At 38.0% G+C, this 144,179-nt stretch overlaps 1 protein-coding gene and 1 long non-coding RNA gene across 5 annotated transcripts; one reads left to right on the plus strand and one right to left on the minus strand.

Annotated features, from left to right (window-relative positions):
• Positions 1-4,686: 4,686 nt before the first annotated feature.
• On the minus strand, positions 4,687-115,187 carry CAMSAP2 (calmodulin regulated spectrin associated protein family member 2). Of its 4 annotated transcripts, none has more exons than XM_045982643.1 (18): positions 115,040-115,187; positions 93,440-93,699; positions 47,523-47,684; positions 41,798-41,881; positions 34,574-34,606; positions 31,719-31,860; positions 31,279-31,418; positions 22,936-23,029; positions 21,227-21,320; positions 18,335-18,414; positions 17,988-18,057; positions 15,404-17,606; positions 12,949-13,085; positions 12,255-12,475; positions 10,960-11,032; positions 10,143-10,258; positions 8,260-8,378; positions 4,687-7,609 (listed from the first exon to the last, which is right to left on the minus strand). In XM_045982643.1, exons 1-18 carry the CDS (start codon positions 115,176-115,178, stop codon positions 7,304-7,306), a joined length of 4,473 nt encoding a protein of 1,490 aa, XP_045838599.1. In that variant the 5' UTR covers positions 115,179-115,187; the 3' UTR covers positions 4,687-7,303. The 4 variants fall into 4 exon arrangements, with proteins under 4 accessions (XP_045838599.1, XP_045838598.1, XP_045838601.1 ...); XM_045982642.1 differs by having other exon boundaries at positions 10,960-11,059; XM_045982645.1 differs by lacking the exon at positions 34,574-34,606.
• LOC123927790 lies at positions 18,385-21,304 on the plus strand. Its single transcript, XR_006815544.1, has 3 exons — positions 18,385-18,421; positions 19,382-19,450; positions 21,182-21,304. It is a non-coding gene; the product is annotated as an uncharacterized LOC123927790 (long non-coding RNA).
• Positions 115,188-144,179: the final 28,992 nt, after the last annotated feature.

Raw genomic sequence — 144,179 nt, forward strand, 5'->3', positions numbered from 1 at the left:
CAGTTAGTTGCAGCAGGAATTTGGCAATGTTCCCTGTGGGTTGATAGGGACTCCCCCACACGGTGCCGTGGTTCTGCCACAGATCAGTGAAACCCATTTCTAAGGTCACCTTCAATTCAGACTGACACTAGAAACGGCCCCTTCCTACCGCGGGGCAAGCACTCAATTAGGCAACATTATGGACACAGTGCTTCCTCTCTGGCAGCTAACACAGTATTAGAGAAAATGAACTGCAACATACAAATATCTTTGACGTGAGGCTGACTGTGATAGCCCACGTTATATCAAGATCAAGGCAGGTCAGCCTCTCTGAAGAAGAGGTCTGTGTTATAGAAAGGAGCAATATGAAAGACAGGAGTGAGACCTTTCGTGGTCCCAAGCAGCAAAAGGTTACAAATCACCTCGACACCCTAGCCCCATCCTCTCTGCAACCGAAAACCCAAACAGTAAACTGTAAAATAAATATGAGAAAGTCCTTACAGTTTGATTTTTTTCACGATAACTGTGATGAGTTGTTTTGAAATGTCAAATTTTTCTGAGTTTTGGTGCCTGTTGGATATTTGACTATCAGATATTCTGATGTTGCTGAAAAGCCAACTTGCGGCAAGCCTGTGAGGGCTAAAACTGCTGAGCTCAGGAGCTCAGCAATGAGGATAAGGCCCCTTGGGAGTTTTTGACTAGTGGGGAGGATACGGTGAAAGCAGTACTTTAGGAAAACCGAGGACTGATTGGCAGCACTGTTTGTGGGGGAGAAATGGAATCAGGGAAGGACGAGTCGGAGGGTCTTGCAGAGTTTAAGCAGGAGTTGTTAGCACCTGACATGAGGCTGGTCCAGAAAGATGAGGAACAGACTGACAGAGTGAACACGGACAGGATCGGGTGGTTGTCCAGGTATGAGGAGGTGCCCTCCGTGGACAGAGGAAGAAGACAGACAAAACTGTGAAGGTTTCAGCCATAGTGGCTGGACATATACCAGGAAGGCTTTGGCTTTACTAGGAGGTTGACAGGTTGACCGGTTTTTAAACCGGTTGAATTGGGAAAAATCTTAAAGAAGGAAAGAGGGGCGCATGGCTGGCTCACTCCGTTAAGCATCTGCCTTCGGCTCAGGTCATGATCCCGGGATTCTGGGATCGAGTCTTGCTCAGCAGGGAGCCTGTTGCTCCCCCTGCTTGTGCTGTCAAGTAAATAAAAACCTGTAAAAATAACAGAAAAAAGAAACCGGTTGAGTTGGGGACAGTGGACCTTCCAGGTGAGAGGCGGAGCTGGCAGTCAGGTGCCCGAGTGGGGCCACAGGGAGCTTTCGGGCTGGAGATGGAGGAGCCATGCAGAAGGGCCAGTCGGAGCTGGTACTAAAGGCCTCCTTAGAAGGGAAGTAGAGGTTGAGCAAGGCATGAAGGAGAACTGAGCCTTGGGATTGCCCATACTTTGGGGGTGGGGGGCATATGAGGAGCTAAGAGAGGAGGTAGGGGAACCGACCACCACTGTCACGGTCACTGATGGTTTGAATTTCCAAGCTGCACCTGGGTCCCCTGGAATGGTCTATATAAAGAGGAAGGGAGTCAGACCAGGTTAGTCAACATGGGGCTGATATTTTTAGGGCAAAAATATCTATAGTAGGAAATCAGTGGTAGCCTGGCAGAAATCCGACTAAGTTTTGGGTGTGATTTTGAATCTGGACTAGGCAGTCCTCCTCACATTTATTCATTTGACAAATCATTTTTGAATACCTATTGTATTTAGGCACCAAATGGGAAAGGTAAAGAACCCAAGCATGACCCACCTGATATGCACAGACGTACCCGTGGTCCTCCCAAGTGTTCCAGAGCAGCCCCCTGATGAGACTGCGAACTTGGGTTTTTTCTGTCTGGTAGGAGGGGACAACAGAGTAGCAAAAAGCAGTGCAATACAGCGGTCTCTGGCTACGAACGTGAAGAGGAAGCAGCGTGCGGTCGGCTAGCTTTGTCCGATGCTGACGAGCTCGGAAAGTAGGCCTTTAAGGTCTGTCACCAGAATGATGCCTCTGCAACTAAGAACTCAAGTCTGAAGAAGACCGGGCTAGGACGGGCCCCTTATTGGCTGGTGATGCAACTTCAGTTTTACATTCTTTATATAAAGACAGTTTTGGTAAGAGTGAACTTGCTTATGAACAAGAACCTTTTAACTGTTCATAAGAAGGGGGCTTATCTGTCCTGTGCTTCGGGTCCACACCTCTCTTAAAGCGTAGAGTTTATCAGATGCTTGTAAAGGTCTAACCGCATCCGCCTCAAGACGGGGGCTCCTTGATGGAAGAGCCCCCGTGTCTTTGTGACCTAATCTCTCGCACCTCATTACTGTTTCCTGGATAAATTTGATCAACCTGTCAGCAGAATCCTTACTTTCCCATCCGTACTTGCTCCATTCCTCTCTTCTTGGGAATCTAGATGTTTAAGAGTGTGGGGATCCACCAGTCTGATTTCAGCCATTGTTGTGTTGATGCTGGCTACAGTTATCAGGCAAGAGAACAAAACCCACTGTAACAAGTTCTTAGCGTTCCCTCAGTGGTGAATATGTTCTTAACTAGTACAGTTATCAGACTCACATCATTTTCTTCCACCACATCCACAGCAGTGGAAGTCGTGCACCGTGAGGCACAGCAAAGGGGAGGGGAAATCAGGTTTAGACTTGAGCTGTGAGGCAGCCACTTACTAGCTTTGTGTCCCTGTCCATTCCTGACCTTTGAAGCTTGATCATCCTCATCTGTGAAATGGGGGTCTTGGTATCTCTTCACAGAAAGAAAAGTACTTTCCCATCAAAAAGCAGTATCAGAGTGAAGAGTTTCTGCTTGCGTGAGGGTTGAGAGCCACATTCCCTTTCTCAGATAAACAGGCAGACCTTGAAAATGGATACCTGGGTGGGGTCAGGAACCAGTGGCGCCGCCAACCACACAGGCCGTGCTGCGCGTCGTCCAGCCCTGGGGTGCTTCTGACACCAGCAGGTGCTCCTGAAGGAAGAACCGATCAGCCACCTAAGACAACAGACTGCGGTGAAGCAGAACGAAGGACAGCCATATTTCAAGGACCACAGTGGCTATCCTTCCCCCGGTGAAAAAACAAAAGCCTGAGTGGGCCTTCAAACTTTTTTTTTTTTTTAACTTGTTTGCTTTTATCTTCTTCAATGGAAAGTGGAAGAACTCTTTTTTTCTTTTTCTGACATAACTATAAGCCATTGTGGATAGAGGTAACGAGTTACAGACACCACAGTGACATTAAACACATACGCAAGCTAACTCTCGCTGTCTGCTCATCTGGACGTGGAATGCCGAGCCGCGTGCCCCAGATGCCAACAACAGATGATTCTAGATAGCCTTATGTGAGGAGCAGCTGGGAAGTACCAATGCAGGTGCACACCACCCTCCCTGAAATGATAGAGCATTGTTCATTTGTTTCTTTTAAAGGCAAAACTGCCATTATAAGAAGATACAGATCTCTATATATTTCTTAAAGATTTTATTTATTTGAGACCATGAGCTCGTGAGCAGAGAGAGGGACAGAGGGACAAGCAGACTCTGCACTGAGGGCAGAGCTTGACACCAGGCTGGGTCTCAGGACCCTGAGATCAGGACCTGACCCGAAACCAGGAGTGGGATGCTAACCAATTGAGCCACCCTGGTGCCCCAGGTTAAGATGTATTTTTCCAATGCCTGATTCCTAGGTCAGAGTATTATAACTCCGTTTCTTTCGCTGGTTATTCATTATTCTGCCGTGTACACAGGTTACAAAATAAAAATGTTTCTGTTCACTGTAGAACATTTCCCTTTACCTAGGGTTGGTTTGTTTTAATATTTTTATTTAGTAGAGGAAGAAGCAGGCTCCCTGTTACGCAAGGAGCCGATGCGGGACTCAGTCCCAGAATCCTGGGATCATGATCTAAGGCAAAGGGAGACACTTAACGGACTAAGCCACGCAGGCATCCTTCCCTCTGCCTTCTTAAGAACTGTCAAGCAGCCAAATCAGGGAACACGCTCTCAAATTATGAGTGGGCTCTAGGGTGCCATGGTCTGTGTAGACTTCTCTAATGCTGCATGAGTCTTCGGGTTAAATATTTTTATTTCTGAAAAATCACAGCACTGCAAAATACTATCGAAGTTACAGCTGGGTTCTGAAGCTGGGGTACCCTATCAGAGGACCTAAAGATAGAGAACCATACTTATAGTTAGCAGCGGCAGATATTTCTTCAGGTATATAGTTGTGTATGAAGACTTCGTTGTTGTTTTGTTATTAGATCTTTTTTTCTTAGTTGCTCTGGACTGAATGAATATAATCTGCAAAATCAAAGTGAAACTTAGAGAGTAAATCAAGAACTGTTCATTAGCTGTTCAATTTCAAAGATATAAAGTGTTAATTCTGGCACATTTTAATCATTTACCAAAAGAAAGGGATTTAACATGGACAGAAAGATGTATCATGAGCACAAGCATTTAAACACCACTATGTAGACGGTCTGAGCTAAGCACAGAAAGTTAGACTTTTTAACATTGCCTTAAGTCGGTATTCAGACAGTGTCTAATACTACCAAAAGTTGCCTCTTGTGAATATTCAAACTGTTACATTTAAACATAGGTTAAGAGGTAGGAAAGCTATAGGATGAGTTTACCCAAGTTCAAATATTAGGGAAAAAACACACTTTATTCAAGAAACAGAAAAGGAGTCATTTGGTGCCATGCTTTTATTCAAATGAAAGGGGAAAAACTACACTGTACCAGGAAATAGCAAATATGACAGTATTTTACAGCACAGCATCTTAAAAAAACCTGTAAGCAGTGCTCTAGAGTGGACAGGTAAGCACACCATACACTGTACATTGCCCCACAGTGTCCATGAAACCATAATTAAAAAGTTGAATTTGGCTTTAAACAGCCAAATAAAAACCGTAACAGTCATTCTAAAACAAAATCGAAAAGTCAAGAGGATTAAAAGCTTTCCAAAGCTGCATCAAATAGAATTTGACAGGTTGCGCTGGAAACCATGACAGGTGTTTGGCAAACTTAACTGAATCATCATCATCATCTTTGACCTCTAATGATGAAAGCACCAGTGTGTTTCAATAAGGTTGATGGAAATCTCTAGACTTTATGCAATGCCATAATTTTCATTTGTATAATTTTTAAAACATAATTTTTTTAAAAAGCTGCACCATAATAAAAAAATCTGCACTTAAAGAAATATATCCATATTCCTTCTGTATTAATAAAGTAAAATATACTGAGAGCAATGAACTTTTGTGGCAATGTTCACATTCTACCTTTAGACATTATGGACATTCATTGTTGGACACACATAAATTTAAGAAAGGGTGGTCCTACTTAGCTTTAAATAATTCCTCCACTGTCTCGCATCCAATTTTTAAAAATTTAATGGCCAAGTAATATCACAAAGATGACTGATTTGATAAGGGAAATTTGATTAAAAAGAACAAATTTAGTAATGTAAAGTGCTTATTAATTCTCCTTTTGACTATTACCATATTTTGATTAGATTTGTTTTTTTTTTTTAACTAGGCTTAATCTAAACATGTATCTGACAATCATTTCCTTCTGTGATAGAAACTGTTGTCTGAAAGGTAAAATGTGCAAGTCCCCATTCTTAATATTCATATATTATATACACAGTATGTATACACTTAAAATATAAGAGTTACATATCCTGGTCTCTTACATGCAAACAGTAGATCACAAATAGTTTTGAGCTACACATATATCTTGCACAGGTATTGGAAAAAATCTGTGAAATTTTTTTTTACAGTTTTAACAAATATACATAAATATAAGAACATAAATTACAGTAAAATATTGACAGCATTTGAAAAAATGTTGATAACCCAGATGCACTGATGCCTAAAGGCCTTATAATAATAGAAAAGTACAGTTCAGGGACATCTCATTCCTATTCTCTTTTAAAATAAGTAAATACATCATATGAGATATTAGTTATTTCTCTAAACAACTCAATTAGAGAAATGTATATATTTTAGTCTCACTTCCCACAAAAGAAAACCAACCCCACATCTCATTTATGATACAATACTGTCTCTCCCCTCTACGTTTACACAGTTGTCACAACACTGAAACATAACAGGGTCACATAATCATTCAAGTCTTTTCCTGAGAATGAAGTTTTTCCCCAACTAACCCTCTGATATACATTGTTAAAGGAACAAAGATCATGTAGAGAAGATTTCAAGTGTGTACTTTAACCTAAGCTGTTCCACTTGAAAAGAATAAAAAAAGAAACTCAATATAAGTAAAATAATGTGAAGCTATTTTAAAATTAAAATGTAGCCCTTTGTACATGTTTAAAAATTCTAAATATAATTTTTATATCAGTTATAAATATAATGTAAAGACCTCTAGAGAACTTGTGGCAGGAAGTCTTACATCTTCAGATTGAAAGACTACTCTCAAAGTGTCCTTCACTTCTGCCAGCTTATAAAGTGACTTACTTTAAAAGAGATAGAAAGCCTTTTTTGTTAAAAGAACAATCTAAATTATTCTGAGTTGGCCAGAAGTGGTGTAAAAACAGCACTGATTTAATCAGCAACCTCTTAGAACATATTCTTGGTTAAGCTCATGTGATTTAAAGCGAACCTACTAGCAGCTCTTTACAATACCTCCTCTTATTTAATAGAGAAATGTTAATACTTGAGTGAATAATAAATACAGAATTGTAAATACTTAGAATAATTCTTGCAAATGCTCTAACACCATTAAAACATGAGGGTTATTGTAAAACTAAACACTAGTGTTTCTCTTAGCATCATAAGAAAGGTGTGAGTTACCTCTGAAGGCGCATTTCCTACGCTTGCGGTCTCCACATGAAACGAAATACAAAGGTATCTTAGATTAAACCCCCAGGAGAGAAAAACAGCAAAATAAACCATCCGAAGACAAGCATGTACATTAAAAAGGGAAAAAATAAAAGAATAAAACACATAATTTGTCATCTTAGCCTTATTTCAATCATAAGTCCAACTAGTGTCCATGAGAATTCAGTGCTTCAGTGTGTCTCACATCAAGCAGGCGAACCCGATGACAGAAATCTCCATTTGTGAATCCGAACGTTTCCTTCATCACTTGGACTTACCACCTACGTGCGACTCTTCCGCAGTCCAAAATGCTGTGGCTCACGTTCCAGTTGTTCGTGACAATAGAGCTTAATGTTCAGGTGCAATTAATAAAAGTCTGTTGGCAATTAGAAAGATTTTCTATAGCAGGAAAGATGAAGTGCAAATTTACCACGAATGTTCTGAAGCAAGTATTTCCCAACTCCTATGCTTTAGTGGGTAGAAGTTTTTTGGGTGTTACTGGTCTCTTCGTCTGCCATAAATGACTATGAATGGTAATCGCATCAACACTGGCAGATAAAGTTTTAGCAGGTATGTGGCTAAACTGTTTCCTGTCAGAATTATATTTGTAAAGTCCCTCAATCATTTTTTTAGTGATAGATTTAGGGCCTATCCCAGTCAGTTTATTAATTTCTTCAGTTTCTGGACAGTAAGTATACAAAGACCTGAATTGGCAGCCTGAATCCCGGAACAAGATTAAAAAGTTGTTGGCATCTGACTTCTCCATTTCCTTCAGAATAAAAACAAAACAAAACAATAAAAACTCTTAAACATTTCACTGTATAAAATTTATATAATTGTTTTACACCTATTTTGGTCAAATATTATGACAAGATTCAAATTTAAATTGGAGAACCAAAATAAAATGTGCATCATAAAAGCAAAGTACACTTTAATTAACAATGTATGCAAAACTTCACTTCTGAGGTGCTGTTGGCTCTCTGTGGATATTATTATCCTGCAGGAAGACATGAAATGCCTGCTAAATCTTGACCTTAGTCAAACAACCACTAACAAACCAGGTCCTGATTAGCAATTTTGCAATACAGCCTCATTTTTAAAAAGGAAAACTACCGTACTTAGATTTATGAAACACAAACAAGTAGCTCTGGGCAAGAAAAGAACTTACAATTTTATATTATCTGAGTCTATGCTAGGCTTAATTAAGTCTGCAGTCTTCTAAAACGCCATTTGAGAGTGAACTAACTCAGTCTAAAGTTAAAACATAGCTACAGATCTTCTATATGCTGTTGAAATCCTAGGAGAGGACGGTACTTTCAAGAGTACCAAGAAAGGGTACTTTCTCTTGAACTGGTAGCAGAGAAGACTCCTATGATTTTAGAATGTTGCCAAATTTAATTTTCATGCAAACATACTTACCTCCAGTATCTTTTTCTTCTGACCTTCATTTACTTTTCCAGCCAAACAGCAATGAGCTAAAGCATTCTGTATTATGTGCTTATTGGATTTTGCACTGGGTTCTTTGTAGAGCTTTGGTCCTGTGGTAAGAATTTAGGAGCAAAATAAAAATACCATTCCTAAGTCAGAAATACTACTATGTTTAAATGATATAATTGTTCCTATGTTGAGGAAACACTAACAAAAAAACCAAAATCTGTGCCTAAAGGCTATTGAGTGCTGTACTCCAACCAGAACATTGTTTTATCCATACAGGGAGACATCTTAAGGATGTTGCCAAGACAGCTCTGAGACAGTGGTGCTGGAAATCAGATGGGGCTGTAATTGCCACACTGTCTGCTTCACCCTCTTTCTCAAGTCTGCTAAGGTTACTGGTGAACTTAAAGCAGAACGGATCCATGAGTAATTACAGCTTTTAAAACGACCAGAAAAAGCTTCATCTTTTTCTTCATCCACATATATGAGATTTTTAAGCATTTTTCTTTAAACCAATTCTACTCCTCAGTCTGCCAAGCAACAGAAGCACTTTGTGTCATTTTCCTGGAACACTCCTAATAGGCAGTACAGTACAACCTCCGTACTTCGTACTAACTAAACTCTGTCCTGGAAGGCAAGGATTGTCCTTATCCTCCATAGTGAGCCAAGAAACCAGTTTTCTGGGTGGGGGTGGGGGGCTGGGAGTGGAAATTAGCCCTGATGGGCAGCATTTACCTCTTTCTGTGATACCAATCACTCCTACCCTGGCTAATATCAAACTACCAATGGTTCTGCAGCTTGCGTAATTCCTGAAAATTTACAAGTTCCAAGAGCCCTATGGTACGAGCTAACCCAGCACACCACAACTGTGTAGCTCTACGTTTGAAACAGTGCGTGGCAAATATGCTTGTTAAGTGAGTTTACATAGAGAAGCAGAGGGAAAAACAAGGAATTGCCATCTAATCCCTGGCATTAAAGGCTGTCCAACTGGCTACAGGAGGAGTGAAGTACACGTGGGAAGTTAGCAAGTTCTAACCTCCTTAGGCCTTCCTGGGGCTTCCATGTCCAGTGGGTCACCCGCAGACGGAGGCAGTCTCCACTACCCTGCATGTTCTCCTATGCCTTTCCACTTTTGATCCCAATGGCTGCTCACATTTCTTTCATTTTCTCTCCAACCTCATTTCTTTACAAGCGTCTTAAACATTCTGTTCTTAAATTTGCTTTTGTTTCAGTAATGCCTACCCAAACAAAGGCTGGAAAAGGATCTCATGTGGGGCTGGTACCTTCCTGTATCCAATGCATTCCCCTCAGCTTTTAGAGTCCCTTCATACTTTGTTGTTGTTGTTGTTGTTGTTTTGTAGGCTATACGTGGGGCTCAAACCACAGCCTCTAGATCAAGAGTTACTCGCTCCACTGATGGAGCCTGCCAGGTGCCCCCTGCCGCTCACATTAATGCGTTCAGATACCTGAAATCCCAGTGTTAGAGAGGCCTTTGTGGATTCTAGCCTTTTCTCAGTACTCAGGACCCGTGTATAGCTGACAGAACCTCTCTAAAACTTCTTCAGACCCAAACCACAGCACAGACATGGTCAGTGTCTTCAAGTAGGTGGATGCGGTGTAAGTGATACTGCTGATTTTGTTTAGAAATTGATCTCAATTTACCCGGGACAAGTCACTACCTCCCTAAGTGAACCGTATCACTCAAACTGACCTCCCTGAAAGGGACCATCTGCACTCAGCGTTCTTGTTCAGATTCCCCAGTGTCTAGACCAAGAAAAGAGCCCATGAAACTTTCATTATTTATAGCCTGTATTTGTTCTCATGACTGTGTTAAATTAAAACATCTCCCTAAAAATACGGACCCTGACCTGTGTATTCTGTTCCAGAAGCCACTGAAGAAGTTGTTGATGCATTTTCCCAGTCCTTCTCCCCATTTCGACTGCCACAACGACTTGGAGACAAGAAGCCTTCTACAGACTCGGATCTAAATGGTAAATAAAGTATTTTTTAAGTTTCAAGCAGAAGAATACTTGGGGGTAAGAAGGGATATTTGTTAAAGTACCAACCAAAATCAACCTAGAAGCTTAAAAAATCAAAAGACGGTTTAACTGCCTTATTCAAGCTGTACAACCACGTGCCTGGACGCCACGGGCACTCCTTACCTACTTGCTCACTGAAAGGATGAATGTTTTTCTATATGAAAACTGGCCATTACTGCAACAGGATGTTGATGCAAAAATCAGGACTCAAAACTCATGCCTGTCACTGCACACATTCTCTTTCCACATGGGTATTACAGTGTGACGTAATGAAATAGGGCTTTCAGTTTCTAATCTACATCTGAGAGAGACAGTGCAGAAGGGATCCTTCCCAAGTTAGGCAGCCTACTTGGGAATTATTCTAGGAGAAAAAAGTAGAGAGACTGGCACTTCTATAGACGATGCGCTATATCTGCACACTATGATTTTACCAAAACCGTGTCAGCAATTACTGTTAATGTTTTATATTTTACAAAAAGTACCTTATCAAGGTCAGTAACCCTAAAATCCTAAAAGATAAAAAAGTCAAACATGAATAGCCTCAGCAAAACTATAAAAATTTGTGTTATGATTCATTCATTATAAAATACAAGATAATTGGTGGAAACATTCTTTTCTGTGAAAAATATTCAAGTTATGGATTTACCTTGGTGTCCTCTTGCCTGAATGCACACTCTCGTTATCACCTGTGTTCAGTGATGCCAAAGAAAGGCTAGAGACTGAAAAAACACGATAAATTCGTGATCCTGAATGAAAACAAAATTAGAAATTTAAAAGGAGCAACTAGAAAAGAGTCTGTTCATTAGATAACACCAGCATATGAAAACTGAGCTTCTGTAGGTTTTTTTTTTTTTAACTTTTAATCTAAACACATAATATGCTTGCATGCATATATGCACAATTTATTTAAAATTAGCAGTGGTACCTACTTTTAAGAAATAATGATAAAACTAATTGCTGTTAGGATTTATTCCTAAAGGAAAGTGGTAAATGAGACATTGATATAACTGTAAGAAAAAAGTTAACAAAAGAAGTTAAGAATAAAATATAGTTAGGGATATCCAGTTCCTATGTGGGAAATTAATTTACTAATTTTAGCCAGTACTGGGTATCAAAAAATTTTGTTGGCTAGAAAAGGCAGAGTTCTCTTTAAACGGTCAATGTTATATTATTTTTTCTCAGTTTTAGAGTAACTATGGGAATTCTCTAAAACTTCCCACAGGGTTTAGTTTTAATAAAAAAAAAATTTTATTTTTATTTTTTTTTTCTTTTAAAGACTCTATTTATTTGACAGAGATCACAAGTAGGCAGCGAGGCAGGCAGAGAGAGAGGGAAGCAGGCTCCCTGCTGAGCAGAGAGCCGGATGCGGGGCTCGATCCCAGGACCCTGAGACCACAACCCAAGCCGAAGGCAGAGGCCTAACCCACTGAGCCACCCAGGCGCCCCAATATATATATTTTTAAAAGTGAGTATGTGTGCTAAATTTTAGGATACATTCTCTCAACTCCAAAAATTATAGATTTGGATGTTTGACCATTTCTGTCTTAAAGAAGGGATTCACGAACTCTTGCTTCTATATTCCTTATTATACCAATGTGTTTCTTATGTATTTCTGTGCACACAGTGTTTATCCTTAAATGGACAAGTATGGAAAGGGTACTAGCGATTCCGAGAGATAATACCCGAGGGCAGAGTCCCTGATAGGTTAGGATGCATTCTGGATGCCTCAGCACTCACACTGGCTCTACTGAATATATGCATGCACACATAACACAGAAGTCATAAACAAAACTACATTTGCTCATTTTGGTTTTCCAAATTAGGAGCATGCATCATCTCAAATTGTGGATCCAATTTAGCATACCAAAGCACAGTCGAGTTAGTATGACAAACCAGGCTGGTGTTTTTTATGAACAGACTCTTCCTAATAAGCTGTGTTACCTGGAGGACCTTTTATTGGTGTTTTGGGAGACTCGATATGATCTCTGTGAATAGATTTTGGGCGCTGTTTTTTTTGTTTTGCTATTTGAGGACGGGGTTTAATTACTGTATCCATGTCTTCCATTAGTTTCAGTTGTTTTCGCCTCATATACTCCTGTCTGATAAATTCTCTGCGCGCTCTCTCATCTTCCTTCTTCTGACGCTCTTCCTCAGTTTTACGCCTGGGAAACCAAATGGTTGAATTTCTTACTGTGCACACTAAAGAAACCAGATACTGGGAGTATGGCTTTGATGCCAGAAGGGAGAATTATTATGTTTCAGCACCTTGGGAAAAAATGGTTTAAAATTCGCTTGAGATAATTTAGATCATTAAAATATAAACATACCATTAGTAAATGACTGCTTTTTAAAAATATGTTTATGTGTAAAAACCAGTGAAGTTATCTTAAATTAATGTTTCTGGAGAACGTTACTTTGAAATGCCTCAAACTCAGGATAAAAATGTACAAGCAACCAATACTTTGGGAAAATAAAGCAACTCGTACAAGCACCAGAAATCAGCATTAAGTCAGCCGTCTCCAGACGCTGCAAACATCTGACCAAGGGGGTGAGGGCCCTGAGGAAGCAGAGCCTCCAGTACTGCCGCCCGGTGGCTCTCGGATCCAGGGCCCGCATGGCCAGACAGAGCCTGTACCTCGTTTCCTCTTTCTTATGTTCCATCTCTGCTTCCAGCTGCTGTTTCCGAAGCTGAGTCTCCTTCTCCCTCCGCAGTCGTTTCTCCAGCAAAGCTGCTCGTTTCATTGCCATATCATTCTCTGCTTTTTGATCATCCTAAGCATGGATTTCATGGAAAAACGTAAAATGCTGTGGGCACCAGTACTCTCATTTTCAGTTGTGGTTGCATTATCTAGTCATCCTTATTCCAACCCCACCCTATGCGGACACGTTCCAGAAATGAAGAAGGAAGAAGTGAATCAGGGGCGCCTTGGTGGCTCAGTTGGTTAAGCAGCTTCCTTGGGCTCAGGTCACTAAGCGGGGAGTCTGCCTGTCCTTCTCACCCACCCCCTCTCATGCTCGCTCACTCTCATAAAGTGGTAACAGTTCTATCAACTACCAAACGACACTTAAACTTACTTAAGTACATGTTTCAAAACCTAGGAAGTTTGCAAAGAACAACCATAAAAAGGAAGAAAAAAAAAGGGCAGTGGTTTTTCTGGACCCTAATAAATAACTTAAAAGTACGGAGTTCTCTCTTAGTTTTAAAAATTGCGTTCAAAGTAGGGCACCGCGCTGGCTCCATCGGAAAAGCAGGCGACTCTTGGTCTTAGCGTCATGAATTTGAACCCCACGTTGGGTATGGAGATTACTTAAAAATAAAATCTTTTAAAAAACTGCATTAAAATTGTATTTAACATACATGCTCAATAAAGGAAATTCAAGTGAAAGTACCCAGAAATTAGCTCTATGGTTATATAGTAGATAAACCACTGCCACGTGACAGAACGGACCCCAAGCTTCGGATGTGCGCCCTGTTTCACCCTGAAGCATTCTCTCCCTTCCATTTGCCCTTCTCTGCAAGGAACAGGGGTACCTGGGGTCTCTAAATTAGTAAACTATCTATTGTTTACAGTAGCATTCTATTAAAAATTAGTCAGTTTACATGGTTAAGAGACAAAATATGACTTACATTCAAATTTCTCAACTTTACAAGGGGCTAACAGGCAATCACCCTCTGATCAACTTTAAGTTACAGATTTCCAGTATTAAATGACCAAAAGTAAAACTAGTGATTGTAATCACTTCAATGTTCTTGGGTTCTTATTCCTGTAAGATTGCTGTTGCAATTTAAAAATCTTAAATTATAAATATAAAATCTTACAAATTATATTTATAAATTACAAATAAATTATAAATTATAAATGCTGTTGAGTACTGTCTTTTTTCCTCTGTATTCAAAATTGTGGAGCTAGACAGGATCAGAGATGATCTTACTTTAGGTCCTTAATTAAAAAAGAAACATGAGTAATAGAGCCACATGTTTCTGATTTTTTTTTTTTTTTTAAAGATTTATTTATTTGACAGAGAGAAATCACAAGAGAGGCAGGCAGAGAGAGGAAGGGAAGCAGGCTCTCCGCTGAGCAGAGAGCCCGATGTGGGACTCGATCCCAGGACCCCGAGATCATGACCTGAGCTGAAGGCAGCGGCTTAACCCACTGAGCCACCCAGGCGCCCATGTTTCTGATTATTAAAAAAAATTCTTTCCTATAGGTAATCTGCAAAATACAGGAAAACATAAAGATGAAGAAAATGGATAATTAGAATAATTTAAAAATATTAAGCTTTTTTTGTTTTTCTAGTACCTATGATAAATTTTAAGAGCTTGACCACCAAGAGGTAATACTGTTCAGTATTTGTGTTGGCTGGCTACAGTATCTAATATCAATATTGAGATTAGGAGTCTATGCTAGACCTTTATCCAGTCCTTTCAAAGGAGCTATTTCTGTTCAAACTATGTATGTTATTTTTAAATGTTTCACCTTACCAGATTATCTGGTCAATTTTTTTAAAAGATTTTTTTTAAGGATTTTTATTTTTATTTATTTGTCAGAACAAGCAGGGGGAGCAGCAGGCGAGGGAGAAGGCGGCTCCCCACTAAGCAGCAAGCCAGATGCAGGGCTCGATCCCAGGACCCAGGAATCATGGCCTGAGCCGAAGGCAGAAGCTTAACCAACTGAGACACCCAGGCATCCCTTAAAATGTTTTTCAAGAAACAAAACATATAAGGAAAGAAAATTTTTAAAAAAACCCAAAATATACTGACAATGCCAAATTATGTGCTTTTTACAAACTGACAACTCTTTGAAGAGATCCAAACAGCTTCACATTTTTTTAAAGGCTTTTATAAAAGCAAGCAAGAGAGGCAGAGGAGTAAGAACAGCATATCTAAACGTGTACCACGCCCTTGGTGAGGGGAAGACTGTTCAGAGTGCTTGGGTGTTAGTACAGTCCACCAAGGGGAGCCCCTAATGCACTTCAGAGTTAGTGGCAGGCTTGTAACAAAAGGGGCTACTACTAAAAGAGGCAAGCACCTCAGCTAAAACCAAACCCATCGAATGATGTTGCCCCCAAACAATGAAGATTAGTATTACCTTAAAAAAGAATCCACAGCATACTTTCTGGTCATCATCAAATTGTTCTTTATCACTTTCTCCATCGTATTTTTCAACAGCTACATCAGCCTTTTCAGGAGGTTTCAGATCTGAGAGGGAAACTTCAATCAGATTAACGTTTTTAGGAGCAGCCGGAGGGAAAACAGGTTTAGGAGGAGGCTCTGCAGGCTGGTTCAGCTGGTCCTCATTTGGCGTCAGTCGGACGGTCTCTGTGATAGGCTGAGACAGGACTTCGGAAACCGTTGACTCAAGAGGCTTAAGCTCCTTTTCTTCCAGGTTATGCACATGCTGCCCTGCGGGCCCTTTGGATTCCAGTTCCTCCTTTTTAATTTCTTCCTTAGGTTTGGATTCCTTTAACTGAGGCTCTCCGTCATCCCCAAAACATACAAATGACCGAGTCTGAATAGGAACTTGACTTGGTGAAAACCTCCGTAACCGAGGAAGACTATCCACAGACCGAGGGGGCGTCAGGGTTCGATTCAAAGGCGTTATTTTTAATTCATTTGGCCTAGGAGTCCTTTGATTTTTAACAGAAAAAGATGTGCTCTTCCTGTTGGAAGACTGTGGGGACGGATGGGTAGGACGGGGAGCGTCTGAGGAGAAGGGCGCAATGGCTGACGACAGGCCTGCCTGCCGGGAAGGTTTAAAGTCTCGGATCTGTTTTTGTGGAGAGGGCTGAGGAGGTGAGATCACCCAGGACTGCTGCTCCCTCATCTGCATCAACATCTCCTGCTGAAGTGACAAGCGCTGCATTTCTTGTTGTAGAAAATGGAGAGATGAATTTAACTTCTCAATGGACTTTGTGTATTCTAAGATCTCTCCCTCGTTTAAAGTGTCCTCCGAGGGGCTTGCCAGGTTCCACTGCTTCTCTGGGTCAACGGGTGTGGTTGGAGACTTCAGCCATTTGGCCTGAGGGTTCTCCAGGCTTTCCTTCAGATCTGCCAGAGACTTACTCCTCTGTCCATTAGCCTTCTGGGAATCCTTTTCTTTGGCTCGATCGGTGTACACTTTCTCATCCTCTGCCCCGGCTGCTTCCTCTCGAAGAGGGGAAATGCCGTCCCCTCTCTTTTTCACCACAGTAAGAAATGCCGTCCTTCCCATCTTCTGCCTCTGCTTAGTGAAAGCGGCCTCCATCTTCTTCTTCTGGGCTTCTATCGCACGCCTCTTTTCTTCCAATTTCATCCTTAGATGCACCATTTCAGAGGCCAACAGCTGGGTGGTGTCCCGGCCTTGTGGAAGGCCTGCTTCTTCTGGAATTTGTCCCCAAGCAACCACGTGTGGAATATTAAGTTCAGAGCCTTCTGGTGTAGTTTTCTGAGAACTGCTCCCGCTACTTTTCCCATCAGTATGATTCAGTTTCCTGAATTTCTGTTCAGCAAAGCTGGTCATTTTAACTCCAGAACTAGAAGAAGCACTGCTACCTGGCTGAGACTTGGTACTTACAGTACTTGGACAAGGACTCAAAGCGTCTCTGGGGTTGCTGGTTCGAATATCATAATCCTGAAGAAATTTGGAAGCATCGTCCATGTCAGAGTCTAAGCTTACAGTATAATCTCTCAAAGAAGAATCTTCATCCATAGTTTCAGGGATGTCTTCTGAAGGAACGTGAATTCCAGTGTCTACTTCAGTATTGTCAGTTATGGGACTCAAGGCACCTTTTGTATCAGTTATGTTATCAGGACTAGACTGATTTAGCTTGATGTTTGAATTTAGGATACTCATTTCCTGGTTATGAAGAAAGAAGCCATTAGCAATGTGGTCTGGCTGAGATGTATGGGGAGATTTTTCAGTATCATGAATTATTTGTAATGCTTCTTCAATGCTTGGTGTTTCAATCTGATTGCCAAACTCATCTAGAAGTACTCTATTTTGTAAAGCTCCATTTGGAAGCTTATAATGAATATTCTCGTTGGAATTCAGTTCATTTGTATTAAGGGGCGTGTACGACTTGAGGCCACTGTGAGAGTCTATATTAAGTTCTTCTTCAATGCTTTCTGCTTCCTCTTCTCCATTTACTGGCTTAAAGGACAAATTTTTCCTAATATTTTTAGATACACGATTATTGTTCAAAGTAAGTCCTTCATTACTAATAGAACGAGTGATTCCTCGGTTTGGAGTGGATTTGTGTACAGTATTTTCTTTATCAAAAGAAATATCAAATGAAACTCCATGCACTGATGATCTAAAAAACATTTGAAGAGAAAATCCTTAAAAACACCCAGAAATTATTTGATACCCTTTAACAATTATTTAAATTTGTGTTTCCTTTCTTTTCCCATTTTGCATAATCCTGTTGTACTCAAGGTAAGCACAGGGCTACTGGGCTACCTTTAACATTTAACCCCTCTGAACACTCAGTCATCTGCCTACATTGCCCTTTTCAAAGTGAGGTAATAATTGCAACTTGGCTATCAACAAAATAGAATTACCATTTCTTTCTCTTTTTTTAATTACTGAAGTATAGTTGACAATGTTATATTAGTTACAGGTGTACAATACAGCAATTCAATAAATAGCATTTATGGATAATGTGAATATACTAAAAATAATTCCCTTTGTTTACCTTTTCTCTTTGGGCCATGTCCCTATGAAACCATCAACATAGGACATAGATGAAGACCTTCTAATTCCTCCTTCAAATGTGAAAAAGAAACAGTCATTGAAAGTATATAAAAAATTTTAACTTACAGCTTAACAGATTTCAAATATTTCAGGAGTCATTAAGAGTATTAAAAAGTAGGTATATATGGAGAAACAGATAATTCTATTAAGAAAAACAAGCACAGAGGAACCAATCAACCTTTTAATGTATATACAACACTTTTCCAGAAAAAAAAAAGACCTCATATTTTTATTTACATTTATTCTCAATAATTTCCCAGTTAACCTAGGTTTTTTCAAAAATATTACCTGAAGCTGAAGAATGAGCTTGGGGGCGTGAATGTCTAGAAGGCAAATGATGAGAGTGCATAAAGGCAGCTCCTTCCCCACTACAAGGTAAAATAAAAATGTTTTAGTACTTTTTCTTTAATATAAACTTTGCACAGAGGCTGAAATTAGAAACATTATCACCTCTGACTCTATGAGTATATGTATCTCTATGTATTTTATGTCTTTTAGTCAAAAAGCCCCAAATCTTTTCATACACATCTCAGCGTCCTTGTGAGATAAGATATGGCATATTATTTTCATTTTACAAATAGAAAAACTGAGAAATAAATAAGTTAAATGAAAGTCATCAGCTGGAAATACTTAAATCTCCAGAAACTACAGGTAAAATAAACCCTTATAAAAGATCCTCACAGCTTCCCTGCTCATGGACCTGTGTCTGTACATCTCTAAGAGTTACATCAAAGTTAATGTTAATGTATTGAGCTGTACCTTGAAGATCTCAATGCCTATAATGATGTGAAGCTTTCCTATTTCTTAATTCCACCCCATTCGAATTAATGCAAGGGATTGGGTAGTCTGTTTCTTAAATTATCATGACATTTGGCCCGAATTTAATTTTTCTCCAACTTTCAAGTCTGTTGTAGCCTACCTTATAGTCAAGTGCAGAAGTTACACATCCCCACCCCCAATCAGCTGAGCATAAACTGGGGAACAGGAGTATGTAGTGACTTTTGTAGTCTCCCTACAGATCACATTATCTTTTGGCTACTGTAAACTGAGAACATGAACAAATCAACCAAAAGATTCAAATGAAACAACAATCTCCTGTTCTTACTATTTAATGAAAGCTTGACCAGTAAGCTTTTCTAAAGGCAACAATACCTGAAGAACTTGCATAACCTTGTTGTCTCTAAAGCAAATGCTTATCTGCTTCCATGTGCCTTTCCCCCTAAACTGCTCATATTTTCAGAGGACTATCAGGGAGTACTCACCTGCCCCCATCGTATCTGTTTATGTTATCCCTCCCTCTAAAATCACTGCCCCTGTTCTACTCTCCTGTTACAGCTATGAGAGGAGGCTAATCCTGAAGATACACAAGTTAATAATAAAGATATATTCACTCTTCTTCTCCAGGTAATGGCTAAAGTGTTTTAAATTCCTATTAATTGCCACAATTTTATATTTGCATAGAAAATTTGATCTGGTGTAACTGCTGAGCAGGTTAGTAGTCAAGTATGTGGATTAGCTGCTACAAATGTTTCTTGCTTTGCCTGTCTTCTTCATTTGTTTGCCCCTCATAACTACATTAGTTAGGGACACTCACATTTGTACATGTGACTGCAGTTTTCTCAGTTAAGAGTGGAAGCTTTGGACTCCTTCCTGAAAAGTTCTACAATGGGAGAACTCCAGTGGACCACATGGAGACTTACAGAAATGAGAGGATTAGTAGTATCCTAGAATGACAGCTATACAGTGTCTCTTCAAGGAAAAGAATTTAGACATCCATCTGCTAGGAAAAATGAGTAAGAGCAGCCACTGAGATGTCTGAGAAACAGAAAAGAGAGGAGTCTTCCAGAGGGCCTGAAGACATTTTCCAGTGTCAGAAATGTGAAGAGTGTCCAACTAAGGTTCCTAGAAATAATAACTGTGGGATGATCTAGCCTTGAAGCAAAAAGTTTCAGAGATTTTAAAGATTTAATAGTATAGTAGTCATAACCTAGACTACTGAATGTTTTCTAAATTTTCAAGGAAGACATCACTATGTAATAAACCCAGGAAAACACCAAGAAAATTAATATAGAAAAAAGTTTCCCATTGGAAAATACAGAGAAGCTCCTAGATCAGCAATATCCTAACTTAACCTCTTTTTGTAAAATCTGAGGCATAGATACAGAATAGAAAAGTTAATGGAAGTAGTAAAAAAAGCCACAGTAATACATCAGAGGATAAGTGAACGAAAATGCTTTCTTAATCAGTAGGAAGTAATTTACAGACATCAGCCAGTCCAGAGGTGAGAAGCCCTACAAAGGCAGTGAGAGTACCGTAAGGGTTCTGTCAATGTTCCAGTTTTAGACCCATTAGCACCCACTTGAGAGAGAAAACTTCGTAAATGTGTGAGGTGGGTGACAGCTCAGAACAAGTTCATATTTTTATGTTAAGCCAAGAATTCATAAAGAAAGTACTTTGAATTGCCTGTTCAACAATTTAAAAATGTATTTTTAATGGATCTGCTTGGATTTCTAAAACGCCACAAAATACAATTTTAAACTTAAAAAAAAAAACAGATAAATTAGGGAGTCCAAAGTCAATATAAATTTTAGGTTCTAATAAATATACCTAAAATGCTACTTACAGGATCTGCTGAAAAACATTTTTAAACAAACTAATGTGTCTATCGTATGTTTGGGTCAGAAGTCAGGATTATCCTGATATTAAATTTTTATTTTCAGTTCAGTTCCTGATATTAAGAACTAAAGCATCACATATAAAGATTCAGTATTACAATAAACATTCTATTGTGATCTTTGGTTAGCTACAGTAACCAGCAAATAAAATAGCAGGGGAAACTACCTCAAAGATTAAAAAAATTAAAAAAAATTAAAAACCCAGATAGAAATTTAAAATTCCCCCCGCTCTATCATTTAAGCAGTTCTCAATGATAAACAAGTTCTACGGCAAAAGTTTGGTTTTAAGCTTATTATCTGAACCTCAGAACATATTCTCCCATTTTTGAGTATGATTGATTCATAAAAGCCTATATATGAAACATCTTCTCTGTGTAAATTCAATTACATTTATGTTAAAACAAGCTATAATACTGTAAGCTAGTTAAAAACTAATGAAATTTTATTTTGATTTCATTAGCAAATGGAATGGAAACAGTGAAAATGAAGTCATTCTGGACTCTACCTTGAAGTGAAGTCAGAACTACACGAACTATCCAAGATGTTTGTTTTGGCCACATTCAAGACAGGAATTGAAGGCATATCGTTCACAGGTTCAGCTACAATAAAAGATGCAAGCCTCAAAATGATGTATTTAGCATGTTTCCACCATTTCAAGAATTTCCATTTTCCTTTATTATAGCATATGCAAAATTTTCAAAGGCAAAATTTAAAACTCTTCTTGAAGTTCTGGTTGAAAAAATTCACTTGATTAAGGCTAATTAGGGGGAAGGTAAGGGGGAAGCCTAACATAAATATAGATATTTAAAAATAAATCTGAGTGTCTGATTTTGCTAAAGCTTTCACAGAACTTCAGTTACATATGGTAATTTTTGTTTCTTCTTTTGTATATATGTTTCTTTATGAAATAGTTGATATTTTGGTAATCAATTAAGAAAGAATTTCACTGGTCAGTAATTAACCCCCCCCCCCCATAGAGTTATTTTTGTAAATAACTCTGGGGAAGACTCCATTTACATTTTGTCTTTGAGACCTAATGTAATAGCTGTTGAATATTTTGAATAGTGGGTTTTGCAGATAAAAATCACAGAACACAATGTAAGTGAAAATTCTATATTAATTGTAAAAAGTTGTACAAATATGGTTTATGATAATTACTGAAGACACCTGACTTTATTACATGGCCTTAGGGAAGGATCTTAACTTCTCTGTAGGTATACTTTGATACACAATGGTTCAATAATCAGAATCTGCCCTAAGCAGTTTAGAGATGGAATAGATGAAATACTCTTTATTACATAGTTCACAGAATTTTGCCTGAGATACAGTGGAAGCAAGCTCATTCTACTCACTATAGTGACATGCCTTTCCCTTGACTATATATTTTTTCCTCCTTCCTGATCTTTTTCTTTTTTGTTTTGTGAGGGCGAGGAGATAGAGGAGAAATAAGAGTAATGGTGAAGAACAATACAAAAATCTGGAGCCAAGGAGAGCAGCTAAGTGGTTGGGATGCAGGATAACTGTGTTTTTGTTTCACAGGACAGCCACTGGCAGCAGAAGCAGGGGTCCTGTAGTTATGCTGGAAGAAAGTTCTTTAGAGGAGCTAAACTTGTGCTTAGAATCCTTTTCCCCCAATAGAAATAAACCTCTCGTTTCACAATGGAAGCCAAAGGAAAATTTGTTTTAGAGAAAAAACAGGAAAATTTTTTGTTCTTTATTTCTAGGTATCTTTACAGTAACCCCTTTGTTTTGTAATTTAGTTTTCTTATTATGTGCAATCAATAAATCATGCTATGTAATGATCATAAAACATACCAGGCTTAAAAATATGTATATAAACCTTTTTATGGTTTAAAGGTAAATTCAAATTGAAGATTAAAGCCAAGCCATCATTTAAATGGAATCTGGGTAACAATATTAAAAACACAGCATCTAACAGGGAATAAAGCTAGAGATGGGGCTAAGAGAGGCAAAAAGAAGAAAGCAGGCAAGGAGTTGAAGCTAAAAATTCCACAACATAAAGCTTCAAATTCAGAGCTGTTCTCTCCTATATCATCTGTCTCACAAGCAACTTAGTAGCTTTAAATATTAAAATATTCAGAATTTATAAGGCTAACAGCTGTTTTATAACAATAATAAGATTCCCTCAAACAGAATAACCAGGAGAGATTAGATAAACGCTCCATTTTGTTTGTTTCCAGGAACACCTACTACCTCCTTGTGGACAAACGACTCGAGGCTGCACAAATGAGGGCTTCACAACTTCGAACCACCAGAAGAGCTCGGCCATGAACACCAAATAATTACTCTATGTAAGAGAGTTAAGAAAAAGAGAAAAATCAGTTAAGACTTGACCAGAAAGTAATGATAAATACAATTTTATTCTGTTTTACCTATTAAAACATAGGTTTAAATCTCATTCCTTCATCATTGGAGTATATCTACTCTAGGCTATTAAATCTGGGATACAATATTCACGCTTATAGGTAAAATTTATAATAGCCATTCAAAACTTCTTTCCTGCTTTTCTCTATATACCCAGAACAGTAGTCCAATTTACGTGGCAGGCATGGGTACTTCTAACCAGAGAACCTGAGATTATGTATAAGGCACCCTTCATCCAGTCAATACAAACAACTTAAACAGCCTCTGACACTCTGAAGAGTGGCTATCATTTAAAAAAAAAAAAAGGCTCTTTCCAGATCCCTAGAAATTTCTCCAAAACTTAATCAGGTATCTACATGCTTGATGATGCTAGCCTCAACCAGGCATGAAATAACCAAACGACTAGATCGTTATGGCTAATTATTAATAATTTTGAAATGTATATACAGAAACATTATATAATATGTCAACCTAACTTTGAAAAGTTATTAGGAAGTTAACTATGTCATTTGCCTTTTATGATTTATATTTGAAACTGTGAGTAATTTTTAAAATAGCTTAAAATTATAAGAAAAGACTGAGGGTCCTCAAAAGTATATTTCTAAAACAAGATTATATTTTAGGATGCATACATCATAAAAGCTATAAGCATGAAGAATTACTTTAATTGTAGGCATCTAGCAAGTTTAAAAATTAGCACTATACAAAATCTGTTTTATAATTACTTAAAATAATATGCCTTTAAATTTGGCATCAATAAAATTATCAAATTAGTATTTAATATGTGAGGTTTTATTTCATATTAAATTTTAGTTTTCAAAACTATCATTGGAAAGATGGGTGTTTTCCAATGCCATGCCTTCCTCCTACCTGTTTTTTTTTTTTTTTTTTAATTTAAGATTTATCTATTTATTTTAGAGAAAGTGAGCCAGGAGTGGGGGGAGGGCAGAGGGAAAGAATCTCAAGCTGATTCCCTGCTGAACAAGGAGCCCAGGGGCTTGATCTCACAATCCTGAGATCATGCATGATCTGAGCCAAAATTAAGAGCTGAGCCACCCAGGTACCCCAGTCCTACCTGTTAATTATGAATAATCCTCAAAGCTCTATACACTCTCATTTAGAGTTCATGTACTCTCTGTTTTCTCATATTTAAGCTGGTGACTTTCAAATATTTATCTTTTACCTGATGGTTCCAGAAGGCGATTGTGTATGTAGGAAGTGAAGGAAAGAGAAGAATCAAGGGTAAGTCAGGTTTTTGTCTTCAGCAACTGGTGGTACCATTTAATGAAACAGGAAAGACTGGGATAAATAGGTAGTGGAAGGAATGCTGAGTTAATAGCTTTGAGATAGTCATTAGACATTTAAATGGACTTGTCAGGTAGGTGTTTGAATGAAGGAGTCTAGAATGTTATAGAAGATAGAAGATAAGGCATAATGGTGAATAGAATTTGGTAGGTTTCCTAATTTCAGCATTTGCTTTTAACTATAAATTCCCAGAATACTTAAACATTTATAGACAATACATACTATTTTAAACAGTTGTTGTAATTTGTGACTTTTTTTTTTTTTTTAGAAAGGAAATGAGAATGCTTACAATCCCAAAGGCTGTGTTGGATTCCATCCCTGCTAACCTTCAGAAACTTTACATTCTTAATTATATGCTTTTCTCCTATATATTCTTCCCTTCAATTGAATCCTTCCTACTTAGCTTTTTAAACATGCTCAAATGAGAGCATATGAAGAGCTTTTCATATGAGAGCATATGAAAAACAAAATGCAACCTTCACTCAGTAAGTTTCTTCTCACTCCCACCTTCTTACCTCTTCTTAAACTTCTCTAAGGTAGACCTATGCTGACAATCTCCTTTCAGCCTTCTGGCTCCCTGATCCACTCCAGTCTGGCATCCAGGCACATCATTCCTCCAAAACAGCACTGGCTCAAGTCACCAGTGACTTACATTTGTTGCTAAATCAAACAGATTTTTCAGTCTTCATCTTACTTGACCTCCCAGCAGCATTTGATACTCCTGATGTCTCCTCCCCTCATTGGAAACTGCCATTCATGCCCACCAGCTACCAAATGACTCCCAAATGTATTAACTGGACTTACATATGAAGTGGCCTAGAGAGCATTTTCTCTTGGATATCTCAAAGGCACCTCAAATGTCTGGAATTGAACTGGGGATCTGCCCCACAAATCTGACCTTATTCCAGTTTTACCTGAATGAATGGCATCACTATCCCAGTGTGCACACCAGAAACCTAGGAGTCACTCTGATGCCTCCTACTTTCTCCCTCCTATCCAGTTTACCACCAAAGCCTGCAAATTTTGCATCCTAAATATTTCTGGAATCCGCCCACTTCTCTCCATCTTCATCATAATCACTCTGATTCAAACTGTTTTCAGCTCTTATTTAGAACACAATAGCTTTTTATTTGACTATTAGGCCAAACAAACTTTTGAAAATGCAGCACCCCTCCCCCCACTTCCACGGCTTTTGGGAAACTGACTATAGGCTACAGAAGGGTAGAGAGTACATAATTCGGTCTCTTTTTAATTTCTCCAGCTTCATTTAATACCACATTCTCCAGAGTTCCTCATTTTACCCATCAGACTATTATGTCTAGAAGGACAAAGATCATGCTCATCATTATATCTTCAGGTTTTTTAAAATTATTTTTTTTAAGATTTATTTATCAGAAAGTGAGGGTGAAGAGTGCATAAGCAGGGGTAGCAGCAGGCAGAGGGGAAGCAGGCTGCCCACTGAGCAGGAGGCCTGTTTACTGGACTCAATCCCAGGACCCTGGAACTGTGACCTGAGCTGAAGGCAGACACTTAACTGACTGAGCCACCTAGGCATCCCATATATCTTCAGTTTTTAAAACAGTTCATAATAAATGGCCAGTACATACTTATTGAATGAATGTATAAATGAATGAATAAATACATAACAAAAAAGATCAGTTGGCAAAATACCAAACTGTTGACAGGACAGGGAATATCTCTGGTAGTAAGATCATTGTGATTTATAATTTTTCTTTATATTTCTCTCCATCGGATAATTTCTAAACCCAAAGTGTAATATTATATTTAAAGTATTGGCCCTAGGTTCCATTCTATTAGTATAGTTAACTGAAAGCTGTCTCTATCTTTTGGAAAAACATTAACACTCAACTAAATTATCAACTGATACATTAATATTTTAAGGACCTCGGTATCTGATATCACTAAACATGAAAGAAATGGCAATCAAAACCACAATGAGATATCGCCTCACACCTGTAAGAATGGCTATCATCAAAAAGATAAGAGTAACCCTTGTATGTTGTTGGTGGGAATATTAACTAGTACGGCCACTACAGAAAAGAGTATGGCAATTCTTCAAAAAATTAAAAATAGGACTACTATATAAGGGGCACTTGGGTGGCTCAGTGGGTTGGGGCCTTGGCCTTCAGCTCAGGTCATGATCCCAGGGTTCAGGGATCGAGCCTTGCGTCCGGCTCTCTGCTCAGCAGGGAGCCTGCTTCCTCCTCTCTCTCTGCCTGCCTCTCTGCCTACTTGTGATCTCTGCCTGTCAAATAAATAAATAAATAAATCTTTTAAAAAAAATAATAAAAATAAAAATAGGACTACTATATGGATCCAGCAATTCCACTTCTGAGTATTTATATGAAGAACTGAAAACAGCATTGAAGAGAAATCTGCATTTCTGTGTTCACTGCAGCATTGTTCCCAATAGCCAAGATACATATGGAGGCAGCCTACATGTCTGTCAATAGATGAATGGATAGAGAAGATGTGGTGCACAAATACAGTGGAATATTATTCAGCCACGAGAAAGAAGGAAATCCTGCTATTTGCAACAACACTGATGGACCCTGAGGGCATTATATGCTAAGTAAAGTAAGTCAGACAGAGAAGACAAATTCTGTATGATTTCACTTATACATGGAATCTAAAAAAGCTGAACTTACAGAAACAGAGTATAGAGTGGTATTCACCAGGGACTGGGAGGCTGAGGAAATGGGGAGATTTTGGTTAAGGGGTAAAAACTTCCACTTATAAGTGAACTATAATCTAATGATTATAGTTAACGAGATATGTATTGTATACTTATAAGTTGCTGAAGGCGTAGATCACCACAAAAAAGAAATGGTAAATATGTGATATGATAGAGGTGTCATCTATCCCTGGTGGTAATCATTTTGCATACTTTAAACTTATACAACGTTGTATGTCAATTATATCCAATAAAGCTGGAAAAAATACTTCAGTAAGATACTGTGTTTGGCCACAAGATGTCAGCATAGTGAGAGAGTTTTCCCAAGTAACCAAATGATCATTTCTTTCTGAATTTATGATGATGAAACAGCAATAAATCTGTTACCATATTCCAGGCATGATACCAAATAAATTTCATTTAAAAACTTTCTTTTCTTTTGGTTAAAACAGTCATGCAACTACATATTAACATTCTTAAACAATTAAACAATGCAGAAGAATATAGATATACAGAACATGGAAGACAGGTAATCAAGTCAAAAGATGGGTAGGGGCGCCTGGGCTCAGTGGGTTAGAGCCTCTGCTTTCGGCTCAGGTCATGATCCCAGGGTCCTGGGATCAAGCCCCGCATGGGGCTCTCTGCTCAGCGGGGAGCCTGCTTCCTCCTCTCTCTCTGCCTGCTTCTCTGCCTACTTGTGTTCGCTGTCTGTCAAATAAATAAATAAATAAAAATCTTTAAAAAAAAAAAAAAAAAAGATGGGTAGAAGACATGAACAGACATTTCTCCAAAGAAGACATACAAATGGCTAACAGACACATGAAAAAACGTTCATCATCACTAGCCATCAGGGAAATTAAATTCAAAACCACATTGAGATACTACCTTACACCAGTTAGAATGGCAAAAATTAACAAGGCAAGAAACAAATGTTGGAGAGGATGTGGAGAAAGGGGAACCCTCTTATACTGTTGGTGGGAATGCAAGTTGATGCAGCCACTTTGGAAAACAGTGTGGAGATTCCTCAAAAAATTAAAAATAGAGCTACTCTATGACCTGGCAATTGCACTACTGGGTATTTACCCTAACGATACAGATGTAGTGAAAAGAAGGGCGATATGCACCCCAATGTTCATAGCAGCAATGTCCACAATCGCCAAACTGTGGAAGGAGCCGAGATGACCTCCAACAGACAAATGGATAAAGAAGATGAGGTCCATATACACAATGGAGTATTACTCAGCCATCAGAAAGGACGAATACCCAACTTTTGTTATCAACATGGATGGGACTGGAGGAGATTATGCTGAGTGAAATAAGTCAAGCACAGAAAGTCAATTATCATATGGTTTCATTTAAATGTGGGGCATAAGGAATAACATGAAAGATATTAGGAGAGGGAAAGGAAAGGTGAAGGGGGGATTTGAGGGGGAGACAAACCATGAGAGACTATGGACTCCAAGAAACAAACTGAGGGTTTAGAGGGAAGGGTGAGCCTAGTAGGTAAGGAGGGCATGTATCGCATGGAGCACTGGGTGTTATACGTAAACAATAAATCTTGGAACGCTGCATCAAAACTAATGATGTACTGTATGGTGACTAACATAACAGAATAAAAATAAAGTATGCTTTAACTACTCTCCCCCAAATCTTAATATCTCACTCAGAAGAAACCACTGTTAACAGTTCTGTGTTTATCCTTCTAATCAACCTTCTTCTATGCATAGATCTGCATACAAATAGAAAAAACCTTTTTAATATATAAATTACATCATGCTATAATGTTGCTACCCACTTTATTCACTTAATAACACTTCACTTAATAACTTAACAATTAACTTAATTGTTAAATTAATTGTAAATTGTTAAATAACTTAACAATTCACTTAATAACTTGGAGAGCTTTCTGGATCAACTCAACTTTAAACAGTAAACAGTAAAAGTTTAAAAGTTTAAACTTTAAACAGCTCAACTATATTAAACATTTTGTGTCCCTCCTAAGATGAATTATTTCCAACTATTAGTCTTAAAATATTCAATGGAAGTCAAACTCATGGTTCTAATAATTTAGTATATAATACAGAAAGTGACCGAAGCCTTTTCTGTAGACAGTTACCTATTTTTTTTTCTTCTTAATCCCCTTTACTTCACCAATCCTTCTACCCACCTCCCCTCTGGCAATGTATTAGTTTGTTCTCTGAATTTAAGAGTCTGTTGTTTTTTTTTTAAATTCATCTTTTTATTCACTCATCTGTTTTGTTTCTTAAATTCCACATTTGAATAAAGTTATATGGTATTTGTCTTTCTCTGTCTGATTTCACTTAGCACTATACCCTCTAGGTCTATCCATGTTGTTCCAAATGTCAAGATCTCATTCTTTTTTTATGGCTGAGTAATATTTGTGTGTGTGTATACACAACAACATCTTTATCCATTCATCTGTGGATTGACACTGAGGTTGCTTCCATATCTTGGCTATTGTAAGTAATGCTGCAATAAACATAGGGATGCATATATCTTTTTGAATTGGTGTTTTCATTTTCTTTGGGTAAATACCCAATAGTAGAATTACTAAATTTATTTTTAATTTTTTGAGGACCCTCTATACTATTTTCCATAGTGACTGTACCAGTTTGCATTTCCACCAACAGTGCACAAGGCTTCCTTTTTCTCCATAGCTTCACCAATACTTACTTCTTTTCTTTTTGATTCTAGCTATTTTGACAGATGTTTCTGTCAGTTAAATATGCCTGATTTAAGAAAATGTCTTTATATCTAGATCATGCCCAGACTAAGTCGATTTAAACATCAGGGCTATATATTATTTAATGGAATTCCAAGGTAAGCAACTTAAATTTACTCAATCTTATGTCTCAATGTAATTAATGAAATGAGTTCTTTGAGACTACAGAAGTAGTATTTAATTTTCTTAACAGGTGAGTGCCAGAAAAGGCATTAACAAGATATATATGGAAACAGTTATTTCATATCTTCCATTTTGATAAAAATGGCAAGGTAGAAGCCTTCAAAATAAATCAGTGTTTTTCTTCTGATGTGTCAGACAGTGGGGAGTGGGCCCATTCGGGGTCAATAAGAATAGTGGCTTATTTTAGAAAGGCCTTTACCTTTGGCTCTGTCTTCTACCTGTGGTGATCCATGGGTGAAGGAAAGAGAGATCAGAGAGTAAGAATGACAAGAACCATGAGGTACAAATATCATGGTAAGAGGGGTCCATTAGCAGTTTCAATTAAAGTTGACATTGAAACTATGAGTAGAACGATACAAAGTTGTTCCTCTCAGCCAGACTTAAAAAAAATCTATTATAAGATGATCTATCCTTGAAACTCTAAAGCAGAACTGGTAACCTTCAGGCAGGTCTGTAAGATATGAAGGAACTTCATAGCCATGAGCTGCTGGGAACACCGAGGTACTAGGTCACATCACAAAATTTTGAACAAGCGACTGCCTTTTAACCTGCAGCTCAGAAGCAGTTACGCGTGACACGTCTCTCTTCACCGCTACAAAGTAAGTTCCATCAGAACAGGGAGGATCTTGGTTTTGATCACTTAGTTATCCCAACCACCCCAAACATAACTAGGTGCTCAATAACTGCTTCCTGTCAGAACACAGTAAGCAGTGGCCCACAGCTAACAGACAGTGTGTGATATTCTGAAGCAAGGGGACAAATTCATAAAACTGAATTCCTTTTTAAAAAGGTTCATTTCCAGAGTATTTTAATATTTTCCTTTCCCTCTTTCTTTCTCTAGGTTTTGTCTCAATTCCCAGGACCTTAAGGGTTCCTTCTTCCCATATTCCACAGTCCTGCTGAATGCCAAAAGTGACCGGAACTTCCTTCATGCTCCCAGCATACCATAATAGCATCTGTCTAAGATTCACGTAGTGGCTTATCCTCTATTTTGCTAACTTTAGGACAACAGGTCAGTTTTGTACTACAACTTTTCAGTTTAGCTTTGTATTATGAAAGAAACCCATAGCACAGTGTATTAAAAACCTAAAATAGAAAAATAAAACTTTTTTCAAAAGCTTATTTGACTGATATTATAATTTGTAAACTTATAGTGACTATGCCATTTACAGATCTAGTTACATATATATTTTTTCAAAAAACTGAAAGCAAAACAAAACAAAACACCAAGAATCATTCAATTTACCTTTATGGATGAAGCAGCATACAGCATATCTTCCAGGGTGAAATGGCAACACTGGTTCAAATATTCTTGGCAAAATTCTTGAATCAGCTGCAGATTATACAGGCTATCAGCCAAAGACATGGTTTCTTTCAAACAAATATCTTCAAATAGGAAAAGAGCAAGGTGATGACTGTGGGTTAATTTGATAACATACATATCATTTTATAATTAGTGGCTTAGTACAGACACACATTTACGTGGATTCTGTTTTACATACACTTACAAATATAGTGTATTCTGTGTAGAGACACAGAAAGACTTAGCACTGTTTTATTCAACTACCTTCCTCAGGAATATACGTAAACTTTTTTTTTTTAGCCTTCATTACTTATTAAATACTGTTTTCTCAATATTTGTCACCATCTATCTACAGCCCACAAATATTTCACTGGGACACTTACCCTCTATTCTGACGACACCAGGACAGTAGAAGTGAATAAGAGCAGCTAAAGCACAGCCGTCTGTACCATCTTTCAACAAATTTTCTACCAATGGAATGCAAGGCAGTTGCTTGAGCAATGTTTGCTCCTTTCTGTAACGAGCCTATAATATAAAAAAAAGAGAGAGATAAAATAAATAAATACTAAACAACATAAGGAAAAAAACAGCATTGTAGATTCTAATGTACCAGTAATATACATCAAGAGAAATGAGAACTAGTCAAGCAATATCCTTCTTTTCTAAATAATACTAGACATTACTTTACCAAAGTCAAATACAGAGCAACAGCTTTATAGTACTTAGTACAACATTATATTGCCAATTTACATGAAATGACCTTTAGGCTAAATATTTAAATATAAAAGCATCACAAAATGGGTTCTTAACATTTTATATCCAAATCATCCTCTGTTCTTTTGTAGATAATAAAATTCATTTATTTTAATGTTGGTCTTAACTTAGACCACAAGTTCTTATATGCAAAGAGCAAGAGTACTATTTGAGCATAAAGAATTATAAGAATTCTCAAAATTGGGAAGCAGGTGTAAGAATACAATACTATTCTTACAGAAAATCTGACAATAAGAAACATCACTTTGAGTAACTAGAATATCACCAAAATATTCTGGTTTTGCATTTGAATGTTAAGATGATGTAAATAAAATGTAACAACTTTGAAACTGAAAAAACCCAACGAGGGTTAGGGTTAGGGTTAACAGAGCAAATACAAGGATTTCTGCTCCCCCTCAGAAAAACAGAAGAAATCTTTGTTTTTTAAAGATTGCTTGGTGTGACTGGATACCAATTTGTAAGATAGTTCTCTAGAAATGAGACATGCTCTTAAATCAGGCTACCTAGGTTCAAATCCTGGTTCTGCCACTTACTAGCTCTGTAATCTTGGACAAATTACTTAAACTGTCACTTCTCAGTTTCCCCATCTGTAAAATGGGGATAATAATAGTACCTACTTGACAGAACCACTGAAGGATGAAGTAAGGCGATGCCCATAAAATGCTAATAAGCACACTGCTGGGAACATAGCAAGCGATAACTAAAGGCTGGTCAGCTGACTAGCTGTCAGCTCTCCTAAAGCCAAGAAAATAATGCTAACGACTTAATGAAAATGCATATTGAAATATTTTATTAGAAAAATTTATGATTATATTGGTTACTGATATTTCAAGTTTTTTAATCAAAACTAATTTTTCTTCTAACTCCATCTGGTTATATAGATTTTAATAATTATAATTATGAAATAAAATACTTTCATGAGAATAAAAACAAAAATAATTTACTGAAAGAGAACATTTACGATCTGGTGGTGAAGTTAAACTTCCTTTAAATGCTATCCCTCAGAAAAGTATATGCATTAATGAAGAAATAAATATTTATTCCTGTTTCTCTCTGGCTACCCAAGAACAAGATGCCTGGAGCATTTTTTCCTCTTGAAGACATCGGAGAGCTTGTTCTTCTTCATCAGTGCACGCTAGACATCTCTATTTAATGGTATTTTCCAAACTCAGGAGTACCTACATTCAGAAAAAATTATGTATATGCACTCTATAAATTCCTTGATTACTGATTTTAGTATCTTTAGAAACCTGTCTCACTTTGCTGCTAATAGAGTTTAAAATTCAACCATGAAAAAAGAGCAGAGAAGAAGTAAAGGGGAGGGTGAGAAAGAAGAAATCAACCACTAGCATCTTCTAGCCTTAAGTTACCCTTCTCACATTTGGTAAGCGACAGTTCTAGATCCTTACATTCCTTTCTCTGGCCAGCTAGAAACAAAACAGTCTCCGTCTTAGAAATCCTCTAAATTGGCTGGGTGGGCTCATTCCCAAACTTCCCAGATCCCTAGGAGCAGCCTGTTTTCAGCCTATAATCTGAACTGGACTGAGTTGAGCGCCCAGGGTCATGGAATAAAGAACCGAATTGTGGTTTGTCCTGCTGCTCTCTGCCAAGCAGCACTTCTATTCAAGGCACACACGCACACAGACTAATAAGGCTTTAGCAATGAATGTAGATGATTTAGAACAGACTATCAGGGATTTCTGAGTGGCATACTAAAAACTTTTCCTGAAGATTATATCCTAAAAGATGTACCAGGTGTCATGTACAACTCCTATTTGCAGTTCATAAAAGTTATCATCTTTTATACTTGATCTTCTATGGTTTTATAAACCTGCTGTATGGAAACATTCCCTGTTCATTCTATAAACTGAGATATCTGGTATTTAAAAGGGGCATCGTATTTTCTATCTTCCAAAACGACAGTGTATTTCTAAATTATATACTTATTTATGAGGGTATAAAATACTTATAAGTGGTCTAACCACCCAGGTTTAATTTTTAAAGAACAGACCTTCAGGTCAAATCAGAACTGAATATAGTTTAGGTCTAATACTGGTATGGCCACTAAGAAAACGTCACTTTTTTAATAACACAAAAAATATACCCTTAAAAAGAGTACAGATAATTTACATATGTAATTCAGATCTACTTTTCCTAAAGTTATTAAAACTAGTAAGAATCTCTATCCATACATGTTTTTAGCCTAGTTACTAACAGTCTGTAAATATCAATAGGACTAATGAAAGAATGCTTATGCTTTAAACTATTTTTAAAGCTTCTAATCCAAACTTTGGCTAGATTTTTTTGATCTTTTTACTTTATATTATGATCAAATACCTTAAAATCCAATCTCAATGCAGCAACTAACAGAATTATATGAAATGACTATACCAGGGAGACACAAACAATACCATTCTACAATTAAAATTCTGGAGAGCAAATTGAAGTAGCTGGGCAAACTTACTGGAACCAGTTTCCAAAACCATTTGGAAGGAGACTTCAGAGGAAGCAGCAAGGGGAAAAAAGGGAAAGCAAAAGGTAAAGGGAAAATTCATCAGAATGATTTTCAATTAAAAAGTGACAATAAAGCTTCTCATAGTGGAGTTCCAAGTTTATAGTTCTCATAATACTTTTTAATGTTAATTAAGGTTTAAAAATATAGGTTCCTAATGATAAAGACTTCCACCTTCTCCTCCCCTCATCTTCTCTCCCAACACAACAATTCATTTTTCAGATACTCAGGATAGTCTATATACTTTGGCAGCAAAGAATTTTATTTCCAAGTTCTAGTATCACACATCATATTAAAAAGTAAATCTATATCACAAAAGGGAAGTAGAAAATCAGGGCTGGATCTGCAGTCACTGTAATGCTTAGACTTTATTAAACCAAGTCTGATATGGCTGTGTTTCTTTCCAAAGAGAAAAGAAAAAAGACTCTATCAATAAGTGTACAAATAAAGTGGATAGCGTTGTAGACCTGAACAAAATAATCATTTCTTTCCACTATATGAAGAATTTCTTTTAATTAATGGGGTAATTGACAATTCTTACTAAGATTTTTATAGTCTCTAAAGCAAGTAGCTACTTACATAAAGAGAATATAAGTGTTATTAATTTTACTATCTAGAGGTATAGCAAAGAATATAATTTTACTTCTTTAAAATGATGAATAAACTCATAATTTCAGTTCATATGAACTAATAATTTTATTATATTTGTATTTCCTAGCACAATTTCTGAGGCCCTGAATAAACATTTATTGAATGAACCAAACTAAATGCGGTCTGAGTTAAAATTCATATTCAACTTTTATGTAGAAAGATTATTCTGCAGGGGTGCCTGGCTGGCTCAGTAGGTAGAGCATGTAACTCCTGATCTTGGGGTTTTGAGTTCAGGCTCCACATTGGGTGTAGGAATTACTTAAAAATAAAATCTTTAAAGACAAGTTTTTCCTATATAAAATTAACTGTAAAAATAAGATTATTTGGAAAATAACATAAATATTTTCAAGAACTTGAAGAATCAGAAAAAAGTCACCTCAAGAATCAGAAAAATACCAACTTTCCATAGAGATAACATGTCCAGTAAGTTTTCCTTATTGCATCAGGAAAAAATAACCTTAATAATTTTGTTGCATGTATTTTAGTCTCTCATTTAACCAGAAGTTTTGGGCAGCTGCAGTTATGATAACCAAAAAAAGTACAAAAGAACAGGAGCAAAGGAAGCCACTGAGAATGTGTCAGGATCCCAATGTATAACCGAAATTTCAAAAATAGGAGGTTTCTTGTTTTTGAGACTAGAAAATTTCATTATACACAAACTGATAACAAGAAATTTATTGTGAACTACTAAAACAGGAGATATGCAAAGCAGTCTCTGATGGTTCTATATATCTCTCTCTATATCTTGTAAAATATTCAAAAGGACTTTTTACTAATTCAGATGCTTTGGCCTTCCTCCCACCTCTCCACTGACCTAACTTAGTGACAGCAATCCTACTGAGGAAAAAGGAAAACCATTTGGATTGCCTAGCTGAAGGAAACTAAGGGACTAAAAAAAGTAGATATACTAAAAGAACAAATACATTATCTGTGCTATTCATGCTTATAAACACATGCTTTCATAAGCTCAAATATACGCAAAACCCCCTTGTTGAAGAAGGATAACTGTATTTCTGCAGTGAATAGCAACTGCCCCCTCCTTTTAATTTTCAGTGAACAACTAGGCAAACTGCAACCACAAATCCTGTTTTAAGATAAAATTATGAGACCGGAATGTTTTTAAAAGGCCACAGACAACTGGTGAAAATTTTTTTATTAAGTTCTTACTGATAACCAAGACCAAACTGGGCAGTTCAGATTTTCTGGAATAATTCTAATTTCTAGCAATCCTTTCTACTGTCTTCATCACACATTTGGCTCACCCTAAATTTTGGTTAGTTGTTTTAGGTCTTGCCATTAATACTCCCCAAACAGTTCTATGTCTTCCTCTGGGTATTCATAATCACTCTGGCGTTTGGGATAATTCCTGAACTACTTCTGGGTGCTCTTGAGACACTTTGGGAGGATGCTGGTTTGACCTGGCTGTCACTGGAAACCTCATGAAGTTGGAATTTATTAAGGAATTAATCATAGTGTGACCTGTCACCTCATAAGCCATTAGACTTAAGAACCTCTTCACTGCTGTTAAGTTCAAAAGTTGTGCTGAATTGCTGATAGGAATGTAAAATGGTACAAACTCCTTTGGAGAAGATTTTGGCACTAGCTACCAAAATGACACAGGCATTTACCCTCCAATCTAGCAATCCAATTTCTATGGAATTTACCCTGAAAATCCAAGAATACAAAAGGATATTATTCTTCATAGCATTATTTGTGATCACAAGATACTGGTAATTACTTAAATGCCCAAAGGAAAGTGGTTAAAGAAACTATGGTGCATACACATAACAGAGTACTATGCTGCTTCAAAAATATGAGGAAGATATCTAGGGACTATATGCAGTAATTTCCAGAATATACTGTCACTGAAAAACACAAATTGTGAAAGATTAAATATGTTTTGTTAGAGGAGAAAAAACCAAACATATATATACACATATATATGCGGGGCTCGATCCCAGGACCCTGAGATCATGACCTGAGCTGAAGGTAGAGGCTTAACCCACTGAGCTACCCAGGCGCCCAAGAAACAGCATTTAAAACAAAAAGTTGGTCATAGTTTTTAATTGCTAAGGAACTTTGGTAAAAATAGAAATTCACAGGGGCTGAGGTAATCAAGCTAAGATGTATAAGCGTTCACCTACTGTCTCACTGGGAAAAGTGTAGTCTACTTTGAGACTATACCTTTAAATGAAAAGCAATTAGAGCTCAGTTAATATCCTTTCTCCACAGGTTATTTCCTCATCCAATTCCCAATCCTCTGTAAAATACCTCACCAGTATTTCTATTTTAAAAGTGGCAAGTGTCAATCTTTAATACTGTGAGAAACAAACTTTACTCTCTATATAGTTAGTACTGTAAATTTAAGAATACAAACCCATGAATTTGCAGCTGTTTCAAAAATGATCCAAATGGTCTACTTACTAATGCCCAAATACGTCTTTTACTTGTAACTTCATGTCTCCACTCATGTTATTCCCAATGACCTAGTGCCCTACTTTGCAAGTACCATAAAACCTACAAAGGCCCTGTTCAAGTCCCATATTTTCTAGAAAACCTTCTTAGATATTTTACTCCCACAGTTACCATAACTCTACAAGTTACATATATATACTTATACATATAAAAGTTTATAATAAACAACTACTTACTATTTTCACTAACCATTTGCTTTGAATCCCTTACTTTTACTAATATATTAAGAAAGGAAAATTTGAGAATCATTTTAGTCATAGAATTTAGAAGCCATTTAATTCAACTTTTAAATTTTTACAGATAAAGAAAATGAGGCCCAAGAGGTTAAGTGCCTTGGTAAAGGTCATGAGGTTAGTTAGTGGCAGAACTATTCTGACTTTAAGTTCATACTCATTTTTCCGTAGCACTTTGTACAAACTCCTTAAAAGAATGAATGCTGGACTCAATGTCATTAGCTATAAACTTTAGAGATCTTTTAAGTAGGGCTGCCAGATTCAACAAATAAAAATACGAGATGCTTGTGAATCTCATCGTGAATTTCTCTGAAATTCACATTTAACTGGGCGTCCTACTTTAGAATAAAAGGAGTATTAGGAGGAAAAAGAGCAACTTGAAAGAAAAACAGAAAATAACACAGTAAACTGCTTAAACAAAACATTTTTCTAGGACATGGTACTACATAAAATGCCTTCTTTTTAGGACACCAACCAACTCAACAATCAGAAATACATCATCAACAGATCTAATAACATCTAAAGAAATACATTCGGAATTCTAATTTTGGTCCAGCACTAATAATATACACTGCAAGTAAAAAGGGCCAGTCTCCAAAATCTATAAAGAACTTATCAAACTCAACACCCAAAAAACCAAATAATCCAATCAAGAAATGGGCAGAAGACGCAAAGACATTTCTCCAAAGAAGACATCCAAATGACCAACACACACACCAAAAAGTGCTCAAAATCACTTGGCATCAGAGAAACAGAAATCAAAACCACGTCAAGAAAATCAAAACCAAGTCAGGAAATGACAGGTGTTGGTGAGGATGTGGAGAAAGGGGAACATTCCTACACTGTTGGTGGGAATGCAAGCTGGTGCAGCCACCCTAGAAAACAGTATGGCAGTTCCTCAAAAAGTTGAAAATGGAGCCACCCTATAACCCAGCAACTGCACTACTGGGTATTTACCCCAAAGACACAAATGTAGTCATCTGAAGGAACACCTGCACCCCAATATTTATAGCAGCAGTGCCCACAACAGCCAAACTATGGAAAGAGCCCAGACGTCTATCAACAGATGAATGGTTAAAGATGTAGTACACACACACACACACACACGTGCGCGCGAATATTATGCAGCCATCAAAAATTGAAATCTTGCCATTTGCAATGAAGCGGATGAAACCAGAGGGTATTATACTAAGCGAAATAAGTCAACAGAGAAAGACAATTATCATATGATCTCACTGATATGAGGATTTTAGAAACAAGACACAGGATCATAGAGAAAGGGAGAGAAAAATGAAACAAGATGAAACCAGAGACAGAGACAAACCATAAGACACTCTTAATCTTAGGAAACAAACCGAGGGTTGCTGGAGAGGAGGAAGGTAAGGGGATGGGGTGGCTGAGTGATGGGCACTAGGGAGCGTATGTGCTATGGTGAGCACTGTGAATTGTGTAAGACTGATGAATCACAGACCTGTAACTCTGAAGCAAATAATACATTATTTGTTAATTTTAAAAAATGAATAGGAATAAACCTGTAGTTCAAAAAGAAAGAAAGAAAGAAAGAAATTATATGGACAATAATGCAGCATTTTTGGTAATGAGGAAATGTTTACTCACTAAATTAAAGTTTGAAGAAGTTAAAAAAAATACAGTGCAAGTATCCCTCAACATATGCATATATTTTACCAAGAAGATGGTTTAAAAAGAAATTTCATAAAACAGATTTTATTGGACATCTAAGTTGAGAATAGGAAGATAAGGACAAAAGGTAAGAAATGTTATCATCCAAACAATGGGCTCTGGCTATAGCTGTATAAATCACAGACAACAAGGCTAATCTAGGTTAGCAGGCCAGCAAACCTGAGTAGGTGGGTGGTGTGGCAACTTCTTTCCAATTATATAGCAATAAGAAAGAACAATGCCAAAACAATGAACACTGTTATGCTGTAAATAAACAAATAAAAATAAATAAATTAAAAAAAAAAAAAAAGAAAGAACAAGTCATTCTACTTCTTATCCCTAAAAGGAGAAAAGAATCAGGAATTTTGCTTTTATGGGAATAAAAATCAAGAATGAAGTGATTGAATCTACAGCCAAACCAACCAGTTCAAATGCCAAAAATCTCATCATTAGGTAATAGAGATTTCTTTCCCTAGTTTACGCTGTCACAGAGTGGTTCTTCATATGAGACACTGCACTTTGCAGTAAGACTTTGTAAAATTAACACAGTCTATGTGAAATTTGCACAAAGATTCTAACAATTGGGAAAAAATCATTTGAAAATAAAAATATGTATTGTGCTAAAATATGTATTAATCCAAATATTTAAAAATGAGTCACATTTACTTCTTCATTTACTCAATGACTCACTAAACAAATACTGGTTGTGAGGTTAATATGTGCAATTGCATAAGACTAAGCACTATTAAAACATCAAAATGTTATAATATAAGTAGTATCCAGATTCCACATAGCTTTTCTTAAAAGCCATGCGCTCTGTTTGGAATATAAATGGCATTTTTTTATTCCATAAAATTATGTTTATTGGGTCCTATGTCAGCAAACAATCCCCACGTACTTCATGATGTGTATGCAATACTACAGAATTTAATCATTATATTTAACAAACAAGATTTCTATGGAAAAAGGTCCTCAGTGTTCTAATTTAGGATGATACCATCTTAGCTTATTCCTGATTAGAGCCGGGAGCAAAACTGGGGGCAAGGCTTTAACCCTACAGGATGAGAATGAGAAAAGAAGGGAAATTAACAGGAAAGGACTTGGGGAAGAAAGAGGAAAGAGACAGGGACAGAAGCTGCTGGAAGTCAGGAAAATAGAACATGTGACCACGGGTGACAGAAAACAAAGATTTCCATTCTGATGTACCCAATTTAGGAGAAAGGATGTCAACAAGGTTAGGATGAAGAGTCAAGTATGGACAGTATTTTCAGCAGCTAGTCAGTAAGCTAAATGAGGGAAATCATTGTGATCCCCAAATAACAAATTTATACACAATTTCAGGTGGTCTCCTACAAAAGTTCTCTACTGAAGTTGGTAATACACAAAACACCTTTCCTTTTCTTCCTTTTTTTCTTTCTCTTCTTATAGAGGTATCAATGACCAGGAGCATTAGACCAAAATGAATAGAAAAACTGTATAATAATAAAGAAACTTTGAATAATCCAACTGGAAAATAAGATCTCTGAACACTTATAATTTCTTTCACCCCAATTCAAATGCTACAGAACATGTTTAAAGAGCTCTCACTGTTTTAAAAAATGTGATATACTATAGTGCAGGAAATACACTTCTGGTCTTAGTATATGATAAAAAATACAAATTTTCAAAGAAGGAAACTCTAAAAGCCACAAGAATTCTTAAAGCATGAAAAAAATGAATCCATATGAATGTTTCTTCTTTCTTCATAGAATAACCATATGTACAACTTAACAATTCCTGGAATATATTTTAAAGGCCGGTCTTACTACAAGTCAGTAAGACTGATACACTGAAAATGTTTTCTTGTTGTTTCATACATTTTACCAAAGGCAAAGCCACTATTTTTGCCAAAAGTATTCCAGAAATTGAGTTCTAATCATTAAAAGTTTTTCCTAAACACCTTCATCCAATTAATGCTCATTTTGTACTTCTACTTACTTGGCATTTATGACATGCTCTCTTAGGGCACAGTTAACACCACCAAAAAATAATTTAATGAATATATCTATTTACTAATATCTGTATTTCCCAAAAATACATGTACGTGAACATACATAGTCTATTTATAAAGGCACCTTATTTTCTTTGAAACATATACCTTTTGACCTCCTGGAGCTTCAACTGTGTGATGTTCTTTCAATTTCTGTTCTTGTTCCATAATGTCTTTCAAATGTTCATTTACCTTAAAATATAAAAACACTAATTTCAAGTTATATTCAAATATGACAGTAAAATAACATGCATCATAAAATGCCTATGGTCAGATCTCTGATGTCAGATATTGGTATCACTTAAATGAGAAAATTTCATTTTCCCAACCAGAAAAAAAAAGTATTTTATAGGTATTTATTTGATATTCTAAAATTAACTTATTTAAAAATTTGCTGAATATCTACTATAGGTCAGGAGCTGGTTAGAGTTCTAGAGGAAAAAGGTACTCAATTTCCAATTTGAATGCTTACAAAACAAACTTTTTTAATTTTTAATTTTTATTTTCTTTAAAGATTTATTTGAGAGAGAGAGAATGAGCAATGGGGAGGGGCAGAGGGAGAGAGGAGAGAAGCAGACTCCCTGTGGAGCAGGAAGCCCGACTTGGGGCTTGATCCCAAGACCCAGAGATGATGACCTGATCCAAAGGCAGACACTTAACTGACTGAGCCACCCAGGACCCCAACAAACTTTTTATTTGAAGATCTTATTTATTTATTTATTTATTTGAGAGAGAGGGAGAATGCAAGAGGGCACAAGCAGGGTGAGCAGCAGCAGCAGCAGAGGGAGAGGGAGAAGCCAGATCCCTGATGAGCAGGGAGCCCACTGTGGGGCTTGATTCCAGGACTCTGAGATCATGATCTGAGTTGAAGGCAGACGCTTAACCAACTGAGCCATCCAGGTGCCCCAACAAACTTTTTCATAAAAATTTTATTATCTCTTTAAGGACTAGTAAATGGAAATTATTTTCCTTAAAATTAATGTTTTCATTTTCAATAAAAACACTGTAGGTTTTTTTTTTAATGGCATGAAGCATTTATTATTTTTTCAATTTCAGTATAGTTAACATACAATACTGAATTAGTTTCAGATGTACAATATGGTGATTCAACAATTCTGTGTATGACTCTTGTGCTCATCAAGATAAGTGTACTCTTCATCCCCTTCACCTGTTTCAACCATCCCCTCAACCCTTCTCCCCTCTGATAATCATCTGTTTGTTCTCTATAGTCAGAGTCTGTTTTCTGGTTTGTGTCCTTTTTTCCGTTTATTCTGTTTCTTAAATTCCACAAGTGAGTGAAATCATATGGTATTTGTCTTTCTCTGACTTATTTCACTTAGCATTATACTCTCTAGATCTATCCATGTTGTTGCAAAGGAAAAATTTCCTTCTTTTCTAATGGCTAAATAATATTCCTCTGATGCAATAGAAAACACTTTGAATCAAGTTCTTAATCTGTGATTTCATAGACCTGTCCCTGAATCATGAGCGGGTTTTACTGCCATCAGAAGGCCACAGCTAAAATAGATGTAAAAATCTTCCTTATGAGAACTTTCTTGGGAGAAGGTCTAATTTATCTCCTATTACATTACTCAAACATCCATAACCTAAAAAGGTTAAGAAACAGTTTATATAGTACATAAAATATTTCTTAAGAATACTTTAAACAGGGGCGCCTGGGTGGCTCAGTGGGTTAAAGCCTCTGCCTTCGGCTCAGGTCATGATCCCAGGGTCCTGGGATCGAGCCCCACATCGGGCTCTCTGCTTGGCGGGTAGCCTGCTTCCTCCTCTCTCTCTCTCTGCCTGCATCTCTGTCTACTTGTGATCTCTATCTGTCAAATAAATAAATAAAATCTTAAAAAAAAAAAAAAAGAATACTTTAAACAATTCTGGATTTTGAGCTAATGACTTTAAGGTCACCTAGTAACGAAAAATAAATGTTCAAATTGTTTAATTATGGCACTCTGGAAAACATTAATGCCATTATCAACCACCATAACTCTAAACCCATAATTTTCTGAACTCTTCTATTGCCCAGAATTCAGTTCAGTGGCTAAAAACAAATGGAGAGAGAGGGGGCCTGGGTGGCTCAGAGGGTTAAGCGTCTGTCTTTGGCTCAGGTCATGATCCCGGGGTCCTGGGAGAGAGTCCCATATCGGGCTCCCTGCTCTTTGGGGAGACTGCTTTTCTCTTTGCTTCTGCCTCTGCCTCTCTCTCTCATGAATAAATAAAATCTCTTAAAAAAATAAAAACAAATGGGGAATTTTAATTTATGATAAATTTTTTATAAGATTTTATTTATTTATTCATGAGAGACAGAGAGAGAGGCAAAAGGAAAAGCAAGCTCAAGGGAGGGAGATGTGGGACTGGATCCCAGATGACGGGATCATGACCTGAGTAGAAGGCAAGCCACCCAGGCACCCAATTTATGATAAATTTAATTAACAATAATCACTAAGAGTTTTCTCTATTCATGATATTTCTAAGGGGTTATAAGGGATTTAATCAACAGATTTATTTTAGTATATGAATATGCCATGCTATAAGATTTTCTAGTTAATCTCTTAGATCATCAATTTGGTTGTATAAAATACTCAAAGAGACAACAGAATTTGGAAAGACTTGGGTCTCAATCAAAACCTGTACTTACAAGCTATGACCTTAATAATTCTTTGATGCTTCTCAGCCTCAGATGCTAGTTTGAATAAAAGCTACCTCATAAAGCGGTTTGGGGTAGTATGGCTCTAAAATGGTCTCCACTAATCCCCTTGAATGCGGGAAGGACCTAATTTGCTTCTAACCAACGGAATACAACTAAGGTGATAGGTAGCACGTTAGTGATCATGTTACATAACATTTTAATTTCCATCTTGCTAGTCAACTCTCTTGCTGGCTTTGACGAAGCAAGCTGGCATGCTGGGAGCTATCCTATGGAGAGGCCCCCATGGCAGGCAATTGCTAGCCTTGCCTCCATTCCAGAGACAGTAAGAAACTGAGGCCTTCAGTCCAACTGCCTGCACTAAACCCTGCCAACAACCATATGAACTTGGAAGTAGATCCTACCCATTAATTTTAAAATATACTAGCTTTTATTTATTTTTCATTTTAAAATATAAAATAGTAGGGCTCCCAGCAGGCTCAGTCAGTAGAGCACATGACTGGATCTCAGGGTTTTGAGTTTCTTCCTTTGAAAGAAAGGAACATGCTGAGTGAAATCTACGTTTCTATGGCTTTCTCCTCAATCCACACAATGCACAGTGGCCAGAACTCAAGCAGAAAACTAGTCTTGTTGGAATGAGGAACTGAGGGAGAAATCTGAGACTGTCAGAATGGCTAGACTTTGAGGAAGAGTATCCTGGGAAAGAAGGAATCACTACGATGGAGACCACTACAACTGACATCAAATCCTTGGCTGAGCCCTGAACTATGCATGTGTAGGAAAGACTCCAAGGAGCACAGAGGGGAAACAAGAGCTGGCAGGCTGAAGAAGCCAGGAGACCGGTGTGGCACTTGAATCCTACCAACACCTTGTTCTCCATTCAAACTTTAGAAGGGTCACACATGATTTAGAAGTAAAGACTGAATTTAAGATAAGTACAGAGAAGTATTATCGGATTTGTTAAAATGGACGTCATCTTCCAAACCAACTCAGGAGCAATCTCAGGATAGTAATGGGGATGGGAGAGAGAGCAGAGAAGGCTAGCAAAGGAGTAAACAACTCTTTGGCAAGGTTCTGTGTATGGAAAAATGGGGTTTTATCTGGATGGGGAAGTTTTATTTTCCTCCTTGTGGTTTATCTGATAAAACCCTAGATAAGCTCAGTTACCCACCTTCTCTCAAGACGATTTCATCCTTTCTTCTCTAGTCCTCAAACTTTCCATAACCCATCCCTTCTTACTGTTCGTTGAGGACCTTGCCTCTCCTTTTTTGAGACCAGAGATGGGGAGCCATCAGGTGGGAATTTTTTCTTCTTGCCACCAAATCTGTAAACCTTTCTGCATCAGTACTCCTTCTCTTTCTTTCTTCCCTGCTGTTAAAGTGGAGAAAGTCTCCCCTCCCACATCCTATCAGAGGGCAGTTTCTCTTTACTTATTGCTCTAGAACTTTCTTTCTTTGTCATGGTCCTTGATCCTCTGCTTCAGTTCTTGTCAAGCTTTCACGCGCTTGTCAAGTTTTCATGTGCGTATGAGTCATGGGAACTTGTTAAAATGCAGGATCTGATTTGATGGGTCTGGGGTTTGGGTGTAGAGTCGACATTTCTAAGAAGCTTCAGGTGCTGCTAATGCTACCAGTGTATGGACTGCACTGTTATTCCCTCATTCTCATGCATCATTCAGTTCTCCCTCCCTATTGGATCATTCTCATAAGAATATGGACTTCCTGTAGTGTTTCCCATCCTGATAAATAAAACTTCATTCTTGGATTAAAAAAATATTTACTCAACACTCACAGTATATAATACCCTACTCTGAGTGCTGGGAATTTTATATTTATCTGATATGAAATAATTATTATTAAATGTAATTATAGACATTGCAGAATATATAGAAATCTATTTTAATAAACTTTTTTTTTTTAGTCAAAAGGTAATGGGAAATTTTAAGTAACTTAAACAACTCTAGCTTTCATTTTGATTTAAAACAAAAACAGTAATGGAGTGTGCCTCAGTCTGTTCGGGCTGCTGTAACAGAAATAACCACAGAATAGGTAGTTTATAAACAACAGAAATTTTTTTTTTTAAATTTTTTTTGAAAAATTAAAAAAAAGATTTTATTTATTTATTTGACAGAGATTACAAGTAGGCAGAGAGAGAGGGGGAAGAAGGCTCCCTGCCGGGCTCGAGCCCAGGACCCTGAGATCCTGACCTGAGCTGAAAGCAGACGCTTAACCCACTAAGCCACCCAGGTGCCCCTTTTTAAAAATTTTTTGTTTAAATTCAATTTAGCTAACATATAGTGTTATTATTAGTTTCAGGAATAGAATTCAGTGATTCATCCATTGCACATAACACCAAGTGTACATTACATCAAGTGCCCTCCTTAATGTCCCTCACCCAATGTCCCCCTCCCTCTACCCACCTCCCCTCCAGCAACCCTGAGGCGGTTTCCCATAGTCAAGATCTCTTATATTTTGCCTCCTTCTGTTTTTGTCTTATTTTTCCTTCCCGTCCCCATGCTCATCTATTTTGTTTCTTAAATTCCACATATGAGTGAAATCATATATTTGTCTTTCTATGACTGACTTATTTCGCATAGTATAATACCCTCTAGTTCCATCCAGAAATTTATTTCTCATAGATCTGGATGCAGGGCATTCCAAGATCAAGGGACCAGCAGATTTGGTGTCTGGTGAGGGCCTACTTCCTGTCCATCTCCTTGCTGTGACATCACAGGGCAGAAGGAGTAAGGGAGCTCCCCGGGGCCTCTTTTATATGGGCATTAATCCCATTATAACTTAATCACTTCTCAAAGGCCTCACTTTCCAACATCATCACATTGGGGGTTAGGATTTCAACATAAGAATTTTGGGCAGAGGGCGCCTGGGTGGCTCAGCGGGTTAAGCCTCTGCCGTCGGCTCAGGTCATGATCTCAGGGTCCGGGGATCAAGTCCCGCATTGGGCTCTCTGCTTGGCAGGGAGCCTGCTTCCTCCTCTCTCTCTCTGCCTGCTTGTGATCTTGCTCTGTCAAATAAATAAATAAGATCTTTAAAAAAAAAAAAAAAAGAATTTTGGGCAGAGAAAACCAGCAAAGTGTAGCAGAGTGGCAGTGCATAATTGAGGATTTTACTTTTCTGGTTATGAAACTCATTTTTACTACAGTGAGCATATTCCTACCTTATTAATCCAGTACATGACAGCATCCTCAATATCATACGGCAGATCCGTGGCTTGAAAAAACGCTGAATACTGTTGAGCACACGCAATTACTTTCTCTATACTGACCATTTCTACGGTATAAGCCATCATTAGCGTATCTATCATGGCCAAATGAGCACTCTGCAAAGATAAAAGAACACAGAGTTTTAAAATTACACTTAGAAACTGTTGTTTATATATTTTAAAATGTTAATAATAATTCCTAACAAACAGTAACCGAACTAAACACTACAGAAGACAAGCCTTAATAAGAAAGCACAAAATGAGAGATGAGCTAATTGAACCAAACTAATTTATCATTGAAATAAGTATTGAGGATCTTTAAGACATTCATTATCTTTTACTCAGAGAATGTTCCTTTTCCCATTTTTCCTATTTTTAATAATGTTGTAATCATTTATTCAGCAATACAACTTACAAACTTCAAGATACTATGTCTGGTGCGCCGATTATTAATGGTACTAGTCATTCCAATCTTTGGCTATGCTTTTGCCCTGGGCTTCACATCCACATAATAGAAGTTCCTACATTCTACTTCCAAAATGTCTGTCAATTTACTGACTGCCACAGTTCCAGTGCAGACCATCAACATTTCCCACCCTTGAAGGAGACAAAGACCTCTGAGTCTCCTGACTCCATCTTCTTTCTCATCCTATTCACCCAGCAGCCCAGGACTTCTAATCTTTCCTTTGCCTTTTTTATTTGTTGGTGTTGTACGTGTTTTCTTGTTTTTAAACACAAAAATATTATTACATGTGATTCTTAAAAGTTCCAAACATTACAAAGTATATAAAGTAGAAATTACCTCTCTCCTAGTCCTCTTCCCCTAGCAACAGGTATAGTCTGGTATATATTCTTACAAAGACATTTAATGCACATCAAATAGGTAAATATTCACATTGTGTCCTCTTCTCCGGCATTACAAACAATGGTACAACATTATATTTCTCCAGAGGCAATTTTTAACTCCAGTGGGGTATTGGGTCCAAGAGCAACCACATTTTAAGTTTTCATAAATAACCATTAATCTACTTCCTAGATTTCTACTTCCTAGAAAGCTTGAGGCAGCAGTGGCAGAAGCAATAACTGCCACCACTAGGTGGCAGAGCAGAACGTCTATGGGCCGTCTAAGAGCAGCAGTATAAAGACTGCTTACAGAATAAAAAGCAGTTCCAATGAAAAAGGAAAGGATACAGAACCCCAATGAATTTAACTTGACAGAGTTTAAAGTATCACACAAAGGCCAATAGTAGGTTCTATATCTGTGTTACACAAGTTATATTTTTGTTCTGTCCAATCAGTGGAGACTAGATAAAATAAGGTACATTTACATATTAGAAATTAAAGTTAAAGCTATGACATAAGGAAGAGTGCTTAATTAAGTCTCATAAATTAGTAAGACAGAAGTTCTAGTATCGCATGCCTCTTATTATTCTTGTATCATATTTAGACACAGAACTTAAAAAAAAATTCCTAAAACGAAGCCAGGCCTTGCTTGGCCTACTGTGATATAGTGGCTCTAACACCTACCATGCCTAAGCAGTCCTAGAGGGAGATGGGAGGGAGCAAAGACTTAACAAATCAATCATGAACATTAAGTATTTGAATTATTCTGCTAAAAAGATATGCACAGCATATACATATCTGACCGCGGTTTCTCAAAATTAATTCCAATTCAGAAAATTATACCTTGCATATTATTTATTTTTAAAACAGGTTTACTGAATGTTTCATTTATTTTTAGTTTACATGGAGATAAAAGTAAAATAGTACTAAACCTACTGAAATATCACTACACATCCATTAGGAAGGCTATAATTAAAAAGTCACATAGTAACAACTGTTGGCAAAAATGTAGGGAAATCAGAACCCTTATACCCTGCTAGTGAAAACATAAAATGATACAGCTGTTGTGCAAAACAGTTTGGCAGTTCCTTAAAAAATTAAACAAAGAATTACCATTTGGTCAATTCTACCTTTAGGTGTATATATATATCCAAGAGAAATAAAACCACAAAATCTGTTCACAAATATTCATAATAGCCAAAAAGGTAGAAACTACGCAAATGTCCGTCAACTGATAGATAAACAAAATACATGTATTCCATACAATGGAATACAACTCAGCAATAAAACAGTGATATATACAACACAGATGAACCTTGAAAACAATATGCTAAGTAAAAGATGCCAATCTCGGGTGCCTGGGTGGCTCAGTGGGTTACGCCTCTGCCTTTGGCTCGGGTCATGATCTCAGGGTCCTGGGATGGAGTCCCGCATCGGGCTCTCTGCTCAGCAGGGAACCTGCTTCCCCCTCTCTCTCCCTGCCTGCCTCTCTGCCTACTTGTGATCTCTCTCTCTGTCAAATAAATAAATAAATAAACAAATCTTTAAAAAAAAAAAAAAGATGCCAATCTCTCTTTCTCTCTCTCTCTCTCTCTCTCTCACACACACACACACAAATATGTATTATTCCATTTATAGGAAATCTCCAAAATGGGCAATATATACAGATAGAAAGTAGAAAAGCAGTTGCTCAGGGTTGGGGGTGGGAGATGGGGAGATAGGATGGTGACAGTAAAGGGTGTAGGTTCTCTTTTCAGTGTGATAAAAATTTTCCAAAATTGTAGAGACGCCTGTACAATTCTGAATATACTAAAAACCATTACAGTATACAGTTCAAATGGGTGAATTATATGCTACATCAACTTTATCTCAAGCAGGTACTCAGAAAAACCAGATTAATTTGTGATGTTCTTCTCCCACTTTTCCAGTATAAATATCTCATATATCACCATTTCTGGCTCTAAGTGAGCCATTATTCATAGGTTTGCCAAGTATCTTTATAAATATTTCAAGGTAAAGGATGATTTATTTTTCTAGATAGTAGGCTATTTTAGTATTTTAAGTGATATCTAAGAAAGATCACAAATGATGATCTTTAAAAATATCTTTTATCCAGATTAGTTGAAGCCATAAGAAATTAGAAATAAAAATCTGTGAAAGGAAAACAGAATTTAGCATATTTATTTTTCTTTTTATCATCAATATATAAATATCTCCTCCTTAAAGGTATGCAGAATGCAAACTTACAGAAATAAGCAAATGTTATTTTTAATAATATCTAAAATACCCACTATCTAGCAAAATAAATCACCCTTCACCTTAAAGTATCTAGAATCTTAAATATTTTTTTTTAAGATTTTTATTTATTTATTTGAGAGACAGAGATCACAAGTAGGCAGAGAGGGGCAGGGGGGATGGGGACCAGGTTCTCTGCTCAACAGAGAGCCCGATTCAGGGCTCAATCTCAGGATCCTGAGATCATGATCTGAGCCGAAGGCAGAGGTTTAACCCACTGAGCTACCCAGGCGCCTTTAGAGATTTCTATAGTTGGCATGAAAACAGAAATTTTCCAGAAGAAAAAGAAACTTCTAATCATAATGCCTGTCCTCTGGTATAAGGAATTCATAGCACATCAAAACTCCAGCCTATCAAAAGTGGGTTGACCCAAGAAGCAAAAAGCACTGGCCTTAGAAACAAAGTCAGGAGTATACACTGACCAACAAAGATTTTAGTTGTAACCTACAGGAGAATTATGGCACTGCTATTTGTGACCTACTGATGTTGTACCCAACCTGTATTAAACAGAGGACCAAAGAGGGCCACTGTTGCTCTGCTCTCACCAGACAGAATGGTGAAAACAGCAACACTGACCAGGGAGGTGATGGCCACAGGATTCAAAATACCCCTCTCCTGAGATTCAACATTAATTCTGCCTAAATTTAACAAATATAACACACAACAAAACAGCTGAGAGTTCTCTTTAATCTGTTTCTATAAGGGTTGCAGGGGCATCTGGTTTATATTCTATCATTTGCATTTGATGAATTTGACAATCATACTACCCAATGGAGAACCATTTTCAAGATAATGTTGAATCAAATGGATACTAAGCTTTATTCCAAAACAAGTCTATACAAAATATAGTATAGCTCAAATGTCTATTAAAAGATCCTGACCAATGAAAGATACTATGTCTCCTGGGCAGTTCCATCAACTTCATCTGGAATATGTCTAACCTTTAACAGCAAGTGTACTTAAATGAGGATCTACTAGGTAGACACATACAGGAACAGCATAACAGTAACCAAACACATATGGTAAACAAAGAAAACAGTCTACCACAGTGGTTCTAAATCTGACTGAGCATCAAATCACAAATTCCCTAGCCCCAAACCTTAGAGATGGTGATTATTTCCCCAGAGAGAGGCCCAAGAATAGCATCCTAACAGGAATCTTGCCTCCAAAAGTCCCCAGAGCCACAAGAAATTAACCTTCTACAGCACATCTCTAATCACAACATTCTACAAGCAAAAGCCTTCTGTGACTTCCAGGGCCTACCAAACAAGACCAAAATTATTTGATTAATGAAGTTCTTCATTATCTTAAAATAATCACTCTTGTCAGGCCACATCTTCCCCTACTTCTTCTTTAAACCCTATGGTCTAGGAGTATAGATTAAGACCAAGGACTATTTAAGTGGAGAGCCTGGGTTCAACCTCGACTGTCACCTACTATGTAGTTTTGAGTGAAGTCCTCAATTTCTGTGCTTCAATATCCTCATCTGTAAAATGATGACAGTAATAGTACAAGGCATTTTGTGCTCTAAAAATAACATTGTTTATGTTCCGAATAGGGTTGGGGTAAACCACTCAAAAGCTATGCCACTTTTTAATCAGGAGGTAACCTGGACTATTCAAGCAGACAGCTCAACCTGACTGGAAGCTGCCACAGCAGACATTGGAAAATACACAAAAACCACTGTGAAAGTGCTGCCAGCGCTCTAACTAGAGCAATGCTGAGATACTGCTGATGGAGGTGGATCTCAGCCAGCAGAGCCATATTAAGATGGGCACGGGAGGCAATGCAACTGTCCCTAGCCAAGAGCTGCATCAGGATGGGGATGCACATCTCTGGGAAGGAGTCCTGGGGGGCAGATGTTTACCTTACGATTCAAATATGGAAAAACTCTATGGTTCCAGTTTTGAATTACATGTAATCAATAAGAACCTGTGATTATATACATCTATTTTTCCTACCCCTAAGGTGAAGAAAGGGCCTAGAAGCAATAACTACTAAAGTAGCAATAAATATACCTGTGCCCAGATCTTGGTATCTAAATAACATTTTCCGCATTAATATAAAACCAAGGCTCTTTAGAAAATGACTGAATCCGGGCGCCTGGGTGGCTCAGCATGTTAAAGCCTCTGCCTTCAGCTCGGGTCATGATCTCAGGGTCCTGGGATTGAGCCCCGCATCGGGGTCTCTGCTCAGCAGGGAGCCCGCTTCCTCCTCTCTCTCTGCCTGTTTCTCTGCGTACTTGGGATTTCTGTCTGTCAAATAAATGAATAAAATCTTTAAAAATAAATAAATAAATAAAATAAAAAAAAAGAAAATGACTGAATCCAAGTCAGAAACAGAAAAAGTACAAATTGAGCCTGGAATATACAGTTGTGTCAGAAAGAAAAAAAATATTCAAAGACTGATGGGGAGAGGTCAAAAAGTTACAGAAGCCAGCTTACATGGGGCTCCTTCTGACAAATATGGACCCATTTTTTGAATATAAAAAAGATTAATGACAACAATGAGTTATAGTAAAAGGAATTAAAAAAAAAAATCCCTGAGTCCATGTGATAATCATTATGAGGGAAAGAAAGAGAATGCTTTTCTTTACATTACAATGCCAAATAAGAAATGTAAAATTAGAGAGGAGGAGTCAAGATGGCAGAGGAGTAGCAGACTGAGATGACATCACGTCACAGGAGTTCAGCTAGACAGTTATCAAACCATTCTGAACACCCACAAACCCAATAGGAGATTGAAGAGAAGAAGAGCAGCAATTCTAGAAACAGAAAATCGACCACTTTCTGAAAGGTAGGACATGTGCAGAAATGAATCCGAAGCAACGGGAAGACAGACTGCTGGGGGAGGGGCCAGCTCCTGGCAAGCAGTGGAGCAGTGGAGCACAAAATCAGAACTTTTAGAAGTCTGCTCCACTGAGGGACATCACTCCAGAGGCTAAGCGGGGGTGGAACCCTCACAGGGACAGTGTGGTCTCAGGTCCCACAGGGTCACAGAAGGATCGGGGGTGTCTGAGTGTAGCAGAGCTCACAGGTATCAGAGCGGGGAAGCTGGCTATAGAGACAGAGCCAAGGAATGAACTCTCAGCTCTGGGTTACCTCAAACTGTGATCTGCGGCATAGTCGGACCATTGCTCTTAGAGCAGGGACCCCACAAGTGGCAGATCCTGGGAGACCCACCTTCATCCGCCAGAAGAGCAGAGCAGAAGGAATCTGCTAGGTTTGGAGACTCCAAACAGGGCTGTGCGCCAGAGACAGAAACGCTCAGTCACAGGCTGGGTGAGCTTGGGGCACAGCTGGAAACTAGGGAGACAGGAGTAATTGACTGTTTTTCTCCGAGGGCACACTGAGGAGTGGGGCCATGAGCTCTCAGCTCCTCTGGGCCGGAGATTGGGAAGCCACCATTTTCATACCCATCCTCCAGAGCTCTACAGAAAGCATTCAGGGAACAAAAGCTCCCAAGAGTGAACGGAGCAGATTACTTAGCCCGGCCCCTGGCAAGGGTGGCCCAATTTCACCTCTAGGGCAAAGAAATTTGAGAATCACTGTAACAAGCCCCTTCCCTAGAAGATCATCAAGAACATCCAGCCAAGACCAAGCTCACTGAACAAGGAGAACAACGGAATTTCAGAGAGGGGAAAGCAAACCATGAAATTCATGGCTTTCTCATCATGATTCTTCAGTCTTGCAAAGTTAATTAAATGTTCTTAATTTTATTTTCTTATTCTAATTTTTCTAACTTTTCCTCTTTCCTCTTTTAACATCTTTTAAGTAGTTTATCTCAACAATATCTTTCTTTAAAAAATCTTTTTAAACCTTCATTATTATAGTCCTATTTTATCCCTCATTGTATCTAACTTTATTTTTTTTATACATGTAGGGTTTTTTCTTCTAAAAAATTTTTGGGATACAATTTCTTCTAATAGATCAAAGTATACCCTAAATCTAGCACACGGCTTTGTTCTAATCTCTAGTCTGAGCAAATTCTTTCCACTTTTTTTCTTTTTCCAACCAATTCTCAATTCATTTTTTAGAATTTTTTTTCAATTTTCATCTTTACAGTCATATTCTATCCCTTCATCGTGTTTACCCCCTTTTTTGTATATATATATTTTTCTTTCTTTAAAATTTTGGGAGGTAGTTTCTCCTAACAGATCAAAATACACCCAAAATTAAGTGAGTGATTCTGTTCTATTCACCATCTAATATACATATTTTTTTTTTAATTTTTAATTTTGTTTAAACTTTTTACCCCCTTTCTTCTCTTCTGATTTGGTTAGTGTACATTTTTCTGGGATCTTGCCACCCTTTTAGTATTTTATTCTCTCGTTCATATATTCTTATCTGGATAAAATGACAAGGAGGAAAAACTCACCACAAAAAAAAGAATAAGAGGTGGTACCAAAGGCTAGTGATCTAATCAATACGGACATTGGTAATATGTCAGATCTAGAGTTCAGAATGACAATTCTCAAGGTGCTAGCTGCACTTGAAAAAGGCATGGAAGGTATTAGAAAATCTGTCTAGAGAAATAAAAGCCCTTTCTGGAGAAATAAAAGAAATAAAATATGAAATAAAAGCTGAAATTAAAAAAGCTATTAATGAGGTGCAAAAAAATGGAGGTTCTTACTGCTGGGGTAAATGAGGCAGAAAAGAGAATTAGTGATAGAGAAGACAGGGGAATAAAGAAGGGGATGACGGGGAATAAAGAAGCTGAGCAAAAGAGAGACAAACAACTACTGGACCACAAAGGATAAGAGTGAAAAGGGATACCATAAGACGAAACAATATTAGAGTAATTGGGATTCCAGAAGAAGAAAGAGAGAGGGGGCAGAAGGTATATTGGAGGAAATTATAATAGAGAATTTCCCTAATATGGTAAAGGGAACAAGCATCAAAATCCAGGAGGCACAGATAATCCACCTCAAAATCAATAAAAATAGATCCACACCCCATCATCTAATAGTAAAACTTAAAAGTCTTAGTGACAAAGAGAAAATCCCAAAAGCAGCTCAGGACAAGAAATCTGTAACATACAATGGTATAAATATTAGATTGGCAGCAGAGTTATCCACAGAGACCTAGCAGGCCAGAAAGAACTGGCATGGTATATTCAGAGCACTAAATGAGAAAAATACGCAGCCAAGAATACTATATCCAGTTGGGCTATCATTGAAAAGAGAAGGAGAGGGGCGCCTGGGTGGCTCAGTGGGTTAAGGCCTCTGCCTTTGGCTCAGGTCATGATCCCAGGGTCCTGGGATCGAGCCCCACATTGGGCTCTCTGCTCAGCAGGGAGCCTGTTTTCCTTCCTCTCCCTCTGCCTGCCTCTCTGTCTACTTGTAATCTCTGTCTGTCAAATAAATAAATAAAATCTTAAAAAAAAAAAGAAAAGAAAAGCAAAGGAGAGATAAAAAGCTTCCAGGACAAACAAAAACTAAAAGAATTTGTAAACATCAAACCAGCCCTACAAGAAAAATTGAAAGGGGAACTCAAAGCAAAGAGAGAGCCTAAAAGTAGTAGACCAGAAAGGAACAGAGACAATATACAGTAACAGTCACCTTACAGGCAATACAGTGGCACTAAATTCATATCTTTCAATAGTTACCCTGAATGTAAATGGGCCAAATGGCCCAATCAAAAGACATGGGGTATAAGAATGGATAAAAAAACAAAACCCATCAATAATCTATAAGAAACTCATTTCAATAATCTATAAGAAACTCATTTCAGACGCAAAGACACTTCCAGATTTAAAGTGAGGGGGTGGAAAACAATTTACCACACTAATGGACATCAAAAGAAAGCTGGGGTGGCAATCCTTGTATCAGATAAATTAGATTTTAAGCCAAAGACTATAATAAGAGATTAGGAAGGACAGTATGTCATACTCAAAAGGTCTGTCCAACAAGAAGATCTAACAATTTTAAATATCTATGCCCCTAACATGGGAGCAGCCAACTATATAAACCAACTAATAACAAAATCAAAGAAACATATCAACAATAATATGATAATAGTAGGGGACTTTAACACCTTCCCTCACTGAAATGGACAGATCATCCAGGCAAAACATCAACAAGGAAATAAAGGCCTTAAATGACACACTGGACCAGATGGACATCACAGATATATTCAGAACAATCTATCTCAAAGCAACAGAATACACATTCTTCTCTAGTGGCACATGGAACATTCTCCAGAATAGATCATATCCTGGGTCACAAATCAGGTCTCAACCAGTACCAAAAGACTGGGATCATTCCCTGCATATTTTCAGACCACAATGCTCTGAAGCTAGAACTCAACTGCAAGAGGAAAGTTGGAAAGAACTCAAATACATGGAGGCTAAAGAGCATCCAACTAAAGAATGAATGGGTCAACCAGGAAATTAAAGAAGAATTGAAAAATTCATGGAAACAAATGATAATGAAAACACAACTGTTCAAAATCTGTGGGACACAGCAAAGGCAGTACTGAGAGGAAAGTATATAGCCATAGAAGCCTTTCTCAAGAAACAAGAAAGGTCTCAAATACACAACCTAACCCTACACCTAAAGGAGCTGGAGAAAGAACAACAAAGAAAGCCTAAACTCAGAAGGAGAAAAGAAATAATAAAGATCAGAGCAGAAATCAATGAACTAGAAACCAAAAGAACAGTAAAACAAATCAATGAAACTAGAAGCTGGTTCTTTGAAAGAATTAATAAGACTGATAACCCCTGGCCAGACTTATCAAAAAGAGAAAGGACACAAATCAATAAAATCATGAATGAAAGAGGAGAGATCACAACCAACACCAAAGAAATACAAACAATTCTAAGAACATATTATGAGCAACTATACACCAGCAAATTTGTCAATCTGGAAGAAATGGATGCATTCCTAGAGACATATAAACTACCAAAACTGAACCAGGAAGAAATAGAAAACCTGAACAGACCCATAACCAGCAAGGCGGTTGAAGCAGTCATCTAAAATCTCCCAACAAACAAGAGCCCAGGGCCAGACAGCTTCTGGGGAAGCTAGAAGGGGAATTCTACCAAGCATTTAAAGAAGAATTAATACCTATTCTCCTGAAACTGTTCCAAAAAATAGAAATGGAAGGAAACCTGCCAAGCTCATTTTATGAGGCCAGCATTACTTTGATCCCCAAACCAGACAAAGACCCCAACAAAAAAGAATTATAGACCAATATCCTTGATGAACACAGATGCAAAAATCCTCACCAAAATACAAGCCAATAGGATCCAACAGTACATTAAAAGGATTATTCACCATGACCAAGTGGGATTTATTCCAGGGCTGCAAGGTTGGTTCAACATCCGCAAACCAATCAATGTGATACAATACATTAATAAAAGAACAAGAACCATATGATACTCTCAGTAGTTGCTGAAAAAGCATTCGACAGAGTACAGCATCCTTTCTTGATCAAAACTCTTCAAAGTGTAGGGATAGATGGTACGTACCTCAATATCATCAAAGCCATCTATGAAAAACCCACAGCGAATATCATTCTCAATGCAGAAAAACTGAGAGCTTTTCCACTAAGGTCAGGAACATGGCAGGGATGTCCATTATCACCACTGCTATTCAACAAAGTACTAGAAGTCCTAGCTTCAGCAATCAGACAACAAAAAGAAATTGAAGGCATCCAAATCGGCAACGAAGAAGTCAAACTATCACTCGTTGCAGGTGATATTAATACTTTATGTGGAAAACCCAAAAGACTCCACTCCAAATCTGCTAGAACTTGTACAGGAATTCAGTCAAGTGTCAGGATATAAAATCAATGCACAGAAATCAGCTGCATTTCTATATACCAACAGCAGTACAGAGGAAAAAGAAACTAAGGTGTCAATCCCATTTACAACTGCACCCAAAAACCATAAGATAACTAGGAATAAACCTAACCAAAGAGGCAAAGAATTTGTACTCAGAAAACTATACAGTACTCATGAAAGAAACTGAGGAAGACACAAAGAAATCGAAAAATGTAAATGCTCATGGATTAGAAGAACAAATATTGTGAAAATGTCTCAGCTACCTAAAGCAATCTACACATTTAATGCAATCCCTATCAAAATATCAATTTTTCAAAGAAATGGAACAAATAATCCTAAAATTTATATGGAACTAGAGAAGACCTCGAATAGCCAGAGGAATGTTGAAAAAGAAAGTCAAAGTTGGTGGCATCACAATTCCAGACTTAAGCTCTATTACAAAGCTGTCATCATCAAGACAGTATGGTACAGTGATGGCACAAAAACAGACACATAGATCAATGGAACAGAATAGAAAGCCCAGAAATAGACCCTCAACTCTATGGTCAACTGATCTTCAACAAAGCAGGAAAGAATATCCAATGGAAAAAAGACCATCTCTTCAACAAATGGTGTTGGCAAAATTGGACAGCCACATGCAGAAAAATGAAACTGGACCATTTCCTTATACCACCACACAAAAATAGACTCAAAATGGATAAAAGACCTCAATGTGAGAAAGGACTCCATCAAAATCCTTGAGGAGAACACAGGCAGCAACCTCTTTGACCTCAGCTGCAGCAACTTCTTCCTAGAAACATTGCCAAAGGCAAGGGAAGCAAGGGCAAAAATGAACTATTGGGACTTGATCAAGATCAGAAGCTTTTGCACAGTCAAGGAGAACAGTCAACAAAACCGAAAGACAACTGACAGAATGGGAGAAGATATTTGCAAACAACATATCCGATAAAGGGCTAGTATCCAAAATCTATAAAGAACTTATCATACTCAACACCCGAAGAACAAATAATCTAATCAAGAAATGGGCAGAGGACATGAACAGACGTTTCTGCAAAAAAGACATCCAGATGGCCAACAGACACATGAAAAAGTGCTCAACATCACTTGGCATCAGGGAAATACAAATCAAAACCACAATAAGATACCACCCCACACCAGTCAGAATGGCTAAAATTAGCAAGTCAGGAAACAACAGATACTGGCGAGGATGCAGAGAAAGGGGAACCCTCCTACACTGCTGGTGGGAATGCAAGCTGGTGCAGACACTCTGGAAAACAGCATGGAGGTTCCTCAGAAAGTTGAAAATAGAACTACCCTACAACCCAGCAATCGCACCACTGGGTATTTACCCTAAAGATACAAATTGGTGATCTGAAGGGGCACGTGCACCCAAATGTTTATAGCAGCAATGTCCACAATAGCCAACTATAGAAAGAACATAGATGTCCATCAACAGATGAATGGATAAAGAAGATGTGGTATATGTATACACAAGGGAATACTATGCAGCTATCAAAAGAAATCTTGCCATTTGCAAGGATGTGGATGGAAATAGAGGGTATTATGCTGAGCAAAATAAGTCAATCATAGAAAGACAATTATCATATGATCTCCCTGATCTGAGGAATTTGAGAGGCAGAGTAGGGGGTTTGGGAAGTAGGGAAGGAAAAAATGAAACAAGATGGGATCGGGAGGGAGACAAACCAGAAGAGACTCTTAATCTCACAAAACAAACTGAGGTTGCCGGGGGGGAGAGGGATAGGGAGAGGGTGGTTGGGTTATGGACACTGGGGAGGGTAAGTGCTATGGTGAGTGCTGTGAGGTGTGTAAGCCTGACGATTCACAGATCTATACCCCTGGGGCTAATAATACATTATATGTTAATTTAAAACAAAGAAATTCAAATTAATCAAAGCATTTTAAAAATCACCATATTCCAACTCCAATTCTGTAATTAGTTCACAGATCATCAACAGATGCTGAAATCACTAGGTGGAGCATTATTGGGAAACAACATGTAATCAATGTCAAGGCTATCATTCCACACAACACTTCCTAATTACAAAAGAAAATAAGGTCAAACTTAGTATCACCAACAATGGGATGAACTGACATGGTATGCCTCCTGATGAGATTCAATGGAAAGTATATAACATCACCTATGTAGAAGTCCTGTCAAATTTTTAATTTGAATCTAATTACGAGGAAACAATCAGACAAGAGGAGGTTAGGGCATAGTCTACAAGCTAAGTTGTTTGCATTCTTCAGAAATGTCTATGTTATGAAATAATAAAATAAGGTAGGAGGAGACAACTGTTCTAGTCTTAATGAGAACAAAAACACATGGCTAACAAAAAGTAGTAAATGATCTTTGACAGGTTCCTCGTTTGAGAAAAGAAAAAACTATAAAGAACATTTTAGGTAAAATAATTGCAGAAATATAAATATGGACTGAGTGTTAGAGAGTATTATTGTAACCATATTTAATTTCTTGGTGTGATCATGGTACTTTAGTTATGCAGAAAAATCTTCTTGTCTTCATAAGATTCTGAAATGATTTTATGTGTGTACATGCACGTCTGCGCACATGTGCCAGCAAAGAGACTGGGGAGGGGTAAAAAGAGAAGATAAAAGCAAACATGGCAGAACGTTATTATCAAATATTTTTTAACTTTTTAGCAGAACAAAAAGTTTAGAAGATTAATTTAGAAACAATGCTCATATTCATTTTCCACAGAAATAGGTAAGTACGTTTTATACACACACCCTTATATATGCTATATCTAAGTCAGCTTAGGTCTAAAGATGAATTTACAGATCTTGTATTGATATTCTTATCCCCCAAAATTATGTTATCAAGCAAACTCTGTCTGAGTGATGGCTGGTTAAAACTGCTGCTAATACATCCATAGAATAAGTTGTTTCTGTTTACCTTTTTGATTCCTATATTACTGGTGGCTTTCTTCCCAAGCCATACCTTGTAAGGAACGTACTTCAAATGTTTATTTGTTCAGTACAGAAGTCATTAGATGGGTAGAGAAAAATACACAGCTTTAATGTAGTTCTAATTAAGCAATACTTGCCAGTCCTGTTACTACAATCAGATACAGCATCTGAGAAAGTTTCAATAAACCACAAAGAAAAAAAAAAGAAAGAAAATCAAGAAAAAAAGCTTTAAGAATGAAATGCCTTCAACTGGGATTTCAAAGTAAATATAAGCCACTTTACTGATATCATAAATATAGAAAGCAAGACACAAGTGTTTTTAGGTCAGAATACTGTCCTAAAGAATCATCAGTAACATCAGTAACACCCAAATGAAGCAAGTTTCTTTGCCGCAACCCTTCCAAGTATTTTTTTTAAGATTTTATTTATTTGACAGACAGATCACAAGTAGGCAGAGAGGCAGGCAGAGAGGGTGAGGGGAAGCAGGCTCCCTGCTGAGCAGAGAGCCCGATGTGGGGCTTGATCCCAGGACCCTGGGATCATGACCTGAGCCGAAAGCAGAGGCTTTAACGCACTGAGCCACTCAGGCACCCCCCAAATATTTAAGAAATTTTTAGGATCAGGATGCTTGGGTGTCTGCCTCCAGCTCAGTGGATGATCCCAGGGTTCTAGGATGGAGTCCCGCATCAGCCTCCTTGCTCAGCAGGGAGTCTTCTACTGCTTCTCCTTCCGCTCCCCCTGCTTGTGCTCTCCCCCTCTCTCTCCCTCTGGCAGACAGACAGATAGATAGGAAGAAAGAAATTTTAGGATCAAGTGAAAATATATTATATCCCTTTTATTTATCATTTTGTATTATACTAGTAACCATTTTTCTGTAAGAACTTCTAAGATTTACTCTCTCAGGAAACTTCAAATTGTGTAATATAATTTTTTAAGTAAAGTATAGTTGACATACAGTATTAAATTAGTATAATGTTAGCTACAAGTCTGTCATACATGGTCTTTATTATGTTGAGGTATGTTCCTTCTATGCCCACTTTGTTGAGAGTTTTTATCATGAATGGATGTTTAATTCTGTCAAATGCTTTTCTGCAGCTACTGAAATAATCATGCTATTTATCCTTCATTTTGTTAATGTGATGTATCACATTGGTTGATTTGCATTTATTGAGCCATCCTTGCTTCCCTGGAATAAATCCCACTTGGTCATGGTGAATGAACCTTTTAATGTACTTTTTAATTCATTGTGTTGAGAATTTTATTTTCATTTTGTTGAGAATTTTAGCATCTACATTCAATCAGGGATATTCATTTATAATTCTCCTTTTAGTAGGGTGTTTGTCTGGTTTGGGTATTAGAATAATGCTGGCCAGAGCACCTGGGTGGCTCAGTGGGTTAAAGCCTCTGCTTTTGGCTCAGGTCATGATCCCAGGGTCCTGGGATCAAGCCCCACATCGGGCTCTCTGCTCAGCAGGAAGCCTGCTTCCCCCTCTCTTTCTGCCTGCCTCTCTGCCTACTTGTGATCTCTGCCAAATAAATAAATAAAACCTTAAAAAAAAAAAAAGAATAATGCTGGCATCACAGAATGAATCTAGAAGCATTTCTTTCACTTTCATTTTTTTGGAACAATTTGAGAAGAATAGATATTGACTCCTCTTTAAATGTTTGATAGAACTCACCTGTGAACCCGCCTCATCCTGGACTTTTAAGTAACCATTTTTTATGTAAAATACATAGTTACGTAAATTATTTTGAATAATTTATATACTAATATCTAACTTTTAAAAACCCTAGGAATAAAAGTTGGGCAATAAAAACCAATAATATTTATTAAGGTTTACTGATCTCTTACTATACACCAAGCACTACATTAGATGCTTCACAGGCACTATTCTATTTAATCCTCATAATCATAGAAGGTGGATAGCATTTTCATTCCTTACTACCAATAAGAAACTGTAGCTTAGAGTTTAAGAACTAGTCCAATGTCAAACACCTAATTGTTGCAAACCCCATCTGCCCTAATCTAGAGACAAAGTACTCAATCACTACAATGCTGCCTCATCGACAAGCATTCACCAAAAGACATTGAAACGATTTCTGCTCCAAACTGTAGCATTCCCTTTTAATCTCAAACATCAATTCTTCATAAACATTTTTGTAATTAAACCTTTTGAGAAAGGGTAGGTTCACATGCAATTGTAAGAAACAACACAGAGATTCCATGTACCCTTTACCCAGTTTTCCCCAAAGGGTAACTTCTTGCAAACCCACTGCACAGTGTCACCAGTCAGGATACTGACACTGATAACAATGAAACTATAGAACCTTCCATCACTAGAATCTCTCCCCACTGCCCTTTGCTAGCCATATATATTTCCCTCCTGCCCTTCCTTCTCCTTAAACTCTGGCAACCACTAATTTGTTCTCCATTTTTATAATTTTGTCATTTAAAGAATGTTATGCAAATAGAATCATACAGTATGAAACCTTTTGGGTAGCTTTTTAAGCTCAGCTTTTAAATCTATGGAGATTCAGGTAAACTGTTTTATGTAGCAATAGTTTTGTTCCTTTTTTACTGCTGAGTAGTATTTCAATAAACCTCTTAAGACACTATTATGGCAATCAACACTTTTATAAATGTAAATACATCAGTTTAACCTCCACATTAAAAATGGAACAACAACTATCTCACTTATACTTGTAGAAGACTGCTAAATACATTAAACTGAGGTACTAAACTATTTAATATAATGGGTGGCCGAATTTTCCAATTTACCTTTCTTATGAATGTTTAAAGTTCTAACTAAAGTTTTCACTCTTAAAGAGAAGAACCCAGATTATATGGCACCATTAAAATAAAAAAAATTAGTGGGGTGCCTGGCTGGCTCAGTTGCTAGAATGTGTAACTCCTGATCTCAGGTTCATGAGTTCAAGCTCCATATTGGGCATGGAGCCTACTTAAAAATTAAAATAAATAAGTAATAAAATAAAATTAAAAATAGCTTATTTTTGGTCAGTATTCAATTTTTTACCTAACTAGCTCATATAAAAACTAAATGCCTATGAGGGTCTTGCAGGAAAGGAAATAATCACAGAAGGCATCTGCCCTAAATACATCTTTGAAGGAAAACATAGGAATAAGACCAAAAATACAGGACTTCCCCGTTTTCAACTGGTAATAATATTTCAAATTACCAAAGACGAGGTAATATGAGGCAGCCTATTCAGAGATACTTACACATAGTTTTTACTCATCTCCTACACAAGTGGTCAGTATTCTAGTGCTTATTTACTATGCACACATACACAGGCATGCATGCATGTACACACACACACAGAGAAACACACCAAACCATAAAAGTCAAAAAATGTTATTTAAAAATTTCACAAGTACTTGTCTGGCAATGAATGAAATTCACATCTTCTTTTCTGTGCTTTTACATGTAATCATCAGCTAACTATTTCTTTTATCCATGAAAAAAGTTTAAGCTAATTTCCATGCATTTCTTTAGGTTTTAGATGAAATATCACAGCACCCAGTAAATTCTCCTTGACCATGAATCCCTACCTCTGATTAGATTAGGATTACGTGCCCCTCTGATAGGTTCCACGACACTTAAGAGTAGCAGTTACCATGAAGTAACTGCCTAGTTTCTTCTCTGCCTCTCCTTCCAGACTATAACTATTTAAAGAGAGGAATGTGTCCCCATGATGTAGTTCCATATTTAACACACATTAGTGATCAACAGACAAATTTGCTGAATGAATGAGTATGCATGAAACACATATTAGCAATGACCAGAAGATCTAGAAACTAGTCCTTCCATGATATTGTATTCAATGTCAAAAGAATTATCCTAATGTGCTTTTCCATGGTACCCATTTTGATGGAGGCTATTATTAGTTATTTTTAAATCAGGCACTTCAAGAAATAATGCCATGCTTTTAAAAATAATTACTATTATTAAAAAAGAGTAATGCATCACTCTACTTAAATCTTCTAGAACCAAGTTATTTTTCAGTCTAACATTCACTTACCATGTAGATTGCCACTTTAAGAATTTTAGAGGATTTAGATAATTCTTTAGATAAATACTTGAGTCATCTTGCTAAAAGTATTTTTTTAACTATATCCATAAGTAGCTAAAAGTAGCTCAATTTAATATTTATTTGTAATAATATGTGATATGGTGAATTCCATCCATTTCGTCTTCATTGCTACTATGCTAGTACCATCTCTTGCTAAGACTTCTGTAATAGCTTTATTAGTCTTGCCACTCTTTCTTAACTACATTCTCTTCAGAGCAGCATGAGTGATCTTTTAAAAACACAAATCAGATCACATCACTCTGTATTTTAAAGAACCTTCTGGGGCACCTGGGTGGCTCAGTTGGTTAAGCGTCTGCCATTGGTTTGGGTCATGGTCCTGGGGTCCTGGGATTGAGCCCCCACATTGGGCTCCCTGCTGAGCAAGGAGTCTGCTTCTCTTTCTCCCTCTGCCCTCCACCCATTTACATGCTCTCTCTGTCTCTCTCAAATAAATAAATAAAATCTTTGGGAAAAAAAATAAACTTCCAATGATTTCCCACTGTACTTGGAATAAAAATCTGATCACAATTCATTAGATGCAACACAATTGGTCCATGAGTACCTCTCAGATCTCATTTATTAGAGCCATGCTGATTTTTTCTGAGAAGCCTATTCTGGCCTAGGAATTCTGTACTGCTCACTCTTCTGACTACATGGCTCTGCCCTCCAATCTTTTCATGTCTAATTCATCTGTTTCTTTTTTCTTCAGACGCCAGCCAAAATATCATCTCTTCAGAGAGGTCCTCCCTAAAGATTCTGCCTGCATCCCAATTAAATTATTCTTTATCAAATCATGCTGCTTTATTTTCATGGCAGTTGGCACTACCTGATGTTATCTAAGTCACGCATATTTGTTTTCTATTTGTCTACCATATTGTCCCCCTCTTCACCTACCTCTGCTGCCTTCTGCTTCTTCTACTCTCCCTCCTACCCTCTACTTCTCCTACCTTTACTATTCCAGAATTAATACTTGATGTACACAGGGGCCTTGTCTTGTTTACAAAGGACCTAACACACAGCAGGGTTGAATGAAGGAATACATTTTAACCCAAAGAAACCCACATCTTGTTCTGAACTATTTTGTCTCATCCTGCTTTGTACCTGGCATTGATCCTTGATCTTGCTTTGTCTCCCACTAATAGTCTTATCCTTATCTTCTCAAGCCTTGTATCTGATATTACTCTAATATTTGGTTCCCTTTCTCAATGACAACTCATATTCACCTCTTGGATCATGTCTCTTCTGACTAGTTTCTTTTAAACAACCCACTTGATCTAGTTAGCTCCCAGAACTCTACTCCGAGATGGATCCTCCAGGTCTAGAGCTCTAAAGCAGGGAGGGAACACCAAGCACTGATTAAGTATGTAGACTCTGGAGTCAAGCTCCCTGGGGAAAATCTTCATTCCACCAATTCTGTGACTCAGAACAGTGCACTTAACACCTCTGTACCCCATTTTCTTCATTTACAAAATAGGGGATAATAACACTATCAACCTCAAAAGAACTGTTAGAGATTAAATGGATTAATAAATATAAAGGGCACAGAGCAGTATCCATATCCATACCTAATACTGTATAAATATTATCTATTGCTATCTAAAATCACTTCTGACTATGAAGGTGTAAATGGTACCAGACTTGCCCTCCTGCCACAAACAATTCAAAAACTGGACAAAATATATATAAAACAACTATTCTCAGACATTGGACTACAGGCAACATAGAGCTGTGAACCCTGAGTGAAAAGAAACAATGAGCGCTCTACAGTCATCTCACCTTTATGCCTAAAAGCACTTTCTGGAACACTGAGAAGAAAAATGAAACCCACCTGCCCCATGGTGTTCTCACTGAGTTGAAGACAGAAGACTGCAGTCTGGGAGAGAGAGGGGTTAGGTTGCTTGTGGGGAAGAGTACCAGAGAGAAAGAAGCTACACAGGGAAATCTGTATGCGGTCCCATTTGGTTGAATACTGCATAAGAACAAGGTAAGCCTCTACAGGCAAGACAAAAATCATTTACCACAGGAAAAAGACCACAAAGAGCTATAAGTAAAATAATACCCACAGTTCACTTACACTTGGAATAATCCAAATTGTGACCAGCAAAAACAGAGAGACCACACCAAATATCCAGTTTTATAAGACACCCTGGAAGGTAACATTTGAGTAGCAGGTGTAAAACAGCCCTAGAATAAGGCTACTGTAGACCCACCCTAACAAAGCTCCAAAACAAGTCCCAAAAGAATCCATGTTGATTTGCAAGTAACTTAACTGTCTACAAAAACAAAGTTTAAAATTTTTTTTAATTTTTTTAAAAGATTTTATTTATTCATTTGACACAGAGAGAGAGAGATCACAAGTAGGCAGAGAGGCAAGCAGAGGGAGAGGGAGAAGCAGGCTTCCCGCTGAGCAGAGAGCCTGATGTGGGGCTCGATCCCAGGACCCTGAGACCATGACCCGAGCCAAAGGCAGAGGTGTAACCCACTGAGCCATCCAGGTGCCCCAAAAACTTTTTTTTAATCTTAAAATAATTATAGGTCCACAAGAAGCTTACCAAAATTCAAAACTATAAAGGGGGGGGGGGGATCAGACACTCAAAAATGTGATAGTTGCAATTTATTTACCATATTTACCAACTTATTTACCATTAAATAAAAAACTACTAGATGTATCAGCAAGAATCATCTCATAATTAGGAGGAATCAGACAGAAATGACAAAGACAACAGAAGTACCAAAGACTTTAGAAAAAATATCATAAAACACAAAGACATAGAAGAAAGAAATTTAAGTTATAAAAAAAGAAACAAATGGAATCTTTATTGCTTGAAAATGTAGTATGAGAAATGAAAGATTCACTGGATGAACTTAACAACAAAAGAATCACTGAAGTAAACTTAAAGGCATAGTAAGAGAACAATCCAAACTAACGCACCAAAAGAAAGAAGCATAAATAACAACAAAAAAGAATAGAGCCTTAGTGACCTATGGGACAACAGCAAGCAGTTATGTAAATGTAATCCAAAAAAGGTAGTAGGGAACAGATATATTCAAAGAAATAATGGCTGAAATTCTTCTAATTTTGGTAAAAGCTACAAACTCACAGATTCAAGAAGTTCAAAAAAATCCCAAACAGAAAATCTCACTAAGGTACATCATAACCAAACTGCACAATAATAAAAAAAAGAGCTCTTAAAACTAATGAGAATAACACAGTATATACAGAAGAACACTGATAAGAATAACATCTGACTTCTCCAGAAACAAGGCAAGCCAGGAGTTGGAATGCCATTTTTATTGCTCTAAAAGAAAAAGTTGTCAATCTAAAATTCTGTAACTAGCAAAAATACCCTTCAAAAATGGAGGCAGAATAAGACATCTTTAGATATGTAAGGGAACATTGAGAAAAGCTGACATAAGCAAATAGGCGCTACAAAAGATGTTAAAGGAAGTTCTTCAAGCTAAAGGAAGATAATACCAAATGGAAACTAAAATTTCATCAAAGAATTGAAGAGCACCAAAAAAGTTTGTATGTGTCAAATATGAAACAATTTGAGTCTCTCGTTTTTTAAAACTCTTCCCCCCAAAAAAGATTCTAGGGTTTATAAAACACATTCTAATACAAAGGATAAAAGGGAGAAATAATGGTGATGATGTTTACAATGTCCATGATGATGTTACAATATCCATGAATTGGTAAGCATAAAATACACACTGGGTTTTAAAGACTTATTACAAAAATAAGAATAAAAATACTCATTAATAATTTTTAAATGGAGTATCTGTTGAAATAACACTTTCATATGTTGGGTTAAACCAAATACATTCTTAAAATCAATTTCACCTGTTTTTATTTTTTTTACTGTGGCTACCAAACTACTAGATAGTTTAAAATTACATGTGTGGCTCACATTATATTTCTACTGTACACTATTGGTTTAAGTCTAAACTACATGCAACACAAGTACCAGAAAGAGAAGAGAGAGAAAGCACAGAAATTCTTTAAGAGACAGTAGCCAAAACAAAGACTTTTCTAAAATTAATGAAAGATATCAGCCCACAAATCAAACATTTCAGAACACTTAGAATATATATATATAAAGAAAACCACACATAGGTGTCTCATATCTCTAACTTCTTTAGAGAGAGAGAGAGAAAGAGAGAGAGAGAGAGAGTATATCTTAAAAGACGCCAAAACACAAGAAGAAAAATGGACTGAATTAAAAAGAGAAACAAAGAAATCTACAAGTATTTGGAGCTTTCAATACTCCTTTTTCAAGAATTATTAGAGTAAGGGGACAAAAAGTCAGAAGGGGATAGAGAAGACCTGAAAAACATTATTATTAAGCAAAATGACCTGATATTTATTTATTTATTTATTTATAGGACACTACAGCCAAGAACTGCACAATACACATTCCTTTCAAGTGCACATGAACGCTCATTAAGATAGATCAAATGGCTGGGCCAAAAACAGTCTCAGGATATGTGAAAGGGCTGAAATCTCCAAAGTTCTAACTTTAACCACAACAAACGTAAATTAGAAATCAGTAACAAAAAGAGATATCTACCTAGAAAATATCCAGGTATTTGGAAATTAAAGAAGACGCTTCTAAATAATCAATGAGTAAAGAAGAAACCACAAGAAAATCTAGAAAATATTTTGAACTGAACAGTAATGAAACACCATTCACTGGTGTTTGGCACCATGTCAAAATCTGTAGAACTGAGAGGGCAATTCATGACTTTAAGTGTTTATATTAGAAAAGAACAGCTTAAAATCAATTACATAAGATTCCATCCTTAAGTTAGAGAAAGAGGAGCAAACTAAATCAAAATAAGAACATAAGAAAAAAAAAAGGAAGGAAATAAAGAGCAATAATCAGCAATATAGAAAACAAGCAAAACAACAATAAAAAATAATAAAATGAGAAGCCGGTACTTGATAAAGAGTAACAGAACTGATAAACATCCACACAAATTAATGTCAGGAAAGAATGAGGAGATGTTACTACAGGTTCTAAGGATATTAAGAGGATGATTAGGGAACACTATAAACAGCCTAGTGCCAATAAATTTGACAAATTTATTTATTTATTTTTAAAGATTTTATTTATTTATTTGTCAGAGAGAGGGAGAGGGAGCCTGCTTCTCCCCCTGCTTCTCTCCCCAGCTGGGGGGAAGCAGGCTCCCCAGTGAGCAGGAAGCCCCATGTGGGTCTCCATCCCAGGACCTTGGGATCATGACCTGAACTGAAGGCAGATGCTTTAATTGACTGAGCCACCCAAGTGCCCCAAATCTGACAAATTTGAATGAAATAAACAAATTCCTTGAAAGACTACAAAACATCCTAAATTGACACAAGAAACAAAGAATCTTTATAGTTGTAAATCTATTGTTAAAAATAAATGTGTAATTTAAAAACAAAGAAAGCATGTAACCCTGATGGCTTCACTGGTGAATTCTCTATCATTTAAAGAAGAAATGATACCAAACTTAAAGTTTTCAGAAAATAGAAGAGGAAGGAACACTTTGTAACTCATATAAAAAGTCAATACTACCTTGATACTGAAATCAAAGAAATTAGAAGGAAAGGAAAGACATCTTTCATGAATATGGCTGTAAATATCCTTGAGAAGATATTAGCAAGTAAATCCACCAGTATATAAAATAATACATCATGGCCAAATGAGTTTAATTCCAGTTATTTAAGATGAGTTTAATATTTGAAAATCAATCAATGTAATTCACATATTAACAAGATCAGTAAGGAAAGCCATATGATCATCTCAACAGAGGCAAAAAAAAAAAGCATGTGCCAACATACAGCACCTATTCATGATTTAAAACACATACATTCATACAATTCTTAGCAAATTAGGAATAAAATGGAACTTCTAAACTTGATAAAGGGAATCTTCAAAATCCTATAGCTAACACCATGCTCAATGAGAACCAAATACATCCCCCATAAAATCAGAAAACAGGTGAGAATGTCTGGTTGTACCATGTTTATTTAACATTGTTTGGAAGTTTTAGGCAGTACAATAAGGGAAGGGGAGAAAAGACATACATACTAGAAAGGAAAAAGTAAAACTGTGTTTATTCACAAGTAACATGACTGTGTATGTAAAGATTTGGACACATCCACAAAAAACCTACTAGGGAATGTGCATGTAGCAAGGTTATAAGATATAAAAATCAATGTTCAAAATTCAATTGTATTTCTCCATATGAGCAATGAACAACTGGAAATTAAAACCAACTCCATTTACGGTCAAAATAAAAAATATGAAATACAGTAAAATTTAATAAAATATGTATGCGAGTCATATACTAAAAACTAAAACACTATTGAAAAAAATTAAAGAAAAATAACGGGAACAGATACCATGTTTACACTGGAAAACTCAATATTGCTAAAATATCAATTCTTTCCAAAATGATCTAGATTCAACACAATTCCAATCTCAATCACAGCAAGCTTTTTTGTAGAAACTGAGATTCTAAAATTTATATGTAAACAAAAAGAACCTAAAATGACTAAAACAATTTTTGATAAAGAATAACAAATTTGGATGACTTACACTAACATATTTTAAGACTTATTAAGAAACTACAACAATGAAGTAGTACTGTGTGGTACTGGCCTAATAAACATAAATCAGCGGCACAGACACACATATCAAAGTAAGTCAGTGAAGAATAGCCCTCAACCACTAGATATCCTTGTTTTTTTTTAAAAAAAAAAAAAAAAAGGATAAAATAAGTCTTGACCCTCCCCTCCCACTATACAAAATAAACACAAAAACAAATAAAATACAAAATGAATCATAGACCTAAATGTAAAAGCTAAAACCATAAACACTTAGAAGAAAAAAACAGAAAACAAATTCTTTGCAACCACAATGGAACAAAGGTTTTTTTAGGACAGAAAAAGTACTAACTATCAAAGAAAAAAATTAATTGACCTCCATCAAAATTTAAAATTCTTTGAAAGACATCATTAAGAAAATGAGAAGGTAAACCACAGACTAGAAGAAAATATTTGCAATATATGTATTTGACAAAGGACTTGTAGTCAGAATATGCAAAGAACTCTTAAATAAGAAAATAAAAAACCCAATAAGAAAATGAGAAAAAGATTTAAAGAGACACTTCACAAAAGATGCATATGAGAAAAACACTAAGTTACATGTGTTATCAGGGAAATACAAATTAAAACCACAAGGTGATATTAATTCACACCAGAATGGCTAAAACTAAAAATATTTATGATACCAAAACTGTTGGCAAGGATATGGAGCAATTAGAACTTTCATACATTGCTCATGGCAAAATAAAAAGTACAAGCACCACTTTGGGAAACTGCTTGACAGCTGCTTAAAAGTTAAACATGCACATATAAATATGGCCCTCCAATTCAACTCCTAGGTATTAACCCAAGGAAAATGAAAATATATGAACTCACAAAAATGTACACAAATGTTCGATCATAGTGCTTTATTTATAATAGTCCAAAACCTGGAAACATCGATGTCCAACAATAGATTAATGAATAAACAAACTGGTATTCATACAATCAAATAATATGAAGCCATAAAAAGGAACAAACTCCACATAACAATATGCATGAATCTCAAAATAAGAGCAAAGGAATCCAATTCAAAAAGAGTTCATGTGGGCACCTGGGTGACTTAGTTGGTTAAGCATCCAACTCTTGGTTTCAGCTCAGGTCATGATCTAAGGGTCTTGGGATCAAGCCCCATATCAGGCTCCGTGCTGGACGTAGAGCCTGCTTAAGATTCTCTCTCTCCCTCTGCCTCTGCCCCTCTTCCCCTCTCACCTGCAGCATATGTGCTCTCCAGCTCCCCCCAAAATAATAATAATAATAATAATAATAATAAATAAAAAGAGTTCGTATATTATGCTTTCATCTATATGAAACTCTAGAAGAGGAAAAACTAATCTACAGTGAAAGAAAAAGATTAATGCCTTCAGAGGGGTGAGGGGCTGACAGCAAAGAGACACAAAGGAATTTGGGGGGATGATAAAAACATTTTATATCTTACCTGGAGTAGTACTTACATGAATACATACATTTGTCAAAACTGAAAAATATTTATTTCAAATAGATGTATTTTATTTTATTTAAATTATGCCTCAACAAAGTTGATTTTTAAAAAGAAAGATCTGGCCTTAGGAAGTCACTCAGACTTCACTGAGTTTCATCTTCTTCTCTTAAACGTGGATAATACCTGATTTCTCACCTCACAAGGCATCTCATAAGGTGTACACCAAAGTACTCTTAAAAATTCTAAGTGATAGAAAGGTTTACAGTGTTTTTTTAATTACTGAAGGTATTATATAGTCAGTGTATGACTATGGGATTAACCTACAGAACTATTTTTTAAAGATAATCTTCAAACTTCATTATCATCATTTATTTTTATGCTTTCCCAAACAAATGTTATTTAAGGAACTAATTCTTTAAGGAACTAAATTAGGAGATTTCTGTATCATCACCTTCATGTGCCCAGTCCATTAAGAAAAGAGGTGCTAATGAGCCATCAAAGACACGTAAGCAGGAAAAAGACAATAACCACCAAAGACAATAAAGCCAGGTTTTTATGAAAAAAAAAAAAAAATTAAAATAGACCGTTTTTATCCAAGAAATTAAGATTTAAGTAAAGAACATATATATGTTTCAAATGTCCTAACCATAGTGACCTGGGTAAGATTTATTTTTATGATAGTTTATATATGGCAGCTCAGGCTTGTCCACCACCACTCAACCTAATTGCTGCTACTTTATGCCAACAATGTAAAATGACAGCTATGTTCTTTCATTTGCTAACCAATATGACATTCCTAGTATATTTTAACCAGTCACATATGGGGTACTTCAAAGTATGTTTGTGCTTTACAGCTTTCTAGATTTGCAATTTTCCCAAGCATATGTGATGCTGAGTCAAAAACTGCTTCAAATCTCGAAATCTAAAACAAGCTACATAAAATACCCTGAAATATGCTTTATCGTGGAAAAATAGCAAAGGCTCCACTTAACAATGAAAAAATTGCCTGAAAGGAAGTTTGTCAGCAGATTTCTTTCAGCTGGGCGTGTATGAAAAATGCTCCTGACAGTACTCACTTTACCAGAAAAAAAAGAAACATAAGGTTGTGACACAATCATAGCTTTTCTCTAATTTGGCTCTACCACCCAGTCAGGCTTCATTTCCCAAGAGAAAAAGGAAGGTCATGATGTCTCCCTTGGTAGCTACCCATCCTAAGTTTGTAGAAAATACAAAGACAATTTAAGATTGAGTAACAACAGGAAAAGTTTCCAAACAGCTGAACACAGCTATGGCAGAAACTCAAACAGCACAGTAAGAAGTATGAATACCTTTTCTCCAACCTACCAAGTATCTAGAGGTCACCCACCACCGTCCAGATGAATGCTTATTGGCAACCAGTGCCCAAAGTAACATGCCACTGCGGTGTAACTAAAAGATCCCTACCACACTTTCCCTAAGCCGGTCTCATAGCCTCTACACACAGACAGTGACACAAAGCTGCAGTTATCAGAAGTTATCTCTAGGTAGCAAAGCCTCATTATTTTTTGAATTTTTAAAATGTAACTCTGATCATGTCATTGTTTTGCTTAAAACCCCTTTGGTGCAAAGAGGTTCAAAATATCTATCAACTAAGGATAGGCAAATAGACTGTGGTATTTTCATGCCACAGAGTATTATGAAGCCTTCCAAAATGACTATATGTACCTATACTCATTAATATGGAAAGATGGTTATGAAGCCTTATGTAGAGCTAGGCACTCTCCCCATCCCTAACAACATGGTTTGCCATGGCTCCCCCAGCCCTAGCTCTACCTCAGGATTCTGCTTAATTTCCTAATTTGCTAACAAGTAAATTCCTCCCATGATTTGTTCAGATTTCTGAGGCAAAGAATCTGATTGGCATCATTTGTCACTTTGCGTAGGGCAACTGAGCAGAAGCCATAGGTCACTCGCTACTCTTTAAATTTTATCTACTCTTCCAAAAAATGGCTCTGGCCAGATGCATAAAACTCTGAATCAATGTTTATTTTATTTTATTTTTTTAAAAGATTTTATTTATTTATTTGACAGACACAGATCACAAGCAGGCAGAGAGAGAGGAGGAAGCAGGCTCCCCGCAGAGCAGAGAGCCCGATGCAGGGCTCGATCTTAGAACCCTGGGGTCATGACCTGAGCCAAAGGCAGAGGCTTTAACCCATTGAGCCACCCAGGTGCCCCTGAATCAATATTTATAACTGAAATACTTATAGGTCAATTCAATGCAATTACATAGTGATAGAATATGAGCAAAAGTCTAAAATCTATTGCAACTGGATTTCGTTTCTAAACTACAACCTTAGTATTAATAGGCCTATCCCATGCATGCCTCACTTCAAGAAAACAAACTGGTAAAAATCAGGTATAAATATGAAACAGAATTTTTAAACTTTATTTTTTTTTATTTCAGCTTTACTGAAGTATAACTGACATATATAAGTATAAGAAACTTAAAGTATACCTCGTGGTGATTAGATATACATATATTAATTGTTATCTTTTAATACCACAGCTGAGCATAAAACGCAAAGGTAGAGAGGGGAGTCAGCAAGTGAGCTAAAAAACCAAAAATCTATACTCTTTTCCCCATGATTATCTGAAAGCAGAGACACTTATTATGTTAAAATGATAAAGTAGAAAGCTAACAACTTAATCGCTTAATCAGATTCTATTATAAATTCCATGAGTTCATGAACCTCCTCCAGAATACTTAATACTGGCAGCTTAATAAATATGTACTATAGGAATAATGAAAGCCCTATTCAAATCTGTAGGAAAACAAACATCAAAACCAAATATTCTCTTAGTAGTAATTCTAAATGACTTCTCTTTCAAAAGATACTTAATTCTTAATTTAAATATTCATTAACATCTCTTAATCCTTCACCAATTCAGAATCTTCTCTGGGTCAGATGCTGGAAATATAACAAACATGATCAACATGGTCCTGTATTTGTTAAATGGATTCTGTAATAAAAAGCACACATTCAGGGCACCTGGGTGGCTCAGTTGGTTAAGCAACTACCTTCAGCTCAGGTCATGATCCCGGAGTCCTAGGATTGAGTCCCATCTCGGGCTCCCAACTCTGCAGGGAGTCTGCTTCTCCCTCTAATCTTCTTCCCTCTCATGCTCTCTCTCTCTCACTCTCTCTCTCTCTCTCTCTCTAATAAATAAATAAATAAATAAATAAAATCTTAAAAAAATAAAAGGGCACACTTCCTCTAGCCTTGCTTGGGTGGAACAACTGTAAAGTAGTAGGCATTTTTTCCCCTATTAAGAATTTGATTTGAGGACTTCTACCTTGACTCCAACATATATAAACTAAAATCTATAAGCTACCTTTTCTAAAAAATGACTTCTACAATTTAAAAAACAGGCTTAACAGATAAAGTTGTTTGGTACTTGTAGTGTATCAGTACCATTTTTTTTCACTTTTCAGAGAAACAGAAGTCTCTATAATGGAGATGTAATTAAATGTGGTTATCAGTTCACAATATATACATATATCACATCATTATGATGTACAACACCTGAATGTGTGTGTGTGTGTGTGTGTGTGTGTGTGTGTATCAATTATATGTCAATAAAAATTAAACACTAAAAGAAAAAGCAGAGACTGGGCACCTGGGTGGTTCAGTCGGTGAAGAGTCTGCCTTGGGCTCAGGTCATGATCTCATGGTTCTGGGATCAAGCCCCACGTTGGGCTCCCTGTTCAGTGAGGAGTCTGCTTCTCCCACCACTCATGCTCTCCAACCCCTACCGTCTCTCTCTCAAAATAAAAAAATAAAATCTTTAAAAAAAAAAGGGAAAAAGTAGAGGGGTGCCTGGGTGGCTCAGTCAGTTAAGCATCTGCCTTCGGGTCAGGTCATGATCCCAGGGTCCTAGGAATCAAGCTTCACATGGGGCTCCCTGCTTTCCCTCTCCCTCTGCTATTCTCTCTCTCTAATAAATAATTTTTTTAAAAAAGTGGAGATAAATGCAATATTCTATTTCCTTTCAAATTATTACATAACATATTTCACCATGTCTATTCCAACTAATTTTTAGTGTGTTTTTTGAAGTAGCTTCATCACATAGACAAAAAACTGAAAATCTGAATCCTTTTAAACCATAAAGTTTTGGCTTAAGGAAAAGGAAATACTCTTTCTCTTTGAGCAACTCCATTCTTCCCTTTACTCCATACCCAAGAAATAGTGGTTAGAAACAGACTCTGGAACACTGACTGGGCCCCCACGTTTTGTAGGGATGGTGTCTTTAAATATCAAGGTCAGTACCAAGTCATGTGTGGCCTCTTTGTCATCTGTCCATGTTGCTGCAGTGTTCATGAGCCCAGGACCTGCTCCCTCAAGAGGAAAGGCCAGTCATCCTTCTCTTGTTCGCTCTTCCCTATGACCAGAAAGATCTCATGAGGATCTATAAGAAATCCAAGCTCTTTCTCCTCTCCTTTAAAGGTATTCCAAGTTAACAGGGCTATAGAGGCAACACCTACCTGGACCTGGTCTTCTCCTCACTCCAGCTCCTGCTTTCCCCACCTTCCTTTAGTTCTCATTGCCTCCTCCTGTTTCTCACCCAACTTCTCCCGTTCTTCCAGTCATTGACCAGTTCTCCATTCTCTCCTGCCCTCCCTGCACGCTCACCCAGGCTTCTCTCTCCTACTCTCAGGTTCTTCTTCTTCTGAAACAGGCAGGATAGCCATGGAACCTACTGGAATAATAAGTTCCACATTTGGCTATTATAGGAACATAACAGACATCTTATTACTACTTGGTTCTAGGCCAGTGTAAAGGAGGACAAAAAGAAGCTTCTACCTGGTTCAGTGTGGCTCACCAAAATTCTGCACTGGGGGCTGCAACCAAACCTGAGCTAACACTAAAATGTTTTGTCTTGCTTTGCTTTTTCTGCATTTTCTTTCAAGTATTTCTCTACAAAGCAACCTGAAGTCTTAGTCAAAGAACAAATGTTCCTGAGCTCTCTGAACAAATACTATGATAAGAGCACCCAACTTCTTGCATTTTCAACACCCAAGAAACAATTTTTTCAAAAGAATAAGTTTGGTAGAACTTTTTGATATAAGGAAGAAGCTTTTGAATGTCCTTACCTATTAATCTACTGCTTCACCATGCAAGAAATACTGGTTTTATATTAATATATAGCACTCTGTACTTACTAAAGTTATCTCATACATGTTATCCAGTCTTTTTTCAAATTATTTTGTCTTACTATGACGTTACTAAACGAAAACACTGACAATCCTAAGGGAAGCTCCTCTGCAACACTATAATTACTATATTGGCTTTTAATGATTATCTACCCAACTTCTTTTTCTACGTGCTTTCATTCAGGCCCATGGACTTCGAATGCTGATGACTCTCAAATTTAAATCTCTACACAGGATTTCTGAACTTCAGACTCATATATTCAACGACTGGACAGCTAGAAGGCATTGAAAACTTACAAGTCTAAAATACAATTCCTGATTCTCCAGCTGTCTCCCCACATTCCCCACCTACCTTCTACATCCACTATCTATAAATCAACCTGAAAGCACTTTTTAAAAAGTAAACCAGATCACACTCCTTGCCCTACTTAAAATCCTCCAATGATTTCCATGCACACTCAGAATAAAATTCAAACTTCTTATCATGGTCTACAGGGTTCTACCTGCTTTGGCTACAATCTTTATCTCTATCTACTCTCCCTATCCAACTTGTTCATGGCTAACCTCAGTGGCCTTCAGTTCCTGAAACATACCAAACTCACTCCTACATCAAAGCCATTAACCTTACTGTTCTTTTGCCTGGAATGTTCTTTTCCCAGATTTCACATGCTTGTCCTTCTGGTGTTTGGGTCTCAGTTCAAATGTCGACTCTCTAGACGGGACTTCCCTAACCATCTCCTATGAAAATAGCACATTCTACTTCCTCTAGCCCCTTCTTCTTGATTTATTTTCTTCATAGCATTTGCCACTGTTTGAAATTGTTTTGATTCATTTAGCTTTTTACTGCTTGTCTTTGCTACTAAAATATTACCTCTGTGAAAGCAAGGGCTTGGTCTGTCATCTAATTACTGCATCCCACTTCTCAGGCCCAGAAAAATTTCCAAAAAATATTTACTGAAAGAAATCAGCATTTCATAGTGTATAAATTATATAATTTTATGGTAAATAAATGTAACCCTAAAACTTCAATTCCTGAAGATGTTCCATCCAGGAAATTCTTAGTTAGGAATCATATCATCCAGACATGAGTTTATTTTGTAGATGACCTACCAATTCAGGGCCTTCGAATTTGTTCCTTCTGTCAGCTATTTTCTTTCCCCTTATTTTTGCCTAACTGGCTCCTGATCATGCAGATCTCTGCTCAAATACATTCCATGTAAGGATGCCCCTAGCCATTCTAACTAAAGAGAAGAGCACACAATTGCCTCAGATCACTTGATCACATTATCCTGCTTTTACTTTCTTCATTGTCCTTACCATTCTCTAAAGTTACCTTTTTTTTTTTTAATATTTTATTTATTTGACAGAGAGAAATCACAACTAGGCAGAGAGGCAGGCAGAGAGAGAGGAGGAAGCAGGCTCCCCGCGGAGCAGAGAGCCTGATGTGGGGCTCCATCCCAGGACCCTGGGATCATGACCTGAGCTGAAGGCAGAGGCTTAAACCCACTGAGCCACCCAGGCACCCCTCTAAAGTTACCTTTTTAAAATTTTTTTATTTGTCTGACTGCTTACCAACAAAGTAAAATGTATAAATTCAGGGACACAATAATCAGCATTCTTACATCCCTGCGAGTTTATTAAAAGAATTTCCTAAAAAGAAAGATGGACCCCTGGGACAGCTTTGTAATGTATCTCACTTTGTAACATGGCTCATCGTAACCCTCTTTTCAACCACGGAACAGTACAGGTTCAGAAGGAATCTGAATAGCATAAAGTTTTTTTCTTCTTATTACAAAAGCTCATTTATCCAGGTGTATGAACACGAGCAAGCATCCAAATGGAACACTTTTTAAAGTTTTTATTTTAATGATCACCTATTTTCTTTCTTTAAATCACATCACTGACATGAGTTAAAACAATTTCTCAAACTGCTATAACCTACAAGCTGCAAAAGTGGGTTGGTATCATGGGGCTGAGGTGGGAGCTCAATCTGTTCAAACAGAGTGGGGAAGAGATGGCTGCGGACAACTGCGATGACCACCTGCTGCTCTAGAGCAATGGATTGGAAGTGTGCAAATTAGAAAAATCTACATTTTGGTATCCAACCTGCCGCAACATCTCATTCTTTCTGCTCTAATTATGTATGTGGGCATATATAATTATATCCCAATAATTATGTATCATATATAAATATAAACCACCTTCTACTGTACCACCCACTGAAGAAGTTTAGTAACCTATAATGAATATATATCTTTTTCATTGTTTTAAAAGATGAAAAGCCTTAGTTAATATATGTTTAATTCATTGCCAGTAAACAACAAAAATTATTGCTGGCAAGTCTGTAATATCAGACAACTTCTTAAGTATCTTTTGCTACTTTGAATGAGTTATGAAGATAAGATCACAAACTTTCATTATTCCAAAGTGAACTATCAAAACACTAACTGGAAAAGATATATGCACGCCCACGTTCACTACAGCACTAATACTGTAAATATTATAATAACCAAGATATGGAGACGACCTAAGTGTCCATCAATGGATAAGGAAAGTGTGAAAACACACACACATACACACACAGAATATTATATTACCATAAAAAAAGAATAAAATCTTGCCAACTGTGACAACATGGATGGACTTTGAGGGAATACACTAAGTGAAATCAGTCAGTCGGACAAATATCATACAATGTTATTCATATGTGACACCTAAAACACAACAATAACAAAAAAACAAGCTCACAGATATAGATAACAGATTAGTTGTTGCCAGAGGTGGAGAGTAGGGAGTAGGCAAAACAGATGAAGGGGGTCAAAGGTATAAACTTACATGACTTAAGTCATGGGGATATAATGTGCAGCATGATGACCAGATTTGATAGTTCCATACATATTTACAAGTTCTAAGAGAGTACATCTTAAAAGCCCTCATCACAAGAAAAACAAAATTTTATAAATATATATGGTGACATGTGTTAACTACACTTACTGTGGTTATTTCACAATATATACAAATCATTATGCTGTACAACTGAAACTAATCTGATGTTATATATCAATTATACCTCATAAAAAATCTGAAAAAACAAATTATCTATTTTACATATGAAGTCTGAAGCGACTTTAGATGCTCAATCATCATCATTAGATTCTAACTCTGAAAATCCAAAAAAAAAAAAAAATTGCATGTGCAACTGTAAAGTATATTACATTTCAAGTCAAATAAAATGATTAAAATTTTCTGAATTGGAAACTAAGACAGATATCAGTTTCATTTCAGGAAAATTAACCTGACAGCAATATACCACAGAAATTAGATAAAATAAATCTTAAGGAGGCAAATCCACATACAAACTCTATTCCCATAGTTCTTTTTATTAAAACAAATAGAAGCTATTGGTAATTGAATATTAAAATACATTTTTAAGAAAAACATGGTGGTATACTTAGTTTTCAATACCAACACTGTCATTTACTGCTCTTCTCTAGAAAATAAAGTACTTTAATTAAATTGGTTTTTAATGTGGGCTTATAAGCCATTCATGGGTCATACATGAAGTCAAATCAGTTAGTTATAACTGTTTTTTTCCAACTAGACTAGAACAAAAATCAAGTTAAAAGCATAAATACTTTTGTTTCTATATGTGTGACTAAGTAAACCAGGCATGGCAAATAACATTTGCAGTAAAATGTACTTCTGTGAGTCACAGTCAAAAGAATGTCAGTACTCCAGATCAAATGACTGCCAGGGTCTTTCAGCTCTGAAACTTCATAGCTAAAATGTGTCCTCGATTGGGGAAAAAGGAAATAAATAATGGACGGCTTTTTCTTTATTTAATATTTAGCTATAGCTCTTTTAATAGCAAGCAAAAGAATATAAATATTGAATTAACTGTGCTAATTTGAAAAAAACTGGGGCTTTTTGGGAGTGCACTGGATTGGTTGGCAGCATCTGTGGAGGAGTTGAACCACTAAACTCAGAAGGCCAGAAGCTGAGCCGCGCCAGCGATCTCAGCAGTGGGAGTTCACAGACTTCCGTCTATAGGGCACAGCCTTGGTAAGATGGGACTCCAACTGCCTACTATCACTGTGCTGGGATTCGCTCTCCATTTGGGTTTTCAGATTCTCAGTAAAGAATCCAATCAGCCGGGGCGCCTGGGTGGCTCAGTGGATTAAGCCGCTGCCTTCGGCTCGGGTCATGATCTCAGGGTCCTGGGATCGAGCCCCGCGTCGGGCTCTCTGCTCCGTGGGGAGCCTGCTTCCTCCTCTCTCTCTGCCTGCCTATCTGCCTACTTGTGATCTCTCTGTCAAATAAATAAATAAATAAATCTTAAAAAAAAAAAAAAAAAAAAAAAGAATCCAATCAGCCCACCATATATCAGGTATCTCAACCCTTAGATAAATCAGCCAGCCAGGAGCAGGGTAAGATGCATGCACATGGTCTCTACGGAAATAAGAAACTGTCCACCATTTCAATCTGCCCAAAATATCTGATCTTTGTGGCCCAAAATTAACACTTCATTTATTGAGCCCTTACTGTTCAAGACCTAATATTTGGTTCAATATGATAAACATATACAATGAATATGTACACTGAAACATTGGTGTACCTTAAATATATGCAATTTTTGTCAATAAAGCTAGAAAAAGGAAATATAAAATGTTTAACAAATAAAGAACATAGATTTTATGTAAGAACGAAACTTTTAATACAACAAACATACACTGAACACTATAATAAACATTTTTCATTTCACATGTGTTCTTTTTTTTTTTTTTAAAGATTGTTATTTATTTTTTATTTATTTGAGAGAGAGAGAGACAGAGAGAGGGGAACACAAGCAGGAGGAATGGAAGAGGGAGAAGCAGGCTTCCCAGTGAGCAGGGAGCCCAATGCAGGACTCAATCTTATGACCCCAGGATCATGACCTGAGCTGAAGGCAGAAGCCTAAAGACTGAGCCACCCAGGCGCCCCTTCACGTGTGTTCTTAAAAACTCGGTTATTTTAAGTCCTGTTTTTCTAAACCAGGATTGTTTTTAAACCAGGGAAATTGTGAAAATGAAACCTAAAATACTTTTTAAATTACAATATTATTTTGCAAAGTGAGTCACTCTATTTCTTAAAATCTGTAACTTTAGGGGTGCCTGAGTGGCTCAGTCCTTAAGCGTCTGCCTTTGGCTCAGGTCATGATCCCAGTGTCCTGGGATCAAGCCCCATGTGGGGCTCCCTGCTCAGCGGGAAGCCTGCTTTCCCTCTACCACTCCCCCTGCTTGTGTTCCTTCTCTCTCTGTCAACTAAATAAATATTTTTTAAAAAATCTGTAACTTTATATATCAGTGGTCACTAAATGAGATTCATCCCTTACCTAAGAAAAGAGTACCTGCTAATGGTCCGGATGTTCACGTTTTCCCAGAATTCCTATGTTAGAATTCTAATGCCCAAGGTGATGGTATCAGGAGACAGAGCCTCTGGCAGATGATTAGGTCATGAGGCCCATGCCCTCATGAATGGGATGAATGCCCTTACAAATGAGGCTCCAGAGAAATCCCTGCCCTTTCCAGCATGTGAGGACACAATGAGAAATTTGTAGTTTACAATCTAGAAGGAGGCCTTCACCAGAACCCAACCATGCTGATCCTTGATCTTGGACTTTCTAGCTTCCAAAACTACAAAAAATAAGTTTATTTATAAATTACTCAGTCTGTGGTATTTTGTTACTGCAGCCTGAACAGACTAAGACAGTGACCAGAACAATTACCTTCCTTCCTACCTTTCTTGGGATTCCCTGTCATTGCTGAACACTCTGTGTGTGATACTCCACTTCATGCTAACATTCTCTGTGGGTCTTCCCAGAATCAATGCAGATTATAATCTACAAGGACGGGAAAAAGGATGGTAGTGCAATGTATTTGTAGAATAAGCACTGGGTTAGGAGTCAGGAAGATCTGGGAACTACCTCTGCTTTGTTACTAACTAGCTATTTGATCATGATCTATTCACCACCTCTTTCTATACCTATCAGAATAAATCAAGTAAGTATCTTAGTAAATAAATCCATCCATAAGGTTTCCTCACTTGTCAAAAGGAGATGATAATAACTACCCTATTTATCTTTTCTGGGTACCAAAAAAAAAGTATAAATGCATCATCAACTATTAAGCACCATAGAAATGGTAGTTTTCTTAACCGAGGTATAACTGACATATTAGTTTCAGGTGTATAACATAATGACTCTATATATACTGTGAAATGATCACATTAAGTTTAGTCAACATCTGTCACAATACATAGTAAAAGAATTTTTTTCTTGTAAGGAGAACTTTTAAGATTTATTATCTTGAGAGTTTCAAATATGCACTATAATATTATTAACTTAGTCACCACATTGTACATTACATCCCCATGCCTTACTTAAAACTCTAAGTTTCTACCTTTTGACCCTCTTAACCCTTTTGCCCACACCCTACCGGCTGCCCGTGGCAACCACAAATCTGTCCTCTGCATCTCTGAGCTTGTTTGTTTGTTTTAGATTATACATACAATCTCACTTTTTTTTCTATTAGTTTCCTTGGCTGGATTTTTTGAAAGGCCATCTGGTGTAAATGGGATAAACATGGCTTTGGAGGCAGCAGATACAAGTTTAAATCCTAGCATCATGTTTTATCATCTGCTTGGCCTTGGGCAAACTAATGCACCTTTTGTGGGTGTCAGTTTCCTCACCTATACAACAAGAATACTACAACCTCTCTCATATATTGCATTAAAAACTAACATTTGTCAAGTATGCTCAATTCTGTTTATTCCTCATTTCATCCCCACAAGCCTGTACAAGTCTAGACAAGTCTCCACACTGTAGCTCTTTGAAAATCCCACATAACCCCCAATGTCATCCAAGAGCATCTTTAGGGCAGAGATCATCTACTTCATCACCAACCTCACTTAGTATACAAAGTAGAACTGAGTAAGTTTATTATATCCAGGAATTTCCATCCATCTTTGTGGTAAATATATAAGAATAACATAAACTAAAACCCAGGATAGTCTAACAAAATATCAATCTTATTTCATTTCTCTGTACACAGAAAGATCCACTTTCACTTATATACAACTCCTTTTTTCCAACAGGTACTAAGAAGAAAAAAAGAATGTAAGACAAGCTAGAGTCACCTTTATCATTCTCATCAAAAATAAGAGATTTAAGAATATCAGTTCAACTGATATTTATATTAAATGTTTACTTTTTTAATGTATTAAATATATATTCAAACTATAAAGCTGACTCTTTACTTATTTGGGTTTTTTGTTGTTTTTTATCATTATTGAATAAAAATATCAGGGTTCTAAAGCACGAGGAGCAACAGAGGATGGGGAAGCTAACATCCAGACCTTGAGCCTCCCAGAAGAACAGAGTGAAACCAAGAAGCTATTTTCCCCAACTTCTAGTAGTTAACGACCTATTAATCAGAGTTGGCATAAGGGATAAAATCTTTTTGCCAGTCCTATTCTAGCTTCTCTTCATTTGCCAGCTGTGAGGAATCAAAAATCACCTTAATTCTACCTTAAAAATGCTTCCTCCAATCAAACTCTCTTCTGCATCTCAACAGCCTCTACTTCAGGTCCCGGCTGCTTTAACAGCTTCCTAAGTGCTATCTCTTTCGCAATACCACTTAGAGTGACTTTCTGTAACACAATTCTGATGATATCCCCTCTGGTTTAAAACCCTATACTAGGTGGATCCCTATCATTTCAGGATAAAGTACACACTTGGCATGGCATAAAAGGTTATTCATGACCTGTCCCCATCTAACTCTGGTCTCATTTCTCATGGTTCCCTAAGATGTACCTAATTCTAAAGCTACAACCAAACTCCTTTGTTTTTCCCTAAGCATGTAACGATGCTCTCCCACTCCCTTTTAACATCCTGTTATACTTTCATATACACTACCTTATTACATGCCCGTCTTTGCCTCCCTGGTAAATTTCTTCAAAACTCAGCATAAGAGGGGCGCCTGGGTGGCTCAGTGGTTTAAGCCGCTGCCTTCGGCTCAGGTCATGATCTCAGGGTCCTGGGATCGAGTCCCGCATCGGGCTCTCTGCTCGGTAGGGAGCCTGCTTCCCTCTCACTCTCTCTGCCTACTTGTGATCTCTTTCTGTCAAATAAATAAATAAAATCTTAAAAAAAAAAAAAAACTCAGCATAAGAGTAGGACCAACTTGGTGCCTCTGTACACCTAAAAGATATATAATTTGGTCATTTTTCTATAATCCTCAGTAGAAAGCAAGACCCTAAAGAATAGAAACTCTTTTAACCACAGTAGAAAATACACAGTACATAGCAGAAGCTCCATAAATAAACTAAATAAGTTAATAAAGGGCCTCACTGACTTCAGTTTTAGTATAAATACAAAGGGTTTTTGTGAGATCATCTGGCAAAATAAACACCAGTCATCAGGTTATTCCTATAGAAAGTAAACCTGGAGTTCTACATACATTATTACAAATAAACACTGACTCAAACTTAATAAACATGGTTGTAAAATATCAAAAGATAATGTGAATTGTGAACTAAGGTGTACATAATATGTTACCTAGAAATAATGGAATCCAAATGAGGTACATGATTAGTGGGAAAGAGAAAACTGAGATCCAGCACTATGGGTGAATTTTAAAAACCCTCTTCACAGACAAGTTCCACTTGTAACTTTGCAAGTCATTATTATACAAGAGTGACCAGAAATTAATATCTCAACTACTATTGCAATGTTTACATTTATATAATTCTCTTCCTCTAACATGTAATTTTTAATCTTCTTAAGTAGGGGAAAAAATTTTTAAGCTTCTAGAAACATGAGTAAATTACACTGAGTTCCAACAGATGATGGCACCATGGAAATCCATAAGAATAGCTGCCAAACAAGACCAACATGTTGAAAAAGGGCAGGAAGGAAGACAAAGAAAAAAAGGAACAGCACATGTTCCTGAGATTAGCTTCTCTGTCCTCAACATCTTTCATACATCCAGCAAAGATAATGGTAACAAGGGAATTACCTTGCATGTTCTTAAAAATCAAGGAACTCATATCCACCCAGAACGGCTCTGTCATAACTCTGCCTCATCATCTATTAACAGTCAAACAAGTCAAAGCTTACAGTTATTTGCTAGTACATGAAATTAACATAACCTTCAAGACAGGAACTAATGGTAAATTACTTTGAAAAGCAGCATGGACAAATTACCTAAGATTTCAAACCACCAGGCAGATTTCCTGGTAGCATACCATTTTACTTCCTCCTACCTCTCCACTTCCCACTTTCCTATTACCTAGTCCTGTTATCCTATTCCAACTACCTTCCTATTACTCAGGCACAGACAAAAACAAAAAACAAAAACTAAAAAACACAACAATGTAGTGGTTAAGAACATGGGTTGTTGTTTTTTTTAAGATTTTATTTTTAAGTAATCTCTACACCCAACATGGGGCTCAAACTTACAACCCCAAGATCAAGAGTCACATGTGTGGGGCTCCTGGGTGGCTCAGTCAGTTAAGCATCCGAATCATGGTTTCAGCTCAGGTCACGATCTCAGGATTATGGGATCGAGCCCTGTGTCAGGTTCTATGTTCAGCACAGAGTCTGCTTTGGATTCTCTCTCTCTCCCTCTCTCTCCCGCTCTCTCTCAAATAAAAAAAATAAAAATCTTTAAAAAAAAAAAAAAAGTCAAATTCTCTACCAACTGAGCCAGCAAGATACCCCAAGAGCATGGGACTTAGAGCTAAAATAGAGATGGTCTGAATCCTGCCTTCGCTAGTTACGGTGATTGCCCTGTGACCTTACTTAGGTTCTCAAAGCCTCAGTTCCTCATCAGTAGAAGAGAGACAATATATTTTCCTGTTAGGGTTGTCCTAAGAATTAAATTATGTGAGATACAGTATATAAAGTGCAATCTCATGCCTGGCACAGTAAACTAAATAAAAAGAGCCACTAGAGAATCTGAGAAAGTATAAAGATAGTATAAAGTATACTTTTATCTTTATACAAGTATAAAGATAGATGTAAGCAAATCAGAAAAATCTGAGAATAAACTATTGTATTTTACACTAAGCTGACAGTATAAGAGCTCACAAAGTATTTCACCGTGTTTTACAATGTTTTGTTTACTATAGGTAGGGAAAGAATAAATCAACGGAGCACCATCACCATCACCAAAAACCAAAGAATATAATATGAAAACTTATTCCACAATCTTATATCCCACAAAAAAGTTTAAAAATCCTTATTCAGTTCACAGCCTCTTCATGATCTAACCCCAACCTATTTTTTAGCCTCATCTCACTTCTATGCTTCCATGCAGTCAACGCTGTCACTTGTAATACATAACCTACTTTCACAGTTCAAACTTGACTCAAACAACTCCTTCAACCTGGTTGCCATTCTCATCTCATTCCTTTTCCTATCCACTGAAACCTCAGTCATTCTGTCCCATTCTGTCCCTCCCTAGAAGAAATCATTACATCCTCCTCTCTATTCCCTGTGCTTAAACTTATATTTAAAGCACCTATTTCATGTTATCTAATTAGCATTTTTCTGCAGGCCTCTTCCTCACCAGATCCTAAGCTCAATGTCATTCAAGGGGAGGCATTAACGGTCAGCTTAATGCAGATAATGAAATGTGATAAAACGAAGTAACTCTTCTTTACATACAATATCCTTCTTGAGAGTAAAAAATATCTCCAACATCTTTCTATGTTTTAACCACTGCTTCACTGGCTTTCTATTATAACAAAGCAGTTTACTAGCCAGTAACACATACATATGTACAACAACTTTTTAGCTTTTATTTTCTGAATACCCAGAAGCATCCATAAAGTAATACTGACCCTTCATGAGAGAACATTTTATGCCTTACTTATCAAATGACCTAACAGCCCACTTTAATTTCCATTAAACAAACAAGATATTCAATCTTTTTTTGGTAGTCATTAAAAGAAAGTGCATCAAAATAAATTTTTTGTTTTTATAATAATGATTGTCCCAAAACAAGATTTGGTTTTAAAGTGTTATTTTGCAATCATATGAAAATCAATCTCATTATTTCATACCACACATACTACATACATACACACACACACATATATATATACATTTACTTAAATAATTGACTTTTACAAACATCAACTCTTATTTCCCATATATGCAAATATGGTTGGAAAGCTGATTCACAACCAAATAGTTTTAATTCATAACCAGACTACAGTTTAGACAGCTAAGTAAACATAACTTGACACATTTAAGTGCATAAATTTGATACAGATAATAGCAATATCAATTAGAAAGTAACAATTCTAGCTCATTCAAATTCTAATTTTAGTTTTGCTAGTGCATAACACTTCTACCTTAGGCAAATCACTTAGCCTCTCTAAATAAGTATCAAATATATAAAATGACCCTGGATCAGACAAAATTTCTCATACAACTATTTTTTTTTTTTTAAGATTTTATTTGTTTATTTGACAGAGAGAAATCACAAGAGAGGCAGGCAGAGAGTGAGGAAGGGAAGCAGGCTCTCAGCCGAGCAGAGAGCCCGATGTGGGACTTGATCCCAGGACCCTGAGATCATGACCTGAGCTGAAGGCAGCGGCTTTAACCCACTGAGTCACCCAGGCGCCCTCTCATACATTCTTGATCATAAAATTCATCCAAAACACCTGTTTAAAAATACATATCCAAACCCCTCTTCTAAGGTATTAATGTCACAGTTCTGACAAGAGAACTGGGAATCTATTCAAAGTTCCCTGGTACTCATGTTCCCCAGGTTCCTCATCATTGGAAAGTTTTATACATACTGGTTTCTGATTTCTAAAGTTCTTCCTGGCTATAAAATTCTATGAATTTAAGGTTTTATGACCCTGAACAAATTCTCCAGCCTAACCTAGTGATACTGAATGTAATACACATGCAAATTCATTTCGCTATGGAAGGAAGTTTGAAATCTGCTCTGTACGCTTAAGCTATCTTTTTCAGCATCTGAGTCCATTTGCTACATGTCCCTGAATTTTCACATTACCCTAGATACCAGTATTATTTTCACAAATAATTTAATAGATAATGTTATTTGGGCTACAGCATACTTTCGGTTGAAAGATGTTCCCCTGTGATTTCAATGTACGCAACTCTTCCTCTGCTAACTATTCAGTCACACACTTAATGCTGATTCAAGCACACATCAGGTTTAGTTCTCAGAACAGTAAGCATTTCAGCACTGTAACTGTATATTGTTTGCATTTGTCTTTTACTCACATATTTGTAATAGTCAATAGGCAGATCATAGCTACAATCCCTTCTCACATCTACAGATAATGATTATGTGCTTGATGAACTTTAATGCATTATAATTATTAATTGGCTTTAAAACACTGTGTCTAAAATATTTTCCCATTGTAAACACAGAAGAAAACATTTTAAGGCTATACTCTCCAAAAATCTGCCTATAAAAGCACTGTGATAAAAAAAGCGTATGTTCTCCAACATGTGTTCTCATTAAAAAAAAAAAAAAAAAGCATTCCTCCCAAGCCCCAACCCACCCCCAAATTAATAAAATCTGCTTGGTCAAACCTGCCTTATACTTACGTTGATACTTTTGTTACTATCATGTGAATTTTCCAAGAGGCTGTAAGGCAGCATACAGAAATAAAGATCCCAAAAGTACTAAGATAATTTAGAGACAAGAGCAGGGGGCGGTATTGGAAGTCAATCTATTCAGTGCAACTAAACACTATTTTCCGTTTTACTTCCCAAAAAGCAAGACAAAGAAGAAAAGTGAAACTTATTACTCCTACTCTAAAACCAAACACAACAGTTTCTTAAGGAACAAAGTTTTTAACAGTACTCTGAGAAATGTTCTCATATAGGTTTTTGAAAACTGTAATATAATATTAATAATATTATACAATCAAAATTTCACAGCAATTGAGAAGCTTTAAATCAAACTGTGACAAAAGCTGAAAGTATAGACATAAAGCACAGGTCAATAAAAGTGACTCTGAAAAGGGTGAAGATGAGGTAGTCAAACATGAAGGATTCTAAAACCCACCGAAAGAAGTCAGAACCAGACAAAGAGTAATTCTGCATCACTTAAATCATGGTCTTTAAATACCATTTCCTACAATCAAATTTAAATATATTCAAAGCTATCACAGGATCAAATATAGTGCGAAAGAAACCAAGAGTAACGTTACTAGCTGTTTTCCAAACCCCTCACTTTTTAATTAATTCTACAAGTATCTTCATATTTTATCTTACATGCACCAAACTGCACTAGGAAAATAATCCCGAAAAAGTTAAGTTTGTTTCTTCTTAAAGAGGACCTGAAATAGACAACATGTTACCTAAAGGATCTAACTGTATCTGAAAGAGCAGCTACTAAGCAAACACAGATTCACGAAGTCAGTGATGTGCTTTATAACAATCTACTTGGCCTTGAAATAATGGAAGCAAAAATAATCGCAGCTGCAGCATCCAACCAGTGCAGTGATTCTAGAGAGGTTGAAAGTGAAATACTACTAGGACACCTAAATAGAATTCTGCTAGCCCTGCAGTTGGCAAACCATTCACATATATGATACCCATCCAAAGCAGACATCGAAAAATCAGAGGGTAACCATAAGGTGAATTTAAAGCCATCAATGAAAGCTGAAAATCTCCTATGTGATAATAAACATTCTTAGTTATCTTTAGTAATTTTATTATTAATCTATACATTCATTAACTAAATTTTTCTTGAGATATTATTCCCTATTTCTCATAACCAATAGTTGTTGTTTTTTTTTTTTAAAGAAGGAAAATAGGCAGAAAGTAGGTCATCACTTCATTTAGTACTAGATTTGGTAAAATAATTTTCATTCATCCTTCTTCAACTTCATGATTTCGTATATTTCTACATACATTCTTCTACATATATCTCTCCCCTACTACAACTAGTCTCACGTAAGAGCATGATTTAATCAAATGTGCAAATCTTTCTTTCCTTCTAATACCATTCTTGATGATGCTCAGCATTTTGTGAACTTAATGTGAACTTAAGCTAATGTAGTACATCAGAATGAAGCAGTATATGATGAACCCAAACCTTAGATTTGTCTCCAGAGACTATAAGGACAAAGGTCCTGAATGCTTGTCACGGCTTAGAGCCCTTCATTCACAAGAATGAACTAATAGTTATTAAATAAACTAAAACATATGATATGCAGAAATTTACCAAGAGGTCATTCTAGCATGTAAATGAACACAAAAATCTCATCTTTTTTCCTAATGAGGATAAAATCAAGTATACACTTCCTATCTCTTCTAGATAGTCTCTATGACAGAAAAAATAAGTTTTTAAATTAAGTAAAAATCACTTCAAAGGAGCTAGAAAGAATGTAATTGTTTCTCCTGAGTATTAGAATGGCACCAAGCTTTCCAAAATAGTTTATTAAAATCTTCCTTCATGTGGAAACGAGGTTTATAAGAAAATGACAGTCTTTAAACTCTAGGCAGAGATGACAATCCAATTTCAAAACATATTTCCCTCCATTTTATAATACAATTCACACTCAAAGGTATGCACTTCAAAAAAAGTACTGCTGAATAAATAAAGACTCACCATCTGTATGGGTTTCTTGTGGAGATCTCGTTCAGTTACCAGTTTTTCTTGGTCAGTGACATACAGACCTTTCTGTGCTAAAGCCTGGATTACAGCATCATGGCCCAAAAGGGGTTTTGCAGCATCACTCTTGAGAATGAGACTCCCAGCACGACAGTATAGTTCAGCTGATAGAAGCAAATTCACAACAGGAGGTTTGATGTGTTCCTGATCATACTGATCAGTGTAAAATGGTTCTCGAAGTTCCTCTGGCACATTTTCTATAAAGATTAAGATGAAAAAAATTCTTAGGATATGTTTATAAAAGAAACACAATTTATTTAATAATTATTATGTCACAGAAGATTCCTTTTAAAAATAACAATAACCCTTTAGCTAATAAGATAATTTATTAGAGCTTGGCAGATAATTTAGAATAAGGAGATAGAAATCTCCTTTACAGAAGATACTGTTCCAAGTATAATCTAAAAAGGGACTACAAAGGAAACAAGGAGAAAAGTTTTCTAAATCCAGTGCCTCTGAGGAAAGTTTTCTCACATGCATACTCAAATCCATAGAATGTGCTAAAAGATTCCTAAAAACTAATTTCAGTGAATGCCCTCACATTCAAGTAGTCAACCAGAAAATGCACTGTAACGGATACTGCAGGGGAAATGCAAGCCCTTGCCAAATGGCAGCATAAGATCATTTGCCCAAAATTGTACAGCTAAGCACTTGCAAAACAAAAACTGCCTAACTTAGTCTGTCCCTCTGTCTCAGGGTCTCTGGTCTCTTGCCCTTCTTGCTTAGCCTGCTGAAGGTATTTACAAACCGTTACAATTATAGTTCAGGGGAGAACTACTCTTAAAAATTCCTTCACCTAGTAAATCACTACTACCCTCACCTTACCACTCACCATCCTACCCCAAGAAGCCCTCCAGGACACCCAACTGACACAGAAATGGAGATACAGAAAGGAGAGTTTATAAATGGGACATGTGAAAGAAAACAAATTCTTCTCAGTTTCTTTTCTGCCAGCCATTTCCCTTGAAGAATGTCAAGCCCTACTCTCTCAAGGTCTACTTCTAGAACACCCTTAGGAGCTGCTTTTATATCTGATGGCAGCCAGATTACCAAAAAAGCAACAAAGAAAATACTTCTCACTGTTTTACAAGTTTTCTTGTCTTTTCTACCTTGAATCTCTTCCTCTTCCTCCCACTCCTTAGCTGAGCTCTGTGCTCTTAACCAAAGCCAATGTAAGAATGAGGTTTGTCTTCCAAAAGGAAAGGCAGGCATCTAAGTTACAAGCTACCGTGGAGCTACAACCATAGGAACTGATAGCTCTGGCGTGACACCTAGCCAGTCCCTTGCCTGCCTTCTCTTTGAAAAGTGAGGTTTCAAAGCCAGACAACCCCAAACACTGATATTAGGAGGGTTCTGAATAGACAGCTTTAATACAAGCTCAAAATAAGTCACAGTACTGATCAAAGTGAGCATTTTAAAAATATATTCACAAAATATTAATATACTCCTCAGCAATTCTCACCCTAAAGTTTTTAAAGAGCTTTTATTATTTAGAAAAATATTTTCACCAGTGGTGCCTGGTTGGCTCAGTGGGTTAACTGACTTTTGGTTTTGGCTCAGGTCATGACCTCATGGGTCATGAGACTGAGCCCCACACTCAGTGGGGAGTCTGCTCAAAGATTTTCTCCCTCTGCCCCTACTCCCACACACATGCATACACACGCCCTCTCTCTAAAATAAATAAATAAATCTTTAAAAAACATTTTTTCATCAAACATTATTACAGTAATGATTGCACTGTTCATTTTATATACCATCATGGTTCTGGAGAAATTCAAGGAGTTAGAAATAATCCCCACCTTCAAGAAGTCAATAATCTACAAGAAGACTAGACAGACAAATGAAGTTAAGCAATTCAGAAACAATGAATGAATAGGCATCAAGTGAAAGAAATGAATTGCTAAATGAACAATTGTTCTAAATGAACAATTAAGTGCTTAAAAGTCAAAGCAAGCAGCATCATAGTGGGCTGAGATGACTTCTATGTTAAGAAAAAGGATAGGAAGAATAGGCAGAATTTATTTAGCCAAAATAAATAAATAAATAATAAAGAGTATCTAAACAGAAGGGGAGAGCCAGGGAGAGAAAGAGAAGATGTGAAGACACACCAAATTCAACAATTTGGGTGGAGGAAAGGGTTCATGTAAGATAAGAGTGAGCAGTAAAGCTGGAATGGGAGGGAGGCGGTAAGACAAAAGTAGTATCTCTTTTAAACATGAAGGCTTTATACAGTAACAAGGAATTGCTTACTGTTTAAAAGGAGAAGAGTGACACATTAAGAATGATGTTGAGGGTGGCGGTTGCCTGGGTGGCTCAGTTGGTTGAGCACCTGACTTTGGCTCAGGTCATGACCTCAGGGTCCTGGGATGAAGTCCCATGTCAGGCTCATCATTCAGTGGGGAGTCTACTTCTCCCTCCGTTCCTCTCCCTGCTCAAATACTCACTCTCACTCTCTCTCTCTCAAACAAATAAATAAAATTAAAAAAAAATAGAATGATGTTTGGGGATAATTAATCTGGTCTTCAATACTGACAGTGGTGAAAATCAGACATAGACTATAAAGGTAAGGAAATGAAGTGTGAAAATCAAGAAGTAAAAGACATAAAGGATTACTTAATACAAACCCCAAAAGACCCAGAAATAATGCAAAGGGAGGGGGTGAAGATGGCAAAGACCATTAGGCCTGGGTTACCTGGGAAACAGTGATAACATTAATAGAAAAAAGAAAATCAAAGGAAGCACTAATTCTGGATGCAAGATCATAAACTCAGTTTTAGAAATGCTGATTTAAAATGACAGCAAAAATATCCAAAAAGCAGCTGGGGATATAGGACTCTGGAAAGAGGTCAAGAGTAGATATATCAATTTGGGATTCTGGTGACACCTAAAAATATCATCCTCATTTAATAATTAAAAACACTTTTCCTCCTTCATAGCTACCTTAACCAATAGTGAACCAGCCTTAAACTTAACAGCTCCCTCACCCCAGGTATAAACTACAGAATACAGTGTTGGTAAATTAAACTTAGTATCATAGGAACTATATAGAAGTTATTTAGTAGAACAACTCTAATAGAGAAATTATTTGATTTTAAGATAACTATTATAAGATATAGGCCTAATGGAGTTTTATTTCCTGTAACAATAAAAAAATGACTAATACAGGTGACTTGGTATCTGAACATAAATCATGCAAAGAAAAGTGACTGTTAATTTCCAGGATTACAAACTTCTCTACCATACCTGTACATCCACCTAACATTCATTTATTGCTTTTATATCCATTCTCATACTGATCTTTTTAACAGCCTGGTAAAAGTGTTAGACAATCAGACAAAATGCAAATATATATTAGGAATTAGGAATATACGAATACTTACTAAGGACATTTATGTGTCAAGACACTGTCCTAAACATGCCTTCTATCATGCAATAGTAACAATTCTCTTGTCCCCATTTTAAAGATAAGGAACCTAAGAAAGATTATCTTGCCAAGGGCACATATTTGATAAATGCAGAGTCCTAGCTCGAAATCACCTAGCTAAATATCTTAAAAAATAACAATGGTTTGCCAAGATCACCAGGTTAGAAGATGGAAGATACAGCTGAAGGGCTGTTTCCATTTTATTACGGCATACCTACAAACCTAAGATATGAAAGTGCATGTTTTAAAAAGATCCTAAAGCAAAAAAAGAAAAAAAAAAAGAAAGGATCCATAACAAGCCAAAGAATGTTTCACAAATATGACCAAAAAAAAGGGCCTAAAACAGATTTTTCCACCCCCTAAAGAATGCAAAGCTGCAGAGTAAGTATTACAAAATAAGTCACTTTCAAAAACAAGTCTTCAAGCACTAAACATGGCTTAAAACAAGACTTCATTTTGCCAACTATCCAAAACTCGTTTAAGTTTGAAATTGTATCACATTGTGAAACAAATAAGCTGAAAGAGCATTTTAGAAAACAGACAAAAATCAAAGATAAGAGGTTTCACCTTCTCCTTCACCTCCAGAACACAAAAGTTAAGAAATTAATGCATAAGGAATGGATGAGTGAAACTCCACTCCTAAAATTGCAAAGGATAAGAGACAAGTTTTTCTTGTGTACCAGGACTTAAGCAGAACCTACCTTAATCATGTTATTATAAATCCTGTTATTATAGATCTAAGTTTTGAAATTAACAATCACCTGAAATGCTTGAAGTACAAGTAAAGGGAGTAGACAGTGAATTGCTCAAGGCAATTTTCTATAAAGATGGGTTAGTTAGTAGTTGCATACATATACCAGCAAAAGATATAGATTTCTTTAAAACAATGAAGGGTAGAGAGGTAAGAGGGGAATGCATTTCAGAAATATCACCATGCTTGGTCACGGGAATATTGCCTAAATTTTCTAAATCTAAAAAAAATTATCTCTAAAACAATTACTGAGAGAGAACTAGTGAGTTTGAAAAACTCCAACTGAAAATAAGACATAAACCTTGAACTTGAAATTAACCAAGACATGAAAATTGTCAACAACATGGAAAAAAACAATAGTATCAGTATCAGAGAAAGTTATGAGTCATTTTTTACCTATGAAAATGGAAATATTTTTAAAACCCACTTTTGACAAAGATGTATCCTTATACATGACCAAAGGGCAAGGACCATGTCTGTCTTATTCACCAGGATATAAATTCCCAACTCCTAACTTAATGCCTAGTACATGGTAAACGCTCAATATATATCTAATAAATAAATGAAAATGTAGTTTTTTATTTTTTAATTAACATATAATGTATTATTTATTTCAGGGATACAGGTCTGTGATTCATCAGTCTTACACAATTCACAGTGCTCACCATAGCACATATGCTCCCCAATGTCCATCACCCAGCCACCCCATCTGTCCCACCCCCCGCCCCTCCAACAAACTTTAGTTTATTTTTTAAAAATGTTAGTCATTAGCCCTGTCCTAAAAGGAGTCTAATATTTCAAACCTTCCCTCAACTCCCAGATTCTGTGCTAGTCATCAAAATGCATTCCTTGTACCTGTCTTTAAAGACTGTAGGAGCACCTGGGTAGCTCAGTGGGTTAAGCCTCTGCCTTTGGCTCAGGTCATGATCTCAGGGTCCTGAGATCAAGCCCCCGCATAAGGCTCTCTGCTCAGCAGGGAGCCTTCTTCCCCCTTCTCTCTGCCTGCTATTCTACCTACTTGTGATCTATCTCTCTGTGTATCAAATAAATAAATAAAATCTTAAAATACATACATACATATATACTTTAGCGTTATCTCCCCAGGCCACTCTTCTGCAAAGAAGTAAAACCTTCAAAACCAAACCTCCTTTCAGTTAACCTACATTCACTACCTTTAGGAGGCAGCACGATATAGTGGGGAAAACTGGGGCTTTTTGAAAGCACGGGTTTTGGATTTAAAAAGAAGAGTCTGAATTTTACCAGTTACTTGCTACAGGATTTTGAGTATAGTAATTAATTTCTCTGAGTTCAAGTTTCTCCATATATTCTGCAGATGTGACTCAGCTCCTCCTTCTTCTACCCCATCTCCCCTCTCCCAATGGCCCACTATGCTCCAGACATCCAAGTCTTCCTGTTGCTACAGCATGCCTAGTTTGTGCCTTTTGGCCTCTACACCAGCTATTCCTTCTGCTTCTAATGTTCTCTCTCGAACCTTCACATAGATAGCTCATTCCATTCTGATCTCAACTAAATGTTATCTCCTCAGATATACCTTCCCTGACCACCCAATCAGTCATCTTATTTTAATCATCTATATAACAGTTAATACTATTCTATAATATGTATGTTTATTTCTGCCTCTTTCCACTATAATGTAACCTCAAGAAGAGCAGGATATTGTTCCATCCCGTGTCACTGGCACCTAAAACAGTGCCTGGAACATAGCAGGCACTCAAATGTTTACTAAAACAACATAAAGTACCTAACCATAGAGCTTTGCCTTCAGATGAGATGCCAATTAAAAGTGAACTCCCTCTACCCTTCCGCTTACCAAATGATGTATTAAGTGCTGTTCAGCATTCCTGAGCTTAAATTACCTCCTCCACTCCTCCCACTACCCTGCGAGACTAAAGTACCTCTTCTGAGTCCCAGATCCTTATAAGCCAGCTAGCCTACTCAACTCTTCACTTGGATGTCACAAAGAAACCTCAAATTCAAAATGGGTGCCAAGCTTTTACTGACAAGGGGAGTTACAAATATAGGAAAGACTAGAATGAACTCTGGTGTTGAACTAAAATGCAAAGCATCATTATGAACACATGGGTGTTTTATATCGGTCTATATACAGAGAAAGAAATAGATGTACTTTATGTTATGTGTGTTTTCCCTAGCTCTGTCTGCGAACCCCCAGAAGCAATAAACCTAGGATCTATATCTTGGTTTTTCACTAAAAGGAAAGAAACAGCAATTTCCAGAGCTGGAGAAGACAAAGTACAAGATGAGCTAAGAGTGTCTTTGTATGTATGGGGCGGGGGAGGGGGGTGTTGTACACATGTGCCAAAAAGAAAGAAAATGCCACCAAATGATGGGGCCATGTCAGAAGGACACAGGATCCAGATGAAAGGCGATTCCACTGGCCAAATCTGGGACAATATGAACATCAAAATAATGATAATAAAAGATTATAACCCACTGAATAAAACAAGAATCAATGAGTCCATCCTGATATAAATGAAAAACTCGCAAAAGAGAAGGAAGAAAAACCTCTTTCTAGTTGTAGAACATCAATTAATAAATGGGAAAAAATAATAGTAATAATCAATAGTAATAATTGACAAGCAAGAATCATTACTGTATGCTAAAATGGCAGATAAAAGTTTGATGAACAGGATATTTCAATTCATCTCCCATAAATTATCAACTCAAAATGGAATAATAATTTTATGGTGCAGAAACATGGCGGATACCACTTTAACCAACTGATCAAAGCTAACATCACCAATACCAAAACAAACATTATCTGTCTCCTGATATAAGTTACTGAGGATATAGCATCTCTTCTGAGGTAATTCTGCCAAATTTGCCTAATTTTAATCCAGAAGACTCTTTAGACAAATCCAAATTGACATTCTATAAAACAACTGGTCTACTGTATTTATAAAACAAAAACTTTAATTTTGTTTTTCATTCATTTGAGAGAGACACAGAGACAGAAAGCACAGGCAGGTGCAGAGGCAGGTGCAGAGGCAGAGGCAGAGGGAGAAGACCCCGGCTGAGCTGGGAACCTGACTTGGAGCTCGATCCCAGGATCTGGAGATCATGACCTGAGCCGAAGGCAGACCCTAACCATCTGAGCCACCCAGGTGTCCCTGTAAGACAAAAATTTTAATGAAAGAAAAAAATCAAATTGTGGGCTCATATCTTATGGAGCACTAAGAGAAGAAATTTCCTACTTCTTTCCTCTCCCTCTGCCCCACCAACCTCCCTAGCATCATTATATATTAGGGAGGATGTCAAACTGTTCAATCTTAGGAAGAATGGAGAGTAAGGAAATTCCATCTGGCTTCCATCTCTCCTCTGTGGCTGCCTAGATGCCAACTCTTTTGTCTCTAGGTGCCTCCCAGGCACTCTTGCCCAAGTCCCTGTGCAATGCAGGTATGGAGCTCTAGACGGGGGTGACAAGGGTATGTCTGTTGGTGGAAACAGGTGGTGATGGCAGCAGTGATGAGAGGGGGTGCAAGGGTGGGTCAGATGCCAAGGAAGGGAAGAAAGGGAAAGGAAAAGGACAAGAAAAAAGAAAGCCAAAGAAGATGGCAGGAGGAGGAGTGGGCTAGGAAATGGTCTCCAGTGTCTGGATTGCCACCAATCCTTGTCTGGGAGCAGGTAGGTCTCTGCGCACTTTGTTTTTCTTCATAGTGTCTGGGTATTCTTGTTGGGACACTTCCAGCGCCAGCACCCATCGCAGGATCTCATTATCATCCCAGTCATTCGGATCAAAGACAGAGGGGACAGCTGCTATATAAGAGCCCACGCTCCAGAGCAGGCTATAAGAACACAAGAGGGGAGGCAGCCCAGTCAGCCCCTGCAGAGAACTGGCTGGTTGTACCACAGAGTGAAGGAAGTGTGGCAAGAGCTAACACCATGCCTAGGGAAGAATCCAGAGGCCCAGCTCAGCATGCAGCTCAGGGTGCTCAATCTTTTTTTTTTTTTTTTTTTTTAAGATTTTATTTATTTATTTATTTGACAGACAGAGATCACAAGTATACAGAGAGGCAGGCAGAGAGAGGAAGAAGCAGGATCCCCGCCGAGCAGAGAGCCCGATGCGGGGCTCGATCCCAGGACCCTGGGATCATGACCTGAGCCGAAGGCAGAGGCTTTAACCCACTGAGGCACCCAAGTGCCCCAGGGTGCCCAATCTTTAAAAGTGGTAATATCATGAACAACAAAGACAGACCAAAGAACTATTCCCGTTTAAGGAGACTAAAGAGACAAGTTAACTGCAATGCGTTGATCCTGGACTAGATCTTGGAATGAGGGGAAAAGAAAGCAATAATGTCATTAAGACAATTGGCAAATTTGAATTTGGACTGTGAAGTAGATAATATCATAGCAAAGTTGTTTCCTGATTTTTATAATTTTACTGAGATTATATAGAAGAAACGGATCCTTCATTTTAGGACACAGACTGGAGTATTTAGGGGTAGGGAACACAATGTCTCTCATACATTCTCAAACAGTTCAGAAAATATTATGCATATATGCAAGTACATATACATACTTACACATGTGTTTATGTGGGAGGGTGCGAAAGAGAAAATGATAAAGGGACAAAATGTTAACAATGGGTAAATCTGGCTAAAGGGTACTCCAGAGATCTTTATACTACTGTTACATATTTGAAATTACATTGAAAGTTATGAAACCTAAAAATGCCCCAAATCAGTCTTTTCCCCTAAATCTGACCATCTTCCAGCATTCCCCACATCGATGAATGACACCAGCACCCATCTAGTTGCACAAGCCAGAAACCTAGCAGTCATCATTAATGCCTCCTTCCTCCTCAGGCCCCAGATAAAATCCATCCCCTTCCCACAGTCTCAACTCACATCTCCCAGGTCCAGGCTATAGGTGTTTCTCATGTGAATTACCTTATTTAGTTCTCATCGTCTTCACACATCCACTCCTGTCCCTATTTCAAACCATACTTTCCTACAGCCAGAATTTGCTTATTTGCCATAGTAAATTTGATGTTACACACCACCATGAAACCTTTGGGTTTTCAATGACTTTCAGCACCTTCAAGGATTAAAATCCTCAGGGCACCTGGGTGGCTTAGCTGGTTAAGTGCCTGCCTTCAGCTCAGGTCATGATCCCAGGGTCCTGGGATCGAGCCCTGTATCAGGCTGCAAGGAGCCTGCTTCTCCCTCTCCCACTGCCCCTCCCCTGCTTCTGCACTCTCTCTCTAAAAAATCCTTTTTAAAAAATGGATTAAAATCCTCCCTCGGACCTTAGACGGAAGAAGTAATCCTGTCCCTTCCCACCACTTTGTATTAGGCATCCCTGCTAGCCACATTCAGTTCCTAACAATCACACACCCTTTCAATATAGAACCTTTGCCTTTGTACATTCTGGTCACTACTGAGAATGGTTTTCTCCCCATTCTTTACCCTTTCAGTTTCTGGGGGGCCAGTGATCCACTCAGTTTTGTGCAATTCCCGTCCCCAATGAAAGGAAGAACATACTATTTGTCCTTCCTTCCCTGTATCTCAGTGTAATGTACTGTTACTTTCTATTCTATTCAATTATAAAAGAGTAAGTTTGTGGTTTTTAAAATATAGGTGAAAGTATAGATAAGCACTAGTAAGCAAGAAGTTTGTTAAACACAGAACCCAAAGAATGTGTTAAATAAAAGGAAGTGGTTAATGTGTATATTAAACATACGGGATGAAAAAACCCCCAAAAGATACCTAGTATTCATGAGGTATCTAGGCACTTAATATTCATGACATATTGAATATGCATGAGACTAAACAAACAAGAGGCAGTGAACACTAAATATACATGAATACTTAATATCTGTTGAGTCCTTAATTTGGCCACCCACTGGTGACACCCATTCTGGCCTATATGTCCTCTGACCAAGCAACACAAAACCCATGGCTATTCATCAGGCTTATGGTTAAGCTACAGCTGTAGCAGACATGCTTGTTCCTGGGGTCTCTCTGATACAAGTGTGTATCACTGGCCTATGTGTCACTATGGGCTTCTTTGTTCAAACTTCAACTCTGGTCCTTGTGACCATACCATCATCATTAGGGAAGGCTAATGTAGCAGAAAGAAATGGACATAAAAACACTGTACACTGCAGGATTCAGGGAGCACAGTTCTTTCTCCCTGCTTGCGTTCTATCTTAAATATGTTAACTTACCTCATCTTTTTCTCCTTGCTTTTCACTGTAAATTGATTTAACAAACCATATGATTTAAGCACTTTAAATCATATGAGCCCTTTTATATGTGAGCTCTTCTTTTCTGTGACCTCTGGAGTAGTTTGCCTGGTAGTACACTTGAAGGCTACCATTCATTAAGGTAATTTCCCACGTAGGATAACCATACACTTGACAAAGAAAAGTTTCTTTTTAAAGGAGCTTTCCAACTAATAAATAAAATCATGACAGTCAGAGAGTTAACTAGACATTAAGGGCCTCCTGGTAGAAATATGCACCACGTGTGAAGTATGCCAAAAAATAATTAAACTTCAATCTATACAATCCTATAGAATTAACTGCTAATATAAGAAACCTGCTAGGGGCACCTGGGTGGCTCAGTGGGTTAAAGCCTCTGCCTTTGGCTTGGGTCATGATCCCAGGGTCCTGGGATCAAGCCCCACATCAGGCTCTCCGCTCAGTGGGGAGCCTGCTTCCCCCCTCTCTCTGCCTGCCTCTCTGCCTGCCTGTCATCTCTGTCAAATAAATAAATAAAATCTTAAAAAAAAATAATACATTTAAGAAACCTGCTAAAAAATACCACAGAGATCCAGACTATAGGAAATTTTAAAGGACAAACAACTGTAAATACTCTCTCCAGTAACTAAAGGCAAGCAAGACAGAATGAGATGTAGGAGAAGCCTAAATATTTAAAAAAGAAAACACAAAAAACCACACTTAGACATATCAACCAATTATAAAATATGACCCTTATTTGGATACTGACTGGAACAAATGAACTATAAAGCAAAATAAATAAATAAAAACAAAGATTCATGCGACAACCCGAGAAATCCTAACACTGATGATACAGAGTGCTGTGACAGGCAGTGCTGCGATGATGGCAATACCATGGTTATGTTTAAAAAAAGAGTTCCTGACTTTGAAGATATATACAAAAATAGTTATAGATGAAATGATACAATGTCTGGGATTTGCTTCAAATAATCAGTGTGGCTAGGAAAAAATCAGTGTAACTGATAAATCAAGATTGGCTATGAGCTGATGGTCATGGAGGTTGGATGAAGAGTACATCAAAGTTTATTGTCACTGCACATATTTGGTATCTTCTAAAATCAAATGGCTTTGTTTAAAGAGAAAGAAAAAAGAGAATACAGAATGTCCATTCAGTGATTAGGAACGAGCTCTGAATACTGTGATATGTGGATGTGAGGCCTACACCTACCACAGCCATTTGCTTCCACAGAGAGAGGACATTGGAAGAATGAAACTCACACAAGAAGGGCAGAGCTAAGGGAATCACTAAGAAATGGAACTGGATCCTTGATCAAATCAGATCAAAAGCTCATCCTGCCTCAGAACTTTTTCAGTTATGCAAGCCAATAAATCCTCTGTACTATAAGCCAATTTGAGATGGATTTTCTGCTACTACAAGTGAAGATACTTTGACACGGTCTCCCATTAACTCTCAACCTACTCTGGTCATGGTTCTGCCTCTACATTCCCCTCAATATGTTCTCAGCCACGTCATTAATAATTTCATCACTGCTAAATCCAATAGAGTTTTTTTTTTTAAGATTTTACTTATTTATTTGACAGACAGACAGCGATCACAAGTAGGCAGAGAGGCAGGCAGAGAAAGAGGAAGGGAAGCAGGCTTGCCACCTCACAGGGAGCCAGATACGGGGCTCAATCCCAGGACCCTGGGATCATGACCTGAGCCGAAGGCAGAGGCTTTAATCCACTGAGCCACCCAGGCGCCCCAATCCAATAGAGTTTTATGAGACTTCCTGCTTAATCTGTCACAGCTGTACCTTATTCTCCTCCATCTCAATGTTCTCTTCCCTGTGCTTGAGATTCTACACTTGCCTGGCTGGCTTTTGTCCTCCCTGGCTTCTCTCAGTCTGGCTCCTTTGATGGTTCTCCTGTCTTGGGTCCCCTTCTCTCTCCTCCATACTTTCCCTCAAAGTGACTGGCAGTTACTCACTTTTTTTTATAACCTCTTATGTGTATCATCCCAGAGGTCTTCTAAATTCAACATATGAATTTTCAAGGGCCTAATGCACACACCACCATTTTAGATATTCCTCAAATTCAATGCTGTCTTCTCACACATACATACACACAACTCTCTTCCATACACACAACTCTCTTCCACATGGCTCTCTTCTACTGTGCCCTTTCTCAGTAAACAGAAGTAATCTCAACACCCTCCCCCACTCTCATCTTTGCTTTCACATGTCCAATCAGTCACCAAGTCTTAACTTTTACATTCACCCCCTTTTTCCATATCCACTGCCACTATCCAAATTCAAGGTGTTACCATCTCCCACCTGGGCTATAGCTTCCTAATTATTTCCTTCTTTGTAACTCTTGACCTCCCTCCAGTACATTTTCTACTTCCAAGAAATACTTTTTTTTTAAAATGTGGTAAAATATACATAACATAAAATTTACCTTTTTAATTTTTTTTTAAGAGTGAGAGAGAGAAGGCCGCCTGGCTGGCTCAGTTGGTTGAGCATCTGCCTTCAGCTCAGGTTATGATCCCAGTCCCTCGGGCTCCTTGCTGGGCAGGAAGCCTGCATCTCCTTCTGCCTGCCACTCCCCCTGCTTGTGCTTTCTCTCTCTCTCTCTCCCTATGACAAATGAATAAAATCTTTAAAAAAAAAAGGTTGAGAGAGACAGTGTTGGGGGTAGGAGGAGCAAAGAGGGACAAAGAGAATCTTACGCTTGATCTCATCTCACAACCCTGAGCCAAAACCAAGAGTTAGACGCTTCACCGAGCCACCCAGATCCCCCCCGCCACCAAATTTAATCATTTTTAATGTACTCCAAGAGCTCTTTTAAAAAACAGGTTTCTGATGATGTCACCTAACTTAAAACAAACTGAGTAGCTCTGCGTCCAGATGGTAAGATTTTTTTCTAGATCAATCCTCATATACTCATATACCTTTTGAGTTTTCAATCTGTACCTGTCTCACCTATTCAAAAACTATTTTTGTGTCAAAAAGCAAATTTTCAAGATCTTTTAATCAAAATTTCTAGTATCTATATAAAAAAAGGAGGTCATTAGAAAAAGAATTATTTCTGCTGTTTCAAAATTTGTTACATTACAAAGTTCTACAAAACTATGAATTAGAGAAAAATTAACAGGCTCAGCAATTCCTTTATTAGAATATCTTAAAAAAAGAGAAGGGAAAACAACAAGACAGCTGAAAAAGAGAATCTTGAGAGTAGTAGAAAATGCCAGCAGAAAAAAATAAAGCTATCTACAGCTGACTATCAAACAAACCAGGCGGTTAGGAGTGCCAACTCCATGGCCCAAGCAGTCAAAAACCTGCATATAACTTCTGCCTCCCCCAATACCTGACTCTTAATAGCCTACTGTCAACCAGACGCCTTACTGATAACATAGACAGTTGATAACACATTTTGCATGTTATATTTATTATATACTGTATTCTCACAATAATACCTAACTTTCCTTCATTTTTTTCACCACTTCCAGGCTACACAGTTCATCTATAAGCTTTTTCAAATGATCACATACTTCAAAAAAATGATTCAATATATTTCTTGGAGAAAAAAAAAAGTGTATACATGGATCCATGCAGTTCAAATTCATGTTGTTTAAGTGTCAACTGTACTTTGAAACTTACATTTGTTAAGGACAAATGTCTTTTAAAATATTTCAAAAGTTTTATCAAATGTATTTTATTCCAAGAGCCTAAAGTACTTAGAATCTGCATGCAATTCCTATTTTAGAGACAGAAAATGGTGTGAAGGAAAGAGCACATTCAAAATAACTTTTTAAGATCATACGCATACATTCCCAGGAGCCTATGTTTGTGAAATATGGAGTGGGGAGATTAATGGATATTTCTATTAACTGAAACTCCATCCCTTTATCTAAAGAAAATAGGACAGAGATACTTCATAAACCTTACTAGGCATAACACAGCAGAGTACAGCTGTAAGGATTACAGAAAGAGCTCAGTGGCCTCTCTATTACCGTATGCCTAGTCTCTGTCTTATGTTGTCTAGTTTGTAGTGAAAAATATTTTTAATAAAAAGTCTTTGAAATTATTGTAAGAATATAATCCCATTCTACAAAGGGAAACAGAATATCTTAAGGTAGCCAAAGTGTGAGACTGATAAATCCTAACACTCTGCAATTTATTTTTCTTCTACAGAACTCAAAGCAGTGTATGTTTATTATCATGACTCTTCAGCAAGTAGGGGAATGAAGAGTACTTCAGGAAAATACCCCAGAAAATAAAAAGAAGCAAATAGTAACAAGAGAACTGGAAAGATACTACTATATAGGACTTAAACCTAAAACATTATGTTGATGAAAAGTCAACATTTAAGAAGGGAAAACTGTGCAAAGCTTAGGATGGAAAGTGCTAAGTATCATAAATGAAAACAACTGTTATCTGAGCTAAAGCATCAAGCCTGTCACTATTAATAAATGTGTAATTATTTAAGTATTAGTAATTTACCTATCAAAAAGGTCCAATAGCTAGTCTACATGGAAAACTAGATTCGCTGGGGATGGGGGGAGACTCTGAAATGACACACCAATGTTAAATATATTTTCTATCCCTGTACTAATTTATCAAATAAAAGAAAGATTAAATATACTTTCAAATTCTGCAAAACAAATTTAAGACTTATATTTGAAAGGTTTCCATGTGTTCTTTATGCCTTCACTTTCAGTACTATACTGTAACTGTAATGCACTACAGAAAGCATATAATACAAAGGTTAAAATGCAAATTTTAGTATCATAAAGGATTAGACTCCAACTGTGGTTCCACTACTTACAATCACTTACAAGCTGGATGATAAAGGCAAGTTATTTAAATCTGTTTCCTTATTAACAAAAAGAGCAAACTACCTAATTTCCTGAATTCTTGTCTTCCATTTGAATACGTCTGAAATCAGGATGTGTTCTTACAATTAACTTGGACTTTAATGTACAAAAACCTTTTTTAAATCGCAGGTGAATCTTACAACCTTCAGAGCAATGGTTCTCAAGTTGGGGTCATTCTGCCCCCCAGGAGACATGGGCAAGGTCCAGAGACATTCTTGGTTGTCACAGCTGGAGTGGAACTGAGAGTGGAGAATACTGTCAACTAGTGAGTAGAGGCCAGGGATGCTGCCAAAATCCTACAACGCAGAGCATGGCCCTCCACAACAAATTGGCCAGCCAATTGTACTGTGGTTGGAAATCTTGCTTTAGTTATTTATAATGGAAGAAATAAAATGGTATCCACTTTAATAGGATGTTCTTGGAATTTTAAAAAAACTGACAATTAAAAAATGTTCAAAACTGTACTTAGCACAAAGAATGTGTTCAAGAAATTCATCATAGCAGGTTTTTTTTTAATCCAATGTGCTTAGAATAATTTATCTACAAAATAATTGCCAAATTCCTTAAACTGGCTCTTCAAACAATGGTGTTCCAATTTGCCTTTCAAGCTGGATCCCCCACTATTTCATTACATAAACCTCCTTTAAACCTACTGGTCTATTGTTCCACTAACACTACCTTGGTTTCAAAACTCCATGCCTGCACACATACTATCTTCTCCGCCTACAATGCCTACTTCCCATTCAGCTTGACTCCCTTCAGGGTCATCTAACTACCACCTCCACTTCAGAGGTCTTCCTTCACAGTTCACTGAGGCTGAGAGTGTCCTCTCTGCCCATCCACTACTTCTCCCTCCCTCTCCATATCACTGTCCCAGTTACATGGCTCTTATACATTTCCTGAACTCTACTATAGTTACACATGCATCACATCTCCCTTACTAGAGCATAAATTCTTAAAAGAATGGCATGGTTTAAACACCTGTAGGGGTGCCTGGCTGGCTCAATCAGAAGAGCATGCAACTCTTGATCTTAGGGTTGAGAGTGTGACCCCACGTTCGGTGTAGAGACTACTTTAAAAAAAATAAAATCTTTTAAAAAATAAAAATAAAATAAAAACCTGTAGTGTTTGACTACATAATAAGACCATCCCCTTGAAATTTTTCCTTCCAGGGCCTCAGTATTATTAAACTTTCTTAATTCCCTGCCTAAGTCTCTGATCACTTTTAATTCTGCCTCCTTTTTCCCCAGGGCTCCCCCCAAAACATTGTTAAGTATTCACTACCCTAAATTCTGGCACCCTCACATCTACTACAATTTCAGTTGCATTTGATGCACTGAAGACTCTGTGCACATTATTTCTAGCCTCAACTTCCCAACTATACTATATACCTACGTTTTTTAGCTATCGACTTCATTAAGTTTCTCAGATTAGATATTTGGTCAATACATCATGTTCAAGGTTTCAAAAACAAAGCTGACGTCCCATTACAACGTGCTGCTTTCTCTATCTCTGCCAATGGCATAGTGATTCATCCTCCCAGTCACTAAGTCTCAAAACATCAGGTAACCTCATCCTACTTAAAACCTCAGGTGACCTCATCCTTTTATATATTACCTTTTTATTTCAACCATTTCCCAAGTACCCCGAATTCAGTCATTTAGAAACGCAAGGGATTATAACTGCAACATTTTTTCTACCTTTTCCCTGTTTTCCATTAATTTCACTTCTCCTCATATAGTACAGTGGTTAACAGAATAGACTGAAGTCAGATTTCCCAAGTTCAGATCCCAGCTCCATAAACTGAGTGGCTTTGGATGAGTTCCTAAACCTCTGAGCTTCATTCTCCTCATCAGTAAAATAGGAATGATTAATAGTTTCTACCTCTTAAAGCTGTCACGAGAATTAAAATCATATGACATGCAAAGTGCTTGATACACAGCAAGTACTTAATAAATATTAGCAGCTTTATTATCATTTCCACTCTACAATAAGCTTTCTTGATATCTGCTTGAACTCCTGCGATAACTTCCCAAACTTGCCTCTCTGCTATTGGTCTTTCTTACCCACAATGCTACCCATTGTCATCACAACTTTCCCACATGCCTAAGTCAGAGCGAACATAGGATTTTGATAGCAAAATGTGTTCAGACCTACAAAGAAATGTAACAAGGTATATTTATAATAGAAAATGGTATGAAGAGGAGAATGATGTAAAGAAAAAAAAAAAGAATAATAGTTGATAAAGTTGAAATGATAGACTAACACTGGGAAGTTGGCCTTAAATCCCATGTTAAGAACTCCAAATTCAAGAATTTCATAAAGAGGTTTTATATCCACCATTTTCCCTATAAGATTTAAAGGAACAGAACACTGAAAGCAAACTCAGCAATATCATTGCTTAAATGGGTTAAGCTGTTCAAATACAGTAGAGACAACATAGCTTAACTTCCTCTTTTGCAATGTGCTTCAAGTAATGAGCATCTGTTTATTAAAATTCATCTAAACAAACTTATTCTTCATTTGATCAAAACTGTATCTGCATTCTTCTACAAAGTAAGCTCTTAAGATTTGGGCTATTTGGAATATTTTTAGTGTAATGAGAACATGACTCAAAGCTTCCGACGTAAGACTTTGAATAAAGTAAACATTTCATCTGCTTTCTAGGTATTGCAATATTAGTGCTTTATTTCTTTTGTACGGTTCAATAACTTCATTCTACACCCATCATTAATTTCTAGCTATCTTTTTTTGGGGGGGGGGAAGGATTATTATTTAGGAGAAAGATAAAGAGCAACTGCACCACAAGCAGGGGAAGGAACAGAGGAAGAAGGAGACAAGCAGACTGCCTGCTGAGTGGGGAGCCCTAGGTGCAGGACTTTGTCCCAGGATCCTGAGATCATGATCGGAGCTGAAATAAGGATTCGGAAGCCCAACTGAATGAGCCACTCAGGTGCCCCACTAAAATCACTTCTTTAACGATGATATATAGGGTCTTCGGGTATTGATTTAGTCCTTTTTCTATGAGAATCTTCCTAATTTTTGATATATTAAAAAGTAGTAAATTTTAGAAGTGTATGTGTTGAAAAAGTCATTTAAAGTGATAGGTACAGGGGCGCAGTTAGCTGGGCTTCTGACTCGTGATTTCGGTTCAGGACATGATCTCAGAGTCCTGGGATCGAGCCCTTCATGGAACCCTGCACCCAGCAAGGAGTCTGCTTAGGATTCTCTCTCTCCCTCTGCCCCTCTCCCTGCTTCATGAGCTCTCCAACTCTCTCAAATACATAAATAAATCTTTTAAGTGATTTTAGTAAATCAAAACAAAGTTAGGCTATTTTTTTGAATTATTAACTGAATACCATTAGGTAATACCTTTGAAATATGTTGTCTATTAACACTTGCTGCTTAAGTATCTACAGCAAATGAAGAATATTTACATCAAAAGAAACGAAACCTTACTTTTTCTCTATTCACTCCATATAAATGTGGAGTGAACAGAACAACCTTTGAAACGTTGTTGATTAAAGAATAAAATGCACAAACATAACATTCTCAATAATGTATTGAGTTTTGTTACTAAGTTACCCTCTTAAGGCCTTCTAAGTTTGGTTCTCATGCATTTTGAGTATGATCTTTTTATCCATTCCAACTGTTGCCAAAGCAAATGTAACCAAGTACCAACAATACTCATCTAAACCATCTGAGAGTGTGTTAAGATCTGCCCACTTGGGGCATCTAGGTGGCTCAGTGGGTTAAAGCCTCTGCCTTCGGCTCAGGTCATGATCCCAGGGTCCTGGGATCGAGCCCCACATGGGCCTCTCTGCTCAGCAAGAAACCTGCTTCCCCCTCTCTCTCCACCTGCCTCTCTGCCTACTTGTGATCTCTGCCTGTCAAATAAATAAATAAAAGCTTTAAAAAAAAAAAAAGATCTGCCCACTCGTTAAATAAATAAATAAGACTTCTAACAGGTACTATGTGCACATCTTTCACACTCTGCAGAGTGGTGTAAAGAGCAAAGATCTCAGAGTTATAAAGACCTGAGCTGGCATGCAGAATCCACCACCTGCCAGATGTTTCACCTTAAACAAATTAAAAGCTCTGAACTTGTTCGCTCATCTGCAAAATGAGAACAGTATCTACCTCGAGGGTTATTCCTACCTGTAGGAATAAATGAAGCAATGTATTTAAGAACTGAGTATGTAGCAGGTTTGCCCTGCCTCCACCAACGCCATACCCCTGGGAGCCAGTCAAGTGAAAACGTATCTCTGCCCTTACTAAAAATGTGATAGTAGGAAAGTTGTTTAACCTCTCTGTGCCCTGGGGGAAATGGGGAAGAAACTACGAATATCACAAAGTTGCTGTGAATCTCTAACGTACAGTGTAATGCCAAGCATCTAGCACAGCGCCCAGCACACGACAGATTCCACTGATACTAGATTCCTTTCACTTCCTTTCTTCTTCAATGGTGTTCAATATGTGTGCCGCACCAAATAGTCCAGAATCTAGCTAACTTGCCTGACACAAATCCAGAAAGTAGGCCATTTTCTGGTTAGTAGCCTTTGTGAATCAAGGGCAACATTTTGACATCTTGTACTATAAGCATCCTCTCAGTTTCAGAAGGAAAGAAAATATTTTTTGTTGTTCCCTCTTCCTTCCATTTTGTACACATTGCTTTTCCATGTAGGTCATTACATAAATTTCCCTCTATCTTTTCTAAATACTTAAATAGCTTCATTTCTCCTCCAAATGGATATTAGCTTTAGTATGCTGCTTATATTAAAACCAAAATACATCTCTCTCACTGCTGATATCAGTGCTGCCAGAAAATAAAAACACACTGACACTTCATGCTTCCTCCTATGTGTTACTCCACACATTGAGTTCCAAATAAATCTTTAAAATGTAAATTATCTCAAAATGAGTTTTAATTATACTTACTCCTAATGCCAGTTTTAAGACCTTAACATCTACTTCATTATTAAAGTACAAGAATTTAAACAAAAGTTGTCATAAACATAAAATCATGTTAAAGTTTCCCTCAAACTAGTGCAAACAATCTTCCAAACACTGAGATTCATTTGCTAGTTAACCAACATGTGCAGCTCTGAAAACATTGTTATGGTGTTTAAGAATCAATTAAACCATTAACTCCCATATTTTCAGTCTTCAAAGTGGAAAGAAGCCATTCTCCTCCCACAAACAACATTAAAAACAAACAAACAAAAAAACCTTACATTTAACATCTGGAGAAAAGTCTGCAAATACTAAGAAACTTTTTTTACAAATATTTTACACATCTAAAATTTATTAACCAGGGCACAGAAATCTTACAAAATGATTCTTAAAGTTACCAGACAAAATTTCCTTACACCAGCATCTTCCTATGAAAAGCTCTCTAATTTTTTCAGAGCTCTACAACATGGGCTCCGAAAGCAAACACTAAGGAATTACAACAGGAGGCCCTTTTCCTGTTATTTTGCAAAGACTGGGTAACGGAGAGAATGTTTAATTGCCACTGCACTGTACAATCTGTGTCAACAGCACATGCCCTCAAAAAAACTCTATTAAAAAAAAAAAATCCCATAGTAGGCACTGTTTGTTTCTCTTAATTTATGAGGCCAAAATACGTCTGGCAAAAGGAATATGTCTCACTGATAATAGGAAATGAAAATGGCACCCCACAATCAGCAAGCTAAATATTGGTTATTAAATAAATGGCTTAATAGAGCCAGGAATGTGTATGGAAGGATGATACAGGCTTTAAGAATGACAACCAAAATTAACACTGTACTTCGACACAGGCCACCTTACATTCTACGGAGTCTGAACAGCAGCCATCATTACAAATGTCAAAATCAATACAGTACTATGTGCCATCCACCGTCTTCCAATAATAAAGAAACCAACTCAAATTTCTTGGTGGTGTAATCACAATTATGACTGAGGGGGAAATGCATGAGGAATGAGGAAAATACCACAAAATAAAACCACCCTATGTAAAAACATGACAAAATAGCTCACTGAAAAAAGAAAACACGTTTGCTATCCAATGAAAGAAATATGGGTAAATCCCACCTAACCAAGGGCACTTGATTTAAGACCAAAGCTTCTTTATTTCTCTTTTCTTTCTTATCTTCCCAGTCCCCCATCATCTTCCTGAACCTGGGCGAGAAGACACGGAGGGGGATCCGATGATCGGAAACAAAAACCCGGCATGTGTACATCCTGAGGAGGAAGAGGGAAGAGAAGACACCACCTACCTGTTCCAAAGGCTTTGGCCACCAGCCAGGCCAGATTGCAGGCGATTTTGGCCCTGGAGAAATCATAGTGGTCAAAGGGCTTGATGGCTGGAACAATGAAAGTCTTTCTCATCTCCCGGGGGTCTGCAACATCCCCCATCTTTCACGGCGGCTCCTCGGGATGTCCGGGCTCTAACCTTCACATGGTGTGGCCTCGCCGCCGCGGGGGTCGGGAGGGGAGGAGGGAAGAGCTCAAACCATCGGGGCCGGGGCGAGGCCCGCCCGGGCGGCGACCGGGGAGGAGAAGCTCAGCTGTCCGCGCCGCGAGCCTGCCGCCTCCCGCGGGAGCCGCCGCCGCCGCTCTTCCCGGGCATAGGAATGTGACGGCGCAGCGTCCGTCCGTCCGTCCGTCCGCGCGCCCCGCCGAGCCACCCGCCCCGCGAGCGCGCGTGTGAGCGAGGCCGCCTCCCCTTTGTCTCCGTTTAGTCACACGGGCTTGGGGGGAGGGGGGAGGCTGGAAGGGCCCGGAATTTTAAGGGGGGGGAGGCTTTAACAATCACGTTGTGGAAAATGTCCCCGCCATCGCGGTGCCCGCACGCTCCCGCCTCCCTTCCCTCGGAGCGGGGAGACCCCCTCGGGCCCCGGCGAGTCAAGGTACGAGCCAGGCGCGCGGGACGGGGGCGCCCTCGGTCCCCCGGCGCAGCCTGGTCGGGGGCCGCCGGAGACCGAGCGCAGGAAAACGTCAAAATCACTGCGGCTCCCAGGCCGCCGGCGGCCCGGCCCCTCCTCCGCGCTCCCCTCCCGTCGCCGTCGCCTCCTTCTCCGGCCGCCGTCGCTGCCGCCGCCTCACGGACCTTCCTCCCAGCGGACGGCGAAGGCAGCGGCCAGCCAGAGGCCGTAAATCCCACGCTCTCCGTCCTGTCCTTATCAGTCCTGCCCTTGTATTTTTCCCCCCTTGCGCCGCCCGGCTCGGTCGCTCCCGGTCAGCCGCCGCCGCCGCTGCGGTTTTCCGGCTGCCGCACTGGAGGGAGTGAGCAGATGCGGGCACTGAGCATGCGCGCCGGCGCCGCTCGGGCCTGCGCCCCCGCCCGGCTTCCCTCCGGCCGCCGAGATCCCGGCCGCCGAGATCCCGGCCGCCCGCCCGGCCCTCTGAGCATGCCCAGCCTTGCTCCCCGCCCGCGCCGGGGCTTTGGTGCGGCTGTTTTTTAATCATCACTTAGGCGTGCTCGCCCGAGTGGACATCCTCCTCGTCCCTGGCGTTTGGCTGCTGCAGCTCACACTGCTGAAAGGGGAAAGGGGAGGGAGCGGAGGGAAGGGCCTAGCAATAGTTCACGTATTTCAGCGACACAGCGGTTAAGCAGAGAGAATGGATATTTATTAAAATTTGCTATGGGACACACACTTTGCTGCGAGGCTGGTGTGCATAAAGCCTACTTAAAACTCGAAGTATCTGTTATGGGTTAGGTGTTATCGCTGATTGACCACAAAATTAGATGAATTGAGTTGATTGAGTCACACCTAGAGCCTTAACCCGGACTGAGAACCTGCGAAGCTCCAAACCTGTATTAATTTCATTACATCAAGATACTTTTTTTTTTACTCAATGCTCTCCATATCTTCTCACTAAGTGAGGGAGCGCATCCACCAATGCCTCCCCGTTTCCTCCAATACATGAATACAGCATACATGAATACATACATACATGAATACAGCATACATGAATACAGCATACATGAATACAGCAAACTACCCCTCACCATGATCCCGAATCTACAGACCTATATGGCTTCATTTTATCAGAGCCGCTCTCCGTTTTCCCAGAAGGGAAAGATCTGTTTGTCCTTGCTCAGTATGGTACCTCTGTCCACCTGGCTTACTCCTACTTCATAGAAATCACTTCCTCCAAGAAGCCTTCCCAGGCAGCTCCTGACGAGCCCCAGTCAGTGCTGTCACATAGATTCCCCTACTGTTCTTATTTCTATCATAGCATTTGCCACACTGTATCATCAGGTAATTGTATTTTCTACTGGTGACATTGTTTATCTCCTGCACCTGTTTACTTCTCCGCCCCATAGTAGTTGCTCAATTAACTTTTAAGGGCTAAAAATGGATGTCATTGTAGTCAACACCTAAGGTGATGTATGTAACTCATTAATTCCTCACAATTTCTCACTTAAAACAGAACCTAATTTTAATTATTGAAAAATCATGTGTTATCTTCATTTTTCAGATGAGAAAACAAAAACTCAGCAAAATTTTTTAATTACCCTATATCACACCACTGATAAACTGGCAGATCCAAGATTTGAACCTAGGATGATCTTACTCCGAAGCCCATCTTTTAACTAGGAGGGCCTCCCTGATATTACCTGCCCTTAAGGTAGAAGCAAGACATATGAAGTGTCTTCACTTCACGAGGGGAAGGGTGTTGGACACTAGCTCTGTAGCAGGCAGGCCCCCCCCTTTTTTTTAAGATTTTATTTATTTATTTGACAGAGGGATCAAAAGTAGGCAGAGAGGCAGGCAGAGAAAGAAGGGGAAGCAGGCTTCCTGCTGGGCAGAGAGCCCAATGCTGGGCTTGATCCCAGGACCCTGAGATCATGACCTGAGCTGAAGGCAGAGGCTTTAACCCACTGAGACACCCAGGCACCCCAAGCAGGCCCTTTTGATCCTGTTTAATCCCTACAATTACTCCAACCTACTAGGGCAGTGCAGATACAAGCCTTGCTAACAACGTGGGCTAGGAAAAGAATGTGAGTGAGAAGAATACACAAGGTGGTTGATGTCATTTTTCAGCAATTTTTTTTTAAACATAAAGATTTTTTTTTTTTTTTTTTTTTTTTTGACAGATAGAGATCACAAGTAGGCAGAGAGGCAGGCAGAGAGAGAGAGAGAGGAGGAAGCAGGCTCCCAGCCAAACAGAGAGCCCAATGCGGGGCTCGATCCCAGGACCCTAGGATCATGACCTGAGCCGAAGGCAGAGGCTTTAACCCGCTGAGCCACCCAGGTGCCCCTAAACATAAAGATTTTATTTATTTATTTGACAGACAGAGATCACAAGTAAGCAGAGAGGCAGGCAGAGAGAGAGGGGAAAGCAGGATCCCTGCCGAGCAGAGAGCCCCATGTGGGGCTTGATCCCAGGACCCTGGGATCATGACCTGAGCCGAAGGCAGAGGCTTTAACCCACTGAGCCACCCAGGCGCCCCATTTTTCAGCAATTTAATGAATATTAAAAAAGTATTCCTCAGAGGTAAGGCCTTTGGCTAGGTCACATAGGGAATAATAAAATTAACATATGGATAATAGTTTACAAAGCACATTCACATGACTATCTAATTTTCATATACATTCTATGAAATAGACATTATTATCTTGCAAATCCAGATGCAGGACTGAGGGTCGTAGAGATTAAGTTGCATGGCCAAGATTTCATGGTTGATTACTATCCTGGGTCTGCCTACATAAACAAGGACCAGTCTTCTGGCTCCAGTCCTCAGGCACCTTTCCCTGTGCCTGTTCCCTCTCTAGATTATGGAGGCTGTCGTGTTCATAAATAAATATAATCCAGTGTAAAAGAGGTAAGTGCTGTAAGAGTTACAAAGTGCAGAAAGAACATCTAGGTGGAGGGATCAAGAAGGTGTTTTCAGGACTTCTGTTAAATCTAACATATTCAAATTCACCTTCAAATGAATTCTAGAGCAACTAGTTAAATAAAGAGAAACCCATAGCCTGGGCAGGTTGACAAGAGATCCTGAAACATTTCACCAGCCATTACAATAACCTGCAAGTGAGTACAAGATTCTCGAGGCCAGAAATCATGCCTAATTGACTCCATGTTCCATGTGTGACCTAGCAGAGTGCTTTGTTCACAATGGGTGCTAGGTAAATGCTTGTTGAATTTTATTGAAAACCATTTCACCCTGAATAAACATGATGTGGAAGAAAAGGAAACAAAGACAATTGCTCTGACTTGTCCTTTAATTCCATAGTGATGCATTTCGTAGCAATGGCATGACTATGACCCCAGTTGGGGAGGAGTGTATTTAGGAATGGGAAAAAAAAGTGCCTACACAAAGAGCAGCTTTTACTTTCAGGGATGCTGTGAAACTTAGGGTCATAGTAGGAGGCTATTATTAGCAGAGAAACACCCTGAGTACAAAGAAGGATTCATTTTCAGAGAGACAGATACTCTAATAGGGTGTTCTTTGTGACACCTTGAGAATGATCTCTTTTAAAAATGATTCTCTGTAAACTACCACTGTCAAAAAGAAATGCTCTCCACTACCCTCTTAAGATATCTGACTTCACTAAAAACAAAAACAAAACCCAGTGATTCTCTGGGCCAGCTTGTCCTACCATATGGCTATTTCTCTATTTTTTTTAATCTTCAGGCATAGACTCACTAACCATAATCCAACAGTTACACAATTCTTACATGCGTAATTCTCCTTCTCTCTATTTTCTTTCTCCTGGAAAACCTACAATGTAACCCAGACTTTCATCTTTGTGGGTGTCCTCCATTTCTCTGTCTTTGGATTGATTCATTAATGTATTCATTCATTAGCTAATATTGATTGAGCACCTGGGTGCTGAGGATGCAACATTGAACAGGACAGCCAAGGAAGCAAAATTTTAATGAGAAAGCTTAGGGATCCAAGGGCCTGGGCGACCCAGTTCTCCTTCATTGTTGTCTCTATCTCCATAGCCTAGAAGTCTCTTGTTACTTCACCTATAGAAATCTTCCGTGTGTCCCTTGAAACGGAGAAACAAAGAAGCCACTGAGCATTGAGCATTGCAGTTATTTTTTTTAATTGAACACATGTTTACATATACTATCATCCACTTTCAAAAGGTTACGTTAATAGTCCTGAACCCTTACTGAGCACTGTATGTATCAGACCCTGTTTTATGTGTATATACTCCTCACCGCAACTCCCCCCCCCCATATTTTCATTTGGCAAATGGAGAAACCGAGGCACAGAGAATTTAAGTAAATGGTGAAGACCTTGTGTTATTTTGAAACTCAAGGAACTAGAATAAGTAAACTTTGAATCAACCAGGTTAAGAATGACCAAAAGGTGGGCAGGGGGAAAAGGCTTAGCTGGTGACGATAAGATGTTCCGTTGGCTGAAGTTTCACAGCATCTGATAAAATAATATGGGATAGAAGAGTGTGTGCTGCATATCCAACATTCCATCAGTTCTAGACACTGTTGTGGCTTTCATAGCTAAGAGAATTTTATAAGGATTACCTCATCAATGTCCACAATAATTTCTGCAAGGCCTGTGTGGAAGGAGGTCAAATGCGTAGCTGGAACAACTAAAACCCAGGGAGGACACATGACTTTCCACAGTCATACTGTGAATCAGTCTAAACTGAAAAGTGAAACCTGGCTCTCATGTTCCCAGGTGCAGCATTATATTTTTCCCAGGTCCCCAAGACATTTTTTCTTTCTTTATTCCCTTCTCAATCCAAGGTCTTATTTGAAGTCAAACACTGGTTTGGGAGTAAAGACCCTGGGTTCCATGACTGTTTCGTCACATCATTTGAGGGAGCATATGTCATTGCTCTTTGCTTTCCACTGCCACTAAACAAAGGGGTGGAGCTGGACAACTTTCAAGATACTTCCAACGCCAACAGTCCTCAGTGGGAGGCTCACATCTATATACTTTATGAGATCATAACTAAAGGCTAAATCAGTCAGATGCCTAGTGTTCAGGATTTAAATCTTTTGAGTAGGAGTTACTTTTTTATTTCCAGAAAGCTTTATGATGGGATTATGTGGAAAGGCTGTGGAAGGTTACAGAGCAGGAAATGGAATCCTCCTATGAAAGCAGGCACCAAATCAAAACTGGGATGAGAGAAGGGGATAGATGTAGCTGTTTATTGGTAAATATAGGAGTCCTACCCCGTAAGTCAACCAGGTCTAGAGTTTTGGAGTGTCGGAGTGTCACATAGTCAACCAGGAAGATTTTGTCCTTTTTGTCAACTCTTCGTTGGCCAAAAAAAGCCTACATGTCCATCAGTAGAGGAAAAGACCAATCCAATAAGTTATGCTTCACATAGAGATCACATAGGCATTGAATGGAGAGATCTCTGAGACATCATGTGGCCAAGGGAAAAAGACGAAGCTGCAAAGCAGTATGTTTTAGTGTGGTGTTTAAAAATCATATATATTCATGGCATATCCCTGGATATTCCCGGAAGGATGCACAAGAAACTGGAGGCGTAGTCGAGAGACCTCATTTTCTACTTTTACGCTTTGGTAGCTCTTGATTCATAAGCATCTTTACTTATTCAAAATATAAATTAATGTATATAGTTTAATGAACTTCTTCACTCCTTTCCGCCAGTGAGATTTCTGCACCTACCACACTACTGAAACTCTTCTCATAACAGCCCTTAATGAGCTCCTTGTTTTGACTCTTCTGCTCTTATGTGTTTGGCCTCTGGGGCTTGTGGCACTTATGAGTGCCTCTTTGTTCTTGAAACTACCTTGAACCTCCTGGAAACACTTGGTCCTTCTCACTTTGCGAATCCCCTCTCTGCTGCCCTTCCAACCTCCTTTGTTTGCTCCCCCACCTAGTAGAGGAGCTACTCAAAACTCAGTCTTTGGTCCCCTCCTGCCTCCATACTCCCACTCTTGGACTGACAACAGAGTCTTATGGCTTCAGTTCTCATCCCTATACAGGTCATGCCCTAATCTTTATCTCAGCTTCTGACTCCTCTCCTAATTTCTGAAAACTGCTGGCCATTTTCCACTCAGATGTAGCCCTAGGATCTCAAATTCAATAATCAAAAACAAACTCCTCACACTGACCTCTCACTGGGCTTCTAGTCACAGTCTCCAGGATTCTACAAATGACACCATTCCGTGCTCAAATGTGTCATCATCCTTGAGCTCTCCTCTCATCCCATCCTTGCAAGCAGTCCACATATCTCTCACTTCCATTTACTCAATAGAAATGAATTTATTCATTGAATGAATCTATTCCCATGAATTTCTCATTTCCTCTCTTTCTCTTCCACTCAGTTTCTGGCTCTCTTTATTATTTTTTTTTTATTGAAACATTGTTGACACACAACATTACATTAGTTTCAGGTATATAGCAGCTAGTGATTCAGTAAGTCTATAAGTTACGCTGTGCTTATTACAGTATAACTACCATCTGTCACCATAGGTCACTATTATAATAGCGTGGAATATATTCCCTCTGCTGTACCTTTCAACCCTGTGACTTATTCACTTCCATAACTGGAAGCTCGATTCTCTCACTCCCTTTCTCCTATTTTTCCCATCCCCCACCTACCTCCCCGCTGGCAACCATCGGTTTGTTCTCTAGTTTCTCCCTCTTTTTTTTTTTTTAGTTTTTTTTCTTTTTTATTTTTATTTATTTATTTATTTATTTATTTTGTTTATTTTCAGAGTAACAGTGTTCATTGTTTTTGCTTTTTTTTTTTTAAGATTTTATTTATTTACTGGGCAGAGAGAGACCACAAGTAGGCAGAGCAGCAGGCAGAGAGAGGAGGGGGAAGCAGGCTCCCCTCTGAGTGCAGAGCCCGATGCGGGGCTCCATCCCAGGACCCCGAGAGCATGACCTGAGCCAAAGGCAGAGGCTTAACCCACTGAGCCACCCAGGCACCCCTCTCGTTTCTCTTTTTGAACCCACAGGTTAACACAATAACCTTCCTAAACCTGAATTTTGATAATTTAATAATATTCACAGTCAGCAAACTTTAATGATTTCAGACTGTATGTCCAAGACCGTACTAGACTTTTCACATACTGCTTCTTACTTAATTATAAAATAGCATGTAATATAGGAATGAATCTCATTTTACAGATGGAAAAAGGAGGCTCATGCTTTCATGGGAAGAATAGTGTTGACACTCAAACTCATGGCTCCTCATTTCAAGTTCAGGAGTTTTTCCATCTCTATTCACCTGGTTGGTGGTGATGCCTTGCTTCCTAGATGTGGTCTAAACATGTGCCTTGACTTTGAAGATCCTCTGCACAATGGCCTATTCATATTTCCCCAGTACTCTCCTATTCATATCAAGCCAAATTACTCTCAAGATTGCCAACATAGTTAATGCTTCACGAGGTTTATTGGTTTTGGTAATTTTATTTTATTTAAAAATTTTTAAAAAGATTTTATTTATTTATTTATTTGACAGAGGGAGAGATCACGAGTAGGCAGAGAGGCAGGCGGAGAGACGGGGGAAGCAAGCTCCCTGCAGAGCAGAGAGCCCAATGCGGGGCTCGATCCCAGGACCCTGAAATCATGACCTGAGATCATGACCTGAGCCAAAGGCAGAGGCTTAACCAACTGAGCCACCCAGGTGCTCTGGTTTCAGTAATTTTATTAACCATCCTCCGTAATGCCCTCCACCAGACCAGCATAAACCATTGAAATGTCATCTTATAATAAACCTCAAATGCTACTTGCGTCTGCCCACGGCCCCTTCCTCTACGTTTCCCTGATCCATTTGTACCCTCTTATGGTATGTTTTGTCTTGAATTATAATTTCTGTGCACCATAAGAGAAGAAATAATCTTATTTTGCTTATTTTGTTTTGTAATCTGTCAGTGTCTAAGATATGATATAATATAATATATGATATGATATAATCTGATGTGATATATTATATGTACTATTACATATAATATATAATAAATCACATGAAGTATTTGTTGAATAGTTGAGTCAGTGATTTAATAGGCAACAAAAAATACACATTAACACACATTCTAGCGCCCTGAAACAGATCAATAACTTAACTAGCTTATATGGGAATTAAAAATGAAAATGTGATCTCCTTAATACTATACTGGTTCCCAGTGGTTCCTAAATACTAGTCTATTATAGTTTATTAGAAATTATATATAGAAAAGGTAGTGATTTTTTCCTAAAAACAATTTTTTTCCTCTTAAGGGTTATTTTTTTAATTATAAAATTATTCCCTTCTTGCTTTCTTTTTCTGTTAAAATGTCCTTTCTCTTGTGAAATAACTGTGATCATTGATGACAACTGAGTTTTTATATACTCATTGGTAAAATAAAAAGTTAATAACCCTATGTTCTTTGCTTTCCAGTTATTTATTTATTCATTCATTTGGGAAACTTGGGGGCTTTGCGAAATCCAAGTGTCTGGAGACCACTGCTCTCATCAACTGAACTAAGTAAGTTAGTCTAGATTAACTTCTTAAACAAAACTGGCTCCAAATAGCATTCAGAAACAGCCAAAATCCGTTGTTTTTGTGTATCACATTTGCTATGGAAACAGTTATTATTGTAATTTCAAATATGTTGGTATTTGAAAAGTCATGGCATATGGGCTAAGTTGTTGGTGTGTGTTTGTTTGGATTTTTTTTTTTGTCACTAAGTATATAAATCAAATCTTCCTTTAAAGCATTAGTTAGGAGCTATGCTTAAACTTTTGTGGACCTCTTTCTAAAGAGATTTGGAACTCTTAGTAGACATAGGAAATGATCATTCCTTTCATTATGACCTGTAGACAGCTGGAAAAAATCTAGTGTACTTCGTTCTGATGTTTAATCTTTTCAGTCAGGATACTAGGAGAATTTTGAATATATAATTTTGATTAATGGAACCAAAATGTGGTGGCTTCCTTCTCCCAATTAGTTTTTTCATCTGTTCCTCATCTTCCTCCTAACTTTATAGATCAGAGAAATGTAACTTCCTGTTTAGTTTCTTACGTTGTTAATTTAAAGGTTCTGGATAAAGCTAGAAGAGGAAAAATTATAGCTTGATGTTGGGAATTAGAGAAAGGCAAAAGCTTGTGGTATCAAAAATGATTTTCTTTATGGAACTTAGATAACTCAGAACATTATTTTTGCCATACGAAACACTTTACTTTTAGGTGACTCAAAATGAAAGCTGAAATTAGAAAGGAAAGAAAATCAACAAATAACCTAGTGAGTGAAAAATGTGCTGAGATAGTCCTCCACAATTCCAAAATAAAAGAGGTTTCCTTAAAAATAGAAGCAATGCTCTGGTGCTTTTACTAATCCACTTAAAATTTGCTTAAACCAATTTTTTACTGTATTTTAAAACATCTTTTTGTTACATTACATTAGTGGACATAATTCAGAATAATAACCATTTGTAAATAAAATAGGATATTTTATCTGTTTGTAAACAGAGCTGGAAATGCTAGGAGCCACCTGGAGAGAAATGATTATCTCTCCATCGAGTCTTGTATGTTTATGTTAGTAATCACATAGAGGGTTCAAGCAAGTATATCATTTAAGTTTTTATTTCCCTGGAAATAAATTTTATTGTTTATCTTCCATGGGCCACTTAGCTAGTTGGGTTAACTTTATAGAGTGGGAGTGGAAAATGGGAACAAAGATGTGGAGGCGGGGATCAGAAGGAGGGGGTTGTAACCACAGCCTGTTCCCAAATCCTGGCCTGTACTTTTCTTTAAGTATGTGATTTTTTGCATTAAAAAGCAGGAATATATTAAGATATTTTAATAATTATTTTAATATATTTAATAATTATATTTAATATCAAAATAAATATTTTAATAATTTTAATATTAAGTTAAGCAAACCTGCATCAATACAAAAAATGGGGCGCCTGGGTGGCTCAGTCAGTTAAGTATCTGCCTTCTGCTCAGGTCATGATCTGGGAGTCCTACCATGATGGCGCTCCCTGTTCAGGGGGGAGTCCGCTTCTCCCTCTCCATTTGCCCCTTCTCCCTGCTCGTGCTTCCTCTCTCTCTCTCTCAATTAAATAAAATCTTTTTAAAAATTAGGAAACATTCTTCTAATTGCAATTGAGTGCATTTTTATACTTAAAACTCACAATTTTTCTCTAGTGATAAAAACAATCCATATTCATTTCCTTAATTTAAAAAATAAATACAAAAAAGCAGATGAAAAAATAAACACCAGGACACCTGGGTGGCTCAGTTGGCAAAGGGTCTGCCTTTGGCTCAGGTCATGATCCCACGGTCCTGCTCAGCCAGGAGTCTGCTTCTCCCTCCCCAACCCCTGCTCAAGCTCTCTCTCTCTCTCTCTCTCTCTCTGCTCTCTCCCTCTCTCAAACAAATAAAATCATAAAAAAAATAAATAAACACCTATAATTTCACCACCTAGAGCTATGCTTTGTATAGATTTTCGTTCATTTTGTACCAAAATGAGCTTATATTATACATCCCATTTATAACTTGTTTCTTTTATATAATACTATTATTAATATCCCTTGATATTAATAAGTGTTCATCTAAAACATTAACTTAATGCACAATAGAATTTCATTGTATGGATGTATTTTTAAAATTTTAACCAAGCCCCTCTATTATAGGACATTTTTGTTATTTCTATATTTTTTGTTTTTATGAATACTGCTATCAGGAATACTCTAGGACATGTATCTTTGCCTACTTCACTAATTATTCTTAGGTATGGATAAGTTTGTGTTTTTTTTTTTACTTGAGAGAGAGAGAGCATAAGTGGAGGGAGGGGCAGAGGGGCGGGACAGAGAGAGAGGGAGAATCTGAAGAGGCTCCTTGCTCGGCACAGAGCCCAGTGCAGGGCTCCATCTCAGGACCCTGAGATCATGAGCTGAGCTGGTATCAAAAGTTCAATGCTTAACCTGACTGAGCCACCCAGGAACCCCAGATATGTATAAATTCTTAACTGTGAATTGCCAAGTCATTTTTGTCAGTCTTTTTATATGTATGTGACACTGCCCTTGAGAAAGGTTGTACCCATTTTTATTCATACTAGCAACATATGAGAGTATACATTGTTTTTTACTTTTTATTTCTCTAGTTACTCTTTTAATTAAAATTTCGGTCAAATTTCATTTGCTTTTTTTTCTCTTATGAGACTAATTTCCCATTTATTATGAGGGTATCTTCTCATTGATTTGTGAGGGGTATATATTAAATATATAAACTGCTTATCTTTCAAACACAGTTATTTTCCCAAGTTATCATATCCCTTTTAATGTTAACTATAGCATTTTTTGGATGTACTTGTTTTTCTCTAGTGAATTCTGTCAGTCTTTTCATTTTTAGTTTTTGCCTTAGGTGTTAAACTTTAAAGGGGCGCCTGGGTGGCTCAGTCCTTAAGTGTCTGCCTTCTACTCAGGTCATGATCCCAGGGTCCTGGGATGGGGGGGGGGGGTCCCTGCTCAGCAGGAAGCCTGCTTCTCCCTCTCCCACTCCCCCTACTTGTGTTCCCTCTCTCACTGTCTCTCTCTCTATATCAAATAAATAAAATCCTTAAAAAAAAAAAAAGCTATTCCTCCAAGCCACTCTACCCAAAGGTTATTTACGGTATGTATACGTGAAGTAACAGATAAATTGTCACAGGCATGTTGTTGTTGTTATTGTTTTTAAATAAGATCTACACCCAACATGGACTCAAACCCATGACCCTGAGATCAAAAGTCACAGAACTGAGCCAGCCAGGTGCCCTTGTCACAGGCATTTTGTCTGCAAAGGTACTGAGCTTCCACTGCTTTGACTTCAAGAACATTTTTATTCTATGTACTAACACAAGCATCTTAATCAGAATTACAACAACAATGCTGATTGCGAAGACGCTGTTCTCAGAGAGAGTGTCATTAGGCTAATTTCATTCTTGGATCAACTTTCTCTACTGTGTAAAACTATTCCTGGTTTTGTTTTTTTCGTTCTCTTTTGCTGTTCTACTAAGATTATTTTCACTGGAATTGGTTCTTTTCCATGTAAATTTACAAGCAAGATTTTATTTCTTTAATGACTCTTTTGTTCATATCCAGTTCTAACAGCAGCCTGCTACTATAAATTTTCTTTTGTGGCCACTATTTTTAACAGGTTCAATTTCCCTGAGTCATATTTTTATACCTCCAGTTTTGTTAAAAAGATGTGACTCTCCAAGCAGCTTTTTATTTATTACAACTTTGCATGCCGTCCAGCCCATTGTCTCTGTGTATGTGTGTGCATTTGTGTGTGCATGTTATTTCTACTAGTGATTTTCGTTATGAATCGAATAAAACAATGATGGAGCCATCAGTGCTGTGTGGCTACCATACCACACAAGAGAGCAGAGCCTAGGACCCCTTTGCCGGCCCAGGGAGAGTAAGAGGTATGGTTGTTTAAACTATGTTCACAAATTCTTTGAGTTTCCATTCAAAAGACAGAGACTGAGTCCCCTTCCCTTGAGAGTGGGCTGGAAAAAAGGACTCAGTTGTAAGGAATAAAGAAAAAACCACAAAGGACATTGCCTATAACCTAGTCATTGGAGACAAACCATAAAAGGCATTGTGACTTTCTGCTTATTCTCTCTTGGATCTCTCTTTCTGGGGAAATCCTGCTGCCATGTCAGAAGGACACTCAAGCAGCTTCCAAAGAGGTCCACTTGGTGAACAACAGAGGCTGCCTGCTAGCAGTCATGTGGGTGAGCCATTTTGGAAGCTGATCCTCTAGTTCCTGGCAGGCCATCAGAAGAAGCCAATAGCCTCCTGGGAGGCTGAGCCATAGTGACTTCTAGATGGGCCCTAGACTCCTCACTCTTAGAAACTATGTGAGATAGTTTTGTATTAATTCATTATGCATCAAAGTAAAGAGGATATGACAATGCATTAGGGGAAGGGGTCACAAAAGACTTCCTGGAGATAGTAACTTGGCCGTGATTTGCTCTCCTCAATGACATTATAGCAAATGTCCCTCTCTGTATTGCTTCTTCAACCCCTTGGACACACTCTTTCTTTTCAATGTCACCTTTCTACTCTCCTGTCCTTATCCTTCTTCCGCTCCCCATTCTCTCTCCCTCCTTCTCTCTTCTCAATCAGATAGCAATGGGAAGGGTTGTATAACCACTCTGGATCTTCAGTAAGAAGAAAACAGCTTTGATGATTACATATTACCCCCTCTAAGAAATATTCATTTCCATGGTGCAGATTTGTACATGATAGATAGATACTCCCTCCCTCCTCCCAATCCTCCTAAAATGTATACTCAGTTTGTGCCCATTGTGGATGGGCACCACAAGATTTCAGGTGGACTGTTTAGGAAACAGCTATTTTATTTATAGCTTAGGGAATATTTAAAATGAACTACAATATAAAAACAGTGATTCTAAATAGTCTAATTAGATACTTGGTTTTTATTAGTAAATAGAACTAGGACAATGGATTCACAGTTCTAAATGTCTTTTGCCAAGAAACAAATTTGCTGACAGAGACGGGCTGAACAGCTGAAAACACAGAAGTAAAACCTATTTGTTCCACTTTGCAGAAAGTTTGCATTTCGAGATCTTGGTAAAATTGCTTTCAGAATTATCCATTCTACTTAGAATTCCTCTGGCCTCAGTTGTTCACCAAGTGGACCTCTCCACAGGTTGATTGGGTGTCCTCACAACATGGCGGCAGGGTCCACAGGGAGGATTCTCTCTCCAAGAAAGAACAATAATCATAAAAGACAAGATGTAGTTTAGAGTTTAAGTAATAATCAGATTTTCAACTTGTTTATTTACTCCTATCACTCACACAAATAAAGCATTTTAATTGCCTCTTACTTTTTTTGTATGTGGGGGGGTGTGGGGTGGATGTTTGTTTCTTTCCGTAACTAGGATCATGCTGTATGTATTGTTCTTTGCTATGCTTGTCGGAGATGTTCCCAGCCCAACACACTCTTTTTATCCACTACAGAACATTCTGCAGAATTAATGTCACCGTCTTGATGAACATTTGGGTTGCTTCATTCGCGATTAAAATTATTCCTACTTTAACTAGGGTTGCTGGGGGGAAGGGGGGTTGGGGGAGGGGGAGGGGGGTTATGGACATTGGGGAGGGTATGTGCTATGGAGAGTGCTGTGAAGTGTGTAAACCTGGCGATTCACAGACCTGTACCCCTGGGGATAAAAATACATTATATGTTTATAAAAAAATAAGAAATAAATAAAAAATTTTTTTAAAAAAGAAAAAAATTATTTCTACTTTTGTGCACAAATTTGAGTACAGGGGTTGGAATCTGACGGGGGCAGGGAGTCTCAGTTTGAGTCCCTGCTGATCTGAGGTCCAGGCACTACTTTTTTAAATGTTTTTAAAATTTTATTTTATTATTACTATTTTTTTCCCACCCAGGCACTACTTTTTTTAAAAAGCTCTCTTGGCAAAAACTCTCTGGGACCCATCAGCCATAATACATTTGTGTCTTGATTTCCTTCCTTTTTTTTTTTTTTAAAGATTTTATTTATTTATTTGACAGAGAGAGAGAGATCACAAGTAGGCAGAGAGGCAGGCAGAGAGAGGAAGGGAAGCAGGCTCCCTGCCGAGCAGAGAGCCCGATGCAGGACTCGATCCCAGGACCCTGAGATCATGACCTGAGCCGAAGGCAGCGGCTTAACCCACTGAGTCACCCAGGTGCCCCTTGATTTCCTTCCTTTAATAAACTGTTTTCCACCAGACGCTTCGAACTGAACATCTAAATGGATAGTTTATTATTCTATGGAATAATTGTATGTCATAAAGAAATAAAAACTCAAAATATGATAACCTCATGATAGCATGACTCTACCCAGATCACTCTCTTCTGAAACATAGTAACTAATCACAGTAAATGTCTGAACTAATGCTTAATCTATGAGTTGCTTACTAGGCTAACACCCATCCCACCCATTGGAACAGAATTCCAATATTGTAGAAGAGTGCCACAGCTTTATATTTAAATCTAAAGATTAGAAGCAGCATTCAGTTTAGAAAAACTCATTACTCAGTGTTGCTCCGCTTGGTGAAAGGCTAAAATAACAATTGTAATTCAAAGGACTGGGCTGTTACTTTAGACATTCCAGAGGGACTAGAGAAAGTGCTGAGTAAAAGAATGAAAGGGATGGTCCTGCCTAGAAGTAAGATGGGCCAAGTGACCTCTGAGGCTTTGTTCAATCTTTAGTTCTGTGACACTTCGTGGCTATGCACGGTTTCATGGGGCGTATAAAAAATTATCTTGCTGCCACCTTTTAAAAAAATATCTTAGTTGTAGTTTAGAACAGCATTATATGGTTTTCACTACAAGGTGTTTTTTTTTAACTGATTCAGTAGGATTCCAGGTCCTTTCTCTTAGAGAACATTCTCTAAAAGAAAACCCATTACCACACTTTTTCCAAGTGAATGCTTTAGTTCTTTCTAGATTCCAAATTCTAGAACTGAAACTACGCCATATAATAAATATTTGCCACAGAGTATGACTGGTTTTTGATCAAAGGCCTTACTGAAGTACCCATTCTTCTCATTGCGGGCTTTCCCCAAACATCTTAAAATAAAAGGTGAGAACATAATTCATGAAGGAAGAAAATCGGTTTCTACATAACATGTGTGGTTTGTTTTACTTGGTGTCTGGTGTTTTCAGAAATTGTAAAAAAAGGGGCACCTGGGTGGCTCGGTTGGTTAAGCAACTGCCTGAGGCTCATGATCCTGGATTCCTGGATGGAGTCCCACATCGGCCTCCCTGCTCAGCGGGGAGTCTGCTTCTCCCTCTGACTCTCTGACCCTCTCCCCTCCCCTACTCTCTCTCTCTCTCAAATAAATAAATAAAATCTAAAAAAAAAAAAACAACCCAAAAAACAAAAAACAAAACAAGACAGAAAACAAAACTTAATCCCTTGACACAAAGTTGTACAATGAATAAAGCGTTCCAGCCAAGTTATAAATCTCAGCAAAGGGAGGTTTAAATGGCAATTGTGGGGCGGGACAGTGTTCTTTCTCACTATAGCACAACTCTATGAACAAAGAAGCATTTATGAATCTCGTCAGTCACTTAATGCTCCGGTCTGCCACCAGCTAAACAAGGTTCCTCGAGCTGTTAGTGAAGTCTCTCTGGAAAGCTCAAATATTATTTTGGCCCATGTGTCTCATTAGGTAATAATGTGCATTGACAGCTCAGCAAAACTGAGAAACTTCAAGCTCAATGTATCACACAACCAATTTGATTTTTGTTTGTTGCTTTTCTTTAACTACCTCCGAACTAGAAAAGTCAAAGAACCATTAAAAACCACAGTTTATTATTTTTTTAAATTTTTATTTATTTATTTGACAGACAGAGATCACAAGTAGGCAAAGAGGCGGGCAGAGAGAGGAGGAAGCAGGCTCCCCGCTGAGCAGAGAGCCCAATTCGGGGCTTGATCCCAGGACCCTGAGATCATGACCCAAGCCAAAGTCAGAGGCTTTAACCCACTGAGCCACCCAGGTGCCTCAAAAGCCACAGTTTATGGGGCGCGTGGCTGGCTCAGTCAATTAATTGTCTGCCTTCAGCTCACGTCATCATCTCTGGGTCCTGGGACCGAGTCCCGCTTCCTGGAGATAGAGACCAGCATGGGGCTTCCTGCTTGACAGGGAGTCTGCTTCTCTCTCTCTCTCTCTCTCTTCCCACCGCCTACCCTACCCCCTGCATCTGCTCCTACCCACCACTCGTTCTCTTTCTCAAATAAATAAATAAATAAAATCTACCCCCCCCAGATTACTATTTAAATTTGATATGGTTCACTTTAAATTTAAAAAAGAAAAAAAAAGGAAATCACAGTAATTGCAGTGGAGCTGTGTGTAGGCCAGCTCTTCCTTTGTGGGTTGCAATCTTATTTTAGGGCCTAATTAGAGAAGATCCTTCTTCGATATTTTCTCTACTTGATTTTAAGGAATGTGTTACAGAGAATGTTCTGCTGGGAAAGCAGAAATAAAAATAGTATAAGAATGGATTCATACAACAGTTCTCAACTCCCCGTTTTTATAATCCCCATATCACCTGTCTATTAAAATACCTAAAGCAGAAGCTGCATGCCCCATTTAAACAGGTTTGAAACAGGGCGCCTGAGTGGCTCAGTCTTTGGCTCAGATCATGACCTCAGGGTCCTGGGATCGAGCCCCACATCAGGCTCCCTGCTCAATAGAGAGTCTGCTTCTCCCTCTGACCCTGCTTCCTGCGTCTTCTCTCTCTCTCTCTCTCTCAAATAAATAAATAAATAAATAATCTTTTTAAAAAGTTAGAAAAAAAAAATGGGCTGCCTGAGTGGCTCACTGGGTTAAAGCCTCTGCCTTCGACTCATGTCATGATCTCAGGGTCCTGGGATGGACCGCCGCTTCGGGCTCTCTGCTCAGCAGGGAGCCTGCTTCCTCCTCCCTCTCTCTCTCTGCCTGCCTCTCCGCCTACTTGTGATCTCTGTCTGTCAAATAAATAAATAAAATCTTAAAAAAAAAAGTTAAAAAAATAAAAAGTCTTAAAACACTAGAGGAGGATCATAGAAGCATAAAAAGCTAACTAACTGAATATGTCACTTGCTTGCCATCATTTTTTTTCCTTCCCTGGGTGACATCCCTGTGGGGCTCTCTCACAGCCCCATTCCCACCCACCATCAGCCTCCAGCTCAAGCCATAGGGGGCCCCAGGTGAGAGGAGGCAATTCAGTGAAATGGGAGAATCCCTAGGTCAAGGTGTCCTCAGGGCATGGGTCCTACTTCCAGCTCTGCACTGAACCACACAACTTACGTAACTGGGACTCAGTTTCTCCATTTTGAAATAAGGGTGTAGAAGAAGACCTTAGTAACTGTAAAATTCCAAAACCTAAGTGAAATTAAATCACACCTGGCATCTACATCTGCCTTTTTTTTTTAAATTTTATTTATTTGACAGACAGATCACAAGCAGGCAGAGAGGCAGGCAGAGAGAGAGAGGGAAGCAGGCTCCCCGCTGAGCAGAGAGCCTGATGCGGGGCTCGATCCCAGGACCCTGGGATCATGACCTGAGCCAAAGGCAGAGGCTTTAACCCACTGAGCCACCCAGGTGCCCCTACATCTTCCTTTTAAAGTAGTTTCTATAATCACATGAAGAATTATCCAGTCTATTACTTTTCACTTTTACTCCCTCTATTGTTGGTCTTGGGCATGCTTTCTTTTAAATTCTTTTCCTTTTTCCTCTGATTCCTGTTTCCTCCTGTTGCCTCAGCAGATCTCTTTCTCCCTATTCCCATCCTCCCCCTACCCCAACCTATTTGAATTTCCTTCATCTTTCTCTCATTTTCATTAGATACTGCTGTCTTCTCTTTTACCCTAGTGAAGCAATTTCAGAAAGCACTGCTTTATTGTATTTATTTTATTTTTTGAAGATTTGATTTATTTGTTTGAGAGAGAGCACGTGCATATGCACACACCAGCGGGAGGGGCAGAAGGAGAGAGAATCTCAAGCAGATCCTGTGCTGCTTGGGGAGTCCCACACAGGGCTCCTTCTCATGACCCTGGGATCATGACCTGAGCCACACAGGCGCCATTTTTTCTTCTTTTTAAATGTGGTGTTTTTTTTTTTAAGATTTTATTTATTTATTTATTTGTCAGAGAGAGAGAGCACACAAGCAAGCAGAGTGGCAGGCAGAGAGAGAAGCAGGCTCCCTGCTGAGCAAGGAGCCTGATGTGGGACTTGATCCCAGGACCCTGGGATCATGACCTGAACCGAAGGCAGCGGCTTAACCAACTGAGCCATCCAGGTGTCCCTTAATGTGACATTTAAGGCTATAAACTTTCTCCTAAGAACACCTTAGTCTTTGGCCCACAAATTCTTATGTGTAATATATTCATTACTCTTCAGTTATAAGAATTGTCTATCAAGGGGGGCGCCTGGGTGGCTCAGTGGGTTAAGCCTCTGCCTTTGGCTCGGGTCATGGTCTCAGGGTCCTGGGATCGAGCCCCGCATCGGGCTCACTGCTTGGCAGGGAGCCTGCTTCCCTTCCTCTCTCTCTGTCTGCCTCTGTCTACTTGTGATCTCTCTCTGTCAAGTAAATAAATAAAAAATCTTAAAAAAAAATAAAAAAAAAAGAATTGTCTATCAAGGGACATTGGAATTATTTAAGAGTGTGTTTTTATTAAGAAACATTTTAAACATCCAATGAACAATGACATCCAAAAATCTATCAAAATTTTGCCCAGTTCATAGGTGTGTTTTCACATTTCCAAACATATGAGGTTTCTACTGCCCTTTTTTGTTAGTTTTGTTAATGATATGTACTTTACTGCCTTATGTTCAGAGATTATATCCCATGTCTGATGTTGATTATTTGATATTTGTTCAGATTTTCATTGTGGGCTCCTACACAATGTATTTCATATAGGTTTCATGTATGCTCAGCAAGAATGAAAATTATCTAGTTATGGTAGAGACCACCTTTAGGAAACAGGCTGAAGCAATGGAAACTTGACCAAGGCAGGAGGGCCCACAGAGACCACCAACCTGAATGCAAACATGCTCCGTAAGCAATTCACCTCAAAATAACCATAGGCCCTAACTGGCCAGTTACAAGCAGGCACAGTCCCTAAGATTACCGAGAAAGAAAATTCTATACATCCCCGTACTCCCTCACTCTGCCCTGTAGCCCTATAGCTGTCACCCCTCATAACAGACAATCTCTCCTTTGCTGCCCTGCCCACAGCGGTGTGTTCAGGAAACCTCTCTCTTGTTCTGCCTTGGGTCAGTTCTTTCACCCTCCATACCAACAGCCTCCACCTGCACGGGGTGCCTCACAATTATTTGTTGCAAGGTTATTTTTATGTCCATTCGATTAATAGTTAAGTTTGTTACATGTGTTGTCCAAATAGCTGTATTTTTCTAATTTTTCTCAGTTTAAGTATCAATTAGGGAGAGAGGAATGTTAAAATTTCCCCATTTGTTGATTTCTCAGTTTCTCCTTGTAGTTTGGACAATTTTGCTTTGTATAATCTGAGATTATGATATTAGGTGCACACAAGCTTAGAGTCATTCTATCCTTCCAGAATATTGTTTCTTTTCATCATTGGGTAATTATCTTCCTTGTCCTTAATAATGCTTTTTGACTTGATTATAGAGCTTTCTCTTTGTTAGCATTTACTTTTTCCCATCTTACCTTTTCAAAATTTTGGTGTCCTTATATTTTAAGTATCTTGTTTATTGATAAGAGACAAATAGGTTATCCTTGAGGTTCATTCCCTCCCCACATTTGGCAGCTTAATGTGAAGACAGTTCAGTGAAACAGCTCAATGGAAGGACAGGCTGATACCAGCATCTCAGGAATGCCGGCTTCTCTTCCTAATACATCCATTTCTTCAACCAAGAAGCTCCCAGCAGGGCACCTGCGTGGCTCAATCAGTTAGGTATCTGCCTTTGGCTTAGGTCGTGATCTCAGAGTCCTGGGATCGAGCCCCGAGTCCAGCTCCTTGCTCAGCAGACACTCTGCTTCTTTCTCTCCCTCTACCCCTACCCCCAGTCAGGTGCACGCACTCTCTCTCTCAAATGAATAAAATCTTTAATAAAAATAAGAAGAAGCTCCCAGGACACCAGGCTGGCTGTCAGTAAAGCATGCAACTCTTTTCTTTTCTTTCTTTCTTTCTTTTTTTTTTAAGATCTTATTTATTTATTTATTTGCCAGAGGGGGAAAGAGGGAGAGAGAGAGAGAACACAAGCAGAGGAGTGGAGGGCAGAGGGAGAAGCAGACTCCCTGCTGAGCAAGGATCCCAATGTGGGACTTGATCCTAAGACCCTGGGATCATGACCTGAGCTGAAGGCAGCCTCTTAACCAACTGAGCCACCCAGGTGTCCGGAGCATACAACTCTTGATCTGGGGGTTGAGTTTGAGCCCCACATTGGGTGTAAAGATTTCTTAAAAAAATTTTTTTTAAATAAGGAAAAAAACTCCCACTGTTATATGGTCAACTAGCTGTTCCTTGTCTCTCCTTCTAGCTTCCCTGGAAACATATAGAATGATAAAGAGGTAGCCCCTCTTTTTGGAGTTTTTAAGTGACACTTTTACAATACCCCTACTTAAGCACATCTCCCTGTGGGATAATGAAAGACAGGAAGGTCATGCACCATCCACTGTTCTCTGCCTCTAAGTTTCCCTAAAGAACAGTGCTTTAATTTTTCATCATGTGCAGCTGCCAGCAGTATAATTAGTCTGCTCGGGCTGCCATACCAAAACACTATTGACCAGCCTAAACAACAACAATTTATTTTTTCACAGTTTTGGAGGCTAGAAGTCCATGATCAAGGCTCCCGCTGATTCATTGTCTGGTGAGAGCCCCCTTCCTGGTTTGTGGACAGCAGCTTTCTTGCTGTCCCTTCACATGGCCTTTCCCTGGTGTGTACACACAAGCACACAAACACATAGAGAGAGAATAAGCTCTCTGGTATCTCTTCTTATAAGGATACTAATCCTATCACATTAGAGCCCCACTTTTATGACCTGATCTAACTTTATTCTTTCTACCGGAAGTTGGACTTCAACATGTGAATTCTGGGTGGGGGGACACACCATTTGGTTTACAACATGATGTATGTCTCCGTGTCACCTTGCCCAACACTTATACGTTATATCAAGTTGTTCTCTGAAGTCTCATTTGACACTCTGTGTCTTCTAAATTGAAGTTTATTTCCATTTCCATTTAGATTTATTTATACCATCTTATTTCATGACTCCTCTTTATTCAGCTTAATCTATGTGTTTTCCTCCTCTTTTTATGTTTTATTTTGAATTGGCTGAGATTATACTGTTTCCTTCCTCCCCTTCCTATTCTGAGACCTCCATCTTTTTCTTCCATTTTAGTGGTTAAAGTTAAAATTTCAACATACATACTTTACATCACAAAGTCTAAGGGTCACCATGTTTTTACTATCCTCTTGAGTATGGGCACCCTAGAATGTATTAACCATGATCGCTCTTTTCCATCTGACAAGTTAGTGTCATCCAAGACTCCATTTGCACCTTGTTTTATCCTCCCATGTCTATTCTTACTATTGCTGTTGATTACAAAACACCAATTGTTTAGATTTAACCACTGTTTACCCAATGTCTTTGCTCACCATTCCTTTTTTTGCATGGTAGATCTTCTTTCTGGGGTTATTTTCCTTTGGCCTGAAGGACATCCCTTAATAATAGATTTTTCAATGAGTTTCTCAGATTGATAAATTCCATCTATTTTCGTTTCGGAAAAAAAATCTTGATTTCATCCTCACACTCCAACAGTATGGATAGAGGATTTTAGGTAATTGTTCTTTGCAGCAGCTTGAATATACTGTTCTACTGCATGGTGATTTCTACTGCTGTTGAGATGTTTGCTGTTAGTCTAATTGTCATCCTTGTGTATAATTTCCTTTGGCTACTCTTCTACGATATGGTATGCTGCCATTACACTCCTGTGTGTCTCTATGGATTTTTATTTAACCCTCTTAGTACTCCTTTGGGATGCCCAAATCTGAGGATTCATGTCTTTCATTATGTGGTAGTGACAGTTCTCAGCCATTATCTCTGAATGTTAGAGACAATTTGAACAGCGTCATTGTGTACTTCTTCTAGGTTGTCATGCATATCTTGCAGGAGACTCCTGGTAAATGCATATGTGTGTATAAAACAGAACACTCATTCGTTTTCCTCTGGTGTAAAAGCTTTAATACTTGGCACCTGAGCACCAGGTTTATAATTTCTGATGTCCGTGATAGGCAGGCTACCGCGGTCTGCCTGCCTTAGCCTCCTTGTAAGCAATGATATCCATGAAATCATGGTTTTGATGTGCTAGCTTTATTTCCCTAGCATGCATTATTAAACCTAGCACATGATTATTGAAATGAAATAATTCATCCATGTGACAAATAATTAAAATAACCTAATGTCTTCTGCATGCACTTGGGAAATCTTGGCTTTAGCTGAAACACATCACCATTTGGAAGAGCGGCCACTGAAGTGGGCCCGTGGGTAATGGGAGCCACTGAACATATTTAAGGAAGACAGTAGTAAAACCAGATGTTGCTTCCAGAAAGATCATGTTAGACACAGATATTAGAAGATGGAGTATCAAGTATTGATTCTGAAAACAAGGAGACACATGTCGTGGCACAGGAAAACTGATGAGCTCTTGAGTCAGCTCTGACTGTTGCTGGCCCGAGCAAGGTCCATAGATTTCAGAGCGAATTTAAGCCTTTTGCTAAATCTAAGTAAACATTCCAATCCCTCATCCAATTCAGGGGCTCCTCTCTTGTTCTCAGCTCGGGCCAGACCCATGGTTTGGTAACCACCAATGGGTGAAGGTCTGGTCTGTTCTTATTCTACCTCCTCCCCCACCACTGCTCTTGGCTTCTTTAGAGTTGGAGACAGTGGTGCAGAAGGGATTAGAGGAAAAGAAGGAATGGCTGTTTCTCACATCTAATGTTTATAATTCTCTTTGGGCTAGTTTTTTCGTGGCAGGCCTCCAATGGCTGGCTCTTTCACAGAGCACATTAGTGAGGTCTTTGGAACTCCCACTGGATATCCTGATACAGCAAGGCTGCCCAGCCTGTATCCGCTCCATCCTCTGGTATATCCCCCGTAGCTTCTCTCTGGTGGGATCTTCTGACCCAAGCAGACAGTTCTCTTAGATGAGGTTCTTTCAAGGAAATCCTTCCCCAGCTACTTGCCATGGTATCCACTTGGTCCATAGGAAACATTGCAAATCCTTACTCTAGAAGGAATGCCTGTCCTCCAGAACAGCAGAATGTTCTCACTGCTGCCTCTTCTCTTTGTCTCGGCTCCATGGGCAGCTCTAGCTAGGCCCTCCACCCTATGAGCTTTCCAGGTGGGAGTTAGACACTAGTCAGTACTTTCACCCTGTATGACCCAATTTCCTAGGACATTTTCTCCCCAAAATGTCGTGTTCCATTATGGTAGCAAAACTTGCAACTGGGGGGGGAGGCACCTGGGTGGCTCAGTGGGTTAAAGCCTCTGTCTTCACCTCAGGTCATGATCCCAGAGTCCTGGGATCCAACACGGGGAGCCTGCTTTCTCCTCTCTCTCTGCCTACTTGTGATCTCTGTCAAATAAATAAATAAAATATTTAAAAAACAAAACAAAACAAAAAAACTTGCAACTGGGAAAATCAGATACCAATCTTGCCTCTTGTAGATAATATTAAGCTTTATAAGGGGTCCATTGGGATCCCTTCTTTTGGTTTGGAGGTAGGAGGGGAAGCATGTTACAACACTTTCTACTCACATGGACCCTCTCATTACCAAGAGTTTCATTAATGAATCTCCTATCAAGGTTGGAAACAGAGGGGTGGTATTGATTATTACAGATCAGATTGGTTGCCTATTAGTCCTGTGTGGATCTGTCTAGTATGTCTCTTAAATATAGGTACAATTGTCACCCATTGTCCACAGCTTTGAGACTTCGGTTGAAATTTTGAGCAGACTCTCATTCCATATCCTGTGAGATGGGCAATGGGCACCCAAGGAAGAGGAGGGCATGAGAAAAGAGAACATGGTTACGTTTTTCAGCATTACAGTTTTTCTAAGACTAATGGCTTGCCTATGAGCCTCAGCAAATCACCTTAAATAGTAACTTTGGCTTGTTGGCTCGTTTGAGCTGTGGCTGCCTGAACTTAACTCTAGCTAGTGCTCATATCAGTTTAATGATTGAAGTTTTATCTCTTTGCTTCATTGGTAGCATATTTGTAACCACATGGAGTCAGTCTACATATTTCCTGCTTTGCCTTAGGGATCACCGGGATGTTCAATTTCCTGTCAGTTACTATCTAATGTTCTTTCAAAATGAGCTTAGATAAATATTCATGCACCTAAATTTGGGTGTTGTTTTCTCTTCTACGTTGTGTTCCTTACAGCAAATCCATTTTAAGCCAATAATGCCTGTCTACTCTCTCCAAATTGAAAGTTGAGTGTTTTTCTCTTTGCTATGTTCTCTCCATGCAAATTGTAGCATACAATTGAGATGCAATGTGGGAAAACTTGGGGTTTACATTCTTTTAAAAAATTATTTATTTGATTTTTTTTAAACATTACAACAGTAGCCCAAGGTTCTAATAACAAATGAAATAACATGGAATAAACTCATATAAAAGATAAAGCTGTGGTGCCTGGCTGGCTTATTCGGTAGAGCATGGAACTCTTGATCTCAGGGTTATAGATTTGAGTCCCACATTGGGTGTAGAGATTAGTTAAAAAAATAAAATCTTAACAAAAATGGGAAAGCTAATTATCAACTCTGTTTCCATCTCTGCGCCTACTACCATTTATTCACTGCTGCTCCCCTGGGATAACCAACTTTAATATTTTGTTAACACATACACAAATATATGTTCAATACCCTGGGATTTCTTTATCTGTTATCATAGAAATATAACCAAACTCCAAACAGTTTGAGCTTTTAGATGATTTAATACTGTGTCCCAATTTTTTAAAGGATCCTCAGTCTATGTATTCCAATTTCCTTTTTTCATTTGACACTGTAACATAGATTTCTCTGCAAGTTAGTGGATATACATCTACAACAATATTTTCTAATTTATACATAATCTTTCTCATGCTCACATACATAATTTTACATGGCAGAATTTACTCCATGTACACTGAGGTATACTCATGTTGTTTAGTCTTTCCATTTTTTTTAAAAGACTTTATTTATTTGACAGACTGAGATCACAAGTAGGCAGAGAGGCAGACAGAGAGAGAGAGGGAATCAGGCTCCCTGCTGAGCAGAGAGCCAGATGCAGGGCTGGATCCCAGGACCCTGGGATCATGACCTGAGCCGAAGGCAGAGGCTTAACCCACTGAGCCACCCAGGTGCCCCTAGTCTTTCCATTTTATCTATTTCTTTATTTGTATTCTCTCCCTGTCTCTTCCCCTACTCCCCTATTCCTCTCCCCAACATCTTTTCTCCTCTAGGGAACTTGTATGAACAATATGATGCATATTTTTCTGTGTTTTTCTCCAGACTCATATAACTATACACAGATACATAGATTTAAAAATCACTTTTTGCTTTACAAAAATGAGATTCTATTATATATGTTGATGTCCTACCTTAATTTTCTCATGCAATCCTTACCAAAATCTCTGTTGAATGACAGAATGCTAATGTGTTCATTTTAATAGCAGCATAATATTTCACAGCGTGAATGCTGGTAATACACCTGTCCATTCCTCTCTCAATGGACATTCACTTTGTTTCAATATTTTTATTTTTATTTCAATATTTTCCACTATGGATGATGCTGCAGTAAACATCATTATACATATACCCTGGGGATGGATATATATATATGTATGTATATATATATATATGGATATATATATATATATTTATATTCTACCTTGGTGAGTATTCCAGAAATACTTGAAAACATAATGAATTCTGTTATTACTGGGTGAAACTTTCTATGCATTTCAATTAGCTCCATAGATTGACTATGTCATTCACATCTCCAATATCCTTGCTGCTTTTTTGTCTAGTAATTCTTTCAGTTACTGAGAGGGAACGTGCCTTTTTTTTAAGTTCATTACTAGTTATTTTATGTAGATACTATCATGAAAGAAATTTTTTCTTATTTCCATTTTCTGGCACTTACTGGCAATATTGAGCAAAGTTACTGATTCTTTTTCTTAAAGATTTTATTTGTTTGCGAGAGTACATGCATGCAAATCAAGCCAATAGCAAAAATTTTTACCTTGTCTTTTCCAATGTTTTTTTTTAAGATTTTTTTATTTTTTTATTTTTTTTAAGATTTTTATTTATTCATTTATTTGACAGAGAGAGACCACAGGTAGACAGAGAGGCAGGCAGAGAGAGAGAGAGAGAGGGAAGCAGGCTCGCCGCTGAGCAGAGAGCCCGATGCAGGACTCAATCCCAGGACCCTGAGATCATGACCTGAGCCGAAGGCAGCGGCTTAACCCACTGAGCCACCCAGGCGCCCCTTTTTAAGATTTTTTAATTTATTTGACAGAGAGAGATCACAAGCAGGCAGAGAGGCAGGCAGAGAAAGAGGGGGATGCAGGCTCACTGCTGAGCAGAGAGCCAGATGCGGGGCTTGATCCCAGGACACTGGATCATGACCTGAGCAGAAGGCAGAGGCTTAACCCTCTGAGCCACCCAGGCGCCCCTTTTCCAATGTTTATATCATTTTTTTTAATTGAATAGAACCTTAAAGAAAACATTGAGTGATAATTAAAATTGTGAAAATCCCTGCTGGATTCTAATTGTAATTGACAAGATTTTAGTATTTAACAGTTTACAATAATATTTGCTAGTTTGGGGGCACCTGGGTGGCTCAGTGGGTTAAAGCCTATGCCTTCAGCTTGGGTCATAATCTCAGGGTCCTGGGATCAAACCCCACATCAGGCTCTCTGCTCAGCGGGGAGCCTGCTTCCTCCTCTCTCTCTGCCTGCCTCTCTGCCTACTTGTGATCTCTGTCAGATAAATAAAATTTAAAAATATTTGCAGTTTGGGGTAGTCTTTTGTTATGTATTCAATTCTTTTGCATTTCTACCTTCTTTAAAGTTTTATTATCCTCCCCCCAAATACTTTTGCTCTGAGTCACTCTTTTAAAAACACTATTTCATGGGTTAAAGGATTTATGTCTTTTTTTTTTTTTTTGAGGAATGTAAGGGTCTATGTATGTTTATTAAATCTAGAGCATTGATTTATTTCCTCTAATTTCCTTACTTACTTTTGTTTGTTTTGTCTAATTCTAAAAAGGGGATGTTAAAATTTTTCAATATAATTTAATTTTTATGAGGTTTTCCTTGTGTTTCCCTTAGTTTTTATTTTATCTACGTGGTGGTTGTAAAATATATTCACAGATTTTTTTTTTTTTTTTGACACTTCTAATTCCCATACCTTTGAATGTGGACTGGATTTAGTTACTAGCTTGTAGTAAACAGAAAGATACTATGTGACCCGTGAGGCTCCAGCTGGCTCTCTCAAGGCTATTTAGCTCTGGGGGAAGCCAGCAACAATGTATGACTCCAGCAGACCTAGGCAGCTGGCGTGCAAAGAAACTGGCTTCCGGCCAATGGCCAACCAACTTGCTGGCCAGGTGAGTGACCCAGTTTGGATGTAGATTCTCAGCCCCAGTTCAACCTTCAGATAACTGCAGCACTGGCCCACATCATGAGTTCATCTTCAAGAAACTCCAGGCCAGAGCCTCTTAGCTAAGTCTCTCTTGACCCACAGATACTATGAGAGATAATAAATGCTTAGTGTTGTTTCAAGTCACTAAACTTTGGGACAATTTGTTACACAGTCACAGATAACTAATGCAGAGATAACAGATGCACTAAAGACCTAATGCTGTGTATATTAAGTTCTATTCAGATTAATTTGCTATTTGATGCTCGCTCTTAAGCCTTTTCCTCAAGTGGTCGTATGTC

Source organism: Meles meles, chromosome 17 (assembly GCF_922984935.1).
Source record: "Meles meles chromosome 17, mMelMel3.1 paternal haplotype, whole genome shotgun sequence".
Taxonomy (NCBI): domain Eukaryota; kingdom Metazoa; phylum Chordata; class Mammalia; order Carnivora; family Mustelidae; genus Meles; species Meles meles.

Bases quoted from the DNA above. Each gene is read 5' to 3' on its own strand.
- CAMSAP2 (XM_045982642.1), bottom strand. From the start codon at position 115,178: ATGGGGGATGTTGCAGACCCCCGGGAGATGAGAAAGACTTTCATTGTT. The intron at 13,086-15,403 runs GTAATACTAATC...ATCCATGCTTAG, and splicing joins GCTGTGGATTCTTTTTTAAG to GATGATCAAAAAGCAGAGAA. The intron at 11,060-12,254 runs GTAACACAGCTT...GTTTTCATTCAG, and splicing joins ACCAATAAAAGGTCCTCCAG to GATCACGAATTTATCGTGTT.